This window comes from Cyprinus carpio, unplaced genomic scaffold (assembly GCF_018340385.1).
Source record: "Cyprinus carpio isolate SPL01 unplaced genomic scaffold, ASM1834038v1 S000006741, whole genome shotgun sequence".
Classification (NCBI taxonomy): domain Eukaryota; kingdom Metazoa; phylum Chordata; class Actinopteri; order Cypriniformes; family Cyprinidae; genus Cyprinus; species Cyprinus carpio.
The window spans coordinates 63,557-207,735 of record NW_024879340.1 but is presented as its reverse complement, the minus strand read 5'-3'; the positions used below and the strand labels follow the sequence as shown (position 1 = coordinate 207,735).

Genomic DNA, 144,179 nt, shown 5'->3' with positions numbered 1-144,179 from the left:
ACCACTGGTAAGTCTCTGATATGATCTCACTCTGATCTAACCCTGCATTCTCAGCCTGAGCCAGTTCATATTTTGCAGCTCTGCAGTGAGGAAATTGAGAGCGGGCCACCTCCAGAAGCTCTTCTTCCTCCTTTTCTCCTCTCTTCCTAACTCCTGGAAGTGGTGTTAGTGAGGGAGGCAGAGGTGCTCATCCTGTGGTCTGTGTGGGACCTAATGCTCCAAGATGCACTATCATTTGAATGAGGTGTTCCCAAGGTCTCTGAGGTCATTAAACATCCAAGAGGGCTTCAAACTCAGTCTCACAAAAAGTCAGTTCAAGTTTAGTTGTACAAAATCACACAACCTAAAGGCACCTTTCAGGACACTCAAGGACACCTTACAGCACAGATAGTAAAATCAATGAAAGGCCTATACAAAGCAATACAAAACATAATATAAACACAAACATACAACTACCAGTTGCTAGTTTTTTTTTTTTTTTTTTTTTTTTAGAATACCAAATATAAGAGAACTGCAATGATTGATTCATGATGTTACCAGGGCATGAATGAAAATAAAATAAAATAAAAAAAATAATGGAAAAAAAATGTGAGAGTAATATAAGTATCATACATAAGTATAAGTGTCATACCAAGGCTTTTTACCTGGGAGGAAGTACTAACTGGACAGTCATCACATAGGAGAGTGACAGACAGAGTCTTGTTTGTTTCAATTTAATCAAACTCAAGTTTGTTTCCCCCTTTGGTGCAGATCTTTTGAGCAGGTGTGAATACAGCACTCACACTAGGGTGCGGACAAAGCAACCGCAATGAGACCCAGCTGAAGAGGTGGTCTCGGCCCGGTTCCAAATGAACTTTGGTATTGTTGAATGGATGAACCAATGAATGGATGACCTTAAGCACACATGTGATTTTGTTTACAGTTTCTGGTTCACTTGCAAAAAGGGCAGTCTGAAAGTGAACCGAACAAAAAAAAAAATATATATATATATATTAATAATTTGGTCCGGACCAAAGCAAGTGAACTAGCGGACTTTCCTGGTGTGAAAACACCCTTAAATATGACTACTAAATACACAAACCCCCATGGTGTCACAACAGGGACTTGAACCTAGAGTGTGTTGTTGGAAAATCAGAGTGCTAAACCACTATTCTATGGAGCAGTTTGGACCCAAATTTGCAGATAATTAAAAGGTGCAGTATTTGAGGAAAAAAAACAGTCTTTACTTGAAGTACTTCTTGAATAAGCACATTAAATCAAGCATCAGTGGCTGGGCTGAGAAAGGTACAGATCCACAGTGACTTGCAGGCAAAATGTCCAAAAACAAAGAATAGTTCCTAAATATGCAGGTCAAAAAGATCTGGGTAAAAGTCCTTCTAAATAATTCAAGCATGGGTCCCAAGAGGCCAGCTCTGCCCAAACCAGGAAACGACACCAGAAGGCTGGCTGATGGGATTTGAAGCAGCGAAAATATTTCTCCAGTTCGTGATTTACCCTTAGTCTGTTTGACTTTTTGACTGGGGGCGGAAACCTGAAGAGAAACTGACAAAAGAGCCAAATAGAGAACAGAATGCCCTCCAGTAGCGAGACATGAACTGAGCACCCCGATCAGTAACAATATCCACTGGCATTCCATGAATCCTTACAACATTTCGAAGAACAATCTCAGCAGTTTCTTTAGCAGAAGGAAGTTTAGGTAAAGCAATGAAGTTTGCAGCTTTAGAAAAGCGGTCCACCACCACCAAAACAAAAGTGTTAACTTCAGATACTGGCAAGCCAGTAATTACATCCATGGATAGGAGACCAGGTATGCTGTGGGACTGGCAGGGGGTGTAGGAGGCCGGCAGGATGCTGATTAGAAGACTTCTGCTGAGCGCAGACTGGGCAGGCCTGCACAAAAGATCGGACCTTTCTTGACATCTCTGGCCACCGAAACGGTCCCTGAATAAAATCCAAAGTCCTCTCTACCCCTGAATGTCCAGCAAGAGGAGAGGTGTGGCCCCATTACAGAACCTCAGATGTTGCTTCCTTGGGAACAAACAAGCATCCTGTTGGAACCTCTTCTGGAATATATGCGCCATGTAGTGCTTCGCGCACAGAATCTCCAATGGACCGATGAATAGGTGCCAGAATACGATCTTTGGGAATGATGAGTTCTGGGGAATTATTCCTCTGGGCACTATCATACTGGCGTGACAAGGCATCAGCCTTAACATTCTTTGATCTAGGTCTGTAAGAGATTACATAATTGAAAAAGGGGTAAAAAAGAGGGCCCACCTTGCCTGATGAGGTACTTTGCCTGCTGTAGACAGGACAAGTTCATGTGGTCTTTCCACACAATGAATAGATGCTTGGACCGCTCCAACCAGTGGCGCCACTCTTCTAGTGCAAGTTTTACAGCTAAAAGTTCTCAGTTACCCACATCGTAATTTCTTTCAGCTGAAGACTGAAGTCTTCTGGAAAAGAAGGAGCATGGTTGAACTTTGTTATCGATGATTGATCTATGAGAGAGAGAACTGCTCCTACTCCCACTTCAGATGCATCCACTTCAACAATGAAAGGTAATTCTGGGTCTGGGTACAACAAAATTGGAGCAGAAGAGAACAGTTTATTTAGTCTGTCAAAGGACTTCAAAGCTTCACCAGTCCAATGAATATGAGTAGGTGAACCCTTAGTAAGAGCAGAAATGGGTGCTGCAATTTTGCTGAAGTTGTGAGTAAACCAAGAGATCTCTGTACCTGCTTCAGTGTTTTGGGCTGGGACCAGTTGGTGATGGCAGATACCTTCCTTGGTTCCATCTGGATGTCTTCTTGAGAGATAACATAGCCTAAGAATGAGACTTGGGAAACATGGAACTCACACTTTTCTATCTTTACGAAGAGATGATTCTCAACTAGCTTCTTCAGAACTTGTTGGACATGGTCAATGTGTTACTGTAGAGAGTCTGAGAAGATTAATATGTCATCTAAATAGTCAAACACAAAACGATTGAACATCTCCCTCAAGACATCATTAATGAAGGCCTGAAACACTGTTGGGGCATTTGCAAACCCAAAGGGCATGACTTGGTATTCCCAATGGCCAGTCGGGAACATTTGGAGGTGATAACATGGGCATAACTTGAGGAGTGCAACATTCTCTTCTCCTTTCACGAATATGGTTTTCAATGCGAATGGCCAAAGTAATGAGTTCCTCCAAACTCTAACCCCCTTTTTAGAGGTCGACCGATAATGGATTTTGCCGATACTGATAGCTAGGTTGGACCACACTGGTCAATACCGATTAATTAACCGATAGTTTTTAAAATGGATACTGAACAAAAACTAAAATAGTGCTTTATTTAAAAAAAAAAATAATAATAATAATAATAATAATAATAATAGTAAATGTTGAAATTACCACACTCTAACAAGGAACAATACTTACACAGCTTTCATTAATCGTAATGTTACAAATAGACTCTTATTTTAAAGTGTTACCATTTAATTTCAACAATCATGCTTAAAGATGCACATCTTTAAATATATACACAAAGGCCATAGCATTACAATTATACCAGCACAATGTATATTCTCACACTTTAACTGCTTCTATTCTTGAACACTGGATGATTATCTAATCAAAATAAAAGAGCAACGCTGAGTGTAGGACAGGGGTCGGCAACCTACGGCACGCGTGCCAACAGTGACACACAGAGGGATAATCGCTGGCATGCGAGCAATAGGGAAAACTGCATACTGACTTACATTCTGAGGTAATAACTTACCATAGTCACACAGCCTGTTAGGAGCTATAAATACTTTTAAAGTGTAAGAATTAACTTGAGCTAGACTACGGATGTGCACGCGATCACTGCACATACTAGGCGCTTCAGATCAAAGCCTCGGCGGTCTAACATCGCTCGTCAATGTCAAAATGATTGAGATGGCCAATCAAATCAAAGTAGGCGGGGTTTACTGTTCACGGCAGAGCGTGATGAATCAGTTTAACGTTAAAGAGAGCGAGGTAAGATGAAGCTGCAAACCATTTACAGTTTTTTATGTTTGCTTACACACTAAAACTAAAAATAACACACAGCTAGTGAAACCTTACACTCAAAGAGCAAAACCTCTGCCCAGATCTGCACAACTTTAAGCACATTCTCAGCCTTACACTTTTTGCAAAACACTACACACATTGTTTTGCAAAACACTAAACACACTTCTCTACATTAGACACTTAGGTGCTTAACTGTAAACTCAACAAAGGTGTAAGCACTATAAAAAGTTAACAGGTGAATTTTTGTCTTCAACAAAAATGAAAGGCAGTGGTAAAGGAAGAGGAATAGGGAGCATTTTTGGCACAGTGGATAACCAGAAAAATTAAAAATTAAAAAATTAAAAATGCCGAAAAAGTTGCTGACCCCTGGTCTAGGAAAACTTACCGGTATCACACTCCAGACGCATCGCGTTCAACTCAAGCAGCAGTCTAAAACAGTTTATTTAATCACCAAACGGACACAAGTTCACTTCAAGAATGAACAATGAGGCATAGATAAGTTTGAAGTTCAGTGTTTAAAAAACGGAGCAAACGGAAAGAGCAATCTATATTATAGCTCTATAAATGAAGCATACAGACTTTATTAGAGCCACAGAAAGACAAACGTTTCGATGAATATGCTCAATATACAATTCATTATGTACATCAACAATGATTCGTGGTGAATAAAATGTAATTTAATGGAAAACTATGTGAATGGCACTTACTGCATTTACAGTTTTCTTTTTTTTTTTTTTTAATTGCTTAAGCCCAATTTTGAAAACAGGGCCCATTTTTTTCAAACCCCTTCACACAATTAGCACAACACTACACCAAAGTAGCACAACAAATCAGATAACTTGCAAAATGGAACACTTTTGTCAAAACTATAAAAACCTTATTTTGTTGTCATAACATAAACACAACCATCATATGGTCTGATTCTGTATCAATCAGTTAAACACTCCTGTGCTCAACCTAAAACACTTTTAGCATTTACACAGAGAAAATGTAAAAATAAATTCACCAACATCACGGCACCAATTGTGCAGACTAATGAAAATATTTATTTCTTTACATGTACTCAAAAGTCAATACTGAACATTTCAACAACACATTCATTATTTTATTTATGTCTGTTGAATTCTTATTTTTTTATATTTTTATTTGATATGTAAATGTTGCGTCAAAGCAACTGAACAACATTAATTAGGAAAACAGGGTCAATAATGCAAAATGACAGTTAAAGGCAGTTCATCATTGAATTCAGTGATGTCATCATGCAGCTCAGTTCAGTTTAAATAGTATCTGTGCAATAATTTGCAATCAAGTCAACAATGTTGCTGTAAATGAAGTGTCCCAAACTAAGCAAGCCAGAGGCGACAGCGGCAAGGAACCAAAACTCCATCGGTGACAGAATGGAGAAAAAAACCTTGGGAGAAACCAGGCTCAGTTCGTGGGACAGTTCTCCTCTGGCCAGACGAAACCAGCAGTTCAATTCCAGGCTGCAGCAAAGTCAGATTGTGCAGAAGAATCATCTGTTTCCTGTGGTCTTGTCCCGGTGGTCGTCTGAGACAAGGTCTTTACAGGGGATCTGTATCTGGGGCTCTAGTCCTGGTCTCCGCTGTCTTTCAGGGCTGTAGAGGTCCTTTCTAGGTGAAACAAAACATTTCCCAGCTTTCATACAGTATAACTGAAAGTACAATTGTACTGTAAGCTTACAGTAATATTGTAACAAATTACATATCCAGTTCAGTATCAAATAAAAAATAAATAAAAACTTAAACATCTCTCCATCTAGCTGGATCTGGCCACAAGGCCTCGTCAACATATATTTATATTCTCATTTTCAAGGCAATGTGGGAAGAATCTTTTGGAGTGACGAATCCACCCTTGTATGGATGCTGCTTCAATTTGATCACATGCTTCCTCCATAGCTTGAATGAGGGCCATCTGGACATAGGGCCGGAGATCATAAACCTTCCACCACAATGCTGAGAAGAACTTCTCAATGGGGTTTAGGAAGGGGGAGTATGGTGGAAGGTATTGAACTGTAAATTGTGGGTGTTGATGAAACTGGTTTTGGACCAGAGCAGAACGATGGAAAGCTACATTGTCCCAGACGACAATGTATTGCATCTGGTCCCTTTGGTCTGCTGCTGTGATAATATTGTGTAATCTGTCTAAAAATGTAAGAATGAGGTCAGTGTTGTAAGGACCCAAGTTGGCATGGTGGTGGGGGACCCCATTCTGTGTAATGGCAGCACAAAGGGTAATGTTACCCCCACATTGCCCTGGTACATTGACAATAGCCCTGTGGCCAATGATGTTTCTTCCCCTTCTTCTCACTGTTGTCAGGTTAAATCCAGCCTCATCAGTGTATATAAACCAATGTGGGACTTCCTCCGCATCCATTTGCAAAACTCTCTGAAATACAGCAAAATATCACATTGTGTAGATCAATATACTGTAGGTCTGTTATACAGTAAAATTACATGTACATTAAAAAGGTTATGTGTGCAGTACACAATACTACAGTCATTGAACAAAACATACCACCACATATTTGTGTTCCTGTGGCTCAGTGGTAGAGCAATGCATTAGCAGAACAAAAGGTTGTGGGTTTGATTCCCAGGGAACACACATACTGGCTAAAAAAAAAAAAAAAAATGTATAGCACTGTAAGTCGCTTTGGATAAAAGCGTCTGCTAAATGCGTAAATGTAATATTCACACCGCAGGACTTTCACCCTGTCTGAATTTCTTTCAACTGGCACTTTATTAAGCTGTGTCATCAGAACTTGATTTTTTTTTAAGGATACAGGCTATTGTTGACAGAGAGACCTGTTGGACATTATTAAAAACTGGGTGATCATTGACAATATGGGCTTGAATTTTTCTAAGTCTGATTGCATTTTTGGCCAAAACGAGGTTTATGATCTCTCTCTCTCTTGTTCCTGTGTGAATATGGGGGCCCTCCCTCCTTGGTGTTGTCCATGTTTAATCCTATGTTGGCCAAACAAAATACATGTAGCTTACTGTAAAATGATCCATGAATAGATACCAAAACTGTTGATATAGCAAATGCAGTAAACTATGGATTTTCTGTTGACAGAAGATAAGTTTCTCACCCGTGCTCTTGACAAAATGTCTGAACTACAGGTCCTTCTCAAAAAATTTGCATATTGTGAAAAAGTTCATTATTTTCCATAATGTAATGATAAAAATTAAACTTTCATATATTTTAGATTCATTGCACACCAACTGAAATATTTGAGGTCTTTTATTGTTTTAATACTGATGATTTTGGCATACAGCTCATGAAAACCCAAAATTCCTATCTCAAAAAATTAGCATATCATGAAAAGGTTCTCTAAACGAGCTATTAACCTAATCATCTGAATCAACTAATTAACTCTAAACACCTGCAAAAGATTCCTGAGGCTTTTAAAAACTCCCAGCCTGGTTCATTACTCAAAACCGCAATCATGGGTAAGACTGCCGACCTGACTGCTGTCCAGAAGGCCATCATTGACACCCTCAAGCGAGAGGGTAAGACACAGAAAGAAATTTCTGAACGAATAGGCTGTTCCCAGAGTGCTGTATCAAGGCACCTCAGTGGGAAGTCTGTGGGAAGGAAAAAATGTGGCAAAAAACGCTGCACAACGAGAAGAGGTGACCGGACCCTGAGGAAGATTGTGGAGAAGGACCGATTCCAGACCTTGGGGGACCTGCGGAAGCAGTGGACTGAGTCTGGAGTAGAAACATCCAGAGCCACCGTGCACATGCGTGTGCAGGAAATGGGCTACAGGTGCCGCATTCCCCACGAGAAGCAGCACTGGACTGTTGCTCAGTGGTCCAAAGTACTTTTTTCGGATGAAAGCAAATTTTGCATGTCATTCAGAAATCAAGGTGCCAGAGTCTGGAGGAAGACTGGGGAGAAGGAAATGCCAAAATGCCTAAAGTCCAGTGTCAAGTACCCACAGTCAGTGATGGTCTGGGGTGCTATGTCAGCTGCTGTGTTGGTCCACTGTGTTTTATCAAGGGCAGGGTCAATGCAGCTAGCTATCAGGAGATTTTGGAGCACTTCATGCTTCCATCTGCTGAAAAGCTTTATGGAGATGAAGATTTCGTTTTTCAGCACGACCTGGCACCTGCTCACTGTGCCAAAACCACTGGTAAATGGTTTACTGACCATGGTATTACTGTGCTCAATTGGCCTGCCAACTCTCCTGACCTGAACCCCATAGAGAATCTGTGGGATATTGTGAAGAGAAAGTTGAGAGACGCAAGACCCAACACTCTGTATGAGCTTAAGGCCGCTATCTAAGCATCCTGGGCCTCCATAACACCTCAGCAGTGCCACAGGCTGATTGCCTCCATGCCACGCCGCATTGAAGCAGTCATTTCTGCAAAAGGATTCCCGACCAAGTATTGAGTGCATAACTGAACATAATTATTTGAAGGTTGACTTTTTTTGTATTAAAAACACTTTTCTTTTATTGGTCGGATGAAATATGCTAATTTTTTGAGATAGGAATTTTGGGTTTTCATGAGCTGTATGCCAAAATCATCAGTATTAAAACAATAAAATACCTGAAATATTTCAGTTGGTGTGCAATGAATCTAAAATATATGAAAGTTTAATTTTTATCATTACATTATGGAAAATAATGAACTTTTTCACAATATGCTAATTTTTTGAGAAGGACCTGTATTGAAGTAACCGTCTACCTGCTTATGGTAGGCTGTACTCTCAGTCCAGCCTCCCTCAGTGTTAGTCCGCGGTTTATTACATGGTCCACAATTGTAGCACGAATTTCATTACACGTATTTGGCTTCTTCTTTGTGCATGTCCTACCCCTCCTCCAGGTCTTCCTCTCCCTCTTCCTCGGCCACTTCCTCCACCTTGTTCTCTCCGGATTCCCCGGACATCCGCACTCTCCCTCTTCCTCTGACACTGTCCATTTTTGTTGAAGACAGGTGAACTTACCTGTTGCCATTGCTTACACACTAAAACTGAATGCTTAGACCAAAGCCTCAATACCTAAACTTCTTGTAGCATACCTTAAACAGAGTGTAACCATAGCTTAAAGGGATCATATAATGATACATGCACTTTTACAAGTTGTTTGAACTGAAATGTGTGTTGGCAGTGTGTGTACACAACCACCCTATAATGATAAAAATCCACCTTTTTTTTTGTAATCTCGTTAAATGTTTTCTCCTTTCTCAAATCGAGCCGTCTGACCGTGTGGTGTCACACGGTCGGAGGCCCCTCCCACGATTGTTTGATTGACAGCAGCGTTTCAGCACAGACTGGACTGGTGTCTTACCTCAGACCCGCCCTGAGTGAGCCGTCATAAGTCCGAGATGCAGACAAGCATGACTCCTAAGCGACTGAGGTGTTTTGCTGTTGGATGTAATAATGAACACAGCAGTAGTCATTTCCCCCAACATCTGAGCGACTGAAGACACAGAGGATTAACTTACGTTTGGATCTGAAGGTAATGCGCCTTGATCTACCTAAATGCCTTTGTGTTTGCGCGAATCATTCATGATCCAGCCTCTTCTACAGAAGCAGTGAGTATAATGTCTTTTAATGAATCATTGCAAATCGCTTTTCCTAATAACTTGCTAATTAATAAGTTTCACTATGAATGCGGCTAAAGTAAACAGTCTCTCAGAGAGCAGCTTGGAAGAGAAGGGGCGGGGTCGGCAGAGCTCATTAGCATTACAGTTTTTTCCAATTGCTAACACACAATTTTTCAAACTAGTCTGGTTTTATCTAAATACTTAACACAATTCACAAAACCACACACCCAAACTGCAAAATACCTCATATATCCTGCAAAATGAAGCACTGCAACCGAAACTACACATAGCATTATCAAAATCAAACTTTTGCATGAAATGGCACACACTTTATTCATATTACCAGATTTTTGCCTAACCAACTACACACTGTTGGGCATAATGAAAAGCACCCCCATCTTTAGTATGATTTACCATAATACTAAAATATGTATCAGATTGTTCACATGCACAGAAATATTTGCAGATACACACACATGCTGTTGCAACATTTTTTTTTCACTTCAGTAAACAAGTCAGTGCAACATATGCACAGCAGATATATTTACATGGGACTGAACAAAAATATTCTTACAAAAAAACAGTAAACTGAAAAAGAAAATTTCAGAAAAAATTAACAGTAAAAAAAAAAAAGAGGCAAGAAAAATAATTAGGCAGCATCTTGCCACACAGCCGGGTCTGGCCACAATGCCTCGTCAACATCACAGCCAATATCTTCCCTTGCCAGACATCAAGGGAAGAAGCGCCTTGAGTGCCTTATCCATCCCTGAATTGCACCTACATCAATCTCATCACATGCCTCTTCCATGGCCTACACAAGAGGTATGTGCACAAAGGGCTGCTGGTCGTATACCTTCCACCGCCATGCCGAAAATAACTCTTCTATGGGGTTCAGAAATGGTGAGTATGGTGGGAGGTATTGCACGAGAAATGTTGGGTGGTCAGCAAACCAGTTTTGGACTGGGGCTGCACGATGAAAGCTCACGTTGTCCCATACTACAACGTACCGGTTTCTTTGATGGTCTGCATCATTCATACGCTCTGGTGGTATGAGAATGTTGTGAAGTCTGTCCAGAAATGTGAGAATATGGGTTGTGTTGTATGGTCCAAGGTTGGCATGACAGTGGAGGACACCATGCATACTGGAGATGGCATCACACATTGTGATGTTCCCACCACATTGGCCAGGAACATCTATAATGGCTCTGTGGCCAATGACGTTTCTCCCCCTTCTTCTGGTCTTTGCTAGGTTGAACCCAGCCTCATCTGTAAAGATGAACTCATGTGGGATTGCATGAGCATCCATTTCCAGTACTCCCTGAAAACAAAGAACAAAAATCAGTCAAAATGTGTTATCCAGTACACTGGGAAACAATGTTGCGTGTAGTGTACTGCAGTCAATATAGTACTTACATCCACGTATGCTCGTCTGCACTCTTTGTTTCTTTGAGAGTTTCTCTCAAACGGCACCTTATAAAGTTGTTTCATTCTGATTTGGTTTCGCTTGAGAATGCGAGCCAATGTGGACAGACTGACTCGTTGAATGTTGTTGAATAAGGTGTTGTCTTGGATGATGTGGCTTTGAATTTCTCGTAATCTGATTTCATTATTTTCCAAAACCAAGTTTACAATGGCAGCTTCCTGTACCCCGGTGAACATTTGGCCCCTTCCTCCACCATGGTGTCGTCTCTCAGTCCTTTAGAAAAAATTAAATAAATATATATATAGGGCTTGGACAATGCAGCCTAAATATTTTCCCCCACAGTAGAATACATTGTACAGGAAACCTGTACAGTTCATGAATGGCTGATGTCATACACTAAGTAAACAGGTGTCACCCAACTGATACACTATGACATGGGGTATACTACATGTGTAATAGATGAAATTTTGGTTACATACCTGTTCTCCAGTCTAAAGGTCCGGATGACAGCAGTTACAGTAAAACGGGTCAAGTTTGGCTGCACTCTCTGTCCAGCCTCACGCATTGTCAGCCCATGGTTGATGACATGATCTACTAAGGTTGCTCTGATTTCATTTGAAAGTGTTTGTCTTCTTTGGCCATGAACTCCTCTACCTGCTCTACCCCTACCTCTCACTATTCCTCCCTCTCTTATTCTCAACCTCCCTCTTCCTCTTCCTCTCTCTGCAATGTCTTCCATTGTTGTTGTAAAAAAAAAAAAAGGTTCTCACCTGCGGTCTTTTCATAGTGCTTACATCCTGATTGAAGTGTTAACAATTAACCATTGAGGTGTTTGGCCATGTGGCACATGTAATTGGCCAATTAGCTCATGTAGTGTCATTTTGAATGGCAGTGTTTTGAAATGGCAAACATGTGACTTTATGTCAGATTGTTGTGTCTTATGAAGAGAACTGTGTTTAGTGCATTTAAAAAGTGCCATTTTGAAATGCAAAATGTGTGTAAAGCAGAAAATGTGTTTAGACTTTTGGAGACTTGAGAAGAAGTTTTGGTCTCTGTGTGTCAGTTTAAATAATTGTGCTGTGCATGTCATTTTAGTGTGTTAGCAATTGGAAAAAAACTGTAAAGGAGAATTCCACAAACCAGTGTGTTTTGAAAACAGCTGTTTTTGACAGGGTAAAAAAGATGTCAACTTGAAACTCTACCAAAACATAAACTCTGTTATCAAAACCTAACATTCCTTTGTCAAATTGTAACTCTGATGACAAAATGACACATACTTGCATCATATGCATACACTTTCAGATCAGGGGGAACACACTAGTCTACTTTATATAAAACACTGCAGTCTTTGATTTTCACTTTTTATTCAGAAGGCATATTTTCAGGAGGCACATTTTCAAACCACCAAAAAAGCAAATAGGCCTACTCAATATTGTACATTGCAGCACTGTACACTGCAGTAACATGAATTCAGATGAAGCAAAAAAATAATAATAGAAAAAAATACTATACTGTAAACACAAAATCATGGCAATTGTGCATACGTTGGCTCATGGATCCCGTTGTCTGTTGGGGTCTGGCCACAGGACCTCATTGACATCACAAGCAATGTCTTCTCCCGCTAGGCACCGGGGAAAATACCCTTGCATGTCGAAACCATCCATGGATTGCGGTCACCTGAATGTAAATGCAGGCCTGTTCCATTGCCTGCAGAAGTGGCATGCAGGCATGTGGTTGGCGGTCATATACACGCCATCTCCAAGCCGAAAATAATTCCTCTATAGGGTTTAAAAATGGTGAGTAAGGGGGCAAGTGTACCACTTCAAACTGATTGTGGTTGGTGAACCAGGCCTGGACCAGAGCAGCCCGATGGAAACTGACATTCTCCCATACCACCACAAACCTGGGCTGATCGGTCTGTACAACTATATTATGGAGAGCATCTAGAAATGTGAGTATATGTTGGCTATTGTATGGACCTAGTTTTGCATGATGATGCAGAAGCCCTCGAAGGCTTATGACGGCACACAATGTGATATTTCCCCCGCGCTGCCCCGGGACGTGCACAGTTGCCCTTTGGCCAATTACATTACGCCTTGTTTTGCTCAGGTTGAATCCAGCTTCAATGAAAATGAATTCATGAGGCTGTGCAGCTCCATCCATGGCCAAGATTCTCTGTATATTTAAAAAAAAAAAAAAAAAAAAAAAAAAAATGTGCAGATACATCACAACAACAACAACAACATATTACTGTACTACAGTGCTACACATACAGAACCCTCACCCCATCACACAGGTACCTGTGTAGCTCTCCGAATGGATCCATGTGGTACTGATATGGTACATATTCAGCTGCTACTGGATTTCACCAATACTATATTGTAAATGTAAAGGACATTTACACTTACCCATACATATTCAGCTCGAAGTCCTTTGACCCTGACACTGTTCCTCTCAAATGGGACCCTGTAGAGCTGCTTCATGGTGATGTTGTGTTTTCCCAAGATGTGTCTGATGGTGGTGATGCTCACATGGTTTATGTTGTTGAACACTTGCCTGTCTGCAAGTATTTTCTGTTGTAGCTGGTGGAGACGGGTGGCATTGTCTGCTCTCACTAGGTCCACAACGGCAAGTTCCTGCTGTTGTGTGAACAGGCGTTGGCGTCCTCCCCCAGAAGGTCTTATAGTCATTCTAGAGAAATACAACCACAAATTGTCATCGGTTTGCTTTTTTTTTCTTACAGTACTTTACTGTATTGTTACGTCTTACAGGTCTAGGGGTTGGAATGTAACGTAACAATATTAAGGATTTACAAAGAGCATTTACCCAAGCCCCCTGCCACCGCATAGCAACAACATCCCTGTTAAAAGGGTTTATTAACAGCTCAGGGAATGCAGGGAGTATACATAATTCTTGAACAAAGAAATATAAAATTAAGAAAGGAAGCAAAAACTTCAGGAGGGGGATCAATGCCAAAACAACAAACAAACGTGTTTCTATTCTGGGGGTTAGAATCTTTCTAAACCTGTCAAATGAAAATAAAATCAACAACAAAATTATACACTCACTCCCTATCTAATCCTCAAACCAGTAGAAAACCATGTACAGGACAAAAGAAAAAGGCACCCACCTCCCTACAGCTTCCAAAAGGGTAACAATCAAACAACAGAGTTAGTCAACAATACTTCCACTTAATGAAGATAACAACTATACAGAACCCCAAAAGGCTTCAATAAACTGAGCTAGGCAGGGCTAGACAAAGGGCATGCTCTGGAGAGAAGTTTTCATCTTCTGGAGTTCCTGCTCAGCATTTATACTGCTTCTCCTCAGTCGGTAAGTAGGTGCAGCTGGAAAGGGCAATCAGCTACCTGCCCGAGTGGAAAGAGTGGGAGGAGCCAGAGAAGCAGGAGACAGAGACAGAGAGAGAGACAGAGAGAGAGAGAGAGAGAGAGAGACAGAGACAGAGAGAGAGAGAGAGAGAGAGAGAGAGAGAGAGAGAGAAGACAAAAACCATACCACAATAAAGATAACACAATTGATTACGCCACTGGACGTAACACCCCCAAACCATAAGTTACAAATAGTACCCCATAAACATTTGTAAACTCATGAATTAAGGATTAACAACAAAATACTATCAATAATCTACTCATCCCAATTATACACCCTAGACAGTGCATCAGCTACAACATTCTCTGCACCTTTTAAATGTTGAATCGAGGTTATATTCCTGAATGATCAAGGACCACCGCATCAGTCGCTGATTTGAGTTGCACATTCTCCCCAGGAATACTAGGGGATTGTGATCAGTGTTATCATTCCATTATCATTTCTACCCCCCAGGTAGACCTCAAAAGGGTTGCAATGCTGACAGTAAGGCCAAGGCCTCCTTCTCAATGGTACTATACTGTTGTTGACACTTGGTAAATTTCTTGGAGAAATAACTCACAGGATGTTCTACACCGGCTACATCTTCTTGCAGTTGTACAGCCCCTGCCCCAGAGAAACTAGCATCCACCTGCAGTTTGAAGGGCAACCCAAAGTTTGGAGCAGAAAGAACGGGAGCATGGCACAACAAGTCTTTAGTAGCACTGAATGCACAGCTGCATGCTGGACTCCACACAAATTTCCTAGAGGTACTAAGTAGATCTGTCAACGGAGCAACCACAGAAGCAAAGTTTTTACAAAACCCCCTGTAGTAACCAGCCATACCTAAAAATCGTCTCAATTCTCTTTTGTTAGTAGGAGTAGGGAAATTGAGTATGGCAGCAACCTTTTCTTCAATTGGCCTCACCTGCCCTTGGCCAACCTTCTTACCAAGGTAAGTAACTATGGCCTTACCAAACTCACACTTAGTCAAGTTCAATGTCAATGATGCCACAGATAACCTACAAAAAACTTGATTTAGACTACTCAGATGGCCTTCGCAACTAGCGGAATAAACCACCACATCATCCAAGCAGGCCTCGCAATTGGTTACTCGCGACAGTACCTATTGCATTAAGCGCTGGAAGGTCGCAGGTGCATTTTTCATCCCGAATGCCATAACAGAGTACTGCAGAAAGTTGTCAGGGGTAACGGAAGCAGATATTTCTGAGGCCTGTGGTGTGAGGGGCACCTGCCAGTATCCTTTTAGGAGATCTAACTTGGTGACGTAACGAGCAGAACCGACTCGATCAACACAATCCTCTATTCGGGGAAGAGGAAACGAGTCAGGCTTGGTGATACTATTCACTTTGCAGTAGTCAGTACAAAAGCGATGGGTTGAGTCAGACTTGGGAACGAGCAAGCATGGGGAACTCCAGGGGCTCTGGCTAGGCTTAGCAAAACCATGTAGCAACAGGTATTCAACCTCTCTCTGGCATATCTGAGAACAGGGTAAGATATGTACGCATTAACTCAATGATATCTGTTCGCTGGTCGTTTGGCAAATGAGCAAGATATGCATCCAAGTCATTCAGGACCGCAGAATTGTTTAGACGTGTACAGCACATTCGGTCTTCATGGACAACCAGGTTATCCTCCACAGGAAAATATGCTGCAGACAGCACAGTAGCAGCAACGGCAGGTGTAACATTGTCAACACAAGCTTTGGAGGTTTCTTTTGTGACATAAGCCTTTAACATGTTCAGATGACACACTCGACTCTTTCTCCTACGATCTGGAGTCGAGATCACAGTCTGTGTCAGAGAGTCTCTTATCAACAGTATAAGGGCCAGCGAACTTAGCCTGCAGCGCTGAGCCTGGAACAGGAAGCAAAACTAAAACAATCACCAGGTTGGAAGATACGTTTTCGACTGGTTTTGTCGCAACGCAACTTCATCTTGGACTGGGCAGTCACCAAATGAGCTTTTGCCACCTCACAAGCTTTATGGAGACGTTCCCGGAAAGCACTTACATAGTCCAAAATGTTACTAGACACAGGATGTTTGGACAACAACTGCTCACTTAGCAATTTTAAGGGCCCCCAAACAGTGTGCCCGAACACCAGTTCTGCAGGGCTAAAACCCAATGACTCCTGTACAGTTTCCCTGACTGCAAACGTTAATAATGGCAGACCTTCAGCCCAATCTCTATTACGATGTATACAATATGCATGTAGCATTGTCTTGAGGGTTTGGTGGAAGCGCTCTAGTGCCCCCTGGGACTCTGGATGGTATGCATTGGAGAGCTGATCAACTCCTAAATCTTTTAACACTTGAGAGAACATCTTGGAAGTGAAGTTAGTACCACGATCTGTTTGGATAACTTTAGGCAATCCAAATGTTGGACAGAACTTAACTATTTCCTTCACAATGGCCTGGGCTTTAAGAGTACGGAGTGGCATGGCTTCTGGGAACCGAGTTGCAGCACACATCAGAGGTTAAGACTATTTGATAGACAGCTAAAGCATCATCAACTTCACGTGGCCTCCAACGACGCATTAAAACACCATCTTCCCAGATGAAAGCTATTCTAGTACTACATGAACCCTCCAACGGAACAGCTCCCTCAACACAGGGTACTAGAGATGGGTCAGATCTTTGGGCAGCAATTAGGTGGTCTTGGTCAAATTTCAGATCTACCGCATCTGAATTAGAGTTTTCAGGATCAATAGAAGAGGCTGGAGGTTTAATAAATAGGGTTCACTCCAGAGAATATTTTGCTGGACTCAGAAACGAGTCAGCAAGATTCACAGTTTCTTCCAACTTCTGAGCCTGTGCACTACTTACAGCACAAGAAGGAAACACAGAAGGAAGATGAGCAGCAATATCAGGATCAGGAGCCATCCCCGGCTTATCTACAACAACTGGGGACGGAAAGACCTTACCACCTGCTAAGTCATTCCCTAAAATAAGGCTCACACCATCCACAAGCAGCTCAGTTCGCACACCAAGAGGAACTGTACCTGTAACCAAATCAGACTTTAGATAAACCCTATGCAGTGGCACCCTCACACATCCCAATTCAATTCCCAGGACCAACACATCCGTACCGGAGTAAGTTTCTGGTGAGAATGGCAAAGCATCAGCTAGAATGAATGACTGGGTTGCACCAGTGTCCCTTAGAATGGAGACAGGCTTACCCAGAGAGTCGGCACAAAGGGAAACAGAACCAGTAAGGAGAAAGGGTTCATACCCAGTACTCTTAACTGGCATGGAACAGCTTTCAGGAGTTGAAACTGCCTGAGCAAACGCCACACTTTTAGATTACCCAGCAGCATACTTTTGTTTCCACGCTTTACAATCTGAAATCAGGTGCCCTGAATCCAAACAATATACTGCTTCTCCTCAGTCGGTAAGTAGGTGCAGCTGGAAAGGGCAATCAGCTACCTGCCAGAGTGGAAAGAGTGGGAGGAGCCTGAGAAGCAGGAGACACAGAGAGAGAGAGAGAGAGAGAGAGAGAGAGAGAGAGAGAGAAGACAAAAACCATATCACAATAAAGATAACACAATTGATTACGCCACTGGACGTAACAGTATATACTGTATTATCCCCTGTACTGAAACATCTCAATATAAGTAATCATGGTATGTTTCACAAAAACTACAACTTTGGCTGCAAAAGGAGCATTAGCACCCTGCAATACCCTGTACGCATGATGTGGTAATGTGATATACTGTAGTACAGTGCTGTAAATACCATCTGAGTAGAGTAGAAGGTAGAGAGGTGAAGACATACTGGTTTTCTAGTCGGAATGTTCTTATTACAGATGCCACTGTAAGGCGGCTTAGATGTGGGAGGACTCTCTGCCCAGCTTCCCTCATAGTCAGGCCATGGTTGATCACATGGTCCACCAAAGTTGCTCTTATATCATCAGAAAAAGGGGTCCGTGCATGGCCTCTTCGACCTTGTCCTCCTCGTCCTCCTCCTCCTCTTCTTCCTCCTCTTCCTCTACCTCTGCCTCTTGCTCTACCTCTGCCTCTTGCTCTCCCTCCATCCATGCTTGCAAAGTTCTTGAAAAGGCTAAACTGAGGGCTTTTTGTAGCTGGCTGATTGGTGTTCAGTTTTTTCAAGTAAGTGCCTTCAGGTGTGTATTTGAGTGGTTGGAATTACCTGATGTGTATTGTATTTTGGATACATGTGTTTTCCAAATGGCACCCTGAGATTTCATTTTTGAATGAAGTTTCTTATATATGAAATAGAGTGTAGTATGCAGGGCCAAGTGTGTTGCATAAAGGAGTAAGTGTGTTGCAGAATTGCAACTAGAGTGCAAAGCAGCGCTTTTGTTTAAGGTATGGGTACATGTGTTTGAGGTATGGTAACAAAAGCTTCAAGTTGTGTTACTTTAGTCTAAGCATGGGTCTATAGTGTTCAAGCAACGGGCAAAAACTGTAGTGTCCAAGGAGTCCTGCTTCACCATGCCATTCTAGGTCCCTACAATACAGGACAGATCATTGCATTTCTAGATGCACTACATGCAGTTGTGCAGGACAGACCACAGCAGCCCAGGTTTGTTGTCATCTGGAATAATGTTAGTTTCCACTGGGTTGCTCTGGTCCGAACAACCGTATCCATTTCACACTTTTTTTACCTGCCCCCTTACAGCCCCTTTCTAAATGCAATCGAGGAATTCTTTTCAGCGTGGCAGTGGAAAGTATATGATAGGCAACCACACGACCTCATGCCTCTTCTGCAAGCAATGGAAGAAGCATGCAGAGACATTGACATTGATATTAGAGTGAATCCACCAGTATGATGCGTTTTGGTTAAATAATGTGATTATTACAATTGTAATTCTGCATATGAGTGTTAAGATAAGAAGATAAGTGTGTTTGCACTCAAAATGTGTTAAAGCGAATAATTTTTGCTGACATATGAACACATTGTCAGGGTTCATTTAAGTGTAAAACACGGTAAATGTGGAAAATGTCATATGTGTATATTATTTGTTAGAAGTTAGTATTATTTTATAGTGTTTAATTGGTGGACAGTAGTCAATGAAATACTGTATATATGTACTTCTTTTTTTCTATATTGTGACTTCTCTTGAAGTGATGCTCTGTCATTTATTGACATATAAAGGTATTTGAACTGTTTTAAATGGTTAAAAAACAATACACAGACTCTGATGATTGAAGCAGCAGCGGCTCCGTGTCCTGTGTATTATTTACACGTTTATCTCCCCTCATCAGGTGGTGAGGGTACTACATATTCAGACCCTTTCTTTTTTTTCTTATTTTTTATGTTGCAGCCTACAGTGATGTCTCATTTTCATATTGAACTACACTCTATATTTGTGATAACTCTGAAAATAAAATAGAATAAAAATTTCCTGATAATGTACTCACCCCCATGTCATCCAAGGTGTTCATGTCTTTCTTTCTTCAGATGAAAAGAAATTAAGGTTTTTAAAGGAAAACATTCAAGGATTTTACTCCATATAGAGGACTTCAGCAGTGACCAACAGGTTGAAAGTCCAAATTGCAGTTTCAGTGTAGCTTCAAAAGGGCTCTACCCAATCCCAGCCGAGGAATAATGAAACAATGTCAAATAATAAAATAAAATAAAATAAAATAAATATATGTACTTTTTAACTACAAATGCTCATCTTGCACTAGGTGTGCAATCCGCATCCATGACTTTGAATTACATAGTCACATTGGAAAGGTCATGAGTGATGTAGGCAAAAGTAGAACTAAACTCCATTCCTCTGTCCCTGCTGCTAAAACAAACAAACAAACAAACAAACAAACAAACAAAAAAAACACTCCCACAGCATTATGCTACCACAACCATGCTTCACAGCTGGAATGGTATTGCACAGGTGATGAGCAGTGCCTGGTTTTCTCCAGACATGACACTTGGAATTAAGCTTCATCAGACCAGAGCAAGCAGACTTTCAAGCAGGCTTTTATGTGTCATGGAATAAGAAGAGGCTTCAGCCTGACCAACTCAATGAAGAGCCCTAGTTGTTCCAAACTTCTTCCATTTAAGAATTATGGAGAAGAATAACCTAGAGAACAATAAAGTGAAGTAAACAGTAAGACTATTTGTGCTACAGATCGGTATGTTTACAATTATGATAATGTAATAAGATACACCAGTTTGCAAAATGAAGGAGCATAACACATTGTTCTGTCCAGCTAAAACTGGAAGCAAATGGCACCTGAAGCCTTGCACATTCAATTTACAAATTTACTTTTTTTTTGGCATGTCAGACTCTGTCCCGTGTTTTGTGTATGTTCCTGCTCCCTGATTGATTGAATTGTTCCAGGTGTTTCTTTATCAGCCATCCTACTCACCTGTCTGCCCCTCATTATCTGCCCTATTTAGTTCTATGTTTTAATCTGTCTGCTATCTTGGTGTTAAATGTCATCCCTGATGTTCCTGTGTCCGTTGTCTCCTTGTTTCTTGAATAAAACTCGAAGTATCGAAGTATTCTCCCATGTCTCCTCGTCCCTTCCTGCCTGAGTGAACCGTGACAGGGCAAAGCCCACACCCATTTCTACATTAAAAATACACAACGTGGTCACAAGGCACTTTAAAACATTGTATCATTACATTAATAGACCTAAAGATCCTGAACTGGGGACCACTTGAACTGGGGCCACTGTGTCATCCTGGTTTTAAAATCACACTTTTAAAATAATATTTGTCAGTATGTCATTGTCATTAAACTTTTGATGAAATCAGTACTTACTATGGGGGGAAAACAATGCTGTTATTTGCTGGGAGAGAATTAATTAAATTCAAAATATAAATAATCACATGTAGAGTATAACTACTCAATTAATTAACTATAAAACTGCTTTAGTGAACTGACTGTGGGTGTTCCAAGGTCTGACACTGTGAAAGTAATTATTTGGGCCATGGGAATCACATTAAGATATCCTCCAGCTCTTCTTGTTTTCCCAGTATGCTAAAATTTTGAGATTTAAACATGAAAACATAAGAAAAAATCATATTTGATTTGATATATTCTAGCTGTTGACATGTAACTTGTTTTCTTTGCTTTGATTTCACACTAAACTTCACCTGACCTGAATGGCTTTGATACAAGAGGTTCAATAGAGTCTGACAGAGTGTGTAATTCCTTCAAAGCCTTACGGATGCTGTGCAGGCCTACGAAACAGAGGACAAAGACCCAATGAGTTACGCTTGAATTTTCACCCTCCACCTGGGGATTTCCAGTGCCAGCCATCCACACTGATGTCCTGTAATGGCTTCTGAAGGACCTTGTATACCCAGAATACAGATATTAGATCCAGATCGTTTTGGTGGACATCAATTCAAATTACATATGCCCATGATGGTGGTCCTCTACAGGGAGTTGAAAGGAAGTGTAATGTTAAAATATATATTTGCTGGGCTAAATTACTAGAGCCCAACCAATATGTTTTTTTGGGGGGCCGATACCCATTCTTTATGTGTAGGCTGTATTATAGTACAGTATAGTCAAAAGTTTGGACACACTTCCCATTCGTGTGTCCAAACTTTTGACTGGTATTGTATATAGAATACAGTATATAGCCTACATCAGTGGTTCTCAAACCTTTCCATAAAGTACCCCCAGCACTGCACATTTTGTATGTCTCCCTATATCTGACACACCCACTTCAGGTCTTGCAGTCTCCACTAATGAGCTGATGAGTTGAATCAGGTGTTATAGATGAGGGAGATATACAAAATGTGTAGGGCTATATATATACACATAATATATATATACACATAAACACAATTTTTGGCAACTATTGATTTCTGCGTAATTATGACAATGTATCACAAAATTGAAGATCATGCTATAAGATCACACTATTAAAGACTTTTAAATTCACCAAAAAGTGCTGTGAACAACCCTCTTATTAAATTGCCAAATCAATGCTAAAATCTGCTCAAAAATACACATGGAAAACTATAGTGCTAAAGTTAAATAAAGTAATACTCCAATCTATTTAATATTCTTATTATTAAGTGTTTAATTTATGTATGTTCATTTTGGAATGTTTATTGTATTTATGAAATTACCAAATAAAAAAAAAAAAAAAAAAAAAAAAAAAAAAAAATATATATATATATATATATATATATATATATATATATATATATATATATAAAATACATATTTCAACTTTGTAAACACTACAAATGACATCACAGCATGCATCTGTGGTCTGTACAAAGCTTCTCAATGCAGATAAGATAATAACTACTTTGACCTTGAACTCTCACTCCACAAAGCATGGATGAATCTTAGTGGAATAACACATCAAAGTCCAGCTGAGATTCATGCAGCGCTGAAGGGTGAAAGAGAGCATTGCTGCTTGTGTGGGTGGGCATCTGACTATTTGACCCCATACGAACTCACACACCCACATAAAAGACATTCCTGCCAAAAGAACTTATTGAGGAACAGATGGGTTCTATTAATACACTGCAATTAAAACCAGACCTAATTAAGAGAAGACAACATTTGAGCAGAAAAGGAGGTTTCAGATGGATGTCAAAACATTATAGCACCTTTCGTTTTGCTCATCTCTACTTCATGTTTTATTTCTTAATTAGTTGACAGCAATTACTTATCAGGTAAAATTCCAAACACAGACAAAATTGATATAAACCGATATATATATATATATATATATATATATATATATATATATATATATATATATATATATATATATATATATATATATATATATATATATAATGTTTATCTGAAAGTGTAAGAATGCAAACAGGTTTTCTGTAAGGGGTGGGTTAATGTTAGGGTTGGGTTAGGGGATAGAAAATATTGTTTGGTCAGAATAAAAGTAATAGAAGTCTATGGAAATTCCCCACAATTCATAGAAACAAATATATGTGTGTGTGTGTGTGTGTGTGTGTGTGTGTGTGTGTGTGTGTGTGTGTGTGTGTTGTATTATGAGGAGTATGTTTAATACATTCAGGAAAGTGGGAATATTACATTTTTGGCTTTGCAATTCAAATTTTGTTAATAATTCTCTGTAGGTATTACTTTATCATTAGATAAAGTACATTCCTGTAGTTTTAACAATTGTTACAGTTTTTTACAATCGCTATGACATATTTTTCAATACTTTTAACAATTTTCCTAAACTCTTAACACAGTTAGCCCAACATCCATCTGTGTAGACTATACAATTAACACATTTCTTGTTGCTTTGACACAAAATGCATACAGTTAACACAAATTTAAAAAGCTTGAACTTCTTTTACACACAAGCTCAACCAAGACCAAAACAATGTAATTTTACTGCCAAATTTTCAAATGCTTTCACACTGTATGTCAGATCAGATAACATAATTTTCTAAAACTAACTTATAGGCTAAAGTCAAAGTGAATGGCTGTTCATATTGTGAATCAAAACACAAATATGTATCCTGTATTTTATGCCATTGCTAAATAGCTGATTGAAATTATGCAAATACAAATTATGCAAATTACATCTTATTCCCATCTAGAAAACAAACTCAGGTGTTAAGGTACTTTCAATCGCATGACCATATGATATATAGTAAAAGAGGACCTCTTTGGACTGATCTTGTGTGGAAAAGTATTATTCTTAAATTCTGGAATAGTACTATCCTTAAAAAAAAAAAAAACAATCTGTCCCTTTTACACTTGCACTCTGTTAATTTACTGCTTGTTTTCTTAACAAAATAACACTAGCTTTTCTAATCTTTTTTATTCTGTCTGTTTTCTTTTTATTTATTGTATAATTTACAGTAAAAAAAGGGCTTTGTGTACTGTGTTCCTGTAAGCAAACTGAGACTTGTTATACCACTTGCTCTTTTGTTGATTTTACAGTTTTTTAGGATCGCTATGACAATTTTTTCAATACTTTTAACAATTTTCCTAAACTCTTAACACAGTTAGCACAACATCCATCTGTGTAGGCTATACAATTAACACATTTCTTGTTGCTCTGACACAAAATGCATAGAGTTGACACAAATTTAAAATGCTTGAACTTTGTTTACACACAAGCTCAACCAAGACCAAAACAATGTAATTTTACTGCCAATGCTTTCACACTGTATGTCAGAACAGATAACATTATGTTCTAATTTATGTTTCACATATTGTGAATTGAAGGACAAATATGTCCCCTGTATTTTATATTATTCCATAGCTAATGATAAACAGCTGATTGCAAATATATAAGCTGATTCCCATATAGGAAATCATACTCAGGTGTTGAGGGTCTTTCAATCCCATGATCATACGGTATACAGTAAAAAGAGGACCTCTTTGGGCTGATCTTGTGTGGAAAAAAGCACTCCTGCATAAATGTGAGATTTTAGAAGCTCTGTACCAAAGATTGGTAATAGAGAAAAGGGACAGGTGGGAGACCACTTGTCAAAATATGTGATGACACCATTCCCAGTGCAGTCAGAGCCTGGTTTGACACCCATTCGAGAATGATATCTCTTTTCCTTGCCCTTTAGTCCCCTTTCCTCAACCCCATTGAAGAGTTTTACTGAACCTGGAAATGGAAGGTTTTTCACCATCGTCCCTCCAAATGTCCCTCCAGGATGCAATGGATGCTGAATGCCAAGACATCACAGCTGAACAATACAATGAAGGAAAAGGCACACCAAAAGATTCTTCCCAAGATGACTTGCCAGAGAAGATATCAGGTGGGATGTGGATGAGACCATGTGACCAAATGCAGAAGACCAGGCAGATTAGATTAGATTAGATTTTTTTTTTTTTTTTAATTCTTCTGTGGCTTTTTCTGTTTGTGTATTTTGTATTTTCACATTATAAATGACAGCTATATTGTACATATTACAACATATATTGTACATATACTTTTTTGTTTGTTTTCTTGCAATCTTCTTTTCTTTTTAGTTTTTTATGTTTTTAGTTTTTTTTTTTTCTAATGTCCTGTTGCAAATAAAGCGTTTACTGCAGCAAGTCTGTCTCTGTAGCCCCCCCCCCCAAACAAACAAACAAACAAACAAACAAATAAAATACATGTATTTACTAAACCCAAAAAGAAAAAGAAACTGTAGTGTAACACACAATCTATGATCAAAGCAATACACTGTCTATAACAGGGGTAGGCAACGTCGGTCCTGGAGTGCCACTGTCCTGCAGAGTTTAGCTCTAACCCTAATCAAACACACTTGAAAAAAATAATCAAGGTCTTCATGATTACTAAGGCTACAGATAATTGAGTGTTTTTTTCAGGGTTGGAGCTAAACTCTGCAGGACATCGGCACTCCAGGACCAACGTTGCTTACCCCTGGTATATACAGTAGTATAAAGTCAGACCTGACCCCTGAAATAACGCAGTTTCTGTAAATCCATATGATGTTAGTGTTTTTATGACAATGTGCTATGATTGACTAAATGTTCCTGTTGGAAGAGAACATGTGTTAGTGTTTTGGAATAAGTTACATTTTAAAATTTTGAGAAATGTTTGCAGTGTTTTGGTAGATGTAGTTTAATGTGTTAGGGTACTATTGTAATTTGAAAATTAGTGTTGAAGTTTAATTTGCAATTTGTGATTTTGAGCATGAAATTAACTGTCAATTGTGTGTTGTGTTGGTGCATTAAGAGATTAGGAAAATTGTTAGAAGTATTGAAAATGATTGTAAAAAAACTGTAAGTATTGAGATACATTAGGGCAGGCAGGTTCATTACAGCTAATGATAAATCATTTTACTATGCACCATAATTATAGAAAACCAAAGGGTGAGGGTAAACCATAATTTTTTATTTTTTTTTTGGAAAATATAATTCTGTCATTTTAAGCAGCTATGATTCTTTATTATTATTTACACTATTTCAGTTCAATTCAGTTCAGTTCAATTCAAGTATATTTGTATAGCGCTTTTTATAATACAAATCGTTGCAAAGCAACTTTACAGAAAATTAAGTTTCTATAATATTTAGTAGTAGCTTATCAGTGGTGACTGTCAGTTTATGTGCATATGGCAGAAATGTACGGAAAAAATCAATTAAAGACAATCAAACAGATGATGAACACTATAAACAGTAATTATTATATACTTATGCAATCAATCTTTAAGCAAAATGTGGTAGTTCTGTATGTTGTTTCAGGTTAGCATCATCTGAGGTCCTCTGAGGGATTGGCATCATCTCTTTTCAGGTGTTCTGGATCCAGACTGAAGCTTGTGTAAATCCTAGTTACATCTCGTGGCAAAACAGAGAAACAAATAGAGACATAATTAGCGTAGCTGCTGTTCCAACCAAGTAGAATTAATTAGTTTAATCTAAGCTAAAGAATAATAATGTGCATTTGATCAGATATAACTGATGTCCAAAATTATGATGCATTATTTGAATGCTTGGTCAAAGAGATGTGTTTTTAATCTAGATTTAAACAGAGAAAGTGTGTCTGAACCCCAAACATTATCACGGAGGCTATTCCAAAGTTTGGGTGCCAAATGCAAAAAAGCTCTACCTCCTTTAGTGGACTTTGCTATCCTAGGTACTACCAAAAGTCCAGCGTTTTGTGACCTTAGGGAACATGATGGATTGTAGCGTGGTAGAGGACTAGTTAGGTACACAGGAGCTAAACCATTAAGGGCCTTATAAGTAATTAATAATATTTTGTAACTGATACAGAACTTAATAGGTAGCCAGTGCAGAGACTGTAAAATTGGGGTAATATGATCATATTTTCTTGACCTGGTAAGGACTCAAGCCACTCCATTTTGGACTATCTGTGGCTTGTTTATTGAAGATGCAGGACAACCACCTAGCAGTGCATTACAATAGTCCAGAATGCATGAACTAGCTTTTCTGCATCAGAAACAGGTAACATGTTTCGTAGCTTGGCAATGTTTCTAAGATAGAAGAATGCTGTTTTTGTAACATGGGAATTATGATTTTCAAAAGACAAGTTGCTGTCTAATATAACACCCAAATTTTTGACTGTAGAGGAAGTAACAGTACATCCGTCTAGTTGCAAATTGTAATCTACAAGATTCTGTGTACTGTTTTTTTGGTCCAATAAGTAACATCTCTGTCTTATCCAAATTTAATAAGAAATTTTTTTAGCTTAGATAATTTAGAAATTTCATCTGGTCTCATTGAGATATATAGTTGAGTATCATCAGTATAACAGTGGAAACTGATACCGTATTTTCTAATAATATTACCAAAGAGCAACATGTATATTGAAAATAGCAGCGTACCTAGGACAGATCCTTGTGGCACTCCATATTTTACTGTTGATAAATGAGATGACCCCTATTTAAATAAACAAAGTGGTAGCGATCGGACAGGTAGGATCTAAACCATCTTATAGCCTGCCCTTGAATACCTGTATAGTTTTGTAATCGATCTATGAGTATGTCGTGATCTATGGTGTCAAACACAGCACTAAGATCAAGTAAAACTACCAATGAGATGCACCCTTGGTCTGATGCAAGAAGCAAACAATTGTAATTTTAACAAGTGCAGTTTCAGTGCTATGGTGGGCTTGAAACCTGACTGAAATTCTTCAAAGAGATATTTTTTTTGCAGGCAGGAGCACAATTGAGGAGACACAACTTTTTCAAAAATTTTTGACATAAATGGAAGATTTGAAATGGGTCTGTAATTTGCCAGCTCACTAGGATCTACTTGTTGTTTTCTTAATAAGAGCCTTATTAACCGCCAGCTTGAATGGTTTTGGGACGTGACCTAAAGATAACGATGAGTTAATAATATTGAGAAGCGGTTCTTCTGCTACAGGTAACAACTCTTTCAGTAATTTAGTAGGTACAGGATCTAATAAACATGTTGTTGGTTTAGATGCAGTGATAATTTTGTTTAGCTCTTCCTGTCCTGTAGTTGTAAAGCACTGCAGTTTATCTTTGGGTGCGATGGATGAAACTGAAGTATTAGACACTGTAGAATCTACATTTGTTATTGAATTTCTGATGTTATCTTTTTTATCAGTGAAGAAATTCATAAAGTCATTACTATTTAATTGTGAGGGAATATTTAGATCGGGTGGTGTCTGGTTATTTGTTAAAATAGCCACTGTGCTAAATAAAAACCTTGGATTGTTTTGGTTATTTTCTATGAGTTTGTGGATTTGCTCGGCCCTGGCAGTTTTTAGAGCCTGTCTACAGCTGGACATACTTGTTTTTTTTTTCAGTTCTATTATATTAAATTTTAAGTTTTTCTCCATTTGTGCTCAAGACTATGATTTTCTTTCTTGAGAGAATGGTTATTACTGTTATACCATGCCACAGTACGTTTTTCTCTAACCTTTTTCAATTTGATGGGGGCAACAGCTTCTAATGTATTAGAGAAGATAGTGTCCATGTTGCCATTCATTTCGTCTAGTTCATGTGTATTTATAGGTACACAGAGCAGTTGAGATAAATCAGGCAGGTTATTTGCGAATCTGTCTTTGGTGGCTGGAACAATAGTTCTGCCCGGGCAATAACTCGGAGCCATATAGTTAATATCAGTAATACGCAGAATGCACAATACAAGGAAATGGTCAGTAACATCATCACTTTGAGGTACGATATCTATATCAGTAAGATCGATTCCATGCGATATAATTAAATCTAGCATATGATTAAAATGATGAGTGGGCCCGGTGACATTTTGCTTGACTCCAAAGGAGTTTATTATGTCAGTAAACGCAAGTCCTATTCAATGTCAATGAATGTTAAAATCTCAGACAATTAGCGCTTTATCAACGGTAACCAATAGGTCTGAGAGGAAATCTGCAAATTCTTTTAGGAATTCTGTATATGGCCCTGGTGGTCTATACACAGTAGAAGTAAAAGATATGATAGGTTTCTTTTGCATATCTGACAGTGTAACATTAAGCAGAAATATTTCAAATGATTTAAAACGGTATCCTGTTTTCTGGGTAACGTTGATAATATCACTATATATTGTTGCAACACCTCCCCCACGACCAGTCTGACGGGGCTCATGCTTACAGGTCCTTCTCAAAAAATTAGCATATTGTGATAAAAGTTCATTATTTTCCATAATGTAATGATAAAATTAAATGTTCATATATTTTAGATTCATTGCACACCAACTGAAATATTTCAGGTCTTTTATTGTTTTAATACTGATGATTTTGGCATACAGCTCATGAAAACCCAAAATTTCAAATCTCAAAAAATTAGCATATCATGAAAAGGTTCTCTAAATGAGCTATTAACCTAATCATCTGAATCAACTAATTAACTCTAAACACCTGCAAAAGATTCCTGAGGCTTTTAAAAACTCCCAGCCTGGTTCATTACTCAAAACCGCAATCATGGGTAAGACTGCCGACCTGACTGCTGTCCAGAAGGCCATCATTGAAACCCTCAAGCCAGAGGGTAAGACACAGAAAGAAATTTCTGAACGAATAGGCTGTTCCCAGAGTGCTGTATCAAGGCACCTCAGTAGGAAGTCTGTGGGAAGGAAAAAGTGTGGCAAAAAAAAACGCTGCACAATGAGAAGAGGTGACCGGACCCTGAGGAAGATTGTGGAGAAGGACCGATTCCAGACCTTGGGGGACCTGCGGAAGCAGTGGACTGAGTCTGGAGTAGAAACATCCAGAGCCACCGTGTACAGGCGTGTGCTTTTGAACCTGAAACAGCAGCAGAAGCGCCTGACCTGGGCTACAGAGAAGCAGCACTGGACTGTTGCTCAGTGGTCCAAAGTACTTTTTTCGGATGAAAGCAAATTGTGCATGTCATTCGGAAACCAAGGTGCCAGAGTCTGGAGGAAGACTGGGGGAGAAGGAAATGCCAAAATGCCTGAAGTCCAGTGTCAAGTACCCACAGTCAGTGATGGTCTGGGGTGCCATGTCAGCTGCTGGTGTTGGTCCACTGTGTTTTATCAAGGGCAGGGTCAATGCAGCTAGCTATCATGAGATTTTGGAGCACTTCATGCTTCCATCTGCTGAAAAGCTTTATGGAGATGAAGATTTCGTTTTTTCAGCACGACCTGGCACCTGCTCACAGTGCCAAAACCACTGCTAAATGGTTTACTGACCATGGTATTACTGTGCTCAATTGGCCTGCCAACTCTCCTGACCTGAACCCCATAGAGAATCTGTGGGATATTGAAAGTTGAGAAAGTTGAGAGACGCAAGACCCAACACTCTGGATGAGCTTAAGGCCGCTATCGAAGCATCCTGGGCCTCCATAACACCTCAGCAGTGACATAGGCTGATTGCCTCCATGCCACGCCGCATTGAAGCAGTCATTTCTGCAAAAGGATTCCCGACCAAGTATTGAGTGCATAACTGAACATAATTATTTGAAGGTTGACTTTTTTTTTGTATTAAAAACACTTTTCTTTTTATTGGTAGGATGAAATATGCTAATTGTTTGAGATAGGAATTTTAGGTTTTCATGAGCTGTATGCCAAAATCATCAGTATTAAAACAATAAAAAGACCTGAAATATTTCAGTTGGTGTACAATGAATCTAAAATATATGAAAGTTTAATTTTTATCATTACATTATGGAAAATAATGAACTTTTATCACAATATGCTAATTTTTTGAGAAGGACCTGTATATCAGTAGTTTGGTGGAGTAGACTCAATGAGACCAGTATAATCATTTGGTTTTAGCCAGGTTTCAGTCAAGCAGAGTACATCAAAACTATTATCTGTGATCATTCCACCGTCTGTCCACACATGTAGCGGAATGACAATAAAGCTCAACTTGAACTTGAACTTGAATTCATTTACAATAACTGCTTTGGGTGTGAGTGATCTAATGTTTAGTAGTCCAAACGTTAAAAATTTTTTTGTTAATTCATTTTGCATTTTTCTGGTTTAATCACAATAAGATTTTTTCTAGATCTTACATTAAATTTATATCTTGACCTCACTATTTGGGGAACAGACACAGTCTTAATAGATTGGACAGCGCAAGTACTCCTACCATTTAAGTGGGTAGAACAAAAGCCATCATAGCAGTTATTTGAGAATTGGCTTACTAGTCATATGGAGCTTAGAGTCCTGGAGATGTTGTCCGACAGGAGTTTTGCTCTGACTCTGCTGGGGTGCAGGCCATCAGTGCGAAAAAGCCTAGGATGCTCCCAGAAAAGATTCCAATTATTAACAAAGAGCAGTTTCTGTTCTTTACACCATGACAATAACCATTCATTTAAAGCAAAAGGTCTACTGAACCTTTTGTTTCCTCGTCGATACGTGGGGAGCGGTCCTGACAGGATGATCGTCACTGCGGGCGTCGTGCTCTGCACCTTCTCGATCAAGCTCCTGAAGTCCCTTTTCAGTGTCTTTGTCTGCCGTAGCATGGTGTAGTTAACACCGGCGTGCAGCATGACCGCTCCGGGGCTCTCGTTGGCCTTCAGGATCGTGGGTATCTGCGCAGAAACATTGAGAACATGAGCACCAGGGAAACTGTGAGTGTGCACTTTACGTTCAGCTAACGTAGCACGTACGTGTCGGACGATGGAGTCTCTGACGATCACAGCGTCGTGTTCCGTCTCGCGGAGGGGAGCGAAGTGGTTCTGGGTGGAGATCTCGAAGACCGGAGGTGGCGGAGGGGAGAGGTCGTCGCCCGGGGCCTGGCTTGCGTCCTCCGCTGCGGGTGTAGTCAGGGTCTATGGTGTCCTGATGCCGGAGTGAAGGACATCTGGGAAGATCGCGTACTGGGTGCACCGGGCCTGTGCAGAGAAACACACGGAGTAGAGGTGGTGGGACTGTTAGCAGCATGCTGTATACTTACCCCAGATTTGTGAGCGTCAGCCCTGGAGGTTTTCAGCGCGATTCTCTGCTCTCTCAGCTGGGCCTGCCTCTCCTCCAGGTCCCGAATCTGCTTCTCCACGGCCTCCAGCTCGAGCTGCACCAAATACAGCTCGAATGTGGCCTCACCTGCACTAAAGCAAGTAACAGTGAGTAAAGCAATGGTAATGTGTGTGAATAGAATATTAGCAATGAACGAGGGATTAGCGGCAACCACGCTGGTGGTGCTAACATGCTATAAGCTAATAGCGGACTCAGGAAATCAAAATAAAACTAGTGATAACAAGGCACTCTGTTTGTTTTTGTTGTAGAATACGATATATTCACACATTATAGAAACGAAAATGATGGTGTATAAAATAGATTTTAAGATTAAAAAATAGACGATAAAGAATTAACGTGACAGAGCTCAAACTCAAGACACACGGCAGCAACAAACAGGAAGAGACTATTTCCAAATATTTAAAACAAAAATGATAAATAATGATAAATAATCAAGAATGAAAAGAAATGTAGTCAGCAGACACACACAGACACACCAATATACAGTATGGCCATAATGTTTAATCAAAATGTCATAACCTGTTATTCCTGTGAAATAAATCACTCTCTGTTGATGTATGTAAGGCTATGCTGCAGTTAAGTATTCAAATGAACACCCATTTCAGGATACTTTTTGCCAATAACCTCCTCCTTTTTTCATTTAGTCATGTCACACCAGAATATTTAATCACAATTTATGTTTTATGTTGAATTCAGTAAATTTTTGTGTGTGTTTTAGTCATGTACAGTCAATATTTGAGTCAAATCTAAATCTACACATCAGGTTCAAAACGCTATTTCAGTTTAAAAACTGTCCATTTGCACTCTTTTATTAAGTATTTTTGTTCAGCCTCTCTGGGACACTCTCATGACATCTGCTGGTTCTGCTCATCCACCATCTGGACAATTCCACATACACACAGCCCCCATCAGGCCGAAGACACACCCTGCAGTTCTAAAAAAATTCTAGACATAAATGGCACTGTTAAAGAATGGACCTGGCATCTATAAATACATGTGTGATAGGAAGGGGAGTGGTGTGTTCCTTTGACTCTAAAAAACATACTGTGTGTATGCTATTTCTTATTTATTTTGTGTGTATGTGTGTGGTGGTGGGGGGAAGGGGGGTGGATTGTCACTGTAAATGTATAATGCAAGTCATTTAAGATGAAAGCATCTGCTAAATTCTTGTTATTAATGGTCTTACTGTCTCTTATTCTTTATGGCATAGTTTAGCAAGGTGCTGTAAACATTTATCTGAGATTTTGGTCCATATTGACATCAGTTGCTGCATATTTGTTGGCTGCACATCCATGAAGCAAATCTCCTTTTCCACCACATCCCAAAGATGCTCTATTGGATTGAGATCTGGTGACTCATTGTCATGTTTATGAAGTTTGAGATTATTTGAGCTTTGTGACATGACATTATCCTGGGGAAAGTAGCCATCACAAGGCTAGCAACAATGTAGGTAGTGGAATTTAAATGATGCTCAATTGATACTAAGTAGCTTAAAATGTAAATATCCCCTACACCATTACATCAGCACCTGGAATGCAGAATGGATCCATGCTTTTTGTGTCATTTACGCCAAATTCTGACCATACCATCTGAATGTTGAGGCAGAAATCAAGACTCATCAGACCAGACATCCTTTTTCCAATCGATTTTTGTCCAATTTTGGTGAGCCCAAGCTAATTGTAGCCCATCTGCTTTAAGATTCAATGTGTTGTGGGTTCAGAGATGCTCCTCTACATCCCCCGGTTGTAACAAGTGGTTATATGAGTTACTGTTGCATTCTATCATCTCAAACTGTTCTGGCCATTCTCCTCTGAACTCTGGCATCAACAAGACTTTTTTTTGTCCACAGGATTTCCATCACTTGATATATCTCATTTTCAGACCATTCTCTGTAAAACCTAGAGATGATTTTGTGTGATTATGAAGTTCCAATTCTGATGCTCTATTTAAACTTTTGCAGATCACCTTGATCATGTCTGCATGCCTAAATGCATTGAGTTCCTGACATGTGATCGGTTCATTAGATATTTGTTTTAAAGGGCACCTATTATGCCCCTTTTCACAAGATGTAATATTGGCCTTGGGTGTCCCCAGAATGTATCTGTGAATTTTAAGCTCAAAATACCCCACAGATCATTTATTATAACATCTGTAAAATATCGTTTTTGGGGCATGTCTAAAAATGTTTTTTTTTTTTTTTTTGGTGTGTATCACTTTAAATGCAAATGAGCTGCATATTCCCACCCCGTCTCTAGAATAGGGCATAGCATATACATCTCTGCTTTGCAAACCTACAGCAATAAACAACTGTTTAAAGCAACATGACTGAGAGCTAGAGAACATACATACATAAGGGAAGCAAAATGCACTTAAAGTGTGAAAGTTGGATGAAACGGCGCAATGTTACAGAGCTTGTGTCGTACTGACCTGTCAACGTCGTGGCTCACTGCACCAAGCCATGCAACCAATCTTGACCTAATCTCACTGATCAATTAAAATACCTCTGTAACATACCCACACAAATTTGGTTATAACGCAAAGCACCATAACAACATGACATTCACAAAGCAGTCTGGAGTGAAACGACATAAATGTGCAGACAAACTAAAGTAGATTTTGTAGCCCATTACCTTCAAAAATAGAAATAATCCACTGCATCCTCAGTGGCTCAGATGTTGGGAGAAAATAAAGATTGTAATGTTCAGTCTTACATCCAAACACGATGTTTTTTTCACTCCCAGCAGAATCAATATTTTAACGTTTCTGTTCCTGCGTTCCTCTGTATTATTACCATTCTGGAATCGATTTAAGTAGAAAAAATACTGCATACCGCAAAATAAAATGCATATCTTAATATGTATTCCGAAGATGAACGGAGGTCTTTTGGAACGACATGAGGGTGAGTATTTAATGACAGAATTTAAATTTTTGGGTGAACTATCACTTTAATGTTGGCCAGCAGAAGCCACCAAGATGCTACTCTGTCTGTTACGGATCATGGAAAGTGAAATGTAAATCTGTTACAGGGGATTTATTTATGCATTTTAAAAAATATTTCTTAAAAGCAGCTTTCTTTTCACATTTTTATTTACAACATTATCATAGTAGGCTATAATATTAACTTCTATATTAATTTTCTATGTGAAATCAGACATTGAGCACCCCCATTTAGCCAAAATGGTATGATCCTTGTTCCACAACATATCTGAGGAGATTTGACTGTGAGATTGGTACTCGAATTAGGCTCCCTCTATCAAAGCATCAAATCTTCTACTATCGTGGGTCATGCATAATATAGAATATAGTTTTTATAATATATGTTTTTGGAGATGTGAGCTCCAGGGCGTCAGCAGGCGTTCAGTGCTCATGAACCCGCTGAGAGCAGCCTTAATTCTGTTAGTTCTTCTAGAATTTGCCGCTGATGTCTCTATAGTGGTTAACCATGAGATATAATTTGTTTCGGGTAAATCTACAGGCAGTCGTTGGTCTCAATGATTTATTATTTGTTCCAGAGCATATCGTTTTAGATGCGGCCAAAGTTTCATATGTTTGTCATTTTTACCTTTATGCTGTATCATATAAACAACATGCTAGTTACTTGCTAATCATACTAACAACATGCTAGTCACTTGCTAGTCATTCTAGCAACATGCTAGTCACTTGCTAATAATGCTAACAACATGCTAGTGACATGCTTGTCACTTGCTAATAATGCTAGCAACATGCTAGAAACTTGTCGACGACACACTACTTACTTGCTAATCATGCTGGAAACATGCTAGCGACATGCTAGTCACTTGCTAATAATGCTAATGACATGCTAGTCACTTGCTAGTCATGCTAGCAACATGCTAGTCACTTCTTAATCATGCTAGCAAAATGCTAGTCACTTGTTAATCATGGTAACAACATGAAAGTGATGTGCTAGTCACTTGCTAATCATGCTAGCTACATGCTAGTAATGTGCTAATCATGTTAGCAACATGCTAGAAAAATGCTAATGACAGGCTAGTAACTTGCTAATCATGCTAGTCACTTGTGAATCATGTTAACAGCATGATAGCGACATGCTTGTCACTTGCTAGTCATGTTAACAACATGCTAGTTCCTTGCTAATAATGCCAGCAACATGCTAGCGACATGCTAATCATGTTGGAAACATGCTAGTGATACACTAGTAACTTGCTAATCATGCTAGTGACATACTAATCACTCGCTAATCATGCTAGCAACATCCTAGTTTACTATTTCTTATCTATTTATCTATCTATCTGTCTATTTATCTATCTATTTTTCTGTTAGATTGTATTGCCTTCAAAACTTTAAAATTACTTCAAATGAGTTAAAACTGAAAACCCTCAAACTTTAAGCTTTTAAAACTACTTCAAACTTTCTGGCTAGGCTTTTTCAAGCCAACTTAAAGTTTGCATACAAACTTTACAATCTAGTTTGTGGTATTATTGCTGCTCTTTTAAAAAATGTTGGAAAAAGTTTTGGTGACTGTTGAATTGCATGGACAACAAAAACAAACAAAAACAAACAAACAAAAATGAAAAAAAGGAAGAATAAGAATAAAAAACAAACAAACAAACAAAAAAAAAAAACACTAAGACATTACCATACATGATGATGACGAGTAAATTAGGGTGACCAAACGTGGCATTTTCCCAGGACACACCCTGGCCAGGATTTCTATATTGCCTAAAATATCCAGGTTTTGGCTTTGGTTTTCTGTTTTCTTACTTAATGAAGGTAATGATCGTTTGACCAATAACATGCAGACATTGTACGTAATCGACCAGTCGTGGTGCGTGAGAAGGTGGGATCTACAGAGAACGGGCAAAGCGATGCAAATACGTGTACATATTAGTGTTTGACTTGAAGCAGCACTGAGCTCTAGAACGCTCACGGTACTTTGTCATACAACAATTGGTCTGTGAAGTGCAAACAAAGCCAAAACATAGATATTTTAGGCATTAGAAATCCTGGCCAGGACGTGTCCTGGGAAAATGGCACACTTGGTCACCCTAGAGTAAATAATGAATTTTCATTTTTGAGTGAACAATGCCTTTAAGCATCCTGACCAAATTATCTAACCCTAATCTTGACCGGGAAACAGGAAGTGTCCTCACCAGAACAACCAGACACAGGAACAGTTTCTTCCCTCAGACAATCCATCTAATGAACACTTGATAACTGTGGAACACACTACACTATTTATATTTACATACACATACACTTATTTATCTATATACCTGTACATACATAACTGCTCATTGTAATATATCTGCCATACAATTGTCAATTTGTATATTGTCATTCCTTACCTACTTATTTGTATTTTTTTTGTATTTTTTTTTTTTCTTTTATTATGTGTTTTTTGTTCTGTCGCTGTCATTCTGTTGCACTGCGGAGCTTCTGTCACGAAAACATATTCCTCGTATGTGTGAACATACCTGGCAATAAAGCTCTTTCTGATTCTGATAAACCATGTTTACGTTGTAGTACACGTCATCATACACGTTTGTGTCATAAACCATGCATACACACAGACACACTTCATTTTTAAAGAAAGTAAATAGGCTACTAATCACAAAACTGCAAAATGCTGTAAAGAAAGAAGACCAATCAAAATGTACAATGTAAAATCACGATGACGCCATAGTCGTAGACCCATTTTTATTTATTTTTTTTTTTTAATTTCTTAAAATGCATACTATTTACAAAAAGGCAAAATAAAGGTTGAAATTTGAAACAGAAGTTAAAAGTTTAGTTCAGCTACAAGAAAGGACTTCTCCCAATAACCCCATACAGAAGTCACATAGATCGAAATATATTTAAAATAAATACATTTTTATATATTGAAATATCTTAAATTTAAATAGAAGAAAAAAAATATTTTTGTAATATATTTTAAAATATATTTACATATATTTTATAAAAACATATTTAAATATTTGATTTTGGCCGCTTTTTAATATTTTCCACATATATTAAACATATGTAAATATATTTTTATTGGAAATATTTACATATATTTATTTCCCATATATGTAAATACATTTAGATATCAGACTATGTAAATATATTCATTTGGAATATATGTCTATATATTAATTTCTAATATTTGTTAACATATTACATTTCAGTACATGTAAATATATTACATTTATATATATGCAAATATATTTTATATTGTAAATATTTACATATATTTATTTCCCATATATGTAAATACATTTAGATATCAGACTATGTAAATATATTAATTTGCAATATATGTCTATGTATTAATTTCTAATATTTGTTAACATATTACATTTCAGTACATGTATATGTATATATATATATTTATTTTTGTTTATATATATATATATATATATATATATATATATATATGAATTTAAACATTCAAATACTGAACAGAAATTGGACACTGAAAAATTTACAAATCCCCAGACAATGCAACTTAAAAACTGTGACAGTATAAATTCACTTGCAAAAATGAGCAGTATATTCAGATGACATAACACCTACTATAGAAAAATAAGAATTTTATTGACATTGACAAAAGAACAGAATGCACATAAACTGCACAATTAAAACATAAATCAAACCAGCAACTTTACTGAAATTGCTATTATGAATACTAAGGGATGATGCTAAAACCTGAAAAGTAATTCTTGAAGAGAAGTTTTTTTTTTTTTTTAATTAATAAATAAAGTCTGTGTTAAAAAAAAAAAAATTAAAAAAAAAATTTATATTTTTAGTTTTGTATTATAGAGGGTGTGAGGGGAGAATATAAAAACTGTGCCTGTTTTTTTTTAGATTTTTTTTGTGTTTTTATATTGTTGTTTTTTTTTTTAGTGTAGGGGGTGGCAAAATTAACTTAGATACTTTGATTTTTTTTTTTTTCTTGCAAATGCAAATTGTATCAAAATTGGTGTTTTTGGAGTGTGTGTGTGTAGTTTAATTTGTAGAACAAAACATCAAAGTAGTGTCATGTTAATTTTGCCACTGTCTTTACTTTACAAAAAAAAAAACCCATTATATAAATCCATAAAAAATCTTGAAGGAACCAGGGGCAGGGTTTGGATGTTCCTCCTTCACCCTCTCTATTAGACAACTCTAAACTCTAACAGGTCTCCTTTTTCTTCAGCTGAAACTTCAGTTTTGCCAACTTGGAATTGATGGCCTGTCCCAGGTGTCCAGCAGTTGCCTTTTCATGACAGCATCTGCAAAACAAAACAAAACAAGAAGATAAAAAACATTTGGATTAGTCAGTTGTCACTTGACATGATTCTGGTCAAGTGTTTGTACCCTTAACCTTTAAGGTCACTGCACATTATAGTCAGATATTTTCACACATTAAAAATTAAATACGATCTCACGTTGTGTCAATCACGTTTACACAATGCCTTCGAAACTTGTGTCCGTCATAAAAAAATATTGGATCTTAATCACTGAAAGAACACTAGGACATAAGCCGCGTTTCCACCGCTGGAACTTTACCGAGGAACTAGGTACTTTGGGCTGGTACTCGGTGTGTTTCCACAGCAGGAACCAGGATCTAAATAAAGTTCCGGGTAGAAAAATGCCCCTCAGAAAGTCCCTGCTCACGAGGTAGTACTTTTTCAAAGGTCCGGAACTTTTGGGGGTGGGACTTGGGCGCTAAACATGCTGATTGGTTGAGTTCATGCAGCATTGTGATTTCAACCACCATTTATTTGGATAATTTTCAAAATATTACTGTTATTGTGTCATGAAATGTAGTTTTAAAAGTATTTCAGGCGAGAATGTAGTTGTTGAAAACTCAAATCTGTGGTTTATTTATAAAGACAGCGCCTATTTAAAAATCTGTTTTGCCGATTTTGGAGACGGTCAGCTCCACGTGATCAGTGGGATCTCATTGCTCATGTATCCGCCTAGAGCACTTTCACCTCGGCTAGTCCTTCTGATATGTGCCGCTGGCTCTGATGTCTCTTTAGTGGTTAAACTTAAAATATAATCAGTTTTGTGTAAATCTAACAGGTAATCTTTGGTCTTCATTCAATTGTGCTACTGACTGCTGTGACAGTTGACGTATGACGCTGCTGACGTGTTATCTTTGTTATTGGGCGCACCAGAAAACATGTCAGCAGCGTCATACGTCAACAGTTGGTGCAGTCGCGCTCACAACAGACCCAGAAGAGAAGACAATCCTGAATAAAGTCATCATTTTTGTTATTTTTGGACCAAAATGTATTTTCGATGCTTCAACAAATTCTAACGGACCCTCTGATGTCACATGGACTACTTTGATGATGTTTTTATTACCTTTCTGGACGTGGACAGTATACCGTACATACATTTTCAATGGAGGGTCAGAAAGCTCTCGGACTAAATCTAAAATATCTTAAACTGTGTTCCGAAGATGAACGGAGGTCTTACGGGTTTGGAACGACATGAGGGTGAGTCATTAATGACATAATTTTCATTTTTATTTTTATTAACCCTTTAAAATGAAAATAAAAAGGAAATTGATATAATATTTCGTTTCATTGTATTGTAGGCTGTATATATACACATTTCCCTGAACGAAGTACATTTATGCGGCTATTATTATGTTTAAATGAAAACGAAAGGAGGCAGTGGTATTTGATATCATAGCCTATTTTGTTTTATTGTAAATATACAGTGAGGAAAATTGCAGTAGCCAAGGCGAGCTGACTGATGTTAAGTACGCTGTTGTTTGCAGAATTACCAGACTTGCATCGTTTCGTCCACGGGAGATCACACTCCCGAGTAGAACTCGCAGAGTCCGAACTACCTGGGGTTATTGTTATGTTTTTGTGTAATCTGTATTGGGAAGTGGTAGTGGTATTATGTCACCAGACTATTTGCCTAATCTTCACGGTACTTTAGACCGCGGTGGAAACGCTGAAAGCAACAGGTCTGTGGGGGAAAATAGTTCCTGGGGAAAAAAGTTCCTGGTACAATTGTTCCAGGTATTTTCGGTGGAAACGCGGCAATAGATATGACTTTATGGATATACAGCAAATGTGGGGGAAATTATGATTCACACTGGTGCACTTCTGAATAGATGTATTATAGCAAACCAAGTTTAATGAATCTCACACCTAACATACAGCATTATGGTCATTTCACACTGCCACCAATTTTGTTTTGTTTGGTTAGTGTGTTCATCCTGTTGGAGTATGGCAAGTGTGAAAAGTTCATTTGCAAAAACTGATAAATGCCATTTTTTTTTAAAAATGTGCATTATTCTCCACGTATAGCGCGATCTGAACCCTAAATATGTTTGGTCAAAAAATCCGGTATTGTCCACTATCAAGGCATAATATAATTCAATATAATTCAAATATTAACAATGGTGGTTATAAATGTAATGTGTGAAGCTTTTACATTCACAATGCTCATTTTGATCTTGGTGGTGAAGTGTGCAGAAAATTCTGCTGGACTGAAATTTAGTCTTTGGTGAACAGTTTTCAAGAGTGCAAATAAGATTTTAAGTTTAAAGCACCTTTCAGGCTTGTGTGAGGTTTCCACAAGCAACAAAGTCTACTTGAACAAACACTTTACTACATTTAAAGTTTAAAAATTCTTACTTATAATTCCCACCTTCACCATCGATCTGGCATGGCAGATGACCATTACAGACTGTTTCACTTTGAAGTGAGGCACAGTCACAGTATTCGGTTCTGTCTTACCAGTATTAATTTTCATTTCAAAGCACTTTTTTATTATCATCTGTGTCTCATTTTGAATTATGTTGTACGTCTCTGGTTGTAGTGTCCTCAGTGCAGTGTTAAACAGGATGGCCTTGTAAGACATACAGGACTCAAAAAATATGATATTTATTTGACATATATTTTTAATATCTGATAAACTTCTGAATGTTTGAGGTTTTTCTTACTAGTCAGATGGTTCATAGTGCCTGGAGAAGTTCTTCAACAAGAGGTCCACTCTGCTGCACGGTCATCAGCATGGAAGAATATAGGAAAATAAACAATGTGTCAGAGAGCCAACAATACGTTGTATACAATATTAGATTTATTAGAAATAAACTACAGCAGAGGTGAAATGCAGAAAAGAGAAAGAATAATGTACAGAACATACAAAAAAATCTTAAGAAAACAGAAATTACGTTTTTAGGTTTTAAAGATGCTTGATGATATAGGGTGAATATTGTATGTATATATATATATATATATATATATATATATATATATATATATATATATATATATATATATATATATACATATATATAAACGGGTATATATATCGTTTAGATTTGTAATGTTTTTTAATGGAGTCTCTTATGTTTATATATGTTTTTTTTTGTTTATATATAATAGGGTATAAATAGTAATATTGTGAAATATTATTGCAATTTCTAATATTGGTTTCCTTTCTTATTATACTTTTAAATATCATTTTTATTAATTTACTTCTGTGATGCAGCACTGTATTTTCAGCATCATTACTCAGAACATCATTCTAATATGCGGAGTTATTATCAGTGTTGATAATATTATCAACTGTTGTGCTTCTTAATATTTTTTGGAACCTGTGTTCCATAAATAAAATAAAAAGTTAAAAACAACAGAATTTATTCAAAATAGAAATTTTGACAATTATTCTAACAGTATCACTTTTTATCCATTTAACACCTTAATCCTTGCTGAATAAAAGTTTTCTAAAAGTTTTCTAAAAGTTTCTGTTATTTAAAAAAAAAAAAGAAATGTCACTGACCACAACAGTAGTGTATACACACACACACACACACACACACACACACACAAATATATTTTGAATAAATACTGTTATTTATACTTTTTATTTATCAAAGAATCCTTAAATAATATCACAGGTCCCGAAAAATATTAAGCAGCACAACTGTTTCCAACACTGATAATAAATCAGCATAATTTAATGATTTCTGAAGGATCATAATGATGCTGAAAATTTAGCATGGCTTTACAGGAATCAATTATATTTTAAAGTATATTAAAATATAAAACTGTTATGTTTAATTGCAATGATAGGCTATTTCACAAAATTACAGTTTTTTTTTCTTTATTTTATCAAATTTTTAATTATCTGTTCAGATCTTATTTTTTTATTATCTGTGTGTTGTTGTTGTCTCTGTGTTCTGGAAGCTTGTGACACTAAAACAAATTCCTTGTATGTGCAAACATACTTGGCAATAAAGCTCTTTCTGACTCTGATTTGCGTGTGTGTAATAGCTATACAGTAGGCCTACTACAGTACAAATGGAAATGCTTATTTTTCAATTAAGGATAACTTTAGAATTAATGGACTGCTTTGGGTGCTTGACACTTCATTGGTCGTTTTGTTGTTTAAGAATGATATTCAAGGTTAAGAGTACGCTGTAAGTTATTTAAATATAAATTGTTTCATCTAGGTATTTAACAACATTACCTACATTAAAGAAAGACGACTTTCCTTATTGATTCTGTCTTCCCTCAGGGTAAAATGCACGTTTTCTTGCATGGCTGGATGTTGGAATCACGTTGTTTGCATTCTCCCAAACTGATTAACTGTTAGCTGAAGTCGAAACGCGGACGTTAAAAAAACCTAACTCCGTTAGCACGAGACGCGCTCGCTGTGAAGCGGGAGCGAGCGACTAGCCAGCGGAGGATTCCGCTTAGTCTTAAAGCCTCCCTCGAACGGCTATGCTCACAAATCAAACACTGGTCAAAAAAGAAAAATAGATTCTCAGCTTAGAGTTTGGTATTAGTATGGTCTAGGTGGTCATACGGCATATGCCTTAAATACGGGACAAACTGCGTTCCATACAGCTTTCATAACGCTTCTTTAAAGCGTTAAATACAGGATGATACCATATTATACAGAACGGTTAAATTAATTAGCTTTTTTTTAATTCATCCATTAACAAATTGCCAGCAAAACATTTACAAAGCTATAAAAAAAAACTCATCTACACATAATATGTGATTAAAATCCCAAACTTTCATAAATAAGAGCTCAAATCTATAGCTAGCTTACCTCTTATAGTTAGCCTCTGTTAGCTCACTGTTGTGATGCTAACGGACTTATTCCCATGACACTGAACCATTTCTGTAAAGTAAATATTCAACAGAAGCGTGTCAATTACATGTAAGAAAGTGTCAGGAAAAGTTGTATGTATTATTTGTGTAATTTTAGGGACTAAACTTACCTGAAAGCAGTAAAAACAACAGTGAGAGACGGAGAGATTTGCTACTTCTCAGCTGAGCTGCCGCCCCGTTTCCATGGTAACTCCCTCCACAGTTTAAATGCGCGTCGAATGTTCAACGCGCGCGCCCATCAAACACATTACACAGCGTTTACATAGTACATAAAATTATAAACTTGTCCTGACACTTGATAACATATTAAGTTGATAGTAGGCCTAAATAGAATTAGAATATAGGATCTATATATATAATATATAATATAATATAATATAATATATAATATAATATAATAATAGCTTTAAAAATGGTAAACATAGTGTATAAACAAAATGCATTGCTGCACTGAAAAAACATTGATTAAAAGTTATTTGAGGCATGAATATAATGTAACACACACGCAACATATGTATTTTTAAAATAGATTTTCAAAATATATTTCAATATATTTAACAGTGCTTCACATATATGTGAATTCAAAATATATTTCAATATATTTAAGTGCTGTAATACTTAAAGGCAAACACTGAGAGCGCTTGAGAAAGCAGAATGTTCATATGAATGAACGAACGAACGAACACACACACACACACACACACACACACACACACATACATACATAAATATATATATATATATATATATATATATATATATATATATTATATATATATATATATATATATATATATAATTAATAAGGACGGCATAAATTTGTTCTGACGATTCTCAAAATATCTGAAAACCGGGGCTCTCTCTGTTCTGAGCATGTGGTCTTTGTTTTTAAGTTCGTGTGGCTGAATCCATTCAGCTGTCAGTGTGAGGCAGCAGCATTAGAGTCAGTACACTCTGAATGTGCCACTCGGTACAGACGGGCGATTCCTCATCTCTCTTTCTCTCTTCAGGTCAGAATGGTAAAATAACAAGGGTGAAGGCGGAGAAATCAGCATTTGCGGCGTAAATGGGAGCCTGTTATTACAGCCAAGTTTAGTTTCCACTAGAGTTCAGCACTCTAGAAACACGCTTGTAAGTGCATATTTGAAAATGAAAGTGAAGCGATCGGAGATGTGGCGAGCCGCTGTCCTGCTGCTGATAACCGGCTGCGTGTGCGCGAGTGTTCCCGAGGAGCCCGCGGACAGAGCGGCTCCATCTGACGGCTATTGCAGCTGGATAACGCGGGCTCAGCCTCACGGAGCTGGAGGCAGGAGGGAGGGCTTCAGTGAGTTCAGACTGCGAGTGGAAGGAGACCCGGAGCATTATCAACCCGGCAGCACTTATCGAGGTACATGTCACTATTTCAGCTGTTGTCAGGACCACCGGCGCGGACAAAGACGCTACACAGTGCGCGCGCTGGAGACAGGGGCTTTGTCTGAAAAACTAACAAGCTGCCTATATAGGCAGCATGTTGGGGCATTATATTGCCTAAGTGATAGTGTGAACTGGGTTATTTTAATTCGGGGAAGTTGTCTCAGTAACTATAACGTTTTAAGTAAAAAGTCCATAAATATTTGTTTACATTAAGCAAAGGGAAAACCAGAACAGTAGATTTTAATATCTGAACTGTGTTATCAGAACAAAGATGTATTTCATTAAGGTCAAGTCAGAGCAAGTTGTCACATTTATATCAGGGTGAGCTGTCACATTTAATTTTACTTGAATTTATCAACTACAGTGTCTGTTTTCAAAAACTGTAGATTTGGCAATTTGCCTTTTTTCTTTTTTTTCTTTTTTTGCCATTTTCGCAGTTTTATAAAATGTTCAGTTTAAATGCTTCCTAAAGCTCCAAAATAACTTACAATTTGAGTACATTTTAGTACTGAGGCTTGATTTATGTTATGTTGTCATATCTGACATGACTCGCTAACTGACTTACTGACTGAATGAATAAACAAACAAAAACAATTTTATATCTATTTCAGTTTTTTTCCTATACTGCAAATTGTTTTCAATATGCAAATTAAAGGTTTACAATATTTATGACTTTCTAATTTGTACTGTGCATTAACCAATAATCCGTTTCTTTGTGCATTATAAGTTAAATAATATTTGTTAGTGAAGATATTTAAAATGGGTTACATTACCATTTTACTAGATGTATTTTAACATAAAAAAGTCTGAATTTCTGGACTAGAAAAGAAGTTAAGTTCCTAAATGCATTTTTGGGAGCGATGGACCCATCTAATTTTTCAGTGAACTGCTGGAGCATATAAGCAGCACTCACCTTGCTCCGGCATCAGCTGTTTCATCTGTTTCCTTCACCTCCCCAACTCCATGAACAAAATGTAGGCAACTTGCTACCCTTACTTATCTTCCAAGCATTTGTAGCTGTCTCCTTCAGCCCCTTCACTGCGGACAACAAGCCAAATGAGTTTATCCTCAGTAGCTAAAGATTATATTGGCAAAACGTATTACCAAGAATAATATGGAATATGCAATATTACCAATTCTTTATCAGAAGCCTGATATCATTGTATGTGTTTTATTGATTTTGATTGTTCCTTGAATGCAATCAGAAAGATAATGTAACTGATTATTTTTATTGTGATTATTTCCAGTATCCCTGTATGCAACCAACCCTGCATACTTCAGAGGCTTTACTCTTATAGCTCTGAAGGAAGGGCACAATGGTGACCAAGAGGAGGATTATGCTGGAAATTTCCAGGTGAGAATCGGACCAAAGTCATGCACACTAGCAATGCAAATGCACTCTTGGGAAACATAATTCTCTGTGATGTAAAACATGGTAAACCCCAAAAATAAAACTCTTACCCATATAACCATAATGAATTAAACTAGAAAAATAAATTAGCTTATCAGCTTTTTAAAGGAAGGCATTGTCATATGTGTCTGTGTCTAATCAAACCAAAATTTATGGCATGTCAGAAATTCACCTGACCATCCGATTGCTAGTCAGAAGAGGTTACTCATCTCTTGTTACCCCTTGTACACTGCACATCAAAAAGATGCACAACAAAACTGAAATTCGGCTGAATCAAAAAAGTCACACAAGTCAGAATTCAGCTCAAAACTGAAAGAAAATGACAGTGTATGCCTGGCCTAAGATGGTTGTTAATTTTCTGAAAACAAATGAATATATTTTTAATGAAACCTGAGCACGCTCTCTCCATGGAAAGTCAATGCAACCAAATCCAGACAGTTCAAAAAGTTAATAAAACATTGTGAACATAATACATATGAATCAAGTGTCAAGCAAATATGGCAAGGCTTCCATTTATATTTGATGAGCTCTATATATGTGCAATGATCAATGTTTATATGGGAATAAAAGCATACATTAAATGTGTTCATCATATCAAGTAGGGGTGCACCGAAATGAAAATTCTTGGCCAAACCCGAAGCCAAACAGAATGAAACACTGGGCCGAAAGCCGAAAACCAAACACGGTTTTTCTTTTTCACGTTTTTTTTCCCCCTATGTGTTTTGAAATTTTTTTTTTTAACATTGCATAAATTAAATAGCCAAAATGTGATTTTATTTTTTTTTTGTCTTGCTTTTCAAAGAAAAAATCAACAAAAACTGAACACTGTGAGTAGCAAATCAGCATATTAGAATGATTTCTGCAGGATCATATGACACTGAAGTCTGGGGGTAATGATGCTGAAATTTCAGCTTTGATCACAGAAATCAATCACATTTTACAATATGTTCATATACAAAACAATTATTTAAAATTGTAATACAATTTCACAATATTACTGTTTTTGTATTTTTTATTGTATAAATAAATGCAGCCTTGCTGAGCAAAAGAGACTTCTTTTAAAACATTAGAAAATATTACAGATCTCAATTTCAACACTATGTGTGAATATAATAATACATGTATTAATAGAGTTGTTGTAATTTTTATTAATGTTATTATTATTATCTTTTATAAAATCTTTTGTAAAATTGCAGTACTAACATTTATGAATGTTGATGGAGCTTTTATTATGGACCTCAGTGCTTCTTGTTGTTGACAACACAGCAGGTATAGTTATAAATGATTCTCATTGCGGATTTGGGAAAATGCTTGTAGCACATATCACGTTGTCACATCCATGCTTTGTAAAAATTCATAAAAAAAAAAAACATTCTGAGCAACTGATGAATAACACTGTTTCAGCACAGATTTTCCTTGTGCTTTGGAGTTCGAACCCTGGCTAACAAGATGATAGCATTGTGAGCTTATGCTGTGTTGTCACTATGAAAACATAACATTCTGCAGTTTATTTACTAATAAAGGCAGTTTCGCAATTGAAATCATCATACAGCAACCACCCCTTCCTCTTCTCATCTAAGACATGCAGTACTAAACAGTCTCTTGCTGTCAGTGGTTGTAATGAGTTTTGCGTCTTTCTCTGACAATTTTAAAAGCTTCCACACTACCGACGTTTTCTGCGCACCTCTCACTCTACGCTAGTTGCCATTTGATTGCATCACCAAAAATGTCATTGCACGGTACCATTCATTCTGTCTTTTCGCTTGTTTGGCCGAACACCGAAAGAGATTTTTTTCAGCCGAATAATTTCAGTTGTCGAACATTAGGTGCATCCCTAATATAAAGTGATAGTGTCTTATCAGAAGGGTTGATTAGAACTGTTCAGTTCATATGGATTCTTCTGACAGCGTTTTTATGAACCTTTTGAATTGCCAAAGTTGCTTGGGCTTTCAGTGGCTTGACATTGGTGCTTCAAAGATGAACAGAAGTCTTATGGGTTTGAAAAAACATGAGGCTCAATAAATGATGACAGATGTCTTTTTTTTTGTGGGGGGGGGGGGTGAACTAACCCTTTAAAGAAAATTATTATTACTTCTATGCTATTTGGGGTCACTACTTGATGTCCAAAGAGCACCAATTATATCGCCAGGATCTCATGGATATTAGATGCCCTGAGTCCTTCTGGGACAATAAATTACAGAAGACTCCACCCATATAGAGATTATGGCTTAGTCTGTATTAAGGCAGCGATCGAGTTCTCATGCTATGCCAGATAGTGGAAACGGAACGAAAAAGGCCCATTAAATGTCACATAAACTATAAATCTCTGCACCCTGCTGAAATACTCCACTCAAACTTGCTCTTGCACAGAATATATTTATTTTCTTGCAATTGGAATATACACTGAACAAAATTATAAATGCAACACTTTTGGTCTGAAAACCAGTCAGTATCTGGTGTGACCACCATTTGCCCCTCGCAGTGCAACACATCTCCTTCGCATAGATTTGATCAGGTTGTTGATTGTGGCCTGTGGAATGTTGGTCCACTCCTCTTCAATGGCTGTGTGAAGTTGCTGGATATAGGCAGGAACTGGAACACGCTGTCGTATACGCCGATCCAGAGCATCCCAGACATGCTCAATGGGTGACATAACTGGTAATTATGCTGGCCAAAAGAACTGGGATGTTTTCAGCTTCCAGAAATTTTGCACAGATCCTTGCAACATGGGGTCATGCATTATCATGCTGCAACATGAGGTGATGGTCATGGATGAATGGCACAACAATGGGCCTCAGGATCTCGTCACGGTATCTCTGTGCATTAAAAATGCCATCAATAAAATACACCTGTGTTCATTGTCTATAACATACACCTGCCCATACCATAACTCCACCACCACCATGGGCCACTCGATCCACAAAGTTGGCATCAGCAAACGTTGACGCTCACCCACATGACACCATACACGCTGTCTGCCATCTGCCCTGTACAGTGAAAACCGGGATTCATCCGTGAAGAGAACACCTCTCCAAAGTGCCAGAAACCATCGAATGTGAGTATTTGCCCACTCAAGTCGGTTACGATGACGAACTGCAGTCAGGTCGAGACCCCGATGAGGACGACGAGCATGCAGATGAACTGACAGTTTGTGCAGAAATTCTTTGGTTATGCAAACCGATTGTTGCAGCAGCTGTCGGGTGGCTGGTCTCAGACGATCTTGGAGGTGAAGATGTTGGATGTGGAGGTCCTGGGCTGGTGTGGTTACATGTGGTCTGCAATTGTGAGGCCAGTTGGATGTACTGCCAAATTCTCTGAAACGCCTTTGAAGATGGCTTATGGTAGAGAAATTAAAATTCAATTCACGGGCAACAGCTCTGGTGGCCTTTTATTGTGGCCAGCCTAAGGCACACCTGTGCAATAAACATGCTGTCTAATCAGCATCTTGATATGCCACACCTGTGAGGTGGATGGAGAAGAGAAGAAGTGCTCACTAACAGATTTAGACAGATTTGTTAACAATATTTGAGAGAAAATTTTTTGTGTACATAGAAAAAGTCTTAGATCTTTGAGTTCAGCTCATGAAAAATAGGGGCAAAAACAAAAGTGTTGCGTTTATAATTTTGTTCAGTGTAGATCAATATTTTGTTTCAGGTCCCAGATTAGAAATTTACATTTAGTAAATGGCGAAGAACACAATGCAACACTGTACAAAAATTTTAAGCTTTCAAAATTAAACAAATTTGTCCTTGAAACCATTGTTTGGAATTTATATCAACAAAAACTGTGTTGCACCAAAATTTGGATGGTTTCATGATTGTGAAGTCCAATAACACAAAACAAATATGCTTGACTCAAATTGTTTATCCTTGTTAAAACTGAACTCTTAGCAGTACTTTCTACTAATTTTGTATACCTTGTTAATGTTTTTTGAGGATGAAGACGTCACAGAACCTGTCCATGTTGACATTTATCTAAATTAGCTAGATTCTACCAAATGGCAAATCATTTCATAACTGAATGATTAATTGATGTATATTTTACACATGTACACAACCCTACATCAGACCAAAAACTACATTTTTGGATGTTGTCCCACCAGATGGGAATCTATAGATAGCATTACATACAGTATTGTCCACCTGAGAGGGTTTTTTTTTTTTGTTGTTGTTTTTTTTTGTTTTTGATAATGCGTTCTGATGGTTTGTTCCAGCTCGATCTCACGTCAGTTGGTACATATTTTACAAGGTGGCTAATTTGTACACATTCGTATGACCTCACTCATACAAATTCATATGATTTTTGCTAAATCGTACATATTTTATGAGTTGTACTATTCGTATTAATTTGTACAAATGACCTTCACCTAAACCTGCCCCTAAACCTACCCATCACTGGGGTCTAGACAAATCAAAAAAAATTGTACGAGTGAGGTTTGTACCAGTTCATACGAATTAGCAACCTCATAAAATATGTATGAATTGATCATGAGATAGCATTGTTTGTTCTGAACAGTAAACATTCAGTTAAATTGTTAATTGCTTATGCTAGTACAGTGGGTAAAGAGTGTTTCGGCAAGTTCTTCATTGTACGTATTGTGATTGTACAGATTTATCTTACTATAGTTTACTAAATTATCTTTGACTTATAAACATTATGTTCGACTCAAGCTCAATTGGATCACTTTTTTTTCTCTCTGATTGAGGTTTATACAAGGGCTTTTCATTTCAGTTGATTACAGATTATTGGGATGGCTAAGTTTGTCCCACTTCATCTAAACTGCCATGGTCCTGTGCATCTTAGTCTGCGTAGTGCTTAGTAAGGAAATACAGAACCTGCTAAAGCATTTAGCATCACTTTACACCGGCTTGGGAGAAAGTGGACAGGAGTGGGAGATGATATTTGATTTGAGCAGACAAAAGAAAGCCAGATGCTTCAGACTAGGTTTACTGGTAATGTGCTATAATGGAAGATTACATAAGGAGGCCAAAAACAAATGGGATATTTGGCAGAACAGCCTTTGTTTATTTTATTTTATTTATTTATTTATTTTTTGCTTGAAAACAGAGTTCTAGCAAGTCTGTAACAAGATCTGCCAAAGTCCTTCACAAACTGTATAACAATATAGTGGCATAAACACAGGGTATAACATATTTGGAAATGTTAAGTGTATTTTTTTTTTTTTCCTGTACATGTTGCTTCTCCACTGTGAACAAAAATATTTTTGGCACTATCATTGTATACTTTGAAGTGCCTTGGAACTTTTTTAAGAGGCTACTTATAATAAACCCACATAAATGAGCAGAGTAATCTAAACATGTATCTTACCTGAATACAGTGATTTGGCACCTTTTAATAAATTTTCCTACTTTAGTTTTTCGTTGGATTCCTTCCAAATTGAAAGGTGCAGCATGCATCAGAGTGTGCAAATGATAGCCCAATTTTGTCAAAAACGTGAGGAGAATAATTGGGATATTATATATAAGCAATTTGGGTTAAAAAAAATAAATAAATAAATAAATAAATAAGAATACCTCTTCATCATTTTGACAACACTTGCAACACAACCAAATACTTGCAACAAATCCAAATACAGAAACACGCAGCAAATAGGCACAGACCACATCGGAAATGTGACGAACATGGCACATGTTTATCAGTTTTCGCTCTGAAAGGTGAGATTTTTTTATTTTATTTTATTTTATTTTATTTTATTTTATTTTATTTTATTTTATTTTATTTTAATATTGGGATATTATTAGCCTAAATAAGATGACAAAATACACAATAACTGCAACTGTGAAAGGTAATGTAAGCTGGCTAACTAACTTTTACTACTTCCCTTAAAACATTAACCATGGTTTTTACGGCTCATTTTAGTTTTCTGTTCATGTTGTGTGTATTTGCAGCACATTTATGTATTTGGTTCTGCTGTAAGTGTTTGCAGCACACTTTTGTATTTGGGTTTGTTGTGAGTGTGTATTTTTGTTTTGTTGCAAATATTGTGACATGCTGTCAAACTGATGAATTTGTTTTCTTAATTTGCTGGTGTTTTTTTTTTTTTTTTTATTTGCATGTTTTCTTACGTTGCAGTGCGTTGAGCTCTCTCGGCCACTGTAAAAAAAACAGTAGGTAATTTGCTATTGAATTTTAACAGAGGTTGTATGAGAAAAATTAGGCATATTCTGACGGGATTGAAATAATAATCTGTAAAATACTCATTTCTAACATCCTCCGAGAAAACTAGTGTGGCATAATGTGGTATATACTGTAAAAAATAATAATAATAATTTCTAATTTTAAAATACTTTACAAGTATGATTCTCATCTGTGTCTTTCTTAGATTGCATATACAGACAGCCAATCAGATGCCAGTTCAAAAAAGTACCAAGTTTTTAGTGTAGTAGGTATTTGGCAGTCAGCAAAGTCTGTAGGAGGTCCGTGGGTGTGCCGAGGCTGAGACTGGGGTGTTTAAATACCTAGCCTTAAGTATGAGAAACACTAATGCTTGTCATAGCAAATGCCATTAAATCTAAGACCTTGTCCTGTAGTCATAAACATAATTTATTATGCCTGAATCTTCTGTGTAATTAACTGAAATAGGGTCAGCAATGATGTCTTTTGGTGTAATTACTCAGGCTCAAACATGCCCACGTAGGCAACACTCCCAAAAGGATGTGAGCCATTGAGGGCTGAAGGAAAGGTCGGCGCCTTGCAGAGACACCCTCACTGCTCCTCTCTCCTTCCTTGTCTCTGTTCTTTTCGCTCATCTCCCCAGAGAGCCCACCTTATTTCCTCTGTCTTTAATGAGTGAGAGCACTGCCATACTGACTCATCGAGTCAGAGCTGCCACATGAAGACTTACCTTTTACCCCTCTGCTGCATTTTCCACTTAGCTGGGAGAGAATGGTGTTAATGCTGGGGGTCTTAAGTGCTTTGGAAAAGTTTCATGAGGTGGGATATGTTTTGAGACGAGAGGCTTAAATGTTAACAGTATTTTGGCTTTTGACAACTTGACAACAAAATGTACCATAAACTGCCATGTTATGTGTATATGGGACACTGGTACCATGGCAGAAGGTAACCGTTTTTTTCTTTCTTTTTTTTTTTTTGATTTTGATCATTTATTGTTTTGAAAATATTTAGCTAATATTTGCATTTTTCAGTGTACCATGATAAAACCATCTATTACCACTGTGGTATGGTCAAAGTTTTTGTAAGGGAATATTGAAGATAATTCCTTGCGAAGCTATGCTGGTTCATGACCACAAGTACCTCCCCATTAACCTCCAGAACCAACCGACCTGGAGGGCAGTTGCATTTATTAATGCGTTTCTTATTATTCCCAGGAGCTGGCAGACATCCTTTCTCTTTCTTTGGTCTTTTATTTGCGCTTGAGATTGATTTTGTGCCATAGTTAATTAGTGCCAGCCTTGTTTTTTTTTTTTTTTTTTTTTTTTTTTTTTTTTAATGGATGATGTACAGTATGGCTTTGTGAGGAGAGACTGTCGAGGAAACACAGGAAGCATTCACTCAGAGCTGTTCAGTCAGTGATATGTTTCTAAAGACTGAATACAGTTGCCTACAATTCGGAAAATAACCAAATGCAAGTTGCCTGCTGATCAAAACTAATGAGTTGTTTCTCAGTGAAACTGTGTGAACTTTTAAACATTCTTTCATAATGTGAGTTCCCCTTCAGGAACTCAAGCTGCATTGAGAAATGCTTTGGGAACGCGTTCTGAAGCACATGTAAAATCAGCACAATGGAGCAGCGAGACGTCACTAGCGGGGTAACGTGAGCAAGGAAGTATAAAAGCACATCTGGCAGAGCGCAAGTTAGCTTCTACTCTTCAGTAGTGCTCTGTTTATGTATCAGTTCTATTTATTGTTGTCTGTCAGTCCACAAGCATTCATTCAAAAAGTCAAAAGCAGAGTTGAAATCTATGGCAAGCAAACGACATTACAGACATTGCGTTTCTCCCTGCCCACGATATCTGGCAGTGGGGGATACACACAATTTGTGTTGTTTTTTTAGGAGTGGAGCATGCACGGTCAGCTCTCGAGGGTCTACCTGCATGTGCTCTGCTCTCGCCTGGCCGTGTTTGATGAGAGCGGCCAGGCTCGTGATCCTGCTGGCAATGGTCCCGCTGTTGCCGAGGCACAGCATAGACTGTTGTCATGGGGATCGCTGGTGGATTTAGCGGAGGGATCCGTGACGGACTCGTCTTTTCTTGGTCCTCACCCACTAAGATCCATCGCTCCCTCTCAGGGATCGGAAGCCGGCGCTGCGGTTTCTTCCCCCCGGAGAGAGAGACAGGCACTTCATCCATCTTCCTCCGAGGAGTTGGATGTGATGAGTGTCGAGACAGAGCAGGTCAGGCTGGCACATATTTGCACACTGTGGTGGTGTTACAAGCATACCAGGCTGACCTGCATAGTGACCTGGATGTCAGGGAGGAGGAGGAATCCGATGTGGTAGCTGAACTGCATCGGGCCACAGATTTGTCCCTCCGGGCCACCAAAAAGAAATGGCCAGTGCCATCGGCCATTCAATGGCAGCAATGATGGCCATGGAGTGGCATCTGTGGTTGAATCTGTCTAATATGCAAGATAAGGACAGATTCTTCCTCCTAGATGCCCGGCTCTCCCACTCTGACCTTTTTGGCGATGCAGTCAACACTGTCGTCGAAAGGTTTCAGGAGGCGAGGAAGCAAGCGGCGGCATTCCAACTTTTCCTCCCTCGAGCTCCCAGGCTCATAAGGCTGCTGAGCAGGAGCAGCCCCAGCCGTCAAGCTCCTCATACCGCCAGTCTCAGAAACAGAGCATTGCAACCTGAACCCCTCCGCAGAGAGAATGGGGGTCGGGGCGACGCTCTCAGTCGGGGACTTCTAGACAGAAAACCGCCCGGCAATGGTACGGTACGGGAGAGCTCATCCCCTCAAGTGAGGGTGCTACAGCAGTCAGATCGGTTGTTCCCTGCCAGTCATCCTGGCTCCTCTAATAACACCAGAGGCCAGCCTCGAGAGGCTGGTTCCCTTAGTAGCTTTTTTGGCAGCGTGGAAACTTCTACCAGATTTTTCAAAGTGGGTCCTTATTGATTGTAGAGAACGGTTACAGAATCCAGTTCGGTTCTCATCCGCCTCGATTCAACGGGGTCATTCCCATGCTAGTGGGCCCTGAGCAGGCTCTGGTAATGGAACAAGAAGTAGATACTCTCTTGAGGAAGGGTGCTATCGAATGTGTTCCGCCTCTCTCAAGAGCGTCCGGGTTCTACAGCCATTATTCATCATTCTGAAGAAGGATGGGGGTTGCGTCCGATCTTAGATCTCCTTCTTCTGAAACGCGCTATCAAACTTCTTCGGTTCAAGATGCTCAATATCAAGCAAATAGTATCTCAAATCCAGTCTGAAGACTGGTTTGTTACGATAGATCTCAAAGATGCTTATTTCCATGTTTCCATCCTTCCTCAACATCGGAAGTTCCTGAGATTTACTTTCGGGGGTGAAGCATACCAATATCGAGTTCTTCCCTTTAGCCTATCACAGATGGCAGTTCGGCATCGGCATTGCCCACATGAGAGTGCTGGGGTTAAGACTAAACACCAAGAAAAGTGTGCTTTCTCCACTACAGAGAACCACTTATTTAGGTGTGGTGTGGGATTCAGCCATGATGTAGGCACGTTTGTCTCCTGCTCGTATCAAGTCAATCCTCACGACAATCAAGAGAGTAAGAGAAGGTCAGTCACTCACTGTCAAACAGTTTCAAAGGCTGTTGGGTCTGATGGCAGCAGCATTCAACGTGATACATTTTGGCCTGCTGTACATGAGACCCTTGCAGTGGTTGCTCAGGACCATTGGATTTTCCCCGAGGGGGAAGTGGCCGAGGCTTCATCTGTACGTTTTTCCCCCAATCATTATGATCCTGGGAGTGCACCGGGATGGGGTCCGTCTGCTCCTAGTAACCCCGTTCTGGCCGGCCCGAGTATGGTTCTCGGACCTGGTGTCCCTCCTCGACAGCTCTCAGCTGGAGATTCCAATCAAGAAGGACCTCCTCATTCAGGCAGGGGGCACCATTCTTCACCCCTGGCCGGAGTTGTGGAAGCTGTGGGCATGGCCCCTGAGGGGGCACAGCTCCTAGCATCTGGTGTCTCAACTGAGGTTTTTGAGACTATACTCCAGTACAGAGCTCCCGCCACAAGGAAACAGTACACCTTGAAGTGGAAGCTTTTCACTTCATGGTGTGGACAACAACTGCGAGACCCAGTCAACTGCTCAGTTGATACAATTCTGGAGTTTTTGCAGGAGCGATTCTCCGCAGAGTTATCTCCCTGCACTCTGAGGGTATACGTGGCGGCCTTAGTTGCTTACCATGCCCTTCTGGGTGGTCAATCATTAGGAAGACATCCCCTTGTCACTCATTTCCTCCATGGCACCCTGAGTCTGAGGCCAGTACACCACACTAAGGTAACCTCATGGGACCTGGCAGTGGTTATGGAGGGCTTGTGCGATGTCCCCTTTGAACCGATAGAAGAAGTTCCAGTCACGTTTCTCACACTCAAGACTATTTTTCTCCTCGTTATTTCCTCACTTAAAAAGGTTAGGGCATTCCTTCCTAATTAGGGTTAGGGTATGTCCCTAAGGTGCCCATTTCTTCGCCAGGGCCCATAGGCCAAGAAAGGCTTAATCTGCTCTGTCCAGTTCGAGCACTGGACGCTTACACACACAGAGCTACCCCATGGCGTAAGGCAGATCAGCTGTTTGTTTGCTTTGGTCCGCCAAAGAAAGGATCTCTGGCAACAAAGCAGACTATGAGTAGGTGGGTGGTCGAGACCATCTCACTAGAATACGAGTCCTCTGGCCTCCCGTCACCTATGGGGGTCAGAGCGCACTCGACCAGGAGTATGGCGGCCTCCAAGACTCTCAACTTGGGTGTGGCCTTGCAGGACATTTGTGCTGTCCTCTCCTCACACTTTTGTCCGCTTCTATAACCTAGACCTGGCATCTACCCCAGGGTCCCAAGTTCTCTCTTCGTGATGTGCTCAAGAGATACACACACAGGCAGAGACTTGTTAGTATGGCGCAGTGGGTATTCTCGTTCCCAAAGCATTTCTTGACGCAGCTCATGTTCCTGAAGGGTAACGTCTCCAGGTTACGTATATAACCATGGTTCCCCAAGGGAAGGAGATGCTGCATCTCTTTGCCATACTCCCTGCATCCCTGCAGGTGCTACTTCATGGAAGTTAACTTGCACTCTGCCAGATGGGTTATATACTTCCTGGTTGCTCATGTCACCTGGCTCGTGACATGCTGCTCCATTGGGCTGATTTTACATGTGCTTCAGAACGCGATCATGCAGGGGCGTTGCCAAAGCATTTCTCGACGCAGCATCTCATTCCCTCTGGGGACCATGGTTACATACGTAACCTGGAGACGTTATCACTCAAAATGGTCCATTCAATTATAAAAATCTGTCAGACATGAAATATGCACAAATGGCCTGTGAAAGTCATAAAACAGAAATTAGAATCTTAGCAATCAACCATTGGCTTTCCAAGTACACTTTACTGACATTCTTGTAGTATAATAGTATAGTCTATAGTCTATAAGCAGTCAGTGTCAACAAAACAAGTTGAACAAAAATTAACATTACCTGGGAACATTACCATTTTGACCAGAACGGCTCACGTAGAATTTTCATATTTAGGTGCCTTACTCACAATTGACTTTGGTGTTTACATATAATATTGTTAAGCCAACTCTGTACTACTATAATGAGCATATCTTCCTAATACTCAAAAAATCCATAGCACAAACACATATTGAATAAAACTAATAAAATATCTTTAACCAAACATTAACATTTTGACCAGAAAGGCTCACGTAGAATTTTCATATTTAGGTGCCTTCCTCACAATTGACTTTGGTGTTTACATATAATATTGTTAAGCCAACTCTGTACTACTGTAATGAGCATATCTTCCTAATACTCAAAAAATCCATAGCACAAACACATATTGAATAAAACTAATAAAATATCTTTAACCAAACATTAACATTTTGACCAGAAAGGCTCACGTAGAATTTTTTTATATTTAGGTGCCTTACTCACAATTGACTTTGGTGTTTACATATAATATTGTTAAGCCAAATCTGTACTACTGTAATGAGCATATATTCCTAATACTCAAAAAATCCATAGCACAAACAAATACCGAATAAAACTAATAAAATATCTTTAACCAAACGTATAATGAATGTTTCTGAAAACACTAAACACAGAGTGTGTGTATATATATACAGTCATGTGAAAAAATTAGGACACCCCATTAAATTTTCTGTTCTTTATTAAGAAATATTTACATATCACTGGTTTTCATCTTGTTTTTATTTTTGTTTGGAAAAGAAAGTGATTTAATTGCACGTAAACAACAAAAACTGATCAAGTTTTACTCATTAAACAAAAGATTAACAAAAATGTGTATTCTAACGGAGGAAAAAGTTAGGACACCCTGCTCACTAATAGCGAGTGTTACCCCCTTTTGCTGAAATTACTTCAGTGAGACGCTTCTTGTAGCCATCTACCAGTCTCTGACATCGGTCTGAGGAAAGTTTGCCCCACTCCTCAATGCAAAATTGTTTCAGCTGTGAGATATTTGATGGGTTTCTTGCATGTACAGCACGTTTCAAGTCAGCCCACAGCATCTCAATGGGATTCAGATCTGGCCTTTGACTCGGCCATTCCAGTACTCTCCATTTCTTAGTTTTCAGCCAGTTCTTGGTGGATTTACTGGTATGTTTTGGGTCAATGTTCTGTTGCAGGATCCAGTTCCGCTTCAGCTTTAATTTTTTTTTTTACGGATGGTCTCACATGTTCCTCAAGCACCCCCTGATACACAGTAGAATTCATGGTGGATTCTATGATGGTGAGCTGGCCAGGTCCAGCTGCAGCAAAACACCCCCAAACCAGGACACTTCCACCACCATGTTTTACAGCTGGTATGAGGTTCCTTTCCTGGAATGCTGTATTTGATTTACGCCAAACATGTCCTCTGTTGCAGTGTCCAAATAATTCAATTTTATACTCATCTGTCCAAAGAACATTATTCCAGAAGTCCTGGTCTTTGTCTACATTCTCTCTGGTAAACTTCAGTCTGGCCTTCATGTTTTTCTTAGAGAGCAGGGGTTTCCTCCTTGCACACCTCCCATGAAAGGTAACCTTTTCAGTGGTGAGTTTAAAATATTCCAGCGGTCCCCCCAGAGTGAGTTTTTTTAAGTTGACCGTTATTTTAGAACGTTCCCTTTACTGTTTCCATGGCGACGTGTCAGGCTTGTCACGTGACACACCGCGTCTACAATAACACTGTTTTATAGATGGATCGCTTTTATTTCGTTTCTCCTTTTTTTTTTTATTTAAAATATTCACAAACTTGCATACCATGTCATGAACAATCTGATATTCCGATTCACAAATTTGTGTAAATGAGTGTGTTTTGTCGTTTAAAAACCTTTATAAATGATCTTGATCGTGATCTGTAATGTGACATGGGCTCCGCCATGTTTGCTCGCGCTGCAGTTTAGAGAATCCTGTCAGTCGGATTTACAGCACGTCAATTCATCAATTTCTCCCGAAATACAAGTAATAAGTGGCGGGTGAACTGGTTGATGAACAGAGTGAACTTTACAGTTACTTTATTCGATGTGTATCTGATATGAATAAAGCACATCTGCAAATTAAATTTGAATGGATTGTTATTGTTGCTTCCATAGACATATGCGTGTATTTTTCAAACTCTAAATGTATTGTTTTACTAGTATTTATGTGTATTTAAATGTCTGAAACCTTAAATATGTATTATGTGGATAATAATACTGCATAGTTGTGATAATATGACAAGAGCAGTGCACTCTGTCTCTGGCTCAGCGCCAGCCAACATGCGAAAACGCAGTTTGAATTTGACAGTTATGTGACGTCACCGAATGTTCTAAATCCCATATGTGGGACCATACTCTCAGGGGCACGAAAATAAGAATCCCATATGTGGGACCGTACCGCTCAAAAGGTTAAACTTCTGTAGTCTCTTTCTGACTGTAGATGCATGCACTTTCACATCAGCGGTAGCAAGAGCCTGCTGTAGGTCCTGTGATGAAATTTTAGGGTTTTTGATGACCTCTTTTAGCATCTTGTGGTTTGCTCTCGGGGTGAACTTGCTTGGACAGCCAGACCTGGGCATGTTGACAGTTGTTTTGAATGTCCTTCACTTGTAGACTATTTTCCGGAGATCTTTTTAAATCCCTTTCCATACTCATAAGCTTCTACAATCTTCTTTCTGATGGCCCCACATAGCTCTTTTGACCTCACCATGCTGTCCACTCTCACTTCAACAGCCAAGAGCACACCAAACCAAATGTGTGAGATTTAAATAGGGCAAGCATCCTCATAACAATGTTCTAATCGTGTACCTGATATGATACACCTGTGTGTGATTTTAGCCAATTTAAGTGAGAATTATTGTTGGGATGTCCTAATTTTTTCTCACCACAAATTGTTGTTTTTTTTTTAAACAGATTTTAAAGAAAGTTTTGGAAAGACTTATCTTCAGTTTTAATTGTTTAAATATATTTCTTGAATATCTTAGTATTGCTTTACATTGATATTAAATATCCATGTATTCAAATATTTGAAAAACACACAGGCTTCCATAGGGTGTCCTAATTTTTTCACATGACTATATATATATATATATATACAGTAGGTGGACAACCAAAATGGGTAATGCTGCCGCCGCAGGGCCGCGGCGTTAACTGCAAGTCAGTCGCATGTTAAAGTTATTCGCAAAATTACTGCCAGGTGGCGCAAAGGCAGGGATTGCAAACTGACTGTAATTGTAAAATTTTGGTTTGTAAACGGAGATGAAACGAGGAAGTAAAACAACAATAACATTATAATATAACATTGTAACATACTTAAAAACCATTAGAAAATTTACAGTGAGTTAATTTCAAAACGTGGGATAGTCTTAGGCTACAGTCTATGCATCAAAATTTAAAAGAAAGACCTTTACACAAAGGCTCTTACTGCATGCTATTGTTATTAAACAATAAATATATAAATACACAGATTAAAAGGTAAATGTTTTCATTTCAGTTCCTTCTTGGTAAAAAAAAAAGAGAAAAAAAAAAATCATATCCATATGCAGAGCGAAATGAGACCGGTCCAGCATTTAGAAATAATTATTATTAACTCTGCTATTATTCTTGATTTTTCAAGAATTATGCCTTTACTGTGTGACCAAAAATTGAGTATTTTCTGTTTCAGCTGTTTGATCGGGCTGGTGCCTCGCGCACATATTCATTGGAAACAACACAGCCATTCAAAGTGCCATGAGGCATGAGTAGCGGTCCACTCTGGCATATTTTTTGCTCATTATGATTTTTTTCTGTCGATACTGAAACATGCGTGAACTACAAAGCCTATTTTACTTAATGAATAATAGTTTAGCTTCAAAATGGGCAACATCATGGATATGGAAACGTTTGGATTTGTCCGAATGAAAAACCTTAAGCCCAACCTTACCTTATGTTTCGCTTTAAATTATTATTATTTTTATTATTATTATTATTATTATTATTATTATTATTATTATTATTATTCATTTTTTGTTTATAGCTTAGCCTATATTATTATATACTGCAATTATATTTATCCATTAGAATTATATATTTAAAATTTTTGTTCTGTTCTGATAGTTAAATTTAAAGGATTTGTTGTTAAAGTGAGGGGAACTAAAAAATATCCCGTTGGTACATTATAACATTATTAGGCCTGCCCTTATTATTTCTGAATGTAATAAAATGTGACTTATACATTACATTTTTTTTTTCCTCTCAAAAACTTAAATTTATTTTTAAGTTTTTTTTATTTAAGAAAACGAAAATAGGCGAATCGGTTAAAATTTGTCACTGTGGGTTAGTGAATTCATTGGTTAAATTTTGTTACTGTGGGTTAATCTAGGCTATGTTGTTAACTATTTACAAGTTTCTGTTTGTGTTTATCCTGTTTTATTTTTTCCACTGCATCTGAAAATTACTCTAAGAAACAAAAAAACCCTCCTCCCCCCTAAAAATTGTGCATGCACATTCCCTTTGTGTGCTCTGGCGCAGAATCTGCCTTCCGCATTGCTCATCTGTGGACCATTTAAAAATGTTTGATGTAAAGGTTGCTGTCCCAATTTATACAGGAATTGTTCATTTTAAAAACAATCAAATTATATTGTTAGTTTCATGGTAACATGCAATCAAGGTCTTTGTTACTATACAAGATACAAGTTCATTTAGGCTATTTAATATGCACTGTGACATTTTCACACGTTTTAACTTATAAACTCATTGATAGTATTGAGATTCAAGTTAAATCTATTAAAATAATAATAAAAAAGAAACTTCAGTCAATAAAGCATTTTTTTAAACAATGGCACTTAAAGTTTTGAACTAAAACATTATTTCAAGCATATAGCCTGTGAATGAATAAATATGCATACTTTTCAATAAAATAATTTTTTTATGCGATGATCCAAAAGCGCATAAAAATATGTGGATGGAAACATAGCTAGTGTCCCATTTGTGCTTTTTTTCAGTTTCTTATAAATATCTTAATGGCTAAAGTCTAATCTCACTGTAATCAGCACAAACTGGGCTATAATAATATGTGAGCAGCATGTATGTACATGATTGTGTTTTTGAGAAAAAAAATGTTATGCATGGTTAGTGAAAAACTAAATATGTTAAATCACTTGAATAAGGCAATAAAACACATACAAAACATTGGTTCCCGGGACTTTTGAGAACTGGAGTTTGTAGCCTAGAATTTTTCTTTCTAAATGATGTGAAAATCATCTTGTTTACTTACTTACAGAAAACAATATATTGATTTAAATTTTCGAAGACACTTTTTGTTGGTAAAAGTCATATGCGAGTAGGCGTCAACTATTATGAATATCATTGTGATTCACACCTGAGAAGACAAAGGCCTGCATAATGAGCTGCATAATGAGCCATTCAGTCAGCTGTGTGACTGAGAGGGATGAGTTACAAGAAAGAATGTGAGGACAAAATAAATGTATATAATTTTATGTTTGTAGTTTATTTAGAATATATTTAATTATCCCACAACATAATTTAATATTCACTTGTGAGTGCAGTTAAACAGTTTATTAGGAACAATCAAAGCTGACTTTCAAACTGAATTTTTTGCATCATTACTCCAGTCACACAATCCTTCAGAAATCCTTTTAACAATCTTATTTTTTACAAAAAACATTTATTGTTATTATTATTATTATCATTATTATTATTATTAATAATAATAATGTTGAAAAGAGTTGAAAATATTTTTTCAGGTTTTTTAGGGGGGATAAATTGAAAGAACAGCATTGTTTGTTACATTTGTTACAGTTACATTTATTTGTTACATTTATATTATTTACATCAAGCTTTTGAATGGTATAGTAGTGTATATCGTTATTGAAACTTCATAATATTTCACTTGATTATACATTTAGTCAGGAAATATAGTTTGGAAAAAGTCTTTGGAAAAAGTCTAACTAATAAAATGTTTAAACGTTATGTGAAAACTAGTACAAGTATATAAATAAATAAAAAGAGACTTACTCATGTTTATGATCTCTGCTGAATAAAGTGCTTCATTCTTTTTTTCTGAGGAAATCCAAATCTCAAATCCTCAACCATATCACATCTTTTTGGGGTAAATTATGTCTTATTCCTCTCATCGCGAAGCAAACAGTAAAATAAAAAAAAAAACTTGAAGAACAGTCTCGCTTCGTTGTCGTCTGTTGTGTGGGCGTATTCAAGCCGCGCGCTTCAGTGAAACATTATCATCTCAATAGCGTGTTCAGCGCGGGGGCGTGGGCGCATTAGAAGATAATAAAGGGAGACGTGAAAAACGGACATCGCGTTGTTTTCATATTGATTACTTTATCACAGAATATTTGTTTTCGGCAGCACTTGTTTAGTTTAAAAGTAGACATGTCAAGCTTTCTATAGATATCTCTCTCATGTCTCTTCGTTGAGTATTCACTGAGTTACAGTTCATTATAATGACACGTTTGTAAATGAAGATCAGCGCAGACAAAGGCTGCAGACAGCACTCCTTGTTTGTTATCTTTATTTTATAAGTGCACAAAGTTTTGTTGTTATTATATCTGTATACAAAAAAAAAGTAGACCCTTTACAGATTCGATTGATATATTGCTCTTATCTGTACGATCAAAACTGAAAGTGTAATTTAAGTTCTTTTCGGGGTTATCAGGAGAAAATGCCTCAAAACGTGTATACGCGTTAATCGACTTCAGAGGGTTAAAGATAGTGTAGGTTGCTTCTGGTGTTTGGATTGATACTTCAATATAATGAAGTCCAAGTTTTTTTGTTTGTTTGTTTTTTCAATGTATTTTCTCTCTCTGTCTATTTAACAGCATTAACTTACCAGACCCAGTACCGGGTCCAAAAACTATGTACAAAATGTTCGTGCTTCATTTGCAAAGCCTTCCTTATTTGGTATCAGCCCATATATGGGTTCATATGAAAGCTTAGAGTGTCTTCTTTACAAAGAATACCATTAATTTGGTTATTAATTTTATGATACATAAAGTAGTGAAATTAAGCTTAGAAGTATATTTGTCCCACACACAAATTTCCGCCTAACAATTGCGAATAATTTTTGCGAAGAATGTGTATTTTATATATTTTTCACAAAACAGGCAAGTCATATATCACAAGAAAGCTGTAGATGTAGATCATTTTACTGTGTGACAATCACAGATCGAATGATCTTCAATAGATTAGATTAGATTAGATTAGATTAGATTAGATTCAACTTTATGGTCATTATGCAGAGTACAAGTACAGAGCTAATGAAATGCAGTATAGAATCGCGATGTGAAATTTGTTAATTAAGTGCAGTTTTTTATTTGTATTTGATGAAATGTTTAAGTCTGCTGAGTGTATTTTTGTTTATTTGTATAGTATTTTGTTTCTTTTAGATTAGAATCTCTTCTTTCAAAGAAGACCATTTTTACGTTTCTGCGTGCTTCCATCGGTGAGATATAAAGTGTTTTGTCCAATTGCGCACCAGGAAAAAAAGACACACTTTCTTCCAGAGACGCACTCTCCATATCAAATGTCTTTCCTAGGATCAGGTCTTATGTTTTACAGATCTGAGCTTGGTTGTGAAGCGCTATTAGTCAGATCAGATGTCAAGCTGAGCAGCGGGCCAGTGAGAGCTGTGGAATTTGACACCTCTGCGTCAACAGCGGGGGAAGGGTGGGGGCAGTCAGTGACCCCTTCCATCTCCGCTGGGGAATCGCGGTGGTCTCTGGGATTTGTAGTTTTCAGCTGTTTGTATGCTAAGATCGCTCGCGAGAAGGCTTTGAGAATATCAATTTATAAGAATCATATTACAAGTTATGGATGATCACCGGCGCATTGGAGAGGAATGAACGCGCGTCTGGTGAGGCTATAAGCATGTTAGTTACTTTTTTATCTTTTAATCTTTATTTTGAAACGTGAAAGCACAGCTGACAATCTGATAAACTGTTTATTGACAGAAAATTACAGTACATGATGCATTTCAGTGAATATACAGTAAAAACACATGTATTATTACAGTGCTGTGTGGATGAACATATATTTGTTTCTTTGACGCTCTGAAGGCCATATAGCAGCTGCGGCTAGCGGATTAGCACGCAACTCTCGACCAATCAGACCGATGTTGAAAGAGAAGGATGCTAGAGGCAGGTGATGCTGAGGTCAGATGCTCTAAATCAGTACACCAATACAGAATGCACATAAATTAAATGATATAAAGCTGGAGAATGTGGATTCTATTTTAGATTGTGATAGACCAGATAAATTTTATAATGTAATGCAGTTGGCTAGACCACACAGGGCCTGAGTTATCCACTTTCAAAGACAGTGTTTAGAACACAAAAAAGCACCTTATATTGAGGTGGATCATCGTATGAAAAACAACATAAATAATAATATTTGTCACAAACAGCAGCTTTTTTATGTAACTTCAAAGGGTTTTCTGTAAAAGGATATAAAGATATTGCATTTATTCTACTGTATGTGGGTATGGGGAGACTTAAAATTTGGGTAGGAGGAAATTGTATACAAAAAGGTTATTATTCCTCCCTTCAGTTGGAATAGAATAACTTTTGCATAGATTATGATAGAAACAAATTTACTTTTTTCTCTATTAGCTGACATGTGCTGGAAACAAATAAAATTGTTTGCAGGAGGCTGGAAATCTCATGGCCTGAGCTATACAATTTCAAACTTCAGTTTATATATATAAAAAATCTAAATGCACCTTTTTTACATTTATTTACATTTATTATAAAACAGACAACATATAAAATCAATTTTTATCAATTTCAACAGTGTTTTATGTAATTTCAAAGGGTTTCCTGTAAAATGATACCAAACTTATGTGGGTATGGGAAGCTTTTGAATTTGGATAGGCAAAATGGCAGGCGAAAATCCCGAAAATAGCCCTTGCGCATAAGAGATTAACTTACAATGAAATACATCTTCCTTCAGGTAGACTGAATGTTTCCCTGCCTTGCTAAATGCTGGGCTCATGATAAATAAGTTGCATTTGCCCCAAACTGATTTTTGTGGGCATTTTACTGCAGTGCGAGGACCCTCTTGGAATTGCTCCGTTTCTTATAATATGAGTGTAATCTTCTTCTTCTTCTTCTTCTTCTTCTTCTTCTTCTTCTTCTTCTTCTTCTTCTTCTCCGCAATGAGTCGCATTTTTGAGGGCCTAAACGTGCTCCAAAACTCATGAAACTTTGCACACGCATCAGAACTGGCGAAAATTTACATCTGATATAGGTTTCAGAAGTGGGTGTGGCAAAATGGCTCAATAGCGCCACCTATTAAATTTCAACGGATTGCGCCTCGAGCTACGGTTCATGTATATGCATGAAAATTGGTACACATGTGTAGCACACGATTATCTACAAAAAAGTCTCTTGGTACAAAATCCAAAACCCAACAGGAAGTAAGTTATTTTGAATTTCCTGTATGATTTTTGTGCAGTTTTTGCCATTTCCATGCCTCGTACTTTGACGAACTCCTCCTACAGTTTTAATCGGATTGTCTTCAAATTTGGTGAGGGTCATCATAAGACCTTTGTGATTTTAAATTGCGAAGGTTTTGAGTTTTCGTCAAGGGGTGTGTCCCTAACGGCATGACAAAGTTTGATGTTTCGCCGTGAAACAGGAAGTTGCTGTAACTCAGGCAAGCAATGTCTGATCTGCCCCAAACTTCACATGTGTGATAGGTGTTCTGTCCTGAACAAACACTCCTGACCAAATTCAGTTATAGTCATAGCGCCACCTGCTGGCAACAGGAAGTGACATGGTTAAAACTGTTATGGACTCCTAGGAACATATTAAAAAGTGTCAACAAGTGTTTAAATAGGCTGGAAACATGCTAGAAACATACTTATACATGCTAGCAACACTTAACTAAGGGCTAAAGCATGCTACTAATGCAGTGAATAAAGGAAGTTGCTGTAACTCAGGCCAGCAATGTCCGATCTGCCCCAAACTTCAAACGTTTAACAAGAGTCCTGTCCTGAACACATCAACATGCCCGTATTCGGTTATAGTCATGGGGCCACCTATTGGCAACAGGAAGTGTCTTGTTAAACACTGTTATGGACTCCTTGCAAAAAAATAAAAAAGCATCAACATGTGTTAAATAGGCAGGGAAAATTCTAGAAGCATGCTAAAACATGCTAGCAACACTTAGCTCAGTGTTAAAGCATGCTATTAATGCAGTGAAATAGAACATTACTGTAACTCAAGCATACATTGTCCAATCTGCTTCATACTTCACAAGTTTGATTAGAGTCCTGGCCTGAAGACATCTACATGTTCATATTTGGTTATAGCTATAGCGCCACCTACTGGCAACAGGAAGTGACATGTTTTTCACTGATATGCACTATTAGCAAACAAAAAAGTATGCCATTGTGTGCTAAACATGCTAGAAATATTCCCAAACATGCTAACACCATTAACTAAATGCTAAAGCATGCTATTAATCCTATGAAACAGGAAATTGTTGTAACTCAGGCAAGCAATGTCCGATCTGACCCAAACTTAATACGTTTGATAGGTGTTATTCCCTGAACAAACACCCATTCCCAAAATTAGTTATAGACATAGCGCCACCTGCTTGTAACAGGAAGTGACATGGTTAACACTGTAATGGACTCCTAGGAACATATTAAAAAGTGTCAACAAGTGTTAAATAGGCTGGCAACATGCTAGAAACATACTTATACATGCTAGTAGCACTTAGCTATGTGCTAAAACATGCTACTAATGCCGTAAAAAAGGAAATTGCTGTATCTCAGGCAAGCAATGATCAATCTGCCCCAAACTTCGATCGTTTGACAAGAGTCCTGTCCGGAACACATCAACATGCCCTTATTCGGGTTATAGTCATAGCGCCACCTTCTGGCAACAGGAAGTGTCATGTTTAACACTGTTATGGACTCCTGGCAATATATTAAAAAGTGTCAGGAAGTGTTAAATAGGCTGGCAACATGCTAGAAACATACTAAAACATGCTAGTAGAACTTAGCTAAGTGCTAAAGCATGCTACTAATGCAGTGAAAAAAGGAAGTTGCTGTAACTCAGGCTAGCAATATCCGATCTGCCCCAAACTTCACACATTTCATAAGAGTCCTGTCCTGAGCACATCAACATGCCTGTATTTGATTATAGTCATAGCGCCACCTGATGGCAACAGGAAGTGGCATGTTTAACACTGTTATGGGACTCCTTGCAAATTAATAAAAAGCATCAACATGTGTTAAATAGGCTGGCAAAATTCTAGAAGCATGCTTTAACATGCTAGCAACATTTCGCTCAGTGTTAAAGCATGCTATTAATGCAGTGAAGTAGAACATTACTGTAAATCGTGCATACTATGTCCAATCTGCCTTAAGCTTCACAAGTTTGATTAGAGTCCTGGCTTGAAGATATCTACATGCTCATATTTGGTTATAGTTATAGTGCCACCTACTGACAAGAGGAAGTGGCATGTTTTAATACTTTTATGCACTATTAGCAACACCGTAAAATATGCCATTGTGTGCTAATCATGCTAGAAATATTCTCAAACATGCTAGCAAAACTTACTATGTGCTAAAAGATGCTATTATTACTATGAAACAGGAAGTTATTGTAACTCTTGCATACAATGCCCAATCTGCCCCAAACTTCACACGTTTTTTAAGAGTCCTGGCCTGAACTCATCTTTAGGCCAATATTTATTTATAGTCTTAGTGCCACCTGTTGGCAACAGGAAATTACTTCTTTTACACTAACTTAAACATGCAATGTCTGATCTGCCCGAAACTTTGCATGTTTGGTAAAAGTCCTGGTCTGAAGACATTTACATGACGATATTCAGTTATGATCATAGTGCCACCTGTTGGCAGCAGGAAATGTGGCACAAATATTTACCATTTTAAAAGCATATGGTGCAACGTTCGCTGATCTCCTATGGCCACCGGGTGGTGGTGAGCCCGGTGCGAGGGCCCTTTCATCGCTGCTTGCAGCTTTAATGTAAAATTGGAACGCTGACGGTGAACCTGGGTGCATTTAGCGCGAGTCTTGCTCACTGTTAAACGTGAGCAGCTGGCAGAGGATTCCGCTTGGGCTTAAAGCCTTTTTAGATAGTGCATGTCCATTTTACACTATAACCAGTAGCGGCTGAATTCAGTCCAGCTGGAGGGGGTTGGAGTTTGGGGTAGTTCTGTATAGCTTGTGGGGGTTGAAAAATAAAGGTGTGAATCTCTTGCTCTTTCATATGGACAGTGTCTGATGAGGGTTTCAAACTTGCAGAGCAGGTTTAGATAAAGTGTTTTCATGCCTCGTTGGGTTTTGCTTTTGCAAGTTTTGCAACTGCACAGGCCTAAAGAGTATTACATACAATATAATATGTTTTTGTTTTATATCAGGAGAGATGAGGCGCTTCTGAGAGAGAGACCAAGAAACTGGCGAAAGAGATGCGCATCTGCCAAAGAGACAAAAACTTTTGTTCTTAATGTATAGCCTATAGCCTATGCAGCTTTGTACTATTTTCAGTTTTAATTGTACGCAGCATTGCTGCAGTCGTTTTGGCAATACAAATGTAAAAATATCTAATATTCAAATGTAAAACAATATCTGCAGAATGGAGAAGGGTTGACCATTCTCAAAACATAAAATATAGATTTTATTTCAATTTTCGTTTTTGTGTTTTAGAGGAAAAATCAATATTAAGACATCTTTCCGTTATGGACCGTTCTGAAAGCAGAATTTATACAAATGCGTATAAAATGCTTTAAAAATTTTAACAGAAATGTCTAGAGGGTATTTAATAGGTCTGCCCCCCACGTAAGTTTTTTCTAGTTACTAGTAGACGTTCTTTTGTCATTATTCATCTAATCGCACGTTTATATTAAATGAACACAGTCTAATAAATAATGAGCCTTAGCTAATATATTCCTCGCTCAAGCGCACGCATTAAGTTTGCCACAAAGCACAGGCAGAAGTAGCCTAATAATTGTGAAAAAGGAGATATTTTAATTATTTATTAATAAACTAATCTTTTCTTGTCGGCTGCAAGATGAAATTCATGGTGCTGACTCTCATCTCCACTGGATGCGCATAATCAGGGAGTATTTGCCTTAGTTTTGAATCGGTTCATTTAAAAGAAGACATTTCAAGATTTCTGTAGATATATTTCTCATGCATGTAAGGCACCCCAGTTTTAGGTTATTTCATTATCAGGAAAAAATGGGGAAAAAAGAAAAGAAAAAAAAAATGATCGCGAGGGCACTTCCCTGTCATGCAAGCACATCAATAATTTTCCACACAGACGCTTGAATATGAATAGTTAAAGATCACATTTCTTTTAGGTTACAGTATGGGATCCGCCATTAAAAATAAATCTTCACAAGTCTACAACCAAGACAGATGCAGTTATAACCTGTAAATTAAAGGCTATTTGACATTTTAAAATTATCTAACGGCTGATGCCACTCCAATTCATTGATTTTGATTGTTTTAATAAATCTCTTTTACATTAAATAATAAAGATACAAAGCAGGATAAGTTAGATATTATTGTACAAATAATTATAAAATGCTATAGACTGTGAATAAGATTGCAGTTTTACATTTTGCATATGCATTACAAAGTTAATTATTTTTACATGAAATGATACAAAATAAAACCAAAAGATTTGTAATGAAGAAAAAATATGTAGACAAATAAGAATAAATGTTTTGCGTTGCACTCAGCATCATACGCGCCACGCAAATCTTGCACTCTGATATTTTAAGGAATAGAATACACTCGTGCATTTAAATGCGGCTGCATTTTTTATTTTTTTTTTTAATTAAATTGTATGAAAGCTAGTAAAGAAGGCTCCCTTTAAAATCAATGAAGATGTCAATTAATGAAGCTCTTTTTTACATTGTGTGCACTTGGGTGATTATAATGAGAGAACTTAAGTTTAAACATGAGGACATTTTATTAATCCATCCATTATTTTCAGTTTCAATGATTTAGCTAAACTGTGGCCAGGTTTAATTTATTTGTTTTAGTTTGGCCTAAATAATGGGAGAGAAATTATTCAGTGCCTCACATTTTACTAAAATAATGGAAATAATTTATAAAACAGGCAACAATTTTTTAATCAGTGTACAGACAGATATCTTTTCCCAAGTAGTCATCTGTGAAAATAAATGACCGGTAACGAATAACAAAGTATGTGCATGTTTTATTCTGTTTTATTCGTTCTAAGAAACAAACATAACTTAAGTAGTCTACTAAAGTTTCATCTGTGAATATTAAATATTTTAACTACACTGTTTTTCTTTCATTTTCCTCTGACTGCAGCCATCAAATGTAACACACCAGCGAGGCAAAGCTGACAGCTATTTGCGAAAATGTACTTTGATGCGTTTGTTTGATAACTTGCGGTTAAAGCACCACTCAGCGGTCAAAAGCTGCAAATGCACTTTGCAGACGTGGCGGCGGTGCTCGCGGTGGTAGAAAGCACACTCTGGTTGGCCACCTACTGTATATATATATATATATATATATATGTGTGTGTGTGTGTGTGTGTGTGTGTTTTTCTTCTTCTGGGCTTTGATGAAGGTGAAGGCAGGCTTACTCGGGAGACTCAGGTCTCTTTCGCACTCATCTGGCAGGAGAGGCAGCCATATCAAACCAGCCCCCTCAGGAACAGCCTCCCTGGACCTGCTTGCTGGCTTGGATTCAGTGCCTGGAGTGACAGTCACTTAGAGCAGCACTCTGTCTCTCTCTCACTTGCTTGTCAGCCTTCAAGGTTGATATGGCCCAATAAGGCCTGGATTTTTTGTTGTTTTCTTGCTGTGCCTCCAGAGAAACCTTTTGCAACTAGGGTTATTTGAAGTACGGCTTATTAAAAATTAGGGAGCATGCACCTTCTCAGCTGTTTTTGAGACTGCTCTAAAAGCACTTTTTGTTAAGCTCTCCTGGGAGGTGAGCTGGCACTGGTACTTACTGACTGACGGCTTTTCTTCTGGACTTGATTACAACATGTGCTTTAAACAACACTCCAGCAGACATACATTTATTGCAGGTTGTGAATCTTGTTCTCATTATGGTGAGTAATCATGCTGTGGTACTTGCTGAAACAATATGGTAGCTATGGTTTTAACTCTATATAGTTAACTTAAAGGAGTCATAGGCATATGCATATATATATATATATATATATATATATATATATATATATATATATATACAAGAAACATCTTTGATGAGATTGCATAAGTACAATATTGATAAGAAAGTGATTTTTCTCAGCTTTTTTATCTACTGATTTAGTGATACATATACAAACATACTGGGAAAATATAGATTAGACCACACACTTTTTGATTGAGTTGTAAAACATATTGATATTCTCTTTAGTTACTACCTACCTTTTTTTTGTCCTCAACATTCCATTTTACTCAGAAATATCATAGTACTAAAGTAATTGTGGTTGCTGCTTCAGTTTCACACAGACTTTTTAACTCCACATAAAATAAATGGCACCGTGCTCTGAAAGCATTTGACTGGCTGGTTGGGCTTGTTTGACAATACATTTCATTGTTTCAGCTGTGACACCTTGCTGACCATCAGTCACCCAAATGGTGGAGGTCAGGGCAGTCGAGGACAAAGGCCACCCAAACACTGTTCAGAGCTGTAGATCTTACAGGATGCTCGTGAGGAGTTATAGAGACAAAAGTACATACGTACACAAATATGCGTTCAGCCTTTTCCACAAACAGCTAATTTTAAGATCTCTGCCAAAGCCAACCCTCCAAAGTTATTGAAAAGCAATGTAATAGAACTCTTATGACTGTGTGCTAGGTCAGTAAGCTTACGTCTCTGATAATTTGACTTTATGACATGGTAAATTTAGTTTAGGTGTAGAGGTCGACCAATGGTGGATTTTACAGATAATGATAACACGATTGGACTATGCTTGCGCAGAAGCATTCCAGTGCATTTGTTATTATTTACATCCTTGAAATGGTCTAAAATTGGTAAATCAACTGATTGTTTTGATGTCAGTATCCATTTTAAAAACTATCATAACACTCCAGGTAAAAAAGTTCTGAACAGATACACTTTTATAATGTAAAAATGTATTAGTAAATAATACAATTAACAATCCAACAGTGACCAGTAAATCTAATATGATTTTTGTGATGCGGAAAACACAGAATGGTTTGTAGAATCCAGTCATAAAAATGGAAAATACCGTGAAATGTCACGGAATATGCAACATTTTGGATAAATAAATTAAAAGTATGTCAGTACACTTGAATCAAATGCGATGTGGACTAGTGTCTGTGAATATTAAGCAGCAAAAATACAATATATGAATTCTGCACGTTCTCCGTGTCTGTGCAGTCAGGCACGGACTGGCCAATTCCCAGTGGCCTGGCAGCCGAATTGACATGCTTTTTAAAAAATATTATTATATAATTGCCTGCCGAATGTATTAACACGATGATTTCTGAATTCACCATTCGATAATAAATCTGTAATAAACCATGAATCAGTTACTGGCAATCCTAAGATTCGGGACTCCGACAAACGGTTTTGATCAGAGTAATCAATGCAAGAGATTTCAGAATGGAGTGAAAGTGCACAGGTAGAGCAGAGAAGCAAAACTACTGTTCAGGACTTCAAGTGCAGGTCAGTTTAATCTGTAAATAGGCTGTAGTTTTGTCTTTGTTTACCTAGTTAAGCAGTAGCAGCCTCTTGCTCATCAGTCATCACTCAAAATAGGCCTACTGTATAGCTTCTAAAGGACATCAATATTAGACTATCTATTGTAAAGTTACAGTAGTAGGCTAATTTAGCAGACTAATAATCATGTCATTTAATAATAGGTTTATGGGAAGCTAGGGCAGATGACAACACAACCCTTACGGAAATTAACAATGATTTTACTATAAATCCAAATACAATTATTACTATTGTTAAACCATGGTAACCACAAAAAGAGAAAAATATGACTCGTTCAGTATAGGATTTTCTATAATTATATTGTAAATTTACAAATTACAATTTGTAATGACATAGTTATTATCAGTGTTGGGGAGTAATCAGTTACAGTTACTATGAAAAAATGTGTAAATAAATTACAGTTACTTATGAAAATGTTAACGATTACAAAGGGGATTACATTTGAATATTTACACAAATTGCACTGACTATTCTGAGACATACGGCCCTATAATTTCCGCGATGCGGAAAATACAGTCTGGTTTGTAGAATCCAGTCATAAAAACGGAATTCCTATAGCCTAACACGGACGAAATATGCCACATTTTGGACGAATAAATTGAAAGAAGGTCAGTACACTTGAATCAAAACATGATAGGGACTAGTGTCTATGAATATTAAGCCACAAAAAGACAATATATGAATCTTGCACGTTCTGCGCGTTTGTGGATCAGGCGCGGACTGGCCATTGGGAGAACCGGGACAATTCCTGGTGGCCTGGCAGCCGATTTGGCCCACTATTTTAATATTATCATTGTATAATTGCCTGCCAAATGTACCAAGGCGATTATTTCCGAATCTGCCATTCGATAATTAAATCTTTAATAAATCAGGAATAGGTTAGTTGTGACTGGCAATGCTTCGGCTCATACACTCTCCGCACCACCGTCAAACGGTTTGGATCAGAGTAATCAATGCGAGAGAGAGAATGGAGTGGACTTCATCTGTAAATATGCTATTGTAGTTTTGTCTTTGTTTACTTAGTTAAGCAGCAGTAGCCCATTGCTTGCCATCACTCAAAATACTGTATAAAGGACATCATTATCTATTGTAATGTTACTGTGTTAATTTAGCTAAATAAACATAATTAATCAGCTTTCCATTTCTTTTTATAGTGAGCTAGGGCAGACAACAACACAACCCTTATGAAAATGAACATGATTTTACTATAAATCCAAAGACAATGGGTACTATTGTTAAACCATGGTAACACAAATTAAAAATTAATTTACAAATTAATTTATTTAAAAAAAGTACAAATGGTAATCCATTTGTCAAAGAAAAAAAAAAAAACATGGTTACTGTACTTTTACTATAAAAAAAGCTTGGGCAATTTTTGTAAGGGAAAAACATGACTCATGTTCAGTATTAGGGTTTTTCTATAAAGATATTGTAGTGATGCACTAATTTTGACATGTAGGCAATTTAGACAGTATAGTTTTGTTAAATCTTGAGTATTAAAGTCATGATAGAGATAGATATCAGGGCAAAATAAAGAGACTGGAAAGAAAAATGGAAGTGAAGGTGCAGTTCAGGAGAGAACTTTTAATTATTTTGCATGTCCCCAACCTAAGGATTTAAACCTTTTTTAGGGTAAGATTTTCTGGCCTTATTTTTTTTCCCAGTCCGCCCCTCGTGGAAATTAATGGCGCAGACATGCTGTTTCATTTACTACACATAGGCCTACTGAAGCTAGAAGTTTTATCAGCCTCTGCTGCCTCAATATATGAGTACATGAACACATAAACATAATCTCTAGAACTGCTCTGAGTGACTTCAAGAGCATTTGACTTATTTTGAGAAAACTATCGTCATCGATGTATATGCTTTTATTTATTATTTTTTAATTAAATATTTTTTTCCCAAACCATTGTTAGATGCAGTGTTTCCTGTAGTTATGCAAATATTTGGTTTCAAAAACAGTATCAGTAAACAATTTCTTATGATTTTAAATCTGCATTGAACTTCAGATCAATCTCAAAGTAAAAGGCAGTACTAAAGTCTGATTTTGTGGTAGATGTGTTCAAATTTGTCATCTTAATTCAAATGGTGAAGGCTGACAGTGTTGAGCAATACTGTAAGGTTAACCCTGCATGGTGTAAGTAATCAAAAGTAATCAGTTACATTACTTTAATAAAGTAATTGAAAAAGTTACACTTCTATTACATTTTAAATAGGTTACAGATTACAAGTTACCCTATTGCATTTCCAAAGTAACCTTCCCAACACTGGTTATTATTGTATTTTGACATGTAGTTAATTTAGAAAGTATAGTTTAGTTAAATCTTGAGTAGCCTATTAAAGTAATGTGAGAGACAGTGAGATATCAGGGCAAAATAAAGAGACTGAGAAGTAAAAGGGAAGTGTTCAGGAGAGAACTTATTTTGCATGTCCCCAGCCCAATTGGAGGAGGGGGGAGGGTGGGTGCAGATCAGGGGACACAGGAGGCCATGGCGGAGATGAAGGAGACGATGGAGAGCTGGACGGCACCAACGGAGATGAAGGAGAGCTTTCTGGAATGAATTCTGGGGTTAGGATTGGGGGTAGCACCATGTCCGTGAGCATGGAGAGGCACGCTGGAACAGACTCTAGCACTGGTGCTCTGGAAGAACACTTCCTCCTCTTTAACCTCTTTCTTTGGGCTGAGTCTGGAAAGCGTGAAGCAGTCGGCAGGCTTGAGAGAGTGGTGGCCGGCGGGCTTGACAAAGGTGTGGACGGCAGGCTTGCGGCAACCACATGTGATGACCGTGGGCTGGACTCCTCTTGGTCCCCGGTGAGAGCTGATCCGGTGATCCACAGTGTGAAGTTGATGTAGCTCTTCAGTGACCAGCACGGATCAGCGCGACACATTAAGAAGCGGATGTCATTCTCCAGCCTGCACCAGAATCCCTCCATTAAGATGAGGTCGTCACATGAGGCGAGATGGTCCACAAACTCCAGCACATACTCCTCCAGGTCTCGTCCATTTTGCAAAATAAACATAAGCCCCTTTCACACTGCACGTTGGACCCGGAAAATTGCCGAAACATTGCCGGGTCGCCTTCTGTGTGAATGCAAACACGTCCCGGGATTGATTCCGGGATCGATCCCCGGTTGCGGACCTAGTAACATTGCCGGGTTTTGTCCCGGAACGAGCTCTGTGTGAACAAAAGCCAGAACTAATGCCGTAAAGGGTGTGTCGCACGTTATCGCGTGACTCTTTTACCAGGTGTTTTGAAGGAAGATCAGCATTCTCGAAAAAAAAAAAATAAAAAATGTGCAAACTGTAATGAAGCAGAGATCAGTTAGTTCCTCACTTTCCGCGCTGACGCTGAGATCGTTCACCAGCTTAAGTGAAAGTTAACGTGCCTAGCGTTTTCAACTCATACATTACACGTAACATACTGATGTCACGTGTCTTTAAGGGACCTTTACCGGTTATGTGTGAACGCACGCACATATTCCAGGTAATCACTGGCAGTGTGAAAGGGGCAAAATCTAGCGACCCGGGAATAATTGCCGGGACACATTACCCGTGTATTTTCCGGAATCCCAGTGTGAAAGGGGCTATAGAAGCCCCTGAAGGGCTAGTACCACTGCCCATCAAGGCTACGTTAATTAAGGCCAGTTTAAGCTTCATCCTCTTTGGGTCGGTTATTTTGTTACAGTCTTTAAAGGAAGGTGAAGAAGACGGGGATAATCCACAACGAAAAGTCTTTAATTATAATTCACACGAAATGCAGGAAATGACTCAGGGTAGCCGTAAAACATGTAACACGAAACAATAAGCGACAAACTACTAAACAGGAAGAGGACTTTAAATAAGGCAGCTGACGAGGGGAAAACAGGTGGAGGGAGTTAATTAATAATGACTAATGAGCAAATTAACTAAAGAGCTAAACCAAACAGGAACAAAACCATATAAGAAAAAAAAGGAACAGGCAGACGTACCAGAAAAACACAATACTAGAGTCAATACTCCGAACATTAACTTGTAATCTGTAACCAATTACATTTCCAAAGTAACCTTCCCAACACTGGTCATGCTTAAATATGGCCATATTTAAATATCTATACAAATGACATAGCACTGAAATTAGATACATGTGTTTTGTGTGTATATTCTCATACTTTAGTTGATTCTATTTTAGAACATTGGCAATTATCTGATGAAAATAACTAAATATGTATGACAGTGAGAATAAAAAAAACAACTGAAATCGAATACATTTCTGATTTATGTTTCTGTCAGCTGGATGAACATATAATTTTGCTTTCTCACATCACTAGCCTTAATGCATAAAAGTGACCATGCAGCTGGATATAAGCTTATGCAAATAGATGGTAACGTTTGTGACATTCAACATTTGGGTCGGATTTGCGCTCTTTTTTTTTTTTTTTGGTCACATAGTTTTAAATGCTCGAGTCACTACTAATATAAGCGTCCTCTCAGCCTTTACAACAAACATGTTGCTGTTTACCATTAATGCAGCATCTTGTCAAAAAAAAAAAAAAATCCTTATTACACAAAACACATACGGTAATGGCCTTACATACTGTATAAATACTAGGACTGTCACAATATCAGATTTTTCACTTCATGATTATAATGGGCAAAATAATTTACAATAACAATATATTGCAATATCTGTAAGGAACAGCGCATGCATGTTCTAAGTCAGAACCCTGGCTCCTATATCAGCAGTGTCCTTGTACTTTCATGAATGACTGCGGAGGCTGACTGGAAGAGAAGAAATTGTTTTACAGTAAAAAAGCAAACTTGAAAGAAAAAAAAATGCAAGAGAACGCAAAGAGATCTTTGCGAGAGAATGCAAATGTTTTGTGAGTGAATGCTAAGTTTCTCAGGGGGAGTTTTGCTAAAAAAAAAAAAAAAAAAAAATTGATGAATTCAGGAAAGAACAATACTTGTGTGCATTTCTCAGACACAATACAGAGTTTAAATAATTCAAGTGAAGAACTTTATTAAAAAATAAATAAATAAATAAATAAATAAAATGCCCTGCAAGAGCTGGCACCTACAGGATTTTGCTGTAGATGAAGTGCATTGACCTCCATGTGTGGATCTCCATGTCATGTCAAATCAAATCCATCGCGTTTGTTATTGCTGTTTGGGTTATTGGGTGGAGGATGTCTGAAGGGGAATTGTGGGTATTGCCACTGACCTCTTAAGACTACAGGTGATAACTCTGTACACACATATATGCACACTCATTTTGGCAGATAAAAATGGATGACATTCTTCTGTAGTATTTTTACAAAGTTTTGTGTTTTATAATTTTTATTTTTTATTTTTGCGTTACATGAAGAGAAGGTAACAAAATGCCATATTTGAATCAGACACATTTGTATTGACGAGTATGGGTTTGTGAACTCTGCAGATAATCGATGAGGAAGACACACAGTTTATGACAAACTGTCCTCCAGCAGTGACAGAAAGCACCCCACGCAGGAGGACCAGGATACAGGTGTTCTGGACAGCGCCCCCATCAGGCAGTGGCTGTGTACTGTTGAAGTAAGTGTCATAACTATCCTCACCTCACAGTTCTAACCTGGGTGGTATTTTAGGGGGAACCCATGGATCTATGATTATCATAGTAATAGAACAAATAGCTTTTCTTCAAAACAATTTTCAAATTGTTGATCACTTGGTATCATAGATCATCTTGGTATCATGGTATCATCTTGGAGGACCTCACTGCAGTCTTCCAAATTAAACACACCTGACTCAACTCATCAGCTCATTAGAATAAACTAAATATGTGCGGCTGATATTTGAAATGTGCAGTGTTGGGCATCCTCCAAGACTAAGCCTGCAGTTTTCCGTGTAGCATTGAATGGATGTTTGGCTGATTTTTTAATGCAAATCTGGCAACCTCAGGACCTTCCCCGCTAAACTAAACATCTGCACTACTGCACAGCGTGATCTAAAAAGGCAAATTAGATAATAAAAGACAGAAAAGGCACATGTTTATAGTGTGGTGTGATCATCTGTGTGTTCACCACATTGATTTTAAAGAGACAACTGTATGTGATGCCTTACGTAGGCCAAGTACTACAATCAAAGATCATAGAAGATAATTATCATAATACAGTAAATAAAAATTCCCTACACCCTGATCCACATGACAAAGAAAATGTATAGTTTTTATTCTGTGTGAACTCGCATGTGTATGAGTTAACTCATTCAAGCTCTTTGGAAAATGAATCACATTTTTACTATAGTAACTAGTTCAACTATGCTATTTGCAGTAAAATCACAGTTTTCACAAATTTACTATTCTCTCACTATACTGCCATGCAAACGCAAAAGACCGTAACTTTGATTTTTGTGAAAATGAGTTATTGATATTTTTGGACCATTAAGACATCCTTTATCATGTGTATAAGTATCTTGAGTCAATTTCATTGTTTTTCCAAGAAAATAATAGGTCATCTCAACCGTAACTTTGAAAAGCCCCGGAGAAACCAGGGAAGAGCACTTTTTTTGGAATGCTAAAATTCTTTTTGTTTGGAAATTCGCTTTGTTTGGAATGCTAAAATTGCTAAAATTGCTAAAAATGCTAAAATGCTAAAATTGAGTTGCAGCATTCTGACTTTGTTTAGCCGCGCGTCAATATGAAGTTACGGTGCTGGTTTGGAGTTATACGGTGTTCTGCCTTTGTTTTACTGCCCATTAATGTCTGCCGCATTTTAATTACGGTGTAGACAAACGAATTAGATAGATCGCGATCTACCAAACAGCTCCATATAACAAAGCACTGTAAAAACTAGATACCTTGGCAGCAATTAGTAATTGTGAATAACCTTTAAAGATTTTTTTTTCTTTTTGTAATGCAGATTATTCATCAGGCTGTCACTTCTAGTTGACTGCATGTGGACTCGAATGCCGTAGCTAGCATGATCAATCATAAAATCAGTAGCCTACTAACAGTTTTCAATTAAATCCATATCCTACCTTTACTTGTAACCCGATAAAATCAATCCATGGCAATGAACATCATCGGAGATGTTTAATCCACAAGCATTCTGAGCATTATTCCCATTTGTTGGCGTTCACATCAATCCACAAGTCATTCTTAGGCATGCCGGCTCCAGACATGGGCAGGGGTGGGCTGAGCCCACCCAAATGACTGTCTTGCCCACCCAATCAGAATTAGATAAAGATTATGTTAATTTTTTGTGTGGATAGATTAAAACTAATCTGAAGCCGACTGTATTTTGAGAAGTTCAGAATAGTTTAAAATAACTCCAGAAAATTGCAGCATATTTATTTTATTAGCTGAATGTATGGCGCGCTGAATTCACATGGAGGCTTCAGTCTGTTGTAGAAAAGCAGAGGGTGACATGAGCGAAAACAGGCAGAAATATTTGCGTGCTATCATGGGGAGTTTGCGAGTTATGAGAAGTTTAATACACAAATATGTATCAGACTACCACTGAAATTACCTGAGCAGTTTTAATGTTCTAAAAAATTTTAAAAAATAAAATAATTTACTAATGTGTGTTCATTGCATGTCAAGGCAAGAGCATAGCCTTTATAAGCGTCTAAAATGCACAGGCTATACAGTTGAAAGCTTACCCCTTTTGACTTGCTGTTAATGTTGAATGTAAGAATTACTTATGATAGCAACAGTATTATCCAGCGTCTGTATTATCCAGTGATGCAAACTATTCGACTTTCTTTCTTTTTTTTTCTTTCTTCCTTTTTTAAATTTGTTTTTTTTTTTTTGTCAAATTCCGCCATTTTGAATTGATAGTTGGGCTGTCATTTACATGATTCGTGTAATTCATAATTACTGTGACGACAATAGCGTTTTTCTGTCTTGCGCTTTCAAGATATTAAGAATACAACTAAAATTGATGACAAGCCCAAATATTTATGCAAAATAATAAAATCAATTAAATATATGTGTGTTGTATATAAAGATACTATGAATGTTTTAAACTGGCTTTGTCCTTAGAACAATGAGAAACAAGTTGAAAACCTCCAGCAAACACCAATGAGGGAACAAACGTTTTTACCTTTGGTTGAAGCCTATACATCATAAACAAGATATTTTTGTTAAACTTTATTCTTCTGATTTCTTGTCCTTTATACTTGTAAATCATGTTAAGCATTGTTCCACGATGTTGGTTGCATCCATAGAAGGAAACATATTTTTATCTTCCTTTTATTAACTCTGAGTCAATAGAATTGCTTTTGTAATCAGTCTTAGACTGCGTTGACACTCTTAGTCAATCCACACAGAATTAGACAGTGCGGATCATCGGTGGACGTTAATGACAGGGTACAGGTATGTAGGCAGGAAGTTGACAGAACATGGAGAGATTATGACTGTTCCATGATTCACTTGTTTTTCAGATGGAATACTAATCTAAAAATAAGTTGTCTCATAACATTATATACTGTAGCTTGCTGTCTGTAATGGAGGGGCTTGAGACTAAGTTTCAGCTCAAAGTTCCTCCTGTGGACATAAACTATGGAAAGGAAACAAAAAGTGTGTGTGTGTGTTTCAGTGGTTGGCAAATAAAAAATGCAGTATGAGAAAAGACAGGCGGTGTGCAGAGGACATGAAAAAGTGCAATATCAAAAAATGTAAGACATGGAAGCATCAAACCAGCATGAGCGATGGAGAGGGTGCGCTTGAGGCAGACAGGAGACAGAGAGGTGGGGGGCAGGGTAGAAGAGGTGGAGAGTGGGTAATGAGTAGAGATCCATGGCGAGGTTGCTGAACTTAGAGCTTTTCCGTGAGTGAATTCTAGAGGGGATGCTGAGAGCAGAAATGCTCCATGAAATCAAAACTTTCTCTTTCTCCTATTTACTCCAAACAATCTTGCAAGTCAAAGCAAAAGACTGAAAAACTAGCTTGACATTGCAAAATTTAAAGAGAGCAAGAAACTTACTGTGGTGTGTCAAATTGTTTCTTCATGCCCTCCAGACCTCCCCTGCAGCTGAGATCTCATGATTAAAAACTTGATCTAATGAAGAGACAAGTAAACTTGCAGTGCCGCTGGGTAAAGAGTCACCTGTTTATGACATTTGCCTCTCTGGAATGCTTGATTCATGGCTGTGGACAAAAACATTTTTGTATAATGATTGCTAAGCTGTATGACTGACCATTGAAATTAATAAAACCATGAAATCAATCAACATGATTCTACATAAATATATAAATATCTTCACTGTCTTTCAGATATATATAAGCACTGACATCATCAATAATGATTAAAAATGACAAACAGGTGCTTACAGTGATTCCTGATTCATAAAAGCAAGTGAAACCATATTTTTAGTTTGTCTTTGCAAAATGTCACATTAGTAAACTGTGGCATACTGCAGAAGTAAAATGGGTTCCAAATGTTGTGTTATGATGATCTTAAGGGTTTTTTTACACACTTTTGCTTGGTCTGAACCAGAGTTCGATTGCTTCCCCTTTGGTTTTGTTTTCAAAGCATCATCATAGAAACACATTTGCGTCTATCTGCTAAAAATGCACTGCAAATTTTCCAAAGAATGCAGGACTTAATTTCTGCTGGAGGCGAACAGAAATGAGGTATACATTTATCTCTCTGCTTGCAGTGCATCAGCCCCGATGGTTAAGAAAGTAGAAGTACACACATACACGTATACACACACACACACACACACACACACACACACACACACACACACACACACACACACACACACACACACACACACACACACACACACAGACATAAACTGGTTTCATTGGTATTGGCGGTATGGTGCTTCACATCGTGTGTGGTTGCACACATCAGGCTGCACTACCCCTTGTTTGTGTTGCAGGCGGCCATCTCCCCCTGTGTGCTTCAGCGTGCTAAAAGAGCATGGTTGTGTCTTCTTTAAATACAACGTTGCGTCTGGCAAACTCGACTTTGCGTCTTGCTACAGACAGCGTATCATCTGTGCGTTTCTGGATGCAGTTGTTACCTGGAGTTGGATGTAGCAAAGTTTGTAGGTTGGGAAGAAGGAAAGGAGAAACACTTTGATAATAAAATAAACAAACACAAAATGAAAGTAAAGCAAAAAAAGTGGGTGCATGGCTACCCAAATCATCTCGCTGCCTCCTGCAAACCATCAGACTCGGCTATGCGATACATTTCAGTGTTGGCGGACGATGCTCCTGTCTTGCGTGTGGAGATCGCAGTCCTAGTGGTGAAGGATGCGACAGAGCCAGTCCCTCCAGTCGATATAAAGACGGGGTTTTATGGCACCTACTTCATTGTACTCAATAAAGGTGACCAATGTTGGACCTGCATGTCTTGATCCGGGTTCTTCACCGGTTACTGTTCAAGATGTTTATGCAGAAACGCATCTTCAGGTGCATCCATCCCCAAGATTGGTTTGCAGTGATAGACCTGAAGGACGCGTACTTTCATTCATCGATCTTTCCACACCACAGACCATTGCTGCAGTTTGCGTTCGAAGGATGAGCATATCGGTACAAGGTCCTGCTGTCCCTGTCACCCTGTGTCTTCATGAAAGTTGAGGAGGCAGCCCTTGTTCCCCTGAGAGAGCAGGGCATTCACATTCTCAACTACCTCGATGACTGGCTCATACTAGCTCAGTCTCAGCATCAGTTGTGTGAACACAGTGACTTGGTGCACCTTAGCCGGTCAGGCCTTTGGGTCATCTGGGAAAAGAACAAACTCTCCTCGACGCAGAGGATCTCTTTTCTCAGTATGGAGTTGGATTCGGTCGAACAGACAGAACACCTCACGCAGGAACGTGCTCAGTCGGTGTTGAACTGCCTGAATACGTTCAAGAGCAGGATGGCGGTCCCACTAAAACAGTTTCAGAATCTACTGGGGCATATGGCAGCTGCGGTCATATGAGACCGCTTCAACACTGGCTCCATGGCCAAGTCCTGAGGTGGGCGTGGCAGTGTGGCACTTAGCAGGTACAAGTCACACCAGGTCCGAACGGACAACACTGCGACCATTGCGTATATCAACCAACAAGGTGGTCTACGCTCCCGTCGCATGTCTCAACACCTCCTTCTCTGGAGTCAGAAGCATCTGAAGTTGCTTTGTGCCATTTACATTCTGGGTCTGCTCAACCATGCAGGTGACGAGCTGTCATGAGCTGCGCTCCCCAGAGAGTGGAAACTCTTTCCCCAGACAGTCCAGCTGTTTTGGAGACGTTTCGGAGCTGCTCAGGTAGACCTGTTTGCCTCTCCAGAGACCTCTCACTGGAAGTTGTTTTACTCCCTGACCGAGGGGAACACTTGGCATGGATTCACTGGCACACAGCTGGCCATGGGGCCTCCACAAGTATGCTTTCCCTCAGTGAGGCTTCTTGCACAGACACTGTGCAAGATCAGGGAGGACGAGGAGCGAAAAAAGTTAAGCACGCTTTGACATTTGCCTTCACTTCGCCTGATATAATGATCTTTGTGCAATTTGAGTAGGTCACCATTTCAAACTGGAAGTAGCATTTGTCTCCATGTGTTTACCGTAATCCGATTTCAAAGGGATGGTCTCTGATTTTGTAACTGCAAACATAAGCACAAAATAAAATGTCATTAAATAAAATAATGAAAATGAAGAAAGTTTTAGAGCGAACACATCTTGCTGATAAGCAAGATACGTCAACATATATCTTTATTTGCTTTCCATTTAATATCAGTTGCAGGCTATGTGAAACAAACTGAATTTGTGATTTTTTCTTTCCTATGGGTAATATTACAATAAAAATATGACCGTGGAGAGTCTGTAAAATCAGCTAATGCCCTTACTAAGCTCGGACTCTTGCACAAACAACATTAATAAAAGCAATTTCTGTTCAAGCTGTTCTCAAGCGCCAATTTTTCCCTTATAAATGTGTGAAGGAAAAGCAAGGTGAAGCATCAAATTAAATATAGATGTTTTTTAGGCAAGTGGAGGCTCATTATAGACCTTGCTCTACAAGTAATTTTGGCTAATTATCCAGTTTAACGGCCACAAGGTTAAATAATTACAGTATAATTATATGCCACCATTTTTCCAGGTTTCCAGTATATATATATATATATGTATATATATATATGTGTGTGTGTGTGTGTGTGTGTGTGTAACCTGCATACAGTCTTTCAGTGGCACAAATGGTTTTCTGGGTTGATGCGGGCCCTCAAATTTGCATTATGTAGCCTTGAGCACTGGCCTGAGAAGATCTCTCTCTCGCACACACATTGGGCGAGAGGCGATTAGCATCAGCTGTGTAAAAGCAGGAAAGTGAGTCTGCCCTTAATAACATCTCATTGATAGAATTTAAATTGGATGTTAAATAACCATTACCGCGGCTGATTGCCTGGCCGGCCCTGGAAAGTGAGGAGGCTTTCTGCCAAAGCCGCTCTTCTTCAGATATGTGAAATTGGGGTGAGATTAAATTAGAGCATGGACAATTAGAGTGGTACCATCAGTACCTTAACATAAAAGGGTGTGTGGGTAGATTTGAGTGTTTTAAAGTCTTTCTGTGTCTCTTTTATTCCATGTATGGTCCTTTGACCCGTGTTTGTCACCCACCATCCTTCAGAATGAACATTTATGATGGTGAATAGTGTGGAAATCAGTGGTGTAGGTTTTATTTGAACACTGTCTGTGGAAGAGGGGAAGCTGGAGTGAGATATGTGCCTCAACTCACTGCTGTCTGCCTCAAAAGCTATCAAAATAAACAGATAAACAAAATGGAGCAGTAAATAGAAGAGCTGTCAGTTTGCTCCTCACATCATCAAATATAATGTGGGTGAAGGAGGAGTAACTGGGGTCATGGCCAACTGTAGCATGACTCAATTCAATTAGACAACTGTAATAACATCACCCGACCAGGAAAAACTCAAGAAACATCGCTTGAATGCCTCTATTTTCCACATTTCGTCCATTATCTCCTTAAAGATGGCATGAAAATTAAAATTGGAGTATTGGAGTTTTTAGTTCATGTCTGTTAGCTTTAAGGTTGTGTAAAGTGCGTTCAGAAAGCTTTCAGACTCCTGCATTATTTCACATTAGTAGCTTTGTTAAAAGGCTTTAAATGTATCATTTTCATTTTTGTTCTACATTGTATTCCCAATAATGACAAAGCAAAAAACTACATGAAAAAAAAAAAAAAAAAAAAAAAAAAATGGGGTTGCCAATTTAAAAGGCTGACTTATTTTATCAAAATTTTATCAAATGTGATCTAATGTGGTTTGCAAATTACGGATAGCAAACATAGGCAGACTGACAGCTATTTTAAAACTACTTTACTACCAGTTTGCTGAGGCGCTGCTAACTTTTATATAACTTTGCAACAATATAACTAACCGGAGCCAGCTAACTTTTAAAGGAGTAACCCCTGCCACTACAATTGCATTAATTTAGTTGTCTGAAACATGGAGAGATATCTGAATCAACAAACATCAAGGCGATTAAAAATCGGATTGTCATTACTATGTCAATGTGGATATTGCCTTCAATGGAGCATTGCAGGTAATGTTAGGCTTAAATGTCTGTTTAATTTGCTAGCAGCTGGCTAGTTAATGTTAACTGATTATAACCCTGTCATTTGCCTTGTTTGGAGTAAATATTTTGCCAACTTCCTTACCCATCTTTGAATATTTGAATTTTAATACAAGTTCAACAATCATTTGGCCGTGGGATTGGGCCATGGCAGCTGGTTGGCTTGTTGGTTCTATGTGAGTGTTATGGCTGCCAAGGCAGACTGCAGTATCTGTGGTGTCAAAATGGGAAAAACAAAGCTAGAGCGCAGTACCATCACTTACTGCAGTTTGCCTTGGTATTAGCTTGGATTTTGTAGTTACTGCAATTTTGACACTGTCGTTTCTTTGAAATGGGACAAAACTGATCCAGGAGACTTTGTCACAAGACAGAACAGATGTCAATAAGCCCATTTTAGTCCTTAACTCAATTTTGACCAAATGTGTAGTTACTGCGCTTTGCCTTTGGACTGCAGTATACACATATACACAGAATTACAGTATTTAAGTATTCACACAAACATAAACTGCTATGTTTTAAGTGAACACTTGGGGAACTGTTGGTGAAAAACATCTAATGTGTAACATTTTATTAGATCTGTGCAGTACAGTAAGTCCAAATACATAGGCAATCTGTCTCATTAATTATAATCTAACAATAAAATAAAATATCGCTTCTCTTGATTGAACTATTTTTGCCGTTTTAATCAGTTTATCTGTAATGAACACACTTAAGTGATTTTTACGTTTGATTATTTGTTTTTCTTACTTGAATGCATTTGTTTAGATGTAAAATGAAAAAAGTAATGTTCTATTTGTTTCTTTCTTATATTTGTTTTACTGTTGTTGCATTTGTTCTTATTTTTAATAACAAAGATAATATAAAAGCTATATTGTGATTATTAATATAGTAATTAATATTAAGCAAGAAAGTGGAGGAAACGATGCAACATTGCTAGGAGATTTTGCTTTTGGAACCTTCAGAAAACTTTAACTTGAATTTTTTGTTTCTTTTTTTTTTTTTCTCAGGACTGACTTTGCTGACTCTATTGACAGGTGTAGCTCAGACATTTGTTGTCAGAATCCAACAAATCATACATAATTTTGAAGCTCTTTTAATGGAGAATGTGACAATAAAATTAATAACTAATAACTGTTTTTTACTCATTGAGACTCCTTTTGCCAGCATTGGTTACAAATGTGTATTTGAGGTGTCAGTTTTTGCATTATCATTAGTCAAACCTGAACACACACACAGTCAAATCTAAAAACTATTAAAATGCATCTGGAGTCCCAGTCACAAACTGTATGTATGTATGTATAGGTATGTATTTATTTTTTTATGGTTATAGGCAGAAAGCGCAAATCATTTTTAACATTTCAACTACAGTCTGTTAGGTAAGGTTTTGACAGCCATTTTTTTCTTTAACACTCCAGTCAGCAACTTTCATCTCTCACTGAATAATAACCAGTCCAGTGAGTGAAAACTACCGGTTCATAAATATTCCTTGTCATTTGGATGAGGACCACCTGGACTGGTCCCAGCTCTCAGTACAATAATGCCAGTCCTGTTCCTCAGATGAGAGCTTCAGTGTGTGAAGAGGAAGGACTTTTTGTTTACTCTTGAGATTTTTCCAGGCTGTATAAAGACCTCCATGGCTGCCACAAGTGTCTGAGATGGCACCATGTAAACAGGTTTTGCCAAATCGTTTGGATCCCGGAGTTTAAGCTATGTCCATGATCACTTATCCTATTTTAATTACAGCTGCCTAACCAGAGTCTCGCTCTTTCTTTCTTATTTACATCCTCCGTATTCTTGGACTGTGCAACCAGGTTCATTTACAACATTTATTTATTTATTTTTCTCTCAATGTCATACAATGGATACAAAATTTGGATGTTATTTATTTTTCTCTCAATTTAAATCCTCTGTTAACCCTGCTTAAAAGACCGGATTTGACCAGCATGGTTTGGTGATGGTTTAGCTTCTGTGCCAGCATAGATATCCTGTTCACCAGCAGTGCTCTTGTTGACCAAAATGGTCATTCTGGTGAAGCGAAGTGATTAAATCTTGCTGGTTAATTAAAATGTCTAGTCGGAAAACCAGCACAGCAGCATCATAAAATGGAGCCTGGAAACTGGAGAGCAGCCATTGGACCATGTCCCATGTCAAGCCCACATTTATGTTGTACCTGTATATCAGAACAGATAGTGTTAGAATGTGTCAGAAAAAAAAAACTGTTAGAAATGTAACTTTTTACTTTTTCTAGTTTCAGAAAAAAACACATAAACACTCAATTTTAAATAAAGCTGGGTTAAAAACAACCCAACTTGGGTTATTTGGTAATCCATTGCTGGGTAAATGTTGGGCAGAACACATGGTAGGTTATTTTGACCCAGATGGTTTATAACTTTTTACCCACCATTACTATAGGCAACAGCAATATTCAAAAGATGAATATTTATTATTTAGCAAGAACAGCCATGGAAAAATACAACATAGTTTACAAACATTTAAACCCGTTTAACAAGCATTTCAGAAGTAAAAAAGGCATATAGAAGTAGCTATTTCATTTAAGTGCATTCAATCATTTTCTGTAATCACTTTTTACCGAAATAGTGCTAATTCACCGGAGACAGGATCAACCCAGTGGTTAGGTAAAAAAAAAAATAACCCAACATTAAAATAACCCAGCACCTGGGTAAAAATATTAAAATAGCCCAATAAAATGACCCAACAAGCTGAACCCAGCATTTGGGTTAAAAAAATATATATAAAAAAATAAAAAAAATATATATATATATATATATATATTTTTAACAACAGCATTTTATTTTTTTTAGTGTATGCTTCATATCTGCTGGCTTGTGATATCCAGGTGCAGCTCCCTTTGGGGATGTGCTGCCATTCATCTGGCATGTGCCTCTTTTTTGGGGATTACAATCACTCCATGGAGGTTCATGAATGCTGCTTTTTTAGAGTTTTGCAAGTTTCTTCTCTTCTCTTCTCTTCTCTTCTCTTCTCTTCTCTTCTCTTCTCTTCTCTTCTCTTCTCTTCTGTTCTGTTCTGTTCTGTTCTGTTCTCCTCTCCTCTCCTCTCCTCTCCTCTCCTCTCCTCTCCTCTCCTCTCCTCTGATTACCCTTCATTTTCTCATTCACTCATTTCTCTTTCATCTTTGCAGAGCTAGTATTGTTCAGAGGAAGATCATCTCATTTCAGGATGAAGGCTCGCTCACGAAGCGGATGTGTGAGAAAGGTGAGTCTTTCATTACTCCCAGCTAGATGGTTTGGCACATTACAAGCAGCACTTCTATGAGATGCTATTTCAGTGTTTGGTGCTTTTTTTTCTCCTTTCTCTCTTTCTCTGCCCCAATTTGGCTCCTTATATACCTGTTCTTATTTGAGTGCTGGTTGTTTCTAATGCTTGATTGTTACAGCAGTCCATTTTGGAAGGAAGGAAGGAAAGAAAGAAAGAAAGAAAGAAAGAAAGAAAGAAAGAAAGAAAGAAAGAAAGAAAGAAAGAAAGAAAGAAAGAAAGAAAGAAAGAAAGAAAGAATCCATAGGTTCTAGGTTGATTACCATCTAAACCATAGGTGTCCAATCCTGCTCCTATCTATCGATCGTTCGATTGTTAGATAGATAGATAGATAGATAGATAGATAGATAGATAGATAGATGATAGATAGATAGATAGATGGATAGATAGATAAAATATAAAAATTTTGGATACAAATATTTGTAATAATCCAGCTGCACTCTCTTGTCCTTCAGAGCCACTTTATGGAGAAACCACAGACAAACCCCTGCTGGACTGCTGTGCCTGTGGAACTGCCAAATACAGAGTCACCTTCTACGGGAACTGGTCAGAGAAATTGCACCCAAAAGACTACCCAAGTAAGACACTATGTCCTCAATGACATGTGAAGTGTGCAATTTTTTCAGTGTTAAAATAGTTTCTCCTATCCCAGTTTACTGTGCAGAGACAGTGAGAAGTGAGCCATTTAAACTTTGGAGCAAAACATGAATGATACCACAAATCATTGGGATTGCTGAAGAAACATTTTTCCATGTTTTATTTGTGACTTACAAATAATTTATCTATTGGCAAGTTTGTTGGAATGGGGCTACAATCCAGATGCATCTGGTGGATAAAGTGTCCTTTAACAGAGTAGCCTAAAAAATTCAAACATATTGTTTTTCTGTGAATGTATACCAGTGACACCAATTGCAAAATCCTACTGTACCACAGAGGGCCACTCATAATTTCCCAGTAAATTGCATTATATTCAGTATGTTCCAAATGGTTAAGGCACATACTAACTTCACCCTTGGCTTGGCTAGAATATTGTGTACAGACATTATTATTATTATTTTTTATTTTTTTTCAGTAATAAGTTTGTAGTTTTTGTGGCTTGAATAGAGTCTATGCTTCATATAAAGGCATATAAAATAAATCAACCAGATAGAGCCACCGTGTTAAACAGTCAATTTGAACTTGACATGTCCGGTGCAAAAAACCTGTGTTTTGTCTTAGCCACAGTGTAGTAGGTGCTTCTACTCTCTAAAGCTTTGGTTAAATTCTAATGCAATATGGGATATGAATGTTTTCAAGCTGTGTACTCACATGCTGTTCAGTAAGCGACTACCCAGAACACCCTAGTAACCGCATAACAATGTGCTAAAAACAAACGAAAAACAAAACAAACAAAACATCCTAACAACTGTATAGCAATGGCTGGTCCCTTGAAAGCACCCTAGCATTATGACAGCTTTAATTTGTGCAGTAGAGAGCAGCACTAGTCTTTTAAAGAAATATATATATTTAGGCTCAATCTACTTATATATCTATAGAAACGTTGTACATTTTGCAACACACATTACTTTAAATGTGAAATAGCTAGTATCTGTGCAATCATTTCCTCATTATTTTCTCGTAGTGCCTGTCCTCTCTTCTTGTCTTTTGTGGTTGGTGTGGATAACCTTGAGAGTGTCTCATTGGGAGTAAATTAAGCCTGGGGATTAGAGTCACTCTCCACTTGAGCTTCTGCAGCTCAGATCAATACTCTGATTAGAATGTACTTTGGGAGCTAGATGAACCTGATAAAGAAAGTGTGGTGCCCTAATTTATGGGCTTAGGAAACAGTGAAAGACATACGAGTAAACAGACACATACAGACTCGTACAGTAGATAAACACATGAGATTTAAGATTATCACGTGTGAAAAAAAAAAAAAAACATTCCAATGTGCTAGTATAATTACATGTATCCTAAAGCATTTGTGTAAAAGAAAACGCAAACATGCTGCTGTGGACATGAATATTTGCCGTAATTAGCATTTTATTTTGATGTATTTGCATTAATTACATTATAAACAGAGCAGCTTTAATTAATCACAGCCAAAAGCACATATTATAATTTATTCCCATGCAACTTTCATTTAATGATTGAAGCACATCAGTCATATTTTTTAACTTTTTACTCAAATGAGGAAAAACTAAAAATAAAAACATGCCTGTAGTGCTAATGGTGGAATTGGTGTGTGAAGGTTCAATACTTAGAGTAAGGGGTTTTGATCCACTTTTTCTTGGAAAGCAGTGCTAATGATTGTGAATGACCCTTGCTTGGATAGCAGCACTAATTAATTGAGAGTGTGTGAATGTCACTGTTTACACTTATCAACTTTATAAAGCTTAATTTCAGAACAACTATCTTGTCAACCCAGTAGATCAGTAGACACCCCCGCCCCCCAGGAAAATACATAAACATATTTTTGAAGCAGATAGAGAGGAGAGAAAAAAAAATATTATATATATATATATATATATATATATATATATATATATATATATATATATATATATATATATACACTGTTTTCTGCAGGACATATAAAAATAAGCATTGGAACATAAGAGTGCATCAGTGAAATTTGATACAGGTCTGACGGATTGAGCGGATTAGTGGCACAGAGAGGATGTGGTAAGCAGTTCTTCATAGAGCCAGTGTGAACACTGTCATGCCTGTGGAATATCTTAAATTGGTGAGTAGAAATTAGATTGAGGGCTTTAAAGGCCCAGACTTGGAGATCTGGAACTTAATACCTCAGGGTAGAGATTTTCCTACAAGGTGACTTTATTGTTAGAGCAGGACATAATAAAGCTGAAAGAGAAGTGAAGTAATTTCATAACTTTTTTATAGATAGGATGTGTCATTTGTGAAACCCTTTTCAGTGTTCTGAGAAGAACTGTCTGTCATTTCTCCTGCATAATGTAGCTCCATAATCTAATACAATATTAATAATATATGGAGTGCATAATTTGTTTGTGGTAAGGTTGAACTTGCCATTTAAGGGCTGGGCTAAGGGGACAAATCGAGGACACACACTCAAAAAGCCCTGGATAGAGCTATTTCAGTGTTTTTGGCCCGCCCCTGCGGGAGAACCCCATTTTGTGGGAGGTGGAAACCATTTATGTGACATTTGTGGAAGGCATCATGGAATAGTTTTACACAGGACACAAAGATCCACTAAAGCTTCACACTGCTCCTGCACAATAGAGGGACAATTTATGACTGTCAGAAAAGCAGGGTTATTTTTTTCATGATTGTAGTGTTATGAAAAAGGCGAGATTTGTATTTGTTTGATTACCGTAGCACAGCGTTTTAATAATATAAATAAATAAATAAAATATGCTTGACAGCACTTTTGTGCAGGCAGCTCAAGATTTATTCCAGCTTGCATTTTCCCCATGTTCCATACAACCTCCCTATCATTTTGTCAGTATTTGTTTTGTTTAATTAATTCATTACATTTATTCTCATTTTTCCTCAAAAATATTTGTTTATGCAATCATTTGTGGGTAATTGAATTAATCTGCATATATATATACTACAAATAGCTATTGCTACCAATAGCAGTGTACTTTTCTAAATTTAATGTGAGCTTTATATGGGGTAGTTTAATAAGGAACACATTTTCCATTGATTTATCTCTCTCTCTCTCTCTCTCTCTCTCTCTCTCTCTCTCTCTCTCTCTCTCTCTCTCTCTCTCTCTCTCTCTCTGTGCCAGAGACTAGAGTCACATTTTGACTGATGCCTCCATTGTGCCAGTGGTTGACTTTCTTTACTAAGAGTTTGGTAATGCTTTAGATTACAGCCCGCAATGTACTGCGTAATTAAACAGAATTTACAGCATACCTATTTGTAAGTATAGCGTACCTCCACAGTACCTTCTCGTAGGTATAAGGGAACAATATGCAACGTTTGGGGAATAAAGGGGTAATATCCTGCAAAATTATAAAGCATTTCTACTTTAATTCACTTTAAATTACATCTCGCGGATGTTACACTTACACAGTAACTACATGTAACAAGAGGGTAACAAGGGATCACTTTAAAGTCCCCATGAAATCAAAATGAATGTTTTTTGTTTGTTAGTATCAATATGTTAGTCTTAAGGTTATGTATAAGGCAGTGTGCTCAAAAACAGTGACAAAATTCACATTTAGAAGATATAAGCATTCAAAGTTTGCAGTTCGTCACTTCTGCCAAAACGGCTAAACATTTTTTTTTTTGACGTCACATCATCTTCTGACCAATCAAATGCTCTCTAGAATCCGAAGTGCCCACCCCCTGCACTATAAATAGACGCTGAAGTGCCGGCTGAGATTGGTCACTTGTTTACAGTGTAGTATTTCCTGTACAGTGAATGGCCCCTAGTGCACAATGTAGGTGACAGAGAACGATTCAGACAGACAGTGTAAAGTTGAAATTACGTCACCACATAGAATAATGCTGAGTGTTTCAAGGCACTTCAGGGGACCTTTAAATTACAGCCTGCAGATGTAACATTTAAACAGTAACTACACGAAACAAGAGGGTAACAAGGGATAACTTTAAATTACAGCCCACAGATGTTACACTTATACAGTAACTACATATAGCAAAGGGTGTATGTTTGCATAGTATTTAAGAAAAATGTTGTAGTACATTTCATTCTACTGGCCTCAAACCACATATGGATGCTCAAGTGCACCAACAGCACTACTGCTATCAAAAAAATAAAAAAATAATAATAATAATAAGTCACTACCTCCTTATCCCCTAAATGATGCACATGGTTTTCTGTTTACCTACACGTACGTACAGCTGTAAGTTATGCTCACACGGAAAATTGCGGTCTGTGTGTCATATGTGCATGTCATTTCAGAATAGGTGCCCTTTAGTTAAAAATACTAGTTTTTGCATTTTGACAGATTTATTAGGAGTGATATAGTGCAAGGTAGTGGATAAAGAAAAAAGAAAAGTTTTTTTTTTTTTTTTTTTTAACTTGACATAGGGGGCATCTCAATTAGCCCCTAGCTGCCTAGGTTGTAGGGCTGCACGATTATGACAAAAATCATAATTGTCAATTATTCCCTTGAAATTGTAATTGCGATTATTAATTACGATTATCGCAGTTTACATTGAATGATGTTTATACCATTGTTGGATGCAACTGCATGACGGATTTTTATATGAAAATAAACGAGCTGAAAACACTCTAACTGAAAAACTTTTAGTGCTTTTCTAGAGCATTAAGCCTCAAATGTCAACTATAATTTAGATTGGTTTCTTCTTTAAATTGTAAAAAAAGTAAAAATATGAATGGTATTATAATGTTATAATAAAAATAAAATGTAAATAATGGGAAAAACCCTTAAGATAACATGTTGAAAGAACGAAAAAACGCATCTTAAGCATGCAGAATAACATAAGTGGACTTTGAACGATTAATTGGCGCTTTGAACGATTACGTAATTGTGGCATCCATAATTGTAATCGCGATTAGAAATTCGATTAATTGTGCAGCCCTACTAGGTTGTGAAATTGTATATAAATTGTGTTAATTGTTTGGGCATTGTTTATGATGTGTTTATGTGTTTATTTTGTTATATTAAGTAAATAATGTTGTATTATACTTATATCATATAAATATTGTTAAATTATAATATACTTATTATTCAGAAAGAAGATACTTAAATGTAAAGTGAATGTCATGTTTTCTGACGCAAATGAAAATTTAATAGTTTAAATGTATATTAACCCTTGAATGCATGAATGTTTCGCCAATCATTATTACATATTCAGCAACCCGGACATATATATTCAGCATGGATGGACCTCTAACTGCTGCAACAGAATAAAATTATCTTTATATTTTAAGAACAATTACAGAAGAATAAAATAAAGTATATTGGGTATAAATAAAGTATAAAATAAAGTATATATACGGGTGGAGGCAGTATTAGGACACTGTTGCATCGCAACCGACCGCTCCAACAGAGGGACCCCCGTATACCCCCTTGCTGCACCACCGTCAAGGGTGGTGAGGGAGGAGGAACCATCAGGCTGGTTTCTGGCAGTAAAAGGTGACATCCACAACCTGGTGAACTCCTCATGCACTTCCGGGAAGAAAGACCCCGAGAAACCAGTCGTCCAACCTTGAAGGCACGTGATGCGGTCGATTTTTCCACTCGTGCCCTACCTTCTTGGTTGCCTGGGAAAGCATAGTTGTCATCTCTGGATCCGATTCAGGCATTGCCACAGTCCCGGAGGACAGCAGCGCAGCCAAATCTTCTTCAGAGATCTCTCCCTCCAATGCAGCGATCGACATCTGGTCATCGGGAGGAGCACCGAAGGATACCACTGGTATCTCTTTGAAGAGGGCCCAGTGCATTCCTTTGGCTGCTCAACTGGATCGGAATGCAAGAGGAGTGGTGGGCCCCCGAGGGTTGGTTCCCTGAGAGGTTTGCCACCACTGTGATCCTCAAAACCACCCGTGCCACTGCCGGAAATAGTACTTGCCTGTCGGCCTCCAGGATGAACCTTAAATCGCAGCAGCGAGAACAGCAAGGGAGCTCCACCCCCCTTGAGGAAACGGAGCCTGGCCAGCAGCTCTGAGACGGTCATCTTCCTGCGATGGGAACATGACTCATCCGCGATCGCCACCTCAGCGTGTTTGCCCAGACATGTGAGGCAGCGATCATGACCATCATCCAGCAACAGGTAATGACCGCATCCAGAAAGGCACAGGTGAAACGGCATCTTTAAAAAGACGATCGGTCACCTTCATTGCTATTTTAGAGAAATTGCTCATTTAGGGAAATGCTCTTTTATCAGCTGAGTCGCACAGGGGAATGGTCGCTTGCAGCACAACAGGGGGTAGTGCAACCTGAAGTGCGCAACCCCCTCGACACAGAAACGACCACCGCTGAAGCGCCGTACTGCCAACACCAAAAGCTTCCAAGAGCACGTTGAACTCGCATCTCACTGAAGACACGATGTTGTCGCTCGGCTCCGAAGCAAAAAGCTGGTATGCATTGCACCTGCTGCCTTCTTATACTCACGCTGTGATTAGCTGCACCTGGATGCAATAATTGCTTGCCAATGTACATTGGCTCATTTAGTTTACACTCGAAGTAGATTGGTCTATCGAAGCGATATCCCAATTTGTCGGTCACCGACGTGACGTCAAGATTGATCGACTGAAAAGGAACTATCGTTTTCAAAGACTTCAAAATAAATATTTTGATTACTGGCAGCTTATTCACCACATCCAGCATCAAATGGCAGTGACAGTTATATTTCATTGCTTATACTAATTACTCTGCAGTAAAGCCATTCAAACCAGTTCAATTTGTGCAATGATATTTGTTTGTTTTATGCCTGTGGTAATTATGAATGAAACATCACGTCATCATTGTGTATCAAACAGTGCCTCCTTGAGGATAAAAATATGCATTGTACATATTGAGTCATTAGATATGTAAATATAGTCACGCAAGAAAAAAATACTTTTTACATACATTAACACACCTCAGGTCTGTAGCGACCCTATACACTTTTTATAAATAAAGGGTGTCCTTTTTTAGTAGGCACTAAGTGCATGTTTATATGTAATTTCGTAATTAATTGTCTTTGAAATGTGGCTAAAGTTTATGTCTGATTATTATTATATAGTTATCTATCTATCTATCTATCTATCTATCTATCTATATAAATATATATATATATATATATATATATATATATATATATATATATATATATATATATATATATATATATATATATATATAAATGCCCTGGCTCTTCCAAGCTTTTTTTTTTTAATGGCAGTGGGTAGTGGTCAAGATTTTGAAGCAAAATAAAGTTTGTCCGTCCCTTATAAAAAAGTGTTCCGCATGGCTTCGGGAGGTTAATAAATGCCTTCTGAAATTAATCGATGCATTTGTGTTAAATAAATAAATATAATAAACCTAACCTAACCCTAACCCTAATACCCAAAATTACAACTTTAATTATGCACCTAATCCCACCCCTGCCCTAAAACTATCCACTTCTTAAATATAAAACATGTAATAGGTAAATATAAGTACAGTCACAGGTATTTATTGCAAAAACTGACCATAAAAAGCAGTATAAAAGAATTACAAACAAGTCCTGTTACATTCCAAGATTTTTGAAGCCATATGATATGTTTATGTGTAGATCTCATTCACATCTCATTCAAAAAGATACTCCCATAGTATGACACAATCAGTCACGAGACATACAAGAGCCAATGGCATTCTACAACCAAGGCTGACGTAAGGCTTCTTCTGGCGGCATTTTTTTAATTTGTGCACAGACTGCAGCACACAGGATGAGCTTTATGGGTGGAGACGGCAATTGCATCTCTTCCTCTCACAAATCATACTGATACTGTTAATGATGTTAATACTTTTTGAATAAATTAAGACTGTAGTTGAATCTGCCTGTTATGTCTTGTGTTTTATTGACAAATAGGTTTAGGGGCAGGGGATAGGTTAATTGCTAATAAATGTGTAAATAGTGTAATATAAATAAAACTGTTCTGACTGTGTACATTGAAAAATCACACCCCAACATACAGTACAGACCAAAAGTTTGGAAACATTACTATTTTTAATGTTTTTGAAAGAAGATTCTTCTGCTCATCAAGCCTGCATTTATTTGATCAAAAATACAGAAAAAAACAGTAATATTGTGAAATATTATTACAACTTAAAATAATAGTTTTCTATTTGAATATACTTAAAAAAAATTATTTATTCCTGTGATGCAAAGCTGAATTTTCAGCCTTCAGTGTCACATGTAACATCCAGTCTATCACATGATCATTTAGAAACCATTCTAATATTCTGATTTATTATGAGTGTTTGGAAACAGTTCTGCTGTCTAATATATTTGATGAATAAAAGGTTAAAAAGAACTGCATTTATTCAAAAAAAAAAAAATTTTTAATAATATATATTCTAATAATATATTTTCTTTACTATCACTTTTTATCAATTTAACACATCCTTGCTGAAAAAATTTATTTAAAAAAAAAAGAAAGAAAAACAAAATTACTGACCCCAAATTACTGACCAGTAGTGTATATTGTTATTACAAAATATTTATATTTTAAAAAACATAGCTTCTTCTTTTTTTTTTTTTTTTTTTTTTTTTTTTTTTTTTTTTTTTACTTTTTATTCATCATCAAAGTATCCTAAAAAAGTATCACATGTTCTGAAAAAATATTAAGCAGCAGAACTGTTTCCAACTTTGATAATGAATCATCATATTAGAATGATTTCTAAAGGATCATGTGATAATGATCCTAAAAATTCAGCTTTGCATCACAGAAATAAATGATAATTTAAAGTATAATAAATTTAAAAACAATTATTTTAAATTGTAATAATATATCACAATATTACATGTTTTTCTGTATTTTTGATCAAATAAATGCAGGCTTGATGAGCAGAAGAAACTTCTTTCAAAAACATTAAAAATAGTAATGTTTCCAAACTTTTGGTCTGTACTGTATATGCAGTAATGGCAATATAATATTACCCAATATAGAATTTAATCATGACAATTAAAATTCCCAGTACATTTTGCGTTGGCATATTGAAGCCAAGGGTTTCTTATTTAAAGCAATGGAGGACCCTGCACATCGAAAAGTGACGCCAAGGATTCCTGACCAAGCGTCAATATGTGATATATGAGAACCAAATTTTGTTTACAGCAAAGTAAAACCAGTGTCCTCTCATATTAAATCGAAATCATTGAAATTTTTCATAACAAATCCTAGTTTTGTACTTCTAACTCATTAGTGGTGTATTGTTTTGCTCTTTTCTCTGTGCTTCTGCATTTGTCACCACATTCACCTACGTCCTACATCATCTGCTGGAAAACTACTCTCTCGGTATGCACATATGGCAGTTAGCAGAAGCTAGAGATTATGGTTTATAAATGGATGGATGTCATGATGACATGCAAATTGTTTATTTAGTAACTAATTGTTTAAATAATTTGATCATGTATCATTCTTATAAATTGGAGTTTATGTATCTTCACAGGAAGAGCCAATCACTGGTCAGCCCTCATTGGAGCTTCCCATTCGAAGAACTATATATTGTGGGAGTATGGAGGTTATGCCAGTGATGGGGTCAAACAGGTCGCTGAACTGGGCTCACCGGTCAAGATGGAGGAGGAGATCCGACAAAAGGTAAGAATGCAGAGTTATTGAGTAACCAAACTGTTCATTTATTCGGTCATCGAATGGTTATCCAGAGTCAGTCATGATGTGAAATCTGATATTCTGCTGCAGTTGTTTTAGGTGTTTTGTGGAGTTTTTTTCTGTTCATGGAATTGCCAACAGTTCCTCTGTGAATGAATGTTTTTGCGTTGTGCAGTACATATTAAAAGTATTATGAGATCTTAAAGTTCACCAGTGTGTTCATAATTCTGTCAGGATTGTTTTTTTTGAATCTAGGATTAATGTCTTTCCACGAATTTAATGTCCCCATGTATTCTCAGACAGACTCAACTTGCAAACCTGAAGTTGCAAACAAAAGTGCTTTAATCATAAGTCACCTGAATGAAAGGAGTGTTGGCATTTTTTCTCTTTGTCCTAGAAGAACTTTGATAAGAATAATAATAGGAATTAGAAGCCGTGTCTATGGAGGTGCAATGATAAAATAGAGCTGAAAAGGAATCGGGATGATCATTACATTAGCTCTCCAGTTGAGCATTATAATTACCTGCTGTTGAGGTCGTTTTGTGAGGAGCATCGAGAAAAGACCTTTGCAACTGACAAGCTCTCTGCCTATTCTCTAAGTTCAGTAGAGCATGCAGATGCTCTTGGAGATCCGTGAAAAGCTCAGATGTTTGGTTACCGGTATGCACAATGCATTTCCATTTGCAAGATCAGCTGAGAATTGACATGGAAAGGATAGAAGATAAGAGGATAAAGGAGATGATTGAACTTAGTTCTGTTTCAATAATCATGCCTCTTGCACTCCCATTTGTTATCTCTCTTATAGTAGTGAAGGTACAAGAGTGTACTATAGCAGTTTGATAGTGATTTTGAATTTATTTATTAGGATTAACCCCTTGAGATGTAACATCTTGTGTATTTTAGGGGGTCCCAAAATACAATGTATCACAATCACAACAAAATAACATAAAACAAAACAAAACACAAATTAACAATACATCCATAAACTAAAATAAATAAATAAATAAATAAATAATAATAATAATAACAATAATAATAAATAAAAAAAAGAAAAAATTAAAATAAAGGGAACCAGAAAATTGAAATAACTAGTGGCAAATATATAAAAAAATACACTGATCAGTGATATCCAATTACAATATAAAAATAAGAAATATATATATATATATATATATATATATATATATATATATAAATATACAGTATATACACATATATATACATACATACATATATATATTTATATTTTTATATATGTTTTAAGTATATAAGCATATTTTTAAATAAATTTGTATCATTAGATGTAATAGTTCATTATTCAATATTTTCAGCAGGTAAATTATTCCAAGTCAATTGGGGCTTTAAACATAAAAGCCATTTTATCAAATGTTTTTCTGACATGAGGAACAAAAATAAAAAAAGGTCTGAACAGAATGACGAACCTGATATTTGGAAGAAAATGGTACAAAATATTGTTGTAAATAACTAGGACAATTAAAATAAATACATCTGAAAATAAATTGAAGCCTATGAATATGGTGTCTTGTGTGCAAAGATGGCCATTGGAGTGCATTATACATTACTCAATAGTGAGTATAAAAGGAACATCCCAAAACAAATCTGCAGAGTCTATTATATACTGTGTTAAGTGGAGCAAGATCTAATTTTGATGCATTTTGATAAACTACATCACAATAATCAAAGACTGGAAGTATAAGTTGAGAAGCAAGTTTCTTATGAACATTATATGAAAAACATTTTCTAGATCGATGTAAAGTACTAATTCCAAAATGAATTTTACGTATAATATGGTTAATATGTGATTTAAAGGAAAGTTTAGAATCAAGCCATACTTCAAGGTATTTAATAGTATCAACTTTATGCAAAGTAGTACTGTCTTTACATGATATAACTAAAGAAGAAATTTTAGATTTTAATTTCTGTCTAGAACCAAAAATCATAATCTAAGACTTGGTTTTGTTAAGTGCTAATTTACTATCCAAAAGCCAATCTTGTAAAATATTAAAATCATACTGAAGAGATAACTGAATTTGTAAAATATCAGAATTAGATACATATATGGCGTTGTCATCAGCATAAAGTTGAACTTTATAATTATTGAAAATTAACGGTAAATCATTAACATAAATCAAAAAAAGAAGTGGTCCTAATATTGAACCTTGGGGCACACCTCTTTGTTGAACCAAAAAAATCTTATTTATTCCCATTTAATATACACTGTTTTCTATTATGCAAGTATGAACTAAACCACCTAATTGCATTTTCAGAAAGACCAGTAGCATGAAGTTTATCTAAAAGTAAACTAAATCAAAAGCTTTGGATAAATCAAGAAAAATAGCACCTGTGAGTTTACCATCATCAACATCTGAGAAAACATTATTAGTAAACTTAAGTAATGCAGTAGTTCTCGAATGATTGGACCTGAAGCCAGATTGATGTGGTGATAAAATATTGTTAATACATAAATAATCCGAAAGTTGTGTACATATAAATTTTTCAAAAACTTTAAATATAGAACATATGATAGATATAGGTCTGTAATTATTGATGTCAAGTATATCACCTTCCTTGTACAATGGAGTAATACGTGCACATTTCCAAATAGCAGGCAACTCACATGTGGACAAAGACAAATTAAATAATTCAGCAAGTGGATACATAAGAATAAAAGATAATTTAAGGAACATATTTTCAATACCATCTAATCCAACACCAGTAGTCCCACTTAATTCATTATTAGCATTCTGTACTTCGATAGGTGAAAATTAAAAAGAACCACTACATGAAAAATATCAAATATACAGTATAATACCAGTATTCAAATAAGAGTCAGATACTAAAGTAGAACGAACAGATGAAAAATGCAGATTAAATGATTGAGCAATAGATAAAGAATCATGTAATATTGTATTGTTAACTCTAATTTGATTGATTTAATTTTTATCTGAAGCACTGAATAGGTTTTTAATTGTATTCCAAAAATATTTAGAGTTCTTACAATACTGAGAAAGGCATTCTTTATAATAAGTAGATTTTGCATTTTGTACTTTTGTCTTACTCAATTTTCTCAACTGCCTTTATACTTCTCAATCAGCATTACTTCTTGTCTGACAAAATACTGACCATGCTTTATCCCTTTGTCTAAAAAGACTAAGAAATTCAGAATTAATCCAAGGGAGATCATTACCCCTAACCCAAGTAGTTTTCCAAGGAGTGCGCCTATCAAAAATATTAATGAATTCTGTATAAAAAAAAAAAAAATCCCAAGCATTTTGTACATTAGGAATTAAATGATATCTATCCCAATTAATTGAAATCAAATAATTAATAAATACTTTTAATTTTTTTTTTCATATATATATTGTCTGCTTTTAATTAATCTTGAAGGGGATTTAGGTTAATTAATTTTCCATACACAAAATATAATAGAGTGGTTGCTAAAGCAGTCAGACACTAAACCTGCCTTTAAAAATCTATTAGGATGTGAAACAAGTATCCAATCATGAAGGGACTGTGTTTGAGCAGTAACTTCAGTAGGCTCAGTAATTAGTTGGGTAATATTTAAACTATTAAATATATATATTTTTTCTTTATCAGATGATTTATCCAACCAATTCTTGTTGAAATGACAAAAATAGAATTAATGGTAGATAACAGACAATTAAATGACTCCACTGGTGAAGAGGGTGGTCTGTTTATTAAAAAAAAAAAAAAAAAAAAAGGATATAATCAATTCAGATACAAGACAACTAGAAACATATATAGCCACACCTCCACCCCTGGAGCACCTATCATATATATAAAGAACATAATTGGGTAAATTTATCTCCCTATCTGAAACACTGCTATTTAGCGAGAGAGTGTACCAATATCAGGTTTATTCAAATCAATCCACACACAAAGTAAATACATTTTGTGCACAAGGCTTCTAATATTCACATTAATTATTTTTAACCCTTTAACATCATCCAACATGAAAATATAACATAATAATAATAACACTGATCAGATATGAAATCAAAAAACAAGTGAATCCAAAATTAAAAAATAAATAAATAAAAACATAAGGGTGCAGAAACCGCTAATTAGATTAATCACAACAAGACAAACAAACAACACACAAAAAAAAAAGGAAAAAAAAAAGTCCCAATACACTGCTCAAGAGCGACCCAGCTGCACCAAACCCCATAACCCAGGGTATCCCAGTGAGTAAACCAGATGTAGAACCATCAAAAAGAAAGAAAGAAAAAGAAAGAGAAAGAAAGAACAGATGTAGAACCATCAAAAAGAAAGAAAGAAAGAAAGAAAGAAAGAAAGAAAGAAAGAAAGAAAGAAAGAAAGAAAGAAGAAAGAAAGAAGAAAAAAATCAACTCAAGCCACTACATTATTAAATATAGCAATAAAGCATAGCTTTATAAAGGGGAAAAGGAAGAGGATAAAAAAGAAAAGAAAAAGAACTAACAACTTCAAAAAACATCTTTTCAAAAAATATTATTTCTATACCCCAACAACAATCGCTAATAAAATTAATATGTGACTGTGATTACAGTAAAGTAATTAACTCTATTTAGCCTCAAAATCAAGCAGCAGCCTTGATTCAAACAATCATTATCCTGAGGAGATCTGAGATGACATGAAAACAGCTTCAGCTTCTTTATGACAGTTGAAACATTGCTGTTTACCATCAACAACAACACATAACATGCAAGGATACCGAAGAAAGTATTTCATATTAAGTTCCCGAAGTTTACGTTTCACAGGATCAAAACTTCTGTGCCTCTTCATCAACTCAGCACTGAAGTCCAGGTAGATATATACGCGCGACCTGTTATACTCCAGTTTCCTTTCCCTTGCAATTTGAACAATCTGCACCTGTCCTAAAAAATAAGGAGCTTGATCATAACAGGCCTGGGACTAGCTCTACCACTTTGGCGAACTGTCGGAGAGCAATGAGCCCATTCAGTGATCGGTGGAGTGTTAAAGTTATCTTGTCCTAAAAGTTGTGGAATCAGCTGGGACATAAAACCAGTGATATCATTGCCTTCTGACGACTCCTGTGCTCCAACAAAGCAAAGATTATAATGCTGGCCTCGATTCTCCAAATCGTCAACTTTGTCAATCAGTTAGGAGTTATCTTTCTCCAGTTGTTGAATCCGAGTAACACACACTTGTACGTTGTCCTCATTAGTGCCAACACACTGCTCTAACAAGTTAACTTGATCTCCCAAAGTCACTTAAAGAGTTCTGAATGCTGCTCAAAATACAATGAATGGCATCCGATTTTTCATCAAAGTGAGTCAGCATGTCAGTCATAATCTGTTGAATGGCATCCCACAAAGTTTGCAGCGTAATATGCCGCTCATCCATTATGACAAAAACTTATTAAAAAACAACTCAAAATTAAAGAAAAACAAACATATCGATTCACAAAAGGAGATCTTACACAGCTACTTTAATAGCGATTAGCAGGCTTGAGCTTGACACACTTTCACTGACACAGTGGCCATCTTGAGTCAAATGTTTGAGTCAAATTTTGTATAAATCAGTGTTAAGACTTAATCTTCCCTGTTAGTGAGTGACATGTTTCGACATCACCATGGAGGTTCTTTTCTTGATAAAAGTGATCTGGCTTTGTTATATTTGTTGCATTTATAGTAGCTATATATATACACACACATTTATTTATTTTTTTATTTAGAAATTAAGTTTCTATATAAGTATTAAATAATTAGAAAGCAATCCTGCCCCTTGTCAGTGGAAATTAATATTAGTTGGTTCAGTCCCAACTGATGTCTCATGCCTAACATGTCACACAAAAAGCATTTTATGATGGGTAAAAGCAAAGAGCTTCCTCAAGACCTTCACAACCTTATTGTTGCAAAACAGACTAATGACATTGGTTACAGAAGGATTTCTATACTTCTGAATGTTCCAGTGAGCACTGTTGGTGGCATAATCCGGAAGTGGAAATAACATAATTTCACTATAAACCAGCCACGAGCAGGTGCTCCTCGCAAGATTTCTGACAGAGGAGTGAAAATAATTATCAGAAGAGTTGTCCAAGAGCCAAGGACAACTTGTGGAGAGCTTCAGAAAGACCTGGAATTAGCATGTACAATTGTTTCAAAGAAAACAATAGGTAATGCACTCAACCGTCATGGCCTGTATGCACGCTCACCATGCAAGGCTCTATTCCTGAAGAAAAATGCAAAATTGCTAATCAGCCAATCACACGGCAGCAACTTAATGTATTTAGTATTATATTGAAAGTTCTAAATACTCATCAAGGTTAATTAATTAATTTGTAAGGTTTAATTTCCCCTACTCAATACAACAAATTACTTTGATCATTATGGTTTGTTTCTGCTTATTTAATTTTAAATTAATTTTTAATATAATTTTAGTTTTAATTTACTATTTTGTCTTTCTTGTGAAAAACAGTTTTGAGATAGGCGTAGGCGTATTTTTATTTTGGCGCATGATTTACATATTTTATTTACACTAAATGAGTTGCACTAATTAAAACAAAACACTACTTATCAAAACTACAGTCAGCCCCCTGAGTCTTAGTTCTCCGTTTTTTTTTTTTTTTTTTTTTTTTCTGTCTATTGTTGCTTTTGACTCACTTTGAGTTGGGGGGCACTATTGTTTATAAAGCTTATTTGATATAATATGCATTGTGAAAAACAAATTCAACTGAACTTCAATAATTGCATTGTCCCTTTAGACCCATGAATTGCAGGCATCCAAATGGCATTGGCTGATATGGTTGGAAATGTAACTTTGATAATTATGTTGTCAAATCAGTGCACAAGAGATACTTCAGCTTATCTGAGCAAATGATAGAAACCCTGAAGGAGGTACTGTATCTGTGGCAGCTCTCCAGTAGATCTGTTATTTCAGCAATATCGCTGTATGTTGCATTGGCTCTTGAGTATGTTGTAAGCAGGGCTGTTTATGGTTGGGGGAACTGATAATTATTCTCCCTGGGTTTTCATGGTTCAGATAGCAAACAGATCCTCCTGGAGGCTAGAGAGCTGGACAGATCCATGTTGGGATATGTGTCTTGGTTGAACGTGTTTGGCCAGCAACTGAAAAGTTTGTTCAATCTGGCATATACACTTTTAAACAGGTCAATTAAAATGAAAATCACACTTAATAGTAATAGCATGGTCTAAATGTATGATACACTATATTGTAAATGGGGGCTTAATATCTAGAAAGAAATTCATCTTCACTTGAACTTGTCAATTGAATAGTTATGCTTAATTTATTTTTTATTTTTTTTCCAATTAGGCGTAGCACTACTGTATTAACATGAAGAAATAAACAAATAAATAAGCATTTGAGTATGGGTAGGTCAAAGTAATTAAAGTAAAACCAAAGATTGAATTAGTGTGATTTAATTTTGCAAAGCTTGCAGGGCAAGGCCAACAGTGTAATTACTTTTTAATTACTTGAATGTAATTTGAAAGTAAATACAACATCGCAACACATAACTACTCAATAAGTCCTTTTGGTTTATGTAAATGCATCAAAATGCAGAGGCAATACAACGCTATAGGTCTATAGAGGAGTAGTGTGTGCATGTATTGAACAGTGTGTGTGTCATGTCATGTTTATTTGGCTATTGGTCTGGGTTTAACTGGTGTGGAAAAGAAAATCATGCATCATTTCAAAGCAGCTTTACAAAAAAATGCAAGTTTCGGTATTAGAATTTATAAGGCCACATTAAATGGTAGCAAAGGTTCCGCCTGTTCTTCAAAGTTAAAGTTGATGTTGTTCACTTAGTTCACAGTAAATAGTACATTTGACTATCACAATCCACAGCCTTTATTGATTCTTAGTTATGATTTCATATTGTCCCTCCAGACCAATTTGAATGCAGCAGACTCCATGAAATCTGTTCTCACTATTGAGAGTTAGTAAACTTGCCATTCTCTAAACTACAGGAATCACTCTGACAATGGAGGAATCATTATGTGCTGTTACCACTTAGATTGAAAATGAAGCAGTTGGTCGGAGCCCAGAGTTAGAAGAGATGAATGTGGGGGGTGTTTGGCACAGTGAGCCAGCGGGTGGGAACGCCACAATGTGACATCTTTCCTTCTCTCGAGCAGAATAGAAGCACCATCTGTCTGAGATGTCTAATTTATGTTCATTTCCATCCAGTGCCTGTAGTTTTTCATTAAACTTTTAAGTGGCTTTTAAAACAATTTGTAATTTTGAATAACCTCAAATTAAAATGAAGTCTCACTTATTGTCAGAGGACATTTCCATTCATCCATTCTCCAAAACTCCTGTCCGATGAAAAGTGTGGGGATGCATCTTAGGCCACAGGCAGGGAAACACCTTGGATGGATGGCCAGTCCATCACAGAATGAGCCGTCATATTTTGATATATATGTGTGTGTGTGTGTTTAATTATTTCACTTTAATTGCTTAGAAAAGTATCTATACATTACCATTTGAGTAAAATTACTGAACCTACACACAGGAGCTTAATAAAAATGCTAATTTTAGATGAAAATTTCAGATGACACATTTTGCATCTGAACTCTTCATATACAGTGGGTACGGAAAGTATTCAGACCCTCTTAAATTTTTCACTCTTTGTTATATTGCAGCCATTTGCTAAAATCATTTAAGTTCTTTTTTTTTTCCTAATTTTTTCCTCATTTTGTCATATTGACAGAAAAACACAGAATTGTTGACATTTTTGCAGATTTATTAAAAAAGAAAAACTGAAATATCACATGGTCCTAAGTATTCAGACCCTTTGCTGTGACACTCATGTATTTAACTCAGGTGCTGTCCATTTCTTCTGAAGATCCTTGAGATGGTTCTACACCTTCATTTGAGTCCAGCTGTGTTTGATTATACTGATTGGACTTGATTAGGAAAGCCACACACCTGTCTATATAAGACCTTACAACTCACAGTGCATGTCAGAGCAAATGAGTATCATGAGGTCAAAGGAACTGCCTGAAGAGCTCAGAGACAGAATTGTGGCAAGGCACAGATCTGGCCAAGGTTACAAAAAAATTCTGCTGCACTTAAGATTCCTAAGAGCACAGTGGCCTCCATAATCCTTAAATGGAAGACGTTTGGGATGACCAGAACCCTTCCTAGAGCTGGCCGTCCGGCCAAACTGAGCTATCGGGGGAGAAGAGCCTTGGTGAGAGAGGTAAAGAAGAACCCAAAGATCACTGTGGCTGAGCTCCAGAGATGTAGTTGGGAGATGGGAGAAAGTTGTAGAAAGTCAACCATCACTGCAGCCCTCCACCAGTCGGGGCTTTATGGCAGAATGGCCCGACGGATACCTCTTCTCAGTGCAAGACACATGAAAGCCCAAATGGAGTTTGCTAAAAAACAGAGAAATAAGATTCTCCTGTCTGATGAGACCAAGAACTTTTTGGCCTTAATTCTAAGCGGTATGTGTGGAGAAAACCAGGCACTGCTCATCACCTGTCCAATACAGTCCCAACAGTGAAGCATGGTGTTGGCAGCATCATGCTGTGGGGGTGTTTTTCAGCTGCAGGGACAGGATGATTGGTTGCAATCGAGGGAAAGATGAATGCGACCAAGTACAGGGATATCCTGGACGAAAACCTTCTCCAGAGTGCTCAGGACCTCAGACTGGGCCGAAGGTTCACCTTCCAACAAGACAATGACCCTAAGCACAATAAAATAATGAAGGAGTGGCTTCACAACAACTCTGTGACTGTTCTTGAATGGCCAAGCCAGAGCCCTGACTTAAACCCAATTGAGCATCTCTGGAGAGACCTTAAAATGGCTGTCAACCAACGTTTACCATCCAAACTGACAGAACTGGAGAGGATCTGCAAGGAGGAATGGCAGAGGATCCCCAAATCCAGGTGTGAAAAACTTGCTGCATCTTTCCCAAAAAGACGCATGGCTGTATTAGATCAAAAGGGTGCTTCTACTAAATACTGAGCAAAGGGTCTGAATACTTAGGACCATGTGATATTTCAGTTTTTCTTTTTTAATAAATCTGCAAAAATATCAACAATTATGTGTTTTTCTGTCAATATGGGGTGCTGTGTGTATATTAATGAGGGAAAAAATGAACTTAAATTATTTTAGCAAATGGCTGCAATATAACAAAGAGTGCAAAATTTAAGGGAGTCTGAATACTTTCTGTACCCACTGTATATATAGATAGATAGATAGATACACTGCCCGTCCAAAAAAAAAGAAAAAAAGTCAACACCTGGATTTAACTAAGCAAATAGTTAAGATTATCCCATTGGATAATTACTGCATGGATGATTATGTTATGTGCCCAAAGGATGAGGTCAGCTGACTACCTGAATATACTGAATGACCAGGTTATTCCATCAATTAATTTTTTCTTCCCTAATGGCACGGGCATATTCAAAGATGACAATGCCAGGATTCATCGGGCTGAAATTGTGGAAGAGTGGTTCAGTGAGCATGCAACATCATTTTTACACATGGATTGGCCACCACAGAGTCCAGAGTCAGACCTTTACCCCAATGAGAATCTTTGGGATGTGCTGGAGAAGACTTTGCGCAGCGGTCTAACTCGCCTATCATCAATACAAGATCCTAGCAAAAAATTAATGCAAGTCTGGAGGGGAATAAATGTTGTGACATTGCAGAAGCTTATCGAAATGATGCCATGGCGAATGCGTGCCATAATCTAAGCTAAAGGCAGTCCGACAAAATATTAGAGTGTGTGACTATTTTTTTTTTGTGTACCAACTTTATTAGGTACACCTGTTCATTTGCTTGGTAACACAAATAGCTAATCAGCCAATCACATCTAGATGTGGTAAAGATGACTTGCTGAAGTTCAAACCGAGCATCAGAATGGGGAAGAAAGGGGATTTAAGTGACTTTGAACGTGGTTGTTGGTGACAGACGGGCTGGTCTGAGTATTTCAGAAACTACTGATCTATTGGGATTTTCACACACAACCATAATAGCCTATTTTCTGTCCTGTTTTAACCCTCCTTGTCAGAACGCTCTGTTTGAATAGGAGTGGCAGATTGTAGACTCATAAGTAAACACCCAGTGCTGTGGTCGGGTAATAGTTTTATATGTTTGACAGCCTACATCCTTCACAGATGGATGCTGCTGTGATTTAGGTAAAAAAAAATAAAAAATAAATAAAAAATAAAACATTAATACATAAAAAATTCAATATTCAGTACATATCAAAAAATCTGTAATAAAAGACAAAACAATAGAGACCACATAATAAAAACAGATACTCACACTTGTGTGGTGCAATATTACTGTCAGATCCAATATAGTAGCACAGCATCTTGTTTGTAAACTAATGCACGGTAAATGAGAAAACAAATGAGTTTGTCCTTACCCTGTCTGGAACCTCGTTAAAAATAAAGTTCATCCTCCCTTTCCTAATGTTGGGGTCAGAAGGAAGGCAATGCAAAGACTGTGTTTTCCCACAACTTGGCACTGCACAGTGTATCGTTGTCTTCTGAGCCATCTTTAATATTTAGTTTCTGCGTAGACCTGCGTTTGCCTCTCTCGTTATTTACACTGCATATGCGAATGATTGGGCAGGGCTAAACAAGCAGCGATGTAGAAGCAGGCATTAATCTTCCTCTGTGGAGTCAGTGTTTAGCCAAATTATCACGTCATAAAGTGGCATATTTCACAACCTGTCATTTGGGCAGATTGGATTCAAAATAAGCATAATTCATGACCCCTTTAATGTTACCTCAACTTTTGATATCAACAAATTCTTATTTTGTTGACCTAAATGATAGTGTACAGTGGGGAAAATTTGCCCACTTACAAAAAAAAAAAAAAAAAAAATTGAAGGGTCTGTAATTTTTATGGTAGGTTTATTTTAATGTATAGAGACAGAATACCAACCAAAAAAAGTGAAGAACAAATACGACATTATATAAAGGTTAGGTCAAGGTCATCCATGACCCATCTTCAATGTTCTGGCTGAGGGAAGGAGGTTCTCATCCATGATTTTACAGTACATTGCCCCTCAGTGTGGTGAAGTCATCCTGTACCCTTAGTAGAAAAACATAAGCATAATATTTCCACCTCTGTGCTTGACTGTAAGAATGGTGTTCTTGGGTCATAGTCAGCATTTTTCTCCTTCCAAACACGTCGAGTCAAGTTAATGCCAAAGAGCTTGGTTTTGGTCTCATCTGACCACAGCACTTTCTCCCAGGCCTTCTCTGAATCATTTTGATGTTCTTTGGCAAACTTTAAATGGGCCGACTGGTGGTTGTTTTGTATTTCTTCCATTTCTGAATAATCACACCAACAGTTGTCTCCTTCTCACCAAGCTTCTTGCTGATGGCCTTGTAGCCCATTCAAGCCTTGTGCAGATCTACAATCATGTCTCTGACATCCTTTGACAGCACTTTGGTGTTGCCCATATACACCTAACGAGCTGACATTAGAAGTAATTTCTTAAAGTGACAGGACTAATCTGTGTTCCACTTGGACACATAACTAATCTGTGGGAGCCAGAATTCTTGCTGGTTGGTAGGGGATCAAATACTTATTTTACTCACTAAATAGCAAATCAATTTCTAACCTTTATATAATGTGTTTTTTTTTTTAATTTTTTTTTTTCTGGATTTTTTGGTTGATATCCTGTCTCTATACTTTAAAATAAACCTACCATAAAAATAACAGACCCTTCATTTATTTGTAAGTGGGCAAACTTACACAATCAGCAGGGGATCAAATATATATTTCCCCCCACTGTGTATTATATGTTGATATCTATGCAAAATATAAGTATTATAAGAATCTTTAAAAGATTTTGCATAAACACCCAACCCAGCTACACTTGCTCGAAATGCAATGCTCAAAGATAAAGAGTCATGAACTTTCCCTCCGAAAGTTAAAGTTACCATTGGCTCACTGCCCCACTAGAGGTGTGACCTTGCTAGAAGTTAAAAGGCCTCACTACTCTGTAGGGATGTAAAGATTCACTCAACTCACGATTCAATTCGATTTACGATTTTGATTTCACGATTCGATGCGATTCATGATTTTATTTTATTTTTTTAAACAAAATGATATTTAAGACAAATTATGAATTAAATGTTTTCTTTTTATTATTGCATGGACAAAATGCTGTACATTTTTTTGTGAAATTATAATATAACTATAATAATATACTAATATAGAACTTTTGTCTTTTGTTGGTTTTGATTGCTTCTAGTGTCCTCATTTGTAAGTAGCTTTGGATAAAAGTGTCTGCTAAATGAGAAATTTAAATAGAATGTAAATGTAAATAACTAAATTGAACACAAATAACACAAATAAAATAAATCTCTTCATTTAAACAAAATATGGCTTTGTCTGTGCTCTTTCCAATTAAAATTAGAGGCAACCACTGCATTTTAATCATGATCCAAACAAAGATGCTGCATACATGCAACATGCGCAGTTTTTAATTTAAATTAGATTGTATTATTTAGAAATTTTGAAGCAAAAACATAATGGTTTGACTTTAGTTTTGTGAAACTATATATAAAAAATATCTGCATGAAGCACCGTACGAGCTGAATGAGATGCAGATTCACTCTCTGCCAGCAGGTGGAGCTTAAGGCGTTTCCTTGGTTACTGCTGTAAACAAGCAGCACTGCACATATGAACTTTAATATGCATTATACAGAGGCAAGATGAAAAGAAAAAGTACCATCTAAACTTTTCTAAAGACAGTAATTTCCCCTAAGACATGCATTCATATAAACTCCTACACCTAAATGAATCGTGATTTGTTTAGCCTCTTACAACAGATTTGAATCGTCACATATTTGAATCGATTTTCAACCAGCTTGCGATGAATCTTTACATCCCTACTACTCTGTAACCTTTACTCTCTTTTCTCTCTAATTCTGTTGCGCTATCACTGTTGTCTTGCCTCTCGGACATCCACTCCAAACACCACTCAAAGTTGCAACATGGATGTTGCAACTTTTCATGTGGTAGATAACTCACCTGACCACCACCGAGTCAGAATAACATCTTCAACACTCTTCAACCCGGAATAATTTGATCACAACTTCAGCTTCACCATCAAACCATCTAACTAAATGAAAAATAGATTTAGTATAAGCTGTAGACTCCTTTGATATAAAGGTGCTGATGGTTTGCTCAGGTGGTAAACTTTCGTCAAAGATGATTGACAATTAGCATATACAGTAGTTTGGATTGGCGGTATGGTTCTGTTCTGGGAAAGAACCCCCTGTGCATCCATGCAGCCTAGCATGGATGAGAGCAGGAAGAGAAGCTATAACCCCCCAGGGTAAACAGGACAGTACCAACATAAATGAATTGCAGATATTGTTAAAGGTCATTAATTTTATGTACACATTTTAGAATTAGTCTGATTCAAAGGAGAATCAGAAGGCTGAATCCTGACTGACAGAGGAGGAGTTGAGGATGGAGGAGGGTAATTAGCTATTGAGCAATGCGAAAACCGCTGATAATACTGATGGATAATACTTATATATCCCCTTTGTGGACAAAGATCATCAACGGCCCCAGATTTCGCAGCACGTTAAACATCACACTCTCGACAAACTGTGCAATCAGTAGAAAGATTAAATACTCTAGTTTGATATTTGACCACTGTTTTGATAAAACATTGTTGCAGTAACAATAATTTAGTAATTTATGTCAGGAGTGCAAAATAATAAATCTGTATTATGTTAAATTTTGAATAGAAATTGACCACGCATTCGTATTCAGTCACGTCAGCAGCATAGATTCACTGAAAAGCATCAATAAGGGATTATAGTCCAAATATGCATGTACATGGAGATCTCTAGATATATTTACTCATGTTTACTTCATATTTCTTCAGACAGAATCATAATTTCTATTCATTTTCCACTGATTTTCAGGATCTGATGATAATTAGCAACTCCCAGCACTGTCTCTGTGTGTTTACTCCTTCGTGTTTGCTCTGTGACTCAGACAGACTCTGATTTGTCCTTTGCCTTGTCAATCTTTTGCGTCTCATAACAAGACCCGTCTCATCCTGTCACACGTTTCCTTCACTCTTCCGCATTGATATCTGACCACAACAACACAGAGAAACCTCTGTAGCCACAAAATATCCAAATAATAAACACACAATTACGATAGTATATGGTTTGTATGTGATTTTCTTGAGATTTGGGGCATTTTCATAACAATAATTATTATGCACATCTGTGATGCTAATTTGTCCAGCAATATAAAAGGCTATAAATAGCAAATATTTTTTCAACAGTAAACGACCAAATTCCACATGAGATTGCAAAAGGAAGTTATTACAAACACTCGATGGTGGTTTAAAGTGATTTTTGAGTAAAAGTGTACTAATAATTTTAATATGTAGCTTGATGCTATTGTTAGCTCTAATGCAGCTACAACAGGTCCGGTTCTTCTTCATAATGTATTTTGTCATAATAATTCACATAAGGTAGTAAGAAAATGTTTTGTATTTTTATAGTAAGACTTTTGATAATAGTTGGGTAAATGTATACTGGGATTGAAGCAATGTGGCTTGGTAAACCTTGAAATACCAGAACAAAGGCTAATAATGGCTGAATAAAAGCAAAAGAATAATGATAAAAGAATAATGTGGATAACAGGGGCATGCAGCGAATTATTTAAAAATTAAAAATTAAACTTTTATTTAAATATCTTCTAACAGTCAAAGCCGATACCCTTGTATAGGCAGTGTTTAGAGATGTAGTGCAGTTGTGCTTGGGGGAATGCGAGTTAGAGTCCCATTTTGGGGACCTTTTGTGATCCGATAAATATTTAAATATCTTCTAATTAAAACAGTAAGGGTTCCTGTGCAGTTTAGAAATATGGAAATTGATTTAAGTAGTTTCCAGGAAATGCACAGAAAGAGGCAAGTGCAACACAGCTATTTTATTTGCGCTTATTTCATTTATAGAATTTACACTCATTTACTACACACACGTGCTACTGCGTTGTAATATTAGAGGTTTATGTAAATCAACATGATTTCCTTTGGCTCACTGGTTCCCGTGCAGTTTAAAAAAGACGCTAGCCTATTTCCCTTAAGTAATTTGCAGGTCTAGAAAAGTATGTAAAATGAGAACAGAGTATGGAAAAATATTTGTGTTTCAAATATTTGTCCTATTCATTGTTCTAAAGTATAAAATTAACTTCTAAAAATAAATTTGATCATATAAGTAGAGAGCTTTCATGACAAACGTTTAGTAATCATCTTGATATGAATGTATTAATTCAAGGGTGAATTTTTTATTAAGTGTAACTCTTTAAGCAGTCTTTTTTGAACTTCACTAAACAAATGTGGGTGTGCCACACAAACCAGCAAAAGATAAAGAAGCAAATATGTAGGCCTAGTAGAAAATGTATATGTATCTAAGCTGATTATTAGCCTACTCTTGACAGAGAGCTGGTTTGGTTTTTGAGAGACGGCCAGAGACGGCAATGCGGGTGTTTGATTGGTGATCGTGCAGTGCTTATTCCATTCATTCATGTATCATATCGTAGCCTATAAGGTTTAAATCATTGCCTTTTAAATATACACAAATAGTAGAACATGTATGATGTATTATTTTAGTTGATATTACTCTTGCCAAGCTCTGATTTCTGAGAGATGCACAGAGTGGCAACAGCAATGCGGTGGTTGATATGCGCTCTTTTCATTCATAAAGTTTACATTCATTCACTTCACACACTCATTATTGCATGACTTTAGGAGGTTTGTGTAAAATATTGCACTGATCCCCTGGCTCGCCTGTTACCTAGCAAACACCAGATTGTTCCAGCCTCAGCCGAATATTCGGGCAGAATTATTCGTTATCCGTTATTCGTTTTTGGAGCCATTTATCCGTGCCTTTCGGAATAAGGTATTCGGCTTCGGGCACACATCTAGCGGATAATGTCTCATACCTGGCCGGTAGAACAATAGAATCATGAAGGAGGCAGTTTGCGGAGCCAAACATGAGGAGACAGCACACAGGAGAGCTTACAGGGGTCATAAATCAATTTTATTAGCCTTTTATTAGCCTTCTCTAAAAACACACATAACATGGCCTTAGAAAATGTTTCATAAAATTCAGTTTTACAGATTATATTATGAATTTTCAAATGAAGCATTAGTAGACTTGTGGCTTTAGCTTCATTATGTTTCTAAAATCTTATCCTACATCAACAATTTTTGTTTTTTATACGTTCAAAAATATGTTTTTAAAAATTTTACATTATCTTTTTTTTTCTTTTTTGTTTTTATTTTTGTTTATTATCATAACAGTCTGAGTAAATTTGATTCTTGAACAGGAAACTTTGAAGTGTCAGGTTTGTGGACATATGTTGATTATGTATCTAGTAAGAAAGACTCATGAGCAGAAACTTTTCTATTTTGGGTATGTCTTTTGTGTCTCCATGCCGAAAAACGGGGGTGACAGGTAATGGGATATGAATGCTTAGATAGGTGTAGTATTCCCATAGGTAGATGGGGATCAGCTGAGAGTCAGCTGATGCAAGCTTGACTAACGTGACCTGCCAGAACTAATGCTATGCTTGATTTAATTCATTTCATATGTGTGTTAGACTAGTTATGTGTTATTTTTTTTTTTTTTTTTGTTAATAAAACTTTTGTGCTTGCAGAGTCACTGAAATGATTCCTGATCTTGCTACATGCTCTAATGCATTAATGCTGTAAGAAAGTTATTTTCTGTAGCCAAAAAAAAAAACAAAAACAATCATTTTTAGAGATACACTGAATGTTCAATGAATGAATAGATTAGTTGATTTTAATATTTCTGGCAGCTGATATAAATATTTGTAATTAATTATTAATTGCAATTATTTACATACATTTTCCTTTTGAGCTAATTTGCTACAGAATGTACTGATGCAATTCGTTGAGACTCCATTTGAGCTCTGCTGAAGTTTTGTTGACAAGAGAGAACCCGGTTTTGATGTAGAAGGACTTTGATGAATGAAAAGACAAGGCTGCAGCCTGGTGCAAACTTAGGGGTCCTTTGAAGACTTCTAGCTGAGCATCATCTTCACTAACTTCTAATTCTTCAAGAAGAAGAATCTTTCCCTGAAGAAGTATCTCCACTGTATTTTTAGACAGTGATCTTTTAAAGCATGTGGTATCACACCCTCAGGAGGTGAGTGAGACATTGAGGAATTGCACTTTCCAAGGGAAGGTGATTTGCATATGAAATTTAAGTGGGTGATACAGGAAAAACTTCAAGGTTCTTATAACACTAAAATGTAGCAAAATTAGCTAATTGTAGTGTTAATGCATATTCAGGAAATTAAAATTGCAATACATAGATACTAAACATGCTATACATGTCATTTTGATTAACTACAGTAATCAGTTCTAAAACATGCATTCAACAGAGTTAGAAGTAATAAAAATGCAACACAATATAAAATGAGTGCCATGAGATTGTAAGTTTGAAAACATGTTTATGCATTTCTCAAGTGGTTACATGTAATGCATATGATGAAAAGGGTTTGTTTGTCTGTGTCATAGTGAGTGAAACTGTCTAAATTCCTTTGGTTTGTAGAACAGTTTAATCTTGCTGATTTGTAACCTGAGGTCTGATTCTGGCTGGGTGTTCTTCTTCTGGCTCCTGGTTTGCTTGTTGGGTGAAGGGTATTGGGATTATTTATTAAATATAACAAATATCTGTCTCAGGCACTACACGCTATTAAAAGAAACACATTTAGCTGTGTGCTTGACAATCCATGTCTATCAATACTCTTGCAGTTATGTTTTTTTGTTCCTACATTAAATTTATTTTGCACATTCATTTTCATTATAAGTGATAAAATTAATAGTTAAAACGTTTTTGCAAGTAGTCATACTTATTTCCTGATAGCGGTGTTTTTAATCTGGGCAAATATGACCACAGATAGAGACATTGTCGTGATATCTTTTGGAACTGTAAAGAAAACATATTTGAGGCTACATGGGTTTTTACTCTGTATTTGATCTCATCTAGAAGAAACATTTTAGATATTTAGGGAAACTCATTTGTAATATGTATTGAATCATTTGTAATATTTGTTATATCCCCTTTTTGTTCCAGTATTTTTCAAAATATTTCTGGCTTGGTCCTGGCAAATGTGAACCATCAGCTATGATGAATTTGAACTCTGAAGCAAGAAAATGCCAGGGAACACTGACATGAACAGAAATAGTCTGTGTGTTTGCAGTAAAAATTCAGCCAGGGCTTAATGTGTGTGTAGATGAGAGGCTAGAGTCTTCCTTCCCTGAGTATTTGTGTGGAAATTTTCTTGCCCGGCCAAGCAGGTGTGGTGGTAGAGATGGCTTGTAAATGATGGCTTTATTTTGAGTGCCTCAGACTGCCACTGCATCTCAGACAAGTTTTATATCTGTGTTCCCATCTGTCCAACCTTCTGTCTGGTTTGTATGAATTTCTCCATTTTTTGTTGATAAAGAACCATTGCCTGTTGATAAATAAGCAGTCTTTCTTCTCAATTTCCTGCACCGCAGCTCATCATGATATGCTTCCCCTCTAGAGGCCATTGCTAGTTGTCATTGTGCGCTGAAATGTTTTTCATAAATTTTCAGGTCATTGTTGACACTCTGTGGGGAAGTAAATGGAAAATAAAATCTCCATGCTTCGGTGGATCCATCTCATTCAGCTCAGATAACACTAATGTTTCCTCCAAAACCTTTATGCTTTTACTATTTCTAAAGAGTCCCAGTTTCTGAACAGCAATGAGAGTGTGATTGTTTGTGTTCTCACCCGTGTAATTCCCTACGCAAATGCCATATGTTAGTGCTGCATGTTTGCATATCTGGTAAAGCCTTTCTCTATGAAGGGCTGTTTTTATAAGATGTAAGATGAAAGCTATGCTGTTCGTGAATGCCAGTTGAAATCATTGAACTATGTTGCCAACAGAGCTGGGTAGTAACGGATTACATGTAATCTGGATTACGTAATCAGATTCCAAATCTCAAGTACTTGTAATTAGAGTAAACTACTTTTTAAAATACTCGTAATCAGACTACAGTTACTTTATTATGGATTACATGATTACATATTATTTACACAATGGTAATAAGTTGTTCAAAATTAATTGATTCTCCTAAATTTCCTTTTTTAACGTTTATATTTTTTCCTAATAAACCTGCCGCTTATATACGTTCGTGATTCTTCAAGTTGGGGGAGGGGTGTCAGAATCGCGCTCAGAAGAAATCAGCAACAAGATAATGAGAAATAGCGGGTAAAGCAGCCTTTAATCACTGGATGTACATACATGATTTCATTTTTAAAGAAAGTCACGGGAAAATGTCACTGTTCAGTGTAAGATCTGCCTACCACGGATTAATTTGCTGTCCACGGAAATCTTTGACCAAGCAAAGTTATTGCTGAGAATTTCATGTTCTTTAATATATTTTTTGTAATGTTGATTTTTCTTCATTGTTACTACCTTATTCACTTCAAGGCCCCGTCCACACGGAGACGCATTTCGCTGTATATGCATACATTTTGTATCGTATAGGTGTTACGTCCACATGGATCTGGCGTTTTTGGGAGAGTGAAACCGATATTTTTTAAACCGGGTCCGAGAGTGGATAAATTTGAAAATGCCGCCTTTGTGTTTTCGTGTGGACAACAAATCCGTATATTTTCTGAAACGATGACGTCATCAGCCCACGTCTCGCCCCTAGTCAAACACTGCTACGTAAGAGCAACAAAAACATGAACAAACACTGAACAATTGTCTTTTTATTAACTAACATTAACACAAATTAATAAATGTATTGTTCAATGTTTGTTTGTATACCGAGCGCAAGGTTTATGGGCATAGTCCATGTCTTCTCCGTTCTTAGTGTATCTCTGTGGCAGAATTTCAGTGCCACATGCTGGTCTGGCATGTATACTACATCGTTTTGTGTCTTTTCCTCATTAGTACTATGCACTTAAAATGTTTTGAGATGGATAGAAATGTCACTGCTGTGTGAATTTAGTCTTTTTCAGAATTCATGTTTGCAAAGTAGCTATTGTTTGATGTTTTTCATTGATAGAGTCATATACACTTCGTGTTTTATTTTTTTTATTTTTTTTTTTTTTTTAATATTTGACCTAGCAGGGATATTGCTGTTAATTTCATGTTTTTCAATATTGTTTTTTGTAATGTAGCTGTTTTCTAAATTTACTTAATTCTAAGTAAATATGCTTTAAAATCATAAGATGTGATTTTGTTTTATTCAGTGTTATTAGCAAACACTTACAGAAAGGTGCATTAGTGTTATTATTTTTTAAGTAATAACTTTCTATACATTGCACTTGAAAAAGAAGCTATTGTGGCTCTTGTTGGTGAATTAAATATATTTTTTGGAATATATATATATATATATATATATATATATATATATATATATATATATATATATATATATATATATATATATATATATATATATATATATATATATATATTATCTGTCAAAATAGCACAAGATTAGGCTAATTCATTATATGTGATATCAAATAGGGGTTAGCACAAATGTAATCTAAATGTAATCCAAAAGTAATCAGATTATGTTACCAAAAATGTGTAATCTAAGAGATTATATTACTGACTACAAATTTTGTCATGTAATCTGTAATCAGTAACTGATTACAATTCATAAGTAATCTACCCAGCTCTGGTTGCCAACAACGTAACCTGTGACTAACTTGTTAATAATAATGCTTTTGGGATACACTACCTATTTTAATTTATATATTTTTTCTCTCCATATGTATTAGACAATCTGTGACAGGTCTACATGGATGTCACCTAAACCCGAGACTAGAGGGACAATAACTAGATCGATTTTTGAGGTCACTAAAATATCCCCTTTTCCTGGTGCATCTGAGGTCCATACTACAGGCCTGAATAAATATATGGCTTCAGCTGCTGATGTCATTGTATTGCCACGCCATTTTTTTTTTCTCTCACTCCTCACCCAGTTGGTAATTTGTGTATGCAGCTGGCTCCTACCTCAGCTCAGTGTGGTGCTAATGAGAAGACTGCTGTTGTGGTGCTTTTAATGGCTTCCTTGTCTCTGACTCAGGTTTTGCTGGCACAGGCCACCAGAGGATCTCAGATGGATTGTGAAATTCTCCATTTCCTGACTGAACAACTGTTGTTCTCCCCACATAGACAGAAATAAGGTGCCACCTGAGATAAAGATGATAGCAATGCTAGTCAGCAGTCGGTCTAGATGAGACACTGGACATTGTGTCTTTCACACTCTTTACTTCACCCTTTTTCCCCCACTCAACCTCTGAGGGGTGCTTTTACGGTTTCTATTTGTGCTATTTTCTTTCTATAATCTCCAAGTCTCATAAGGTATGGTTGTGTCTTTTAAATGTCTTTCTGTTTTGTAACTTTATTACCTCAGATTTAAAGAGAGAAACATTTATGGGGCAACAGCATAAATTAAAATTAAAATGTATTAAAATAACTACATTATATGCATATTTACTTTTGAGTTGAAAATATTCATTAGGGGGGCTCTACTCTTGGAAACAGCTGACCACTTTATGAATATTCAGTGTGCATAAACAGTAGGGGTGTAACGGTACACAAATATGACTGTTTGGTACATACCTCGGTTTTAATGTAACGGTTCGGTATGTTTTTTTTTTTTTTTTTTATAAACAGTAGTTTACTGAACAAGTTGCTCTTTCTTTAAATACATTCAGTTATAATTAAAGTTTTCTTAGTGATAAAATTCTGCCTATTGTGCTTTAAACTATAGGGAGCCCTTTCACATTATAAAGTTACAATAAACAACTTAACCCAAACTTGAATTTAATTACTATATATATAATAACACGCAACTATCTATCTATCTATCTATCTATCTATCTATATCTATATTTATATATATCTATATATATATATATATATATATATATATATATATATATATATATATATATATATAATAACACTCTAAAAAATAATTAATTATATTGTGATATTGTGGTGTGTGGACTGTTGTGTTTTTGTGGTGTATTTTATGCTAAGTGACATTTTGTTTACAAGCTGTTTTTTTGATGTCTTTCCGCTGTTAAAACACTGATTTAACAATAACATGAGGCATGAGATGTTCATTCCGGTATATTTGCGTTAAAATAGTAGTAAAGAGGAAGGAATGATCACGTTACGGCTCAGACACAGGAACTGGAGCTGAACGCAGCCGCTCTAGTCAGTGCTTGTGTTTATATCAGCACGTTTCTGAACTGTCCCAGAAGCAGCTCTCCGAGGCATTTATACAGTGTTTATACATTGTTTGAATTTGAAAAAAAAAAAAAAATGCTATATTTGTTTGGTACAAGTGTACGGAACCGAAAGACCCATATCGAAAATGTTTGGTACAAATACGTGTACCGTTACACCCCTAATAAACAGTCATTTCAGACTGATCTATGTTTGGAAATGACAATAAAATAAACACTGCTTTATTAGATAAGTCACAAAGAATCTTAAAACAGTGGACAGCCATGCTGTTGAATGTTCTAAAATAACTGTTTGTGTTAGATAAGAGACAGTGACAGAGTTCATTGTTACCATGACAGCTTTAGGTTATGAGTCTTTGTCTGAGAATTTAGGTTCCCTTTCAGTTGGTCACTCTCAGCGTCACGTCGGTGACCGATGAATTGGGTTCTCGCTTCGAGAGACCAATCAACTTTGAGTGTAACTAAACAAGCCAATGCACATTGACATGCGATGATGGCATCCAGCTGCCGCTGATCACAGCGTGAGCATAAAAAGGCAGCAGGTGCAACGCATACCAGCTTTTCGCTTCGGAGCCGATCGATCACATCGTTCTGCTCCTGACTACTGAGAGAAGACTGAACGAGTTCAGCATGCTCTTTGAAAGCTCTTTGTGTTGGCAGTACGACGCTTTAGAGGTGGTGGTTTCCTGTGTTGAGTGGGTTACACACATCAGGCTGCACTACCCCGTTTGTGTTGCAGGCGGCCATCTCCCCTGTGCAAAGGCCAACAAAGGCCCTACTCACACACCCTCTGCCAAACTGTGGAACCAGGTAAGCATTGCACCGCACACTCAGACCCTCTTCAGTCTGCTCACAAGCCGCCTGAGTTGGGTCCCTGCGTTCCACCTTGCTGCCCCACTGCGGGTACGGTGGTGGTCCTGCTTGCACGGTATCTGGGTGCCTGGCTAGAGCTACCCAGCCTGTATCACTGGCTTCTGCGGAGCATCAGCCTCGGCTATACGATTCAGTTCACCCGGTGTCCACCCAAGTTCAGTGCCATCTGCTTCACAGCAGTGAAGGCGCCCGATGCTCCTGTCTTGCATGCGGAAATTGCAGTCCTACTGGCGAAGAACTCAATAGAGCCGGTCCCTCCAGCCAATATGAAGAAGGAACATGTGTGGTTGGTGCTGAACTGCTTGAATTCGTTCAAGGGCAGGACAGCGGTCCCACTGAAACTATTTACGAGGGTCCTGGGGCATATGGCAGCTGCAGCGGCAGTTATGAGACCATTTCAGAGGTGGCTTCATAGTCGAATCCCGAGGTGGGCATGGCACTCACCGGGTCCAAATTATACTGGCCTGTCGCCAAACCTTCAATCTGTGGTCCGTTGTATACATCAACCGACAACATGGTCTGCGCTCCCGTCACATGTTGCAACTCGCCCACCACCTCCTCCTTTGGAGTCGGAAGGTTCTGATGTCACTTCGTGCCATTCACATTCCAGGTCTGCTCAACCTTACGGCCGACAAGCTGTCACAAGCTACGCTCTCTGTAGAATGGAGACTCCATCCCCATATGGTCCAGCTGATGGGAGACGTTTCGGAGCCGCTCATGTAGACCTGTTTGCCTCTCCAGAAACATCTCACTGCCAGTTGGAAACACTCGGCAAGGACGCACTGGCACACAGCTGGTCGTGGAGCCCGCGCAAGTATGCGTTTCCCCCAGTGAGCCTTCTCGCATAGATGCTGTGCAAGTTCAGGGAGGACGAGGAGCTGGTCCTGCTTGTGGCTGCATATTGGTGCACTCGTACCTGGTTTCCCGAACTAATGCTCCTCCTCCCTGGCAGATTTCTCTGAGGAAGGATCTACTGACTCAGAGACAGGGCACCCTGTGGCACCCACGTCCAGACCTCTGGAAACTTCATGCCCCTGGACGGGACGCGGAGGTTCTTTGTGACCTACCCCAAGAGGTAGTTGACACCATCACTTCGGCAAAAGCACAGTCTATGAGACACGCTTAAACCTTGAAGTGGAACCTGTTCGAATTTTTTGAACCATCAAAAATACATTTTGGTCCAAAAATAGCAAAAACTACGAATTTATTCAGCATTGTCTTCTCTTCCGGGTCTGTTGTGAGCGCATTCACAACACTGCAGTTTAGAGATATCCGGTTCGCGAACGAATCACTCGATGTAACCGGATCTTCTTGAACCAGTTCACCAAATCGAGCTGAATCACTTGAAATGGTTCGCTTCTACAATAAGCATTAATCCACAAATGACTTAAGCTGTTAACTTTTTTTTAATGTGGCTGACACTCCCTCTGAGTTCATATAAACCAATATCCCAGAGTAATTCATTTACTCAAACAGTACACGGACTGAACTGCTGTGAAGAGAGAACTGAAGATGAACACCGAGCAGAGTCAGATAACGAACGAAACATTGACTCGTTCTCGAGTCAAGAACCGGTTGCATCGGTTTTCAGAGCGGAGGTCTTACGGGTTTGGAACGACATGAGGGTGAGTCATTAATGACATAATTTTAGTATTTGGCTGAACTAACCCTTTCAGGACCTCAGACATGTTCGCTAGAATCTATAGCCTTTGTGGGAAGCCGGTATCCTCCTGTGTTCTCACCTCAAATGGGTAGAAACACTGAGAGGCCCCGGTTAGAGTCGGCTTGCTAAAACAGCTCCAGAGAGTCCGTACTGTAGACCCTGTCGAGCTCCTCCATCCCCTCGGCAGCCAGACATGGTGGAACTTCCGGTGCCATGCCCTCACTCGATGAATCCGGTCTGGGTTCCATATGTAGAGACCTAAGTGGTTCCCATATGTGTAAAGTTCACGTTATACCCTCAGAGTCCGTGTTTCCCTAGCAGACTTCTGTCATTTCCAAAAGGGTTACAATAACCCTAATCTTCTATATGCACCTAAATGGGCGTCATATGTGTAGTGCTTGCGAAACCTCCTTCGGGAAGGATGGGGCTTCCACAACATTCCTGTTCCAGGTGGGGTATTTTTTTTTTTTTTTTTTCAGTTTTATCCAATCTCACTAAGTGGGTAGTGCTATGACAACAGTGACTGGTCTTTTTGTTGAGAGCCCCGGCCTACACCAAAAAGGGGCCCAGGCAACTCGCACAGGACACTGGAAAGGGGCAGCATCTATGGTGCTTTGGAAGGGATCCCAATTTGTCGGTCACCAACGTGACATGGTGGGTAACCAACTGAAAGGGAGCTGAGACGTCACGTCCGGCCAGGTCACCGGCTCGGCTCCTCATGAAAACCTGGAATGCGTTGCACCTGCTGCCTTTTTATGCTCATGCTGTGATCAGTGGAAGCTGGATGCAATCATCGCATGACAATATGCATTGGCTCATTTAGTTACACTGTAAGTAGATTGGTATCTCAAAGCAAGATCCCAATTTGTCGGTCACCGATGTTACGTCTCCGTTCCGTCCTTCAGGGAACAAGGGTTACATACATAATTGAGACGTTTTCACTTGTGGAAATAATAATGTTTGTTTGTGTTCACTGTGATGATTCAACACTTCATGTAAACATGATTCATTTACTTAGTTTACAGCTAATACTCTCTTCACTCTGCCGGCAGCACTTTCCACTTGACATCAGAGCAAAAATATCCATAGTTGTTAGTGTTGTGTAGTTTAAAAAAAAAAAAAAAAAACTTGTTGTGTAGTTAAAAAAAAAAAAAAAAAAACTCAACGGCAAAAGAGCCTTGACTAACAGACCTAAAAGATTAAATGTTTGACACGGTGACAGAAATGACATGAAACAGCATTCAGTCAGCACTTTGCTAGAGGTATTTTATCCTGCATTTGATGAGGGAGCGTTACATTCTTTGTCATACGTTTTCCTCCCACTGCCCTCACAACTTTGGGTACAATAGCGAAATAATAATACTCTAAAGCTTTGACACAGTCTGCTTTAAACAATAGTCTAAACTTTTAATTGATGCAGGGTGTGAAGAGTTTTTCTGTCAAAGTATTCATTAAGACGACAGCAATATTGATCTTCCTTTTATGTTAAATGCAAAAAACATGAAACAGTTTGAGAGATGGATTGTTTGTGTCTGATGAGATGAAAAATGGAGTAGGTAGGAAATTCAAACTATACAGGAACTTTCAAATACGAAACCCATGCAGGCTTTTCAGCACCAAATCTGTCTTATATTTTAGATGTGTGTGTTGTGAGTTACAATAGTACCGTAAGGTTAAAATAATAAACTGTAAGGTGTTGTTTAACAGCATTAAAGACTTTATTAGTGTATTTCCTTTTCTTTTTTCCCCAAGTGTGTTGTGCATACTAAGAATATATATTTCAAAAATTAATTCAAAGAAAGGGGAAAAATAAGAACTGAAATATTTCTTGATAATTTCCAGTTTTTCATTTAAAAATTACAGCATCTGCTAAAATCATAGTAGTGAAATGTCTATGTAATAATAATAATAATAATAATAATAATAATAATAATAATAATAATAATTTCTATATTGTGATTAAGAATATGACCATTTTAAAAAGTGTACCCATTGTATTGTGTCTATAAATGAAGACTTGGAAATATATTGTCTCTGTTGTCTATATTGATCTGTCTTTTGCAGACTCCATCAAACCTTGTTTGTATTTCCTGCAGTTGCCTGTGTATAATAAATTACAGAAAGCTATTCTGAGTATAAATAGGACCCATTAAACAGCATCCATGCCTGGGTGGGCAGAGAAGCTGTGAGTTTTTTTTTTTTTTTTTTTTTTTTTTTTTTATCTTGTAATGTCTATGTCACTCTTGTGAAAGAACCCCTGTGATGAGTCTGCCAGAGAATCGACTGCCCATATCTCTTCTAATGGATGACACGCTGACAATGACCAGTCGTTCTACACCTCACTCTATTCCTTAGATCAAGCCATCATAGAGATCTTTATGAAATACCTCCTCCTCCTCTCAAAACACAAATCTTTCCTTCCCTCATGATTACACCAGACTTTATGGCATATGACAGCTCTCTCAGAGTAAACACATACTTGTGTGCTAGTCTCAACCTCAGCCACAGTTCACTGACTCTCTGATGCATATTACATAAATGGCAGACACCGACTCAAATCGACAGTTCCAATACTATTGGCTGGCTGCTATAATAACTTAATTTGCCAAAGTTTGTGAGGTTCATGGCATTGACTCTTTGAAAGATAGTCAGAGCTTAGTACACATGGAAGTGCACATATATACATGAGAACAGCTCTTTATTTACAGTCTTGTGGTATAACCACCTAAAAATGAGTGACCAGCCAGATTTTCACACAGAATTTGCCCTGACAGCTCAAATTATAAATCAATATTATAAGCTTAATGTGTAATATTTTCGAAGTTACCTGATTTGTACTACTTTACTGAATTGGATCTGGATTGGAATTGGAAACAATTCAGGCAGTGTGTAAACATAAAACAACACCATCAGTGACCACAATTCCTTCATAGTGAATCCATACAGTATATGTACTGCCTAGCATAAAGAATTTATCATCAAAGAACAAAGCTTTGCCAATAGAGACTTCCATATTCTGAGGATCTCTCATGGCAAGACGTGATTAGTAACATGATGGATATCCAGATGGGCACATCCCCTTCACGTCCCATCTATCATTTGTGTCCATGTGAGTGGCCTCTCTACAATGCCATGATTCAACCCTGAAAGCATCAGACTGAAGAGATTGCAGTCTTTGAACATCCTCTGATAAATGTGACCTTTGGTGTACAACCGCTCAGGCGGGATACAAACTGTGACACAGATTCAAATCCTACCACAAATAAGTCAGAAGACACATGGCTGTGCAAGTTACACAACATATTATAAATGAAATATGATTTGCCCCTGCTAATAGCATTCATCTGTAACCTCTTCCATGGCCACTGTGCCAAAGTCTAAGAGGTGGCTGGAGGATAATGCGGCGACAAGAAGCATTTCCTGATGCCTTTTCACTGGCAGTCTTAAACCATCAGGATTTTGGATGACTGCCACTTGGTTCGTTCTTATTTCCACTTTCTCTCTCATCATCCATGCATTACATCCCAGTGCTGGTTCCTCTTTCAGGGTCTGGTGTCGCCTCAGGCTGCTGAATTGTTGGAAAAATGCTGTCCTGCATAATGCTGTTGATGATTGTTTAATTTCAGTCAACTGGCAGATTTTTATGTGCTTGTCATGTCAACTGTAATGTTGGGCAGAGCTGTCGCCTTTTAAGAAAACACAGAGCGTTTTCAAATAGAACAGCTAAAAATTATCTTTTTTTTTTTTTTTGGCAGGCAAAACTGTTATTATGATTCAATATCCTGAAATACTAAGCACAGGCAAGAAGGTATTAAAATGCTTTATGAAATTATGATTGTATGAATGTGTGTATGTGAAATCTGTGAAAAATGTTTTTCATAGTGATGATTGCAGTTTATCAGTCTGGCATATTGAAAGCCTCAAATTACGGCTTGGCAATAAAACAATCTCAAAATGGGATTGAGATAAAATTTATGTTGATAGCAATGAACCATCACACAACAGAAATAAATGTGACATCAGTCTGTCCAACCCTGTCCAAATATTTTACATTTTGGCAAATTGGTGGCTAATTTGTATGAATTAATACAATTTTATTCATTTGTTTTTGTACGAGCTGTTTACAAAACCTAAGCACTGATGCTTAGGTTTAGGGGTGGATTGACATGCTTAACTTTTATTATTATTATTATTATTATTATGAAAATCATGTGTTTCAACATGAATCACATCATACAAATAGATCAATGTTTTCTAATTAGAGTTGGATTTAAAAAATACAAATAAAAAAAAATAAATGAATACTGTGGTTAATACTGATAATCAATATATATATATATATATATATATATATATATATATATATATATATATATATATATATGGCCATATGAAATGAATGGCCATATCACCCAGCCTTATACACAGACAAATATACTTTAAGAATTAATGTATTAATATTTTTTTTGTGAAAGTTAATTTTTTGTGTTTTTTATTATTTATTTATGTATTTATTATTATTATTATTATTATTATTATTATTATTATTATTATTATTATCATCATCATTATTCTTTTTATTTTCATTTTATTTATTTATTTATTTTTTTTTTTTAAATCCTGTGATAGACTTGGCCTACAAGTATTCCTTAAACCACTGAAAACTGAAAACATTGTATAGGCATATAATTACATGAATGATAATATTTTAAACTTTATTGTTTTATTGTAACACCACCACAACAACAACAACAACAATAATAATAATAATCCTCTCCTCTAGTAAATGAATTATTCTCAATAATTATGGTGTATGGGGAAAAAATAAAATTATATATAGAAGATCCTATACTAAGACATTGACAAGCTAAAAATAATATCTGATGACGAAATTATGACGAAATTTATGCCGCGTTTTCGTTAACTAGACGTGACTGGACTATAATGTTATTTGAGGACTACCAGACATTCAAAATGCATCCTATAGGCTTCTGTCTTTCAAAATGTGGTCCCTGTCATTGAATTGCGATTGGATAAGGGCCGTTTGCATATCTAGTCAGTATAGCAGCCGCAGTGGATGGATAGGCTAAAAAAACGCGCCTCAGCACCCGAAGGGGTAGGGATAAGGTAACCAGACGTCCCGTTTTTCCCGGGAGTCACAATTTTGTTGTCGATTAACTTAAAGTTAGTGAAGGCGGGATAGGCAAAATCACGCTGATAGAAGTGCTCTCTCGCGCGCGCGTGCACGCTCCACTTCCTCAGTTCTCATATACAGTGCACGATCAGTTCTCAGTGCTCAAATACACACACAGCAGTCTAAATGTTTATTGTGCAGAGTATCTCACGTAAATACAGTAGGTTATGGATTAAGTGAACGTGAACAGGTGGGTGAAAACTGAACGTGTGTCAGTATTTCATGCATGCCTTCCGTCTTAAAAGGACAGCATTTCAAATTAAATACCTATCTGTCATTAATGTTAACCAACAAAAGATGTTAAATAAATGTATACATGTTAAGTAAAACCTACAGTATCTGAAAATGAGTTAATTTGTATCTCTATTGTATTTGTCTTATTGTGCTTCTTTATATATATATATATATATATATATATATATATATATATATATTATATATATATATATATATATATATATATATATATATATATATAATATTTTTATAAGTTGCTCCTTTTTCACTTAAAGGGAAAGTTCACCCAAAAATGAAAACTGTCATAATTTATTCAAGATTTTCCAAATTCAGTCCTTGATTCAAATTTCTCATAAGCTTAATTGATTTGGTCTAAAGACAGAAGAATTAATGATTATTTTAATTTGAAAACTACATATAAAATAGCTACCAAAATAAATTTTGGTAACTACAGTTTGGCTAAAACTACTGACTAAAAGTTTACTAAAATGCAATGACTTTTCGTCGACTAAAACTATGAAAGACTCAAATGACTAAAATGTGACTAAGTCTCAAGACTAAGACTAAGACTAAATTAAAAATGCCTGCCAAAATTAACACTGGTTTGGAGTGAGTAAAATAAGGATCATTTACATTTTTAGGTGAACTACCCCTTTAAGCTGCTTTATTTTGTGCAGCAGGTATAGATTGTTTATATTAATAACAAGGTTCATATGAGTAAAAACTGCTAAGGTCATGTGGTTATTTTTTGGAGGGCACGGCTGAATATTTCAGATCAGACTGTAGCAGCCTGGAGCTGGACTATTTGTCTTGGTGTTTGAGTCAGTGGCGTCTGTATGTGTGTGCGTACTGTTGTTAGCATTGTGAGTAAAATTGACTTTGGATTGGCCCCGCATACATTTCAGCAGTTATTATAGGCCTGTGTTTCCTGTCGACTGAACCAGCCATGCTATTAATTATGAATGAATTTATCAGTCTTTTTCATGCCAAAGTCAATTTCTGCATATAAACATTACACCAAATAGAAGCAGAAAATCGTTTTATACACACTTTCATGAGATCGGGCTAGCCAAAAGCAATTCATTTGTAGACTATTTTACAAATGGGAATACAATGAATTCATGACCATTTACATGACAGTTTTACATTCAAGCTACCCGTAAAATTTATAGTGAAAAGTACTTTAAAACCGTCTGGAATGCAATAAAGTAATTTTCAAAGCTGTTTTTAAAGCATTTGCTGTATGGATTAAACAAAAAGCTAATAAATAATTCACATATCAGACAAAATTGCATTGCAGCAAACCCTTTAAATTTCAAGGTATTCAGAACAGAGCAACATAAAAATCAGAAAAATATGCAGCGATACACTTATAGGACAAAGTTATATATATATATATATATATATATATATATATATATATATATATATATATATATATATATATATATATATATATATATATATGCCATTATAATTTGTGTTTTATTTTTTAGTTGTACAGAATAATCAAATAAAATGCAAATTATAATTGGGCCTGTTTTAGGCTTTTCCTTATTTTTATATTTTAGATATCTATCAATCATGGTGATGAAAAAAATGACTCGCCATCTCCTCATTGGACATGCCTTTAGAGAGAAATGGATCTTTACAGATTAGACACAGTCTCTACAGATATTCTATTTTTTTATTATTATTATTTAAATAACTTTGTTTTAAAGTAATAGTTATAAGACTTCTATATATTTTTATCATTTATCAATTTGCTGAGTGTAGGTTCATCATTGTGAAGCACTCCTGCTCAAGACCTAGACGGCAGAAAGCATTTGTTGTCTTTATTTTATAAAAGCACAAAGTTTTGTTGATATTGTGAGTGCACACAACTAAAAGTAGACCCTTTACAGTTTAGAATGACATATTACTCTTACCTTTATGAGCAAAAATGACTGTGTATTTTAAGTTGTTTCCACTGTTAGAAAAAAATGCAAGTGATCGCACTGGTGCCTCCATGTCCTGCAGAGCGCGCTTCAGCTTCTACTCTCCGCACAAATGATTGGATATGTGTCCAACAGCATACATTTATCTAGGTTAAAAATTGTAAATAACATTCTGATATGATTGAAATTTTATATCTATAGATTTTATTTTAGGCAAGTCGTGATGATTTGAGAAGGTTAAATTGATCAAACATAGGCTATGATCAACTCGCTGTCTGCCGTTGCCCGCTTGGTCATTACTTAAAACAAACAAAATTTTATATCTATAGATAAAAAAAAAAAAAAAAAAATGTTCCAAACTTATTCTAAATGAACTTTATGTATGTGTACACACACACACACACACACACACACACACACACACACACACACATATATTTATTTTTTAATAATAATAAATTTCCATTACATACAAAACTGAACTATTTTAATAGCTGAAACAGTAGTATAAGCTTTTTTGGCAGAAAATTCCTATATTTGAGTTTATAGCTCTAATCCACTTCAACATGTTTTGTTCTCTGTTGTTTTCATCTGTGAGCATGCTCTTGATATATGTATTTTACCATTTTGTTGAGTTTAAAACGTGTGACACATTCATTCTGCTCTCACTGATCAGTTCCAACCCTGCTTCAACACACATACCATGTAGCTTTCAAATAAGCCTGAAAGACTTGATTAGTTGGATCGGGTGTATTTAATTAGGATTGAATCTAAACTATGCAGGGCTCCATCCCTCCAGGAATTGAGTTTGACATCCCTGCTGTAGTATAATGCAAACAATAAAGTGATATAGCAGTGCTGCCTATAAAGGAATGGTTGTTGTATTTAACATTTTAATTTACAGTAGAACACAATATCTACCCATTGATATTTCAGTTTCTAAGGTAAATATGATTTCATAACGCAACATCCCTGGATCAATATCTTTTGTTGTGCTTGAAAAAAACTTTCTTTCAGATAAATATAAATTCACATTAACAATACCAAATTAACATTAACAAGATCTAAAATATCAAATTAGAATGTTGTCAAAGTGCCAATTTCAGTCCTAAACCTAACCATACAATGTCAGAATCAGAATCAGAATGAGTTTTATTGCCAAGTATGCTTGCGCATACAAGGAATTTGTTTTAGTGACATAAGCTTCCAGTACACAGAGACAACAACAACAACAGGGCAAATATTGCAAAGTACATTGGAAAATAACTTGTATGAACAGTTGTGCTATAAATGATAATGGAATAGAATAGAGTGAAATGCGGGGATGTACTAAGATGGAGGGGCAACAAATATATATAAGGGTATTGCACTTTTTATTGCATAATGTGGGGAACATTTAACTGATCATGAGGTAGATTGCCTGGGGGAAGAAACTGTTCTTGTGCCTGGCTGTCCTGGTATTTGCGGCTCTGAAGCGCCGGCCAGATGGCAAAAGTCCAAAAAGAGTGTAACTTGGATGTGAGGGGTCCAGAGTGATTTTCGGAGCCCTTTTCCTCACTCTGGATGTATACAGTTCTTGAAGGGTGGGCGGGGGAGCACCAATAATCCTTTCAGCAGTCCAAACCGTTCTCTGTAGTCTTCTGATGTCTGATTTTGTAGCTGAACCAAACCAGACAGTTATTGAAGTGCACAGGACAGACTCAATGACGGCTGAGTAGAACTGTTTCAGCAGCTCCTGTGGCAGGTTAAACTTCCTCAGCTGGCAAAGGAAGTACAACCTTTGTTGGGCCTTTTTAACAATGGAGTCAATGTGATTGTCCCACTTCAGGTCCTGGGAGATGGTGGATCCCAGGAATCTGAATGGCTCTACTGCAGCTACAGTGCTGTCTATGATGGTTAGTGGGGGGAGTGCAGGGAGGTTTCCTCCTGAAGTCCACTATCATCTCCACTGTTTTGAGAGTGTTCAGCTCCAGTTTGTTAAAACTGCAGCAGACTCGTCACCATCCTGGATGAGACCAATGACTGTAGTGTCGTCTGCAAACTTTAGGAGCTTGACAGAGGGGACTTTAGAGGTGCAGTTGTTGGTGTAGAGGGAGAAGAGCAGTGGGGAGAGAACACCAGTGTTGGTGGAACGGCTGTTTGACATGAATTTCCCCAGTCTCACTAGCTGTTGCCTGTCTGTCAGAAAGCTGGTGATCCACTGACAGATAGATCTAGGTACAGAGAGCTGGGTCAGTTTGGTCTGGAGGGCTGTTGGGATGATGGTGTTGAAAGCCGAACTAAAGTCCACAAACAGGATCCTCACATAAGTCGTTGTTGCAGGATGAAGTGCATATTGGTCCTGATATTGGATCCTGATATTGGATCTTGTTTTACTTAATTTTCATGCTGGGGTCCGTTCTTCATACGTCGCTTATTACATCTGAGATGAAATGTCACATCCATGATGATATCATCGCGCTAATCAGGATCTGGCTAATTCAGTTCTTCGAATGCACCTGTTGTTGATGATTAGTATGGCTGGATTGAGTTATCTGAGATAATTGCGCATTCATTGGCTGGTTTAAAAGGGGCTATGTATCGATACTCGAAACCACGATCAGCAATGCAGCGATTGGCTGGCGGCAAGATGGCAACGTAATGACATTATATAATTTTAAAAGACACCTGATGAAAAACTTGACAAATTTCTGGACTTTTATAAGGAAACAGCCAAGCGAAAACTACATAAATGTTATAATAGATAAATGAATCTATTATATAATATAATTCCCAATTATTTAGATTCGCGATTTATAGTATTTGTACAGTCTTTACATTTTTATTTCAATGTAGTAATTAGCTGTTCATTTAATTTTATATTTGGACAGATTTTTTACGTAACAGCATTTATGAAAGTTTCTTAAGAATCAAGATTATGTTATCTGTATTTCCTGTGCTCCATCAAGCCACTCCCATAGCTGTCACCACTCCAATTAAAAGTGAAGTGAAAGTGACATACAGCGAAGTATGGTGACCCATACTCAGAATTCATGCTCTGCATTTAACCCATCCAAAGTGCACACACACACAGCAGTGAACACACACACACACCGTGAACACACACCCAGAGCAGTGGGCAGCCATTTATGCTGCGGCGCCCGGGGAGCAGTTGGGGGTTTGGTGCCTTGCTCAAGGGCACCCGAGTCTCGAAGGGTTAGGAGTCAAACTCTCTAACCACTAGGCCACAACTTCCCATAATGCACGACTTAATGCACGACTCTACATTATCTGTGTGTAAGACTCTAATACAATTATGAAGTTATTATTTTATGATGAATAAATCTTTCAGTGAGTAAAACTGGCAGTGTTAAAGACTACATAACGTTATTATATTATCTTTAAATATTTTTTTTAATTATTATTATTTTAAATTATTGTCCCTGGATCAGTAGGATGCTCTTGTAATAAAGTAGTGGTGGTAGCGGACATTGATAGCAGTATCAATTCTTCTTAATAAGATACAATCTAATCCTGTTTACATGAAATAAGCCTGCTCCTGAGCAGGTTTAAGTTTACGGGCCTGTTGCTATGACAGCAACTCCGGGATGAGCTTCGAAGAACCAAACTATCCAAGATCATGCCAAATCGTCAACAATCAAATCCAGCTAAATGAGTTAGTGACGTATGAAGTACGGGACCCTGGTCCAGGTTTATGCCAGATTACTGTTAATTGGGAACTCATTTAGCTAATTCATAAACATAGTCAAGGTTTTGTTCAGCAAAGCATGTTAGTGACCATGTTCAGCTAGCATGATTTATCTTGTGAAGCTAGTTGGCTAAACAAGTATTGTTGGTAAAACTAGTTTAGCAGCCTGATGTTGTCTTTTTAGCCAGGCAATTCCAGACCACATTTTCATGAAACTGCATGGACCATTAAATGATCAAAGCCCTTCAGAGGTTTTCAAAATCCACAGGTGGCCAGGGGAGCTGGGAAGCAGGGCCTGCCGCTGAGCTACATATGCTAATGTTTCATTCATTTAGCAGTCCATTACACCTCAGCATTCAGTGCTCCTGGGCCAAGTGGGAGGGTCCTGATGACTGAACACTGCTGCTTGACAAACTGAGCTACTGTGCCTTCACACCCATGGCCTCATCACAGGCATCTGTCTGGTCATGCTGATGTGAAATAGTATATCCATTTCCCTAAGCCTCCAAAGGCATTTTACATGTGCTAAACAAAGCTATAGGGCATGAGCTGCTTTCTTCAAAATGTAAAAGATAAACATACAGACATCTAAAGAACCTCTTTCCACTCTAAAGAACCTTTTGTGGAATGAAAAAGGTTCCATGTATGGTAAAGGTTCTTTGTGGAATTATTGATGCCAGTAAAGAAACTTTATTTTTAATAATGAGTGTATTATCGTGGTCACATGATGATTTGAAACCATAGGTTTTTCGGGCAAAAAGTGTAGTTTTTAAAATATATTTAAACTTCTTATTCTAACATAAAATGTCTTTAAAGTTGTGTTTTCGGCAATTATGCTTTGGCAGAGTATCTGTGAAATGAACTAAAACCGAAAGCACAATGGCTTAATACCTTCATCATCTCTGTTGATGCTGTGTGTTTCACAGCAAAGCACACTTCGTTTAGTTCAGGTTCAAGATTCAAGATTTTTATTCATCACATACACAATTATATAGAGAATATATAACCAGCAGTGAAATGTGAGTCAGGTCCGCACCATGGACAGTGCAATTATTAAAGAATACAACGCAGATGAAAATACAGTATACATAAATATAGGTATGAAAGAATGAAATAAAAGTTAACAATAAAATATAAGAATAAAATATAAAAAAATATACTGTAGAATTAAATATAGAATAGAAAATAATGTGCATGAAAGTATACTGTAGTCTTAAATATTAAGATACACAGGAATGTGCAAGGGGCAAATGTGCAAACATGTTGTGACACTGTCAATATGTCAATGTCAATATGTCAATCAGCTTGATCAGCTCGTGATCCAGTGTTTTCAGTGCCTCAGAACGGCTCCACTCACAGTGAAAGAATGTAGTGAACTTGTTTATTGCATGTGCTGTGTAGCACACATTTGAGAATGCAACAGCCACCAGATAGGCTTTAATTTTTGTGGCAGATGATTACAGCATTTCACTACTAGATTTGTAGTGAGATGCATTTAATAATGAGGAGTTGTCCTAAAAAAATTAAAGCTCTACTGCCGTTTCTGTCAAAATGAAAGCTTAAAAGTGCAGTATAAATTGCTGAAAACTAGCAGTTTGAATGCAGTCCAAATTCAAAATATCTCTTTCTAGTGTAGAAATTAGGAAATAAATTATTTATTTATTTATTTTATTTATTATTGTATTATTATTGTTTTTATGTTTTTTTACAGCGCAATTGTTTTATATGGCTATTACTGTTGTTATTGTTATTATATATAATTTGTTTGGCCGATATATATATATATATATCTTTTGTAATGATAGAAATTACAAAAGATTTATATCTGAGTTAAATTATGTTTTTCTGAACTTACAATTTATCAAAGAAATCTGAAAAAAAAAATCTACTCTAAAAATTCAGTGCGCATTTCCTGTTTGCTCCAATGCCAATAGTGTTGCCAACTTAACGACTTTGACACTAGAATCAGATATTTTTATTTAATAAAAAAAAAAAAAAAACGGCTAGCAACAATACATAACACATAATTGGACAACCCTTATTTAGACTCGTCAGTTCTGCCTCGCGAGGTTTTGCGTCTGCTCTGTTCAGCGAGTGGCTGAGAGGAGTAGCACTTTTAGTTAAACCAGGGCTGCGTTTCCCAAAAGCATTGTAAACTTAAGCTGATCGTAGCTCCACTGGTTTCAATGGGTGTACGATGTACTTAAGCTTAGAACGTTTTTGGGAAACGCAGCCCAGATCGTTGCTTCTCTAATTTTACATGCAAGTATAGTGAAAATCACAACACAGCTATTGACTTTATCTTATGTGTCTTTGATTTCATCAGACGATGGCTCATCGTTTTTTTGTAGATTAACATCTTGGAAGGGAGAGCTGGTGTAGTCTTAAGAGGTTGTGTTTCAGTTACTATTTTATATTAATTTGGTTGTCCTACAACAGAAACAGTCAAATATAACAATGAAAACAGTTTTATTGAGAATTCGGCTGCATCAAATTACAGTATGTGGGCACAGAGATGCAAACAAATGTAATAATAAATAATAAATGTACATTTTGCATGTTCAGAAGTGAGCTGTCCTGTCCTGCAAATAATGTAAACAGGCTTGTGTAAGTACATTGCACAGTGCAAAGAAAGAGAAGTAATGGGAACCTAGTATTTCTATGTTCCTTTTTTTTAAATTGTGTCTAATAGACATGAACAAGTTATTTGAAAAACATCTATGACCTATGAAACATATCCAGTCTTCATGCTCTATGTTGACTATGGTTTCACTAATAATAAACATGCATTTGCGTAAAGCGTCCATATTTGTCCATGCCCATGTAAGATACATTTAGAACAGAAAGTTGCAATTAATCACGAGTTAACTCATGTCAATCCTGCGATTAATTGCAATTAAATATTTTAACCAATCAACAGCCTATATATACATATATATCAGTATATTGTGATATCTATAGAAACCTTGGGGGGAAAAAGATATCAGTCAAATTATTTTTTACTTTTTTATTTACTGAGTTTTTCTTTTTCACCCAACGGACATAAGGATACTGATAAACGCAGGGCACAAGACTCTGGCTTTCTCCATCTTCTTTGAAGCTCCCATGAAATAACAAAAGAGAAAATACTTTCAAGTTCATTAATTAAATTGAAGTGACTTTTATTTATATAGCGATGACTCTAAAAAAGATTGTGTCAAAGCAACTGAACAACATTAATTAGGAAAACAGTGTGTCAATAATGCAAAATGACAATTAAAGGCAGTTCATCACTAAATTCAGTGATGTCATCATTCAGCTCAGTTCAGTTTAAATAGTATCTGTGCAATCATTTGCAATCAAGTCTACAATATCGCTGTAAATGAAGTGTCCCCAACTAAGCAAGCCAGGGACGACAGCGGCAAGGAACCAAAACTCCATCGGTGACAGAATGGGAGAAACCAGGCTCAGTCGAGGGGCCAGTTCTCCACTGACCAGACGAAACCAGCAGTTCAATTACAGGCTGCAGCAAAGTCAGGTTGTGCAGAGGACTCATCTGTTTCCTGTGGTCTTGTCCCGGTGGTCGTCTGAGACAAGATCTTTACAGGTGATCTGTATCTGGGGCTCTAGTTGTCCTGGTCTCCGCTGTCTTTCGGGGCTGTAGAGGTCCTTTCTAGGTGTTGATCCACCATCTGGGCTGGATACATACTGGATCCGGGTGACTGCAGTGACCCTCTGATCTGGATACAGACTGGATCTGGCGGCTACGGTGACCTCGGAATAAGAGAGAAACAGACGAATATTAGCGTAGATGCCATTCTTCTTACAATGTAGCAAGTACATCGGGTGTTATGGGAAGTATTCCTGGTTCCGATTTACCTAATTAATGCAGCCTAAAACTAATTTAATGGATTTGGATATTAGAAGTGTATTAGTGTGTTATGTGTAAGCCAGGTTAAAGAGATAGGTCTTTAATCTAGATTTAAACTACAAGAGTGTGTCTGCCTCCCGAACAATGTTAGGTAGGTTATTCCAGAGTTTAGGCGCTAAATAGGAAAAGGATCTGCCGATTTGATTTTGATTTTGATGTTCTATGTATTATCAAATTGCCAGAGTTTTGAGAACACAGCGGATGTGGAGGACTATAATGTAACAAGAGCTCATTCAAATACTGAGGTGCTAAACCATTTAGGGCTTTATAAGTAATAAGCAAGATTTTAAAATCTATACAATGTTTGATAGGGAGCCAGTGCAGTGTTGAAAGAACTGGGCTAATATGGTCATACTTCCTGGTTCTAGTAAGAACTCTAGCTGCTGCATTTTGGACTAGCTGGAGTTTGTTTATTAAGCGTGCAGAACAACCACCCAATAAAGCATTACAATAATCTAACCTTGAGGTCATAAACACATGGATTAACATTTCTGCATTTGACACTGAGAGCCTAGGTCATAATTTAGATATATTTTTGAGATGGAAAAGTGCAGTTATACAAATCCTAGAAACGTGGCTTTCTAAGGAAAGATTGCCATCAAATACCACACCTAGGTTCCTAACTGATGAAGAAGAATTGACATAGCAGCCATCAAGTCTTAGACAGCTTGGTTTTTAGGTCCTATAATTAACACCTCTGTTTTTTTTTTTTTCAGAATTTAGCAGTAAGAAATTACTC

At 37.2% G+C, this 144,179-nt stretch overlaps 1 protein-coding gene across 1 annotated transcript; it reads left to right on the top strand.

The window, feature by feature from the left end:
- Positions 1 to 45,227: 45,227 nt before the first annotated feature.
- LOC109072375 (spondin-1-like) lies at positions 45,228 to 103,613 on the top strand. The gene is made up of 6 exons (XM_042755677.1): positions 45,228 to 45,735; positions 47,009 to 47,115; positions 80,971 to 81,104; positions 92,253 to 92,326; positions 92,842 to 92,964; positions 102,478 to 103,613. Exons 1-6 carry the CDS (start codon positions 45,498 to 45,500, stop codon positions 102,645 to 102,647), a joined length of 846 nt encoding a protein of 281 aa, XP_042611611.1. The 5' UTR covers positions 45,228 to 45,497; the 3' UTR covers positions 102,648 to 103,613.
- Positions 103,614 to 144,179: the final 40,566 nt, after the last annotated feature.

What these genes read in the sequence shown, in the direction of transcription:
- LOC109072375 (XM_042755677.1), top strand. Translation starts at nt 45,498, where the DNA reads ATGAAAGTGAAGCGATCGGAGATGTGGCGAGCCGCTGTCCTGCTGCTG. An exon ending in ATTATGCTGGAAATTTCCAG is followed by an intron (nt 47,116 to 80,970) that starts GTGAGAATCGGA and finishes TGAACTCTGCAG; the next exon opens with ATAATCGATGAGGAAGACAC. An exon ending in AGTGGCTGTGTACTGTTGAA is followed by an intron (nt 81,105 to 92,252) that starts GTAAGTGTCATA and finishes TCATCTTTGCAG; the next exon opens with AGCTAGTATTGTTCAGAGGA.